At 42.8% G+C, this 106,192-nt stretch overlaps 2 protein-coding genes and 1 long non-coding RNA gene across 6 annotated transcripts; 2 read left to right on the forward strand and 1 right to left on the reverse strand.

Annotated features, from left to right (window-relative positions):
• Positions 1-7,023: 7,023 nt before the first annotated feature.
• LOC110489894 (inhibitor of Bruton tyrosine kinase) lies at positions 7,024-42,980 on the reverse strand. 3 transcript variants are annotated; one of them, XR_016486629.1, is made up of 26 exons: positions 42,568-42,980; positions 40,508-41,437; positions 38,601-38,697; positions 38,283-38,407; positions 31,102-31,212; positions 28,120-28,290; positions 27,629-27,746; positions 27,342-27,522; positions 25,594-25,717; positions 25,087-25,264; positions 24,652-24,805; positions 23,811-24,446; positions 21,820-22,086; positions 21,532-21,614; positions 21,183-21,220; positions 20,851-20,947; positions 20,471-20,572; positions 20,162-20,279; positions 16,484-16,544; positions 16,095-16,216; positions 15,757-15,869; positions 15,390-15,666; positions 15,061-15,315; positions 14,627-14,821; positions 8,425-8,557; positions 7,024-8,143 (listed from the first exon to the last, which is right to left on the reverse strand). XR_016486629.1 is itself a non-coding variant. In XM_021562860.3 (26 exons), exons 2-26 carry the CDS (start codon positions 40,835-40,837, stop codon positions 8,018-8,020), a joined length of 4,032 nt encoding a protein of 1,343 aa, XP_021418535.3. In that variant the 5' UTR covers positions 40,838-41,437; positions 42,568-42,764; the 3' UTR covers positions 7,024-8,017. The 3 variants fall into 3 exon arrangements, 1 of the variants encoding a protein (XP_021418535.3); XR_016486628.1 differs by having other exon boundaries at positions 21,532-21,697; positions 21,820-21,906; positions 42,568-42,743; XM_021562860.3 differs by having other exon boundaries at positions 21,820-21,906; positions 42,568-42,764.
• An 8,771-nt stretch (positions 42,981-51,751) lies between these two features.
• On the forward strand, positions 51,752-55,563 carry LOC110489902 (trophoblast glycoprotein). Of its 2 annotated transcripts, XM_021562883.3 has the most exons (2): positions 51,752-54,886; positions 55,194-55,563. In XM_021562883.3, the coding sequence occupies exons 1-2, from the start codon at positions 53,814-53,816 to the stop codon at positions 55,204-55,206; spliced, it is 1,086 nt and encodes a 361-aa protein (XP_021418558.3). In that variant the 5' UTR covers positions 51,752-53,813; the 3' UTR covers positions 55,207-55,563. The 2 variants fall into 2 exon arrangements, with proteins under 2 accessions (XP_021418558.3, XP_090055910.1); XM_090199784.1 differs by lacking the exon at positions 55,194-55,563 and having other exon boundaries at positions 51,752-55,080.
• A 26,486-nt stretch (positions 55,564-82,049) lies between these two features.
• LOC110489918 (uncharacterized) lies at positions 82,050-85,989 on the forward strand. The gene is made up of 2 exons (XR_016486637.1): positions 82,050-84,882; positions 85,072-85,989. It is a non-coding gene; the product is annotated as an uncharacterized LOC110489918 (long non-coding RNA).
• Positions 85,990-106,192: the final 20,203 nt, after the last annotated feature.

The following is a 106,192-nucleotide window of genomic DNA, read 5'->3' on the forward strand; positions in this document are numbered from 1 at the left end:
TTGAAATGCTTCTTACGAAGCCACTCCTTTGTTGCCCGGGCAGTGTTTTTGGGATCATTGTCATGCTGAAAGACCCAGCCACGTTTCATCTTCAATGCCCTCGTCTGGCACTGCAGGATTTGAGTCCCTGGCGGCGTAGTGTGTTACTGATGGTAGGCTTTGTTACTTTGGTCCCAGCTCTCTGCAGATCATTCACTAGTGGTTCTGGGATTTTTGCTCACCGTTCTTGTGATCACTTTGACCCCACGGGGTGAGATCTTGCATGGAGCCCCAGATCGAGGGAGATTATCAGTGGTCTTGTGTGACTTCCATTTCATAATAATTGCTCCCACAGTTAATTTCTTCAAACCAAGCTGCTTACCTATTGCAGATTCAGTCTTCCCAGCCTGGTGCAGCTCTTTGGTCTTGGCCATAGTGAAGTTTGGAGTGTGACTGTTTGAGGTTGTTGACAGCTGTCTTTTATACTGATAACAAGTTCAAACAAGTGCAATTAATACAGGTAACGAGTGGAGGACAGAGGAGCCTCTTAAAGAAGAAGTTACAGGTCTGTGAGAGCCAGAAATCTTGCTTCTTTGAGGGTTACCAAATACTTATTTTCCACCATAATTTGCAAATAAATTCATTAAAAATCCTACAATGTGATTTTCTGGATTTTTTTCTCTCATTTTGTCTGTCATAGTTGAAGTGTACCTATGATGAAAATTACAGGCCTCTCATCTTTTTAAGTGGGAGAACTTACACAATTGGTGGCTGACTAAATACTTTTTTGCCCCACTGTATATGAAAATTGGAACACACCAAACAAACACGAAGAGCCATCAATCCAAAATGGAGATGTATAGATAAACCACTTAACCAATATTTGTGGCCCTATAACTAAGAACAAACCGCAAAAACATATACATGATCCATTATACATTTTAGAATCAGCTATTAAAGACTACCAGAACCTACTACTAGATTATCCAACTCCATTGAATAAGCTACAGGACAAAATACAAACCCAACCCAAAAAAGGCCTGTAGTCGATGGTATCCTAAATTAAATTATAGCCAGACCAAAGTCCATCCTCAGCTCTGGCATCTTTCCCAACATTTGGAAGCTAGGACTGATACCCCAATCCACATAAGTGAAGACAAATTCTCCCCCAATAACTACCGTGGGAAATGCATCAACAGCAACCTCTGGAAAAATTATCTGCATCATTAACAGCAGACTCCTACATTTCCTCAGTGAAAACAAAGTCCTGAGCAAATGTCAAATTGTCTTAACAAATTACAGTACGACAGGCCACGTATTCAAATGTCTACTGTTTGCAGATGATCTAGTTCTTCTGTCCCCAACCAAGGAGGGCTTTTCCTCAGGGCTGTGGGGTGGAACAGGGATACAGCTTAAGCACCATCCCTCTTCAACATATATATCAATGAATTGGCGAGGGCACCTAGAATAGTCTGCAGCACCAGGCCTCACCCTACTAGAATCTAAAGTCAAATGTCTACTGTTTGCAGATGATCTGGTGCTTCTGTCCCCAACCAAGGAGGGCCTACAGCAGCACCTAGATCTTCTGCACAGATTGTTAACCCTGGACCTTCCTTGAAAGCGAATCTCAGTAAGACAAAAATAATGGTGTTCCAAAAAAGGTCCAGTTGCCAGAACTACAAATTCCATCTAGACACTTACCTTGGATCACACAAAGAACTATGTCCACCTCGACCTAAACGTCAGAATCACAGGTAACTTCAACAAAGCTGTGAATGATATGAGAGACAAGGCAATGGCCCTTTAACACCATCAAAAGGAACATAAAATTCAACATCCCAATAAGGAGCTGGCTAAAAATACTTAAATCAATTGTAGAACCCATTGCCCTCTATGGTTGTGAGGTCTGGGGTCCACTCACCAACCAATAATTCACAAAATGGGGCAAACACCAAATTGAGACTGCAAGCAGAATTCTGCAAAAACATCCTCTGTGTAAAACACAACACCCAAAATTATGTATGCAGAGCAGAATTAGGACGATACCCATTCATTTTCAAAATCCAGGAAAGAGCAATTAAATTCTACAACAACCAAAAAAGGAAGTGACTCCCAAATTAAGGGGAGACAGATGTATTTTACTCAAACCACCTACTGTTAACCACCTTACCTACCCTCTGGTTGTAAGGAAATTACTGGATGGATTTGGTTTAGTCAGTGGCTGTTCTGGGTAAGGGGAAACTGTAAGGAACAGATGACCGTGAGAGAGGCAGAGAAAGAGAGGTCTGAGCTAGATATAGGCTATGTGACAGTGGCAACCAAGGATGACCACAGGCTACCCAAGAGGACAAGGTGGGTGAATTACAACTGCCACGAAGTGTGTGTGTGTCTGTGAAAGAAATTAGATTGGGGGAAGAGATGTGGAAACACTCAAGGCTCAAACTTCAAGATGAAACGCTGATGGTCCCTGTAAGGCAATAGAGAAGACACTCTTCCTCCTCCTCACTGTGCTCATCCAGAAGCGAGTAAACTAGAACCTACTCATTGTTCTGAGTGACCAGAGAAGACTTCCATGCCACAAGTTATCAATGGCTGCGGCCTAAGGCACTGCATATCAGTGCTTGAGGCATCACTACAGACCCTGGTTCAATTAAAGGCTGTCACACAACAGGCTGTGATTGGGAGTCCCATAGGGCGGCGCACAATTGACTCAGCGTCATCCGGGTTAGGCAGTCATTGTAATTAAGAATTTGTTCTTAACTGCCTAGTTAAAAAAAGGTTAAATAGAAAAAATGTAATGTAAAGTACACCGTCACAGACTCAGTGGCTGATTCATATTCAGGGCCCACTACTAGGCTACATCCCAAATCAAATCCTTTTCCAAAAATAGTACACTACTTTTTACCAGAGCCCTATGGGCCCTGGTAAAAAGTAGTACACTACATAGAGAATAGGGTGCCATCTGGGACGCATCCTTAAAGACTGAACACAGTTGGGACGGACGTTATCACTCATCTCGGCTCTGGCCAGGGATGAGAGGAGATGGAGGGAGCAAGAGAAAGAGAAAGAGAGAGATTAGCTTAGTGCTTTGAGAGGCATTTTACTCAATCGTCAGATATGAAACACTCAGGGTTGACACTACCGTACATGCTCAAAGTTGGAACTCAAGTAAATATACAGTGCCTTGCGAAAGTATTCGGCCCCCTTGAACTTTGCGACCTTTTGCCACATTTCAGGCTTCAAACATAAAGATATAAAACTGTATTTTTTTGTGAAGAATCAACAACAAGTGGGACACAATCATGAAGTGGAACAACATTTATTGGATATTTCAAACTTTTTTAACAAAAAAAAACTGAAAAATTGGGCGTGCAAAATTATTCAGCCCCCTTAAGTTAATACTTTGTAGCGCCACCTTTTGCTGCGATTACAGCTGTAAGTCACTTGGGGTATGTTTCTATCAGTTTTGCACATCGAGAGACTGACATTTTTTCCCATTCCTCCTTGCAAAACAGCTCGAGCTCAGTGAGGTTGGATGGAGAGCATTTGTGAACAGCAGTTTTCAGTTCTTTCCACAGATTCTCGATTGGATTCAGGTCTGGACTTTGACTTGGCCATTCTAACACCTGGATATGTTTATTTTTGAACCATTCCATTGTAGATTTTGCTTTATGTTTTGGATCATTGTCTTGTTGGAAGACAAATCTCCGTCCCAGTCTCAGGTCTTTTGCAGACTCCATCAGGTTTTCTTCCAGAATGGTCCTGTATTTGGCTCCATCCATCTTCCCATCAATTTTAACCATCTTCCCTGTCCCTGCTGAAGAAAATGATGCTGCCACCACCATGTTTGACAGTGGGGATGGTGTGTTCAGGGTGATGAGCTGTGTTGCTTTTACGCCAAACATAACGTTTTGCATTGTTGCCAAAAAGTTCAATTTTGGTTTTATCTGACCAGAGCACCTTCTTCCACATGTTTGGTGTGTCTCCCAGGTGGCTTGTGGCAAACTTTAAACGACACTTTTTTATGGATATCTTTAAGAAATGGCTTTCTTCTTGCCACTCTTCCATAAAGGCCAGATTTGTGCAATATACGACTGATTTTTGTCCTATGGACAGAGTCTCCCACCTCAGCTGTAGATCTCTGCAGTTCATCCAGAGTGATCATGGGCCTCTTGGCTGCATCTCTGATCAGTCTTCTCCTTGTATGAGCTGAAAGTTTAGAGGGACGGCCAGGTCTTGGTAGATTTGCAGTGGTCTGATACTCCTTCCATTTCAATATTATCGCTTGCACAGTGCTCCTTGGGATGTTTAAAGCTTGGGATTTTTTTTTGTATCCAAATCCGGCTTTAAACTTCTTCACAACAGTATCTCGGACCTGCCTGGTGTGTTCCTTGTTCTTCATGATGCTCTCTGCGCTTTTAACGGACCTCTGAGACTATCACAGTGCAGGTGCATTTATACGGAGACTTGATTACACACAGGTGGATTGTATTTATCATCATTAGTCATTTAGGTCAACATTGGATCATTCAGAGATCCTCACTGAACTTCTGGAGAGAGTTTGCTGCACTGAAAGTAAAGGGGCTGAATAATTTTGCACGCCCAATTTCTCAGTTTTTGACTTGTTAAAAAAGTTTGAAATATCCAATAAATGTAGTTCCACTTCATGATTGTGTCCCACTTGTTGTTGATTCTTCACAAAAAAATACAGTTTTATATCTTTATGTTTGAAGCCTGAAATGTGGCAAAAGGTCGCAAAGTTCAAGGGGGCCGAATACTTTCGCAAGGCACTGTATATATATACTCTGCTAAAAAAATAAAGGGAACACTAAACTACACATCCTAGATCTGAATTAATGAAATATTCTTATTAAATACTTTTTTCTTTACATAGTTGAATGTGCTGACAACAAAATCACACAAAAATTATCAATGGAAATCAAATTTATCAACCCATGGAGGTCTGGATGTGGAAAACCACACTACAGGCTGATCAACTTTGATGTAATGTCCTTAAAACAAGTCAAAATGAGGCTCAGTAGTGTGTGTGGCCTCCACGTGTCTGTATGACCTCCCTACAACGCCTGGGCATGCTCCTGATGAGGTGGTGGATGGTTTCCTGAGGGATCTCCTTCCAGACCTGGACTAAAGCATCTGCCAACTCCTGGGCAGTCTGTGGTGCAACGTGGCGTTGGTGGATGGAGCGAGACATGATGTCCCAGATGTGCTCAATTGGATTCAGGTCTGGAGAACGGGCGGGCCAGTCCATAGTATCAATGCCTTCCTCTTGCAGGAACTGCTGACACACTCCAGCCACATGAGGTATATCATTGCCTTGCATTAGGAAGAACCCAGGGCCAACCGCACCAGCATATGGTCTCACAAGGGGTCTGAGGATCTCATCTCGGTACCTAATGGCAGTCAGGCTACCTCTGGCGAGCACATGGAGGGCTGTGCGGCCCCCCAAAGAAATGCCACCCCACACCATGACTGACACACCGCCAAACCGGTCATGCTGGAGGATGTTGCAGGCAGCAGGCGTCTCCAGACTCTGTCACGTCTGTCACATGTGCTCAGTGTGAACCTGCTTTCATCTGTGAAGAGCACAGAGCGCCAGTGGCGAATTTGCCAATGTTGGTGTTCCCTGGCAAATGCCAAACGTCCTGCACGGTGTTGGGCTGTAAGCACAACCCCCACCTGTGGACGTCGGGCCCTCATACCACCCTCATGGAGTCTGTTTCTGACCGTTTGAGCAGACACATGCACATTTGTAGCCTGCTGGAGGTCATTTTGCATGGCTCTGGCAGTGCTCCTCCTTGCACAAAGGCGGAGGTAGCGGTCCTGCTGCTGGGTTGTTGCCCTCCTACGGCCTCCTCCACATCTCCTGATGTACTGGCCTGTCTCATGGTAGCGCCTCCATGCTCTGGACACGCCGCTGCCAGACACAGCAAACCTTCTTGCCACAGCTCGCATTGATGTGCCATCCTGGATGAGCTGTACTACCTGAGCCACTTGTGTGGGTTGTAGACTCCGTCTCATGCTACCACTAGAGTGAAAGCACCGGCAGCATTCAAAAGTGACCAAAACATCAGCCAGGAAGCATAAGAACTGGTCTGTGGTCACCACCTGCAGAACCACTCCTTTATTGGGGGTGTCTTGCTAATTGCCTAGAATTTCCATCTGTTGTCTATTCCATTTGCACAACAGCATGTGAAATTTATTGTCAATCAGTGTTGCTTCCTAAGTGGACAGTTTGATTTCACAGAAGTGTGATTGACTTGGAGTTACATTGTGTTGTTTAAGTGGTTTTTTTTTTGAGCAGTATATATATATATATATATATATATATATATATATATAAATAACTTCTAAAAATGTATGTTACCCATTAGATGGAAATTCAGCTGTTACATTCTATGAACAAGGAGAATTTCAGGAGATATCCACATTCATATAGTCCAATTCTGCGCAGGAGAGCATCTCTGGAGTATGTCACGTTCATTAGCGAGAGGTAAACGACTAATGAGGTAAACACTTCACACCATGTGCCTGTCAGTGACCTAGCTGGACCATTCCGACTTGACATGGAGCCAAGTCTTTGAGAGCCTTTCTGTGTAACGCATCATCTCAGTTGACTAATTGAGCTTAATGGAGTAATCACTAGGAACTCAGGTCTCAGTCTCTGGCTGACTCCTGATGTCGACTTAGGACTATTAGGACCCCTTAATCACCACCCGTCCGCTCTTTCCATGGCAGGGTCATCACGGGTAGGCGTTTAATAGTTGTTTATTTATGCAGAGCACAGATGTTAGAGTGGAGAGAGGCACTGTTGTTTCCATTGAGATTGAGAGCTACATTTGTCAGGGAGCTTGAGGGAGATTGCCTCCATTCTTGTGGGGACACTATAGACATCACACAGAACTATATCATTAGCCTTGGACATTCTCCCACCCTTGTTTTGCATAACACAAGGTCTATTGTAATATAGCACAAATAATTATAAGACCAATTCTACAATAAGAGTAATAGAACCAGGAAACATGGTCATTGCACAGGTGAGTTTATTGCATGCCATTTTCTCACATCCAAAGTCCCAAACAAAGGGTGCTGCATGGAATAAGACTGGGTTTACATGGTCCGAGTCTGGGTTACCAAGCCAACACATCGGCTCCAGAACACAAAATAAAGCAAAAATACTCAAATACAGCCAGCCAGAAAGTATTGAAATTATTAGTGTGTGTACATCAGAGGATCGTTAGGGTGGAAGCAAGGCACAAACACTCGTCAGCTTGTCCTATAACTCTGATAAAAGGGAAACACCAGCAACCTCTCATATGCAATTAGCTCACATTAGAAAACGGCAGGATGTATGACAGTCACTCGCTACCCTCCTCCTTTCATGATTCAACTACACTGCATCACACAGTATATCCAGAACACAACTAATTTCCCAACTCATAAAGTAGAACTAGGTAGCAACCAGATCAGGCTAGCCTCTGAACTCCAGGCTCCGACTTCCTTTCGTCCTAGTTCTTCTCAGAGGAACTTGTGCTGTAGTACTTTCCCTAATTGGCACACAGCTTACGCACGTGCTGAAACAGACCAATCCTTCTGGGTAATGTAGTTTTGGACCCAATTTGTAGTTTGGACTGCTCCACTTCCTTAAATAATTGTGTCTTTGGCAAATTCTTAACTACTGTGAACATATTTTAAATAGCTGAAACTTTTTGGAAGAATATCTTTACTTTAATGTTTTGATGGCAAGGTGCAAAAAACGTGCATAACATGAGATCTTAACTTATATACCTCGATCTTTTCTCCCCCACTGTTCCTTCCTCAGGGACACTCGCAAAAGGTTAACACGAGAAAAGAACACGAGTTAAGCATAAAAGACCTGCGTCAGACCCAGCCCACTGGCACAACTGGGCCTGGGGTATATCTTAACACTGACTGACAGGAGATACATAAGGATGTGTGGGTGTGACGCCTCACAACGCATGTGGGTGTGGCGTTACACCCACATGCGTTGTAAGACGTCTCAGTGTTTGTTCCAGAAGGGGGTGGCGATGGGCCCCTGGACAGACCTCTCCACCACAATCATCTCGTTGGGGTTGTTGCGGGCGCCATAGTGATGCAAAAGCTCTTGGATCGCTGCCTCCTCAATCTGAAAAGAGGAGAGAGGGAGAAATACAAACACAGTTGGAGTGTTTTAAAGCCACAGCCAAGTCAAGGCAGCTGTCAAACGGCACAGCTGGAAACAAGTCATTTCTACTGACATTAGACAGAGGTGATGAAAGTATTTCTGATTTCCCCTTAGAGACACTTATCAAGGTACTGAGTTGAGTATGTGTGTTGGACAGACAAGCTCACAGTGAAAGGAAAAGCACAGTGTGCATAGTAAACATCTGCTACAAATCTCTGCACACACACACACACACACGTTACCTGAATGAGTGCAAGCAGTTTCTCTCGGCTACGGATTAGTGCAGCCTCCTGCTGTTTCTCCTCCTCCACGATCGAAGCAAAGGTTACCATGGAGGCCGTAGGGGGGCTGCCCGCCGCTCCCAGCACCCAGGGGCTGGTCAGTAAAGAAAATGACCTTGAGTTTGTGACAGGTTGAACATTATCCCCCTCAAAACAATTGTTCTTTTTTCCCCCCCTGAGGTTGTTCAGGTTTTTTTTACGGTTGGGACAAGTTGACGTGTTAGGTACATCCTGTAATAATTCTGACGCTGATCTGACAGAGTAAGACACAAACAGAGAAAGACCGGTCTGAACTAGATAGATCATGTGACAGTGGTAACCAAGGATGACCACAGGCTACCCAAGAGGACAAGGGTTGGGTGAATTACAACTGACACGCACACAGAGAGAGACAGAGAGTGTGTGTAAGAAAACACTAATGAAACACTGATGGTCCCTGTAAGGCAATAGAGAAAACATATTCTACTAAAAAAAAAAACTACACATATGGATATTACACTTTCCCCAGCCCTGAACTTTCCCTCCTTCCATCCCTCCCTCGGTGCTCATCAGCATGAGTAGACGAGAACCTGAATCCTACTTCCTGTTCTGAGTGATCACTTGTGACATGGAAGTCTTCTCTTATCAATGCTGATTAGGATCAGAAGCCAACAATACATCAGACTCACTGGCTGATTCATATTCAGGGCCCACTACTAGGTTACATCCCAAATAACCCCATATGCCCTACACGGTGAACTACTTTTGATCAGAGCATGGAGTGAGTCATGTGGGCCATGGTCAATTTTTTTTTTTTTTTAACTAGGCAAGTCAGTTAAGAACAAATTCTTATTTACAATGACGGCCTACCCCAGCCAAACCTGGACGACACTGGGCCAATTGTGCGCTGCCCTATGGGACTTCAAATCACAGCCAGATGTGATACAGCTTGGATTCAAACCAGGGACTGTAGTGGCACCTCTTGCATTGAGATGCAGTGCCTTAAACTGCTGTGCCACTCGGGAGCCCAAATGTAGTGCACTACATAGGGAATAGGGTGCCATTAGAGACTGCAGTGGGAGCGGACGTCACAGACCAGAACGAGAGTGTTTCCAGGCTGTGGGCTTTAATCCATCTTGGCTCTGGGCATAGATAAAAGATTTACGTCTGGAAGACAGATGCCCCGAATGACCCTGATAGAAGAGGAAGTAAACTAAAGTCAAGAGCTTCTGCAGAAAGAGAGATAGACACCATTGGGTCACACAAGTGCACACACACACACACTTCCTGTAATTCTTTGGCCTGATAAGACATGTCACAATTCTAAACATTGCTACCAAAGTTAAAGTAAAAACATCCACCCATTGGTTTCACAAGCATTCCTCAAACACCTCTGCCCATATTATGTGTTAATCTAGATGTCAACGTTATAGGATACAGCACCAGTTTATGAACAATCTCTCCCAAACGTTATTGTTATGTCAAAACACCCATTCTGAAGTCGTATCGTTTACTGTCGTTTCAAATCAGGAGCACACAGTATTCAGTTACCCTGGTCTCAGATCGGTTTGTGCGGTCTTGCCAACTCCAATGGTTATTTTCATCGTAGCGCAAACAGATCTGAGACCATGCAAGTATTCAGCTCTTTTGGCTTCTAAAGCTCTACCAATCCAGCTGGTGTCTGAGTGGTGGTGTAGTTCACAGTGCAGGTTGAAGTTGCACTTAGGGAAGCTGATCATAGGATCTGTTCTTATGAGAAAGTTCACCCGAGGCAAAGTCGACTAGGCAGTTATTTTAACTGATGTGTCAGTCTTGTTGAATGGGAAGTGAAAAGGTCATAGTGACCATCAGCCTAATTGCACCACAGCCCTAGCAGTGAGTCACACCCTGCTTCAGGCAGCTGCCTCCCTTTCAGTACATTGACCATTCACTAAGCCCCACCCCACTTGATTACTGTTGGAACCTCGGACAACATCCCAGGAAGCCAAATTCCCCCTTCCAACCACTGGCGAAATCCTCTCACAATGATCTAAAAATGTGTTTTTAATACACAATGACATTTTAAAAAATACTATTATTGGGTATGTTGTGGACTGTCATTACCGGTATAGATGCACAGACCGGTTTGGATTTTTACTTTACATCCTATAACGGTATTTGAATGTCTGGTTTTTAAAATGTGATACGCCATGTGTAACATACACTGCTCAAAAAAATAAAGGGAACACTTAAACAACACAATGTAACTCCAAGTCAATCACACTTCTGTGAAATCAAACTGTCCACTTAGGAAGCAACACTGATTGACAATATATTTCACATGCTGTTGTGCAAATGGAATAGACAACAGGTGGAAATTATAGGCAATTAGCAAGACACCCCCAATAAAGGAGTGGTTCTGCAGGTGGTGACCACAGACCACTTCTCTCCCTATGCTTCCTGGCTGATGTTTTGGTCACTTTTGAATGCTGGCGGGGTTTTCACTCTAGTGGTAGCATGAGACGGAGTCTACAACCCACACAAGTGGCTCAAGTAGTGCAGCTCATCCAGGATGGCACATCAATGCGAGCAGTGGCAAGAAGGTTTGCTGTGTCTGGCAGCGGCGTGTCCAGAGCATGGAGGCGCTACCAGGAGACAGGCCAGTACATCAGGAGACGTGGAGGAGGCCGTAGGAGGGCAACAACCCAGCAGCAGGACCGCTACCTCCGCCTTTGTGCAAGGAGGAGCAGGAGGAGCACTGCCAGAGCCCTGCAAAATGACCTCCAGCAGGCCACAAATGTGCATGTGTCTGCTCAAACGGTCAGAAACAGACTCCATGAGGGTGGTATGAGGGCCCGACGTCCACAGGTGGGGGTTGTGCTTACAGCCCAACACCGTGCAGGACGTTTGGCATTTGCCAGAGAACAGCAATATTAGCAAATTCGCCACTGGCGCCCTGTGCTCTTCACAGATGAAAGCAGGTTCACACTGAGCAGGTGACAGACGTGACAGTCTGGAGACGCCGTGGAGAACGTTCTGCTGCCTGCAACATCCTCCAGCATGACCTGTTTGGCGGTGGGTCAGTCATGGTGTGGGGTGGCATTTCTTTGGGGGGGCCGCACAGCCCTCCATGTGCTCGCCAGAGGTAGCCTGACTGCCATTAGGTACCGAAATGAGGTCCTCAGACCCCTTGTGAGACCATATGCTGGTGCGGTTGGCCCTGGGTTCCTCCTAATGCAAGACAATGCTAGACCTCATGTGGCTGGAGTGTGTCAGCAGTTCCTGCAAGAGGAAAGCATTGATGCTATGGACTGGCCCGCCCGTTCCCCAGACCGGAATCCAATTGAGCACATCGCATCTCGCTCCATCCACCAACGACTGTCCAGGAGTTGGCAGATGCTTTAGTCCAAGTCTGGGAGGAGATCCCTCAGGAGACCATCCGCCACCTCATCAGGAGCATGTCCAGGCGTTGTAGGGAGGTCATACAGGCACGTGGAGGCCACACACACTACTGAGCCTCATTTTGACTTGTTTTAAGGACATTACATCAAAGTTGATCAGCCTGTAGTGTGGTTTTCCACTTTGATTTTGAGTGTGACTCCAAATCCAGACCTCCATGGGTTGATAAATTTGATTTCCATTGATCACTTGTGATTTTGTTGTCAGCACATTCAACTGTGTAAAAGAAAAAGTATTTAATAAGAATATTTCATTCAGATCTAGGATGTGTTATTTTAGTGTTCCCTTTATTTTTTTGAGCAGTGTACATTTGTAAAGTTTACTTCGCTACTTGAGTCATCCGGTCTCCGCTCTCTCACTTCATGCCGCTTTCCACACAGACCTAGCCCCGTCCGTCACTCAAGGAGCGCATGTGTTATTCCTCACCACGAGACACTTTGCGTTCCATCTGCATCCAGCACATGCAACAATGTTGATGACAAGGATACTGTTTTCACTTTGATTCTTACCATAATTCCACTAGCGTTCTTTTACTACACTATTGGGTTGTGTTTTACATCTGCAAACAGCTCGTTTGTATTTTCTTTGCAAGTTAAGGTCTAAATGTTGTTAGCTGCTAATGCTAGCTAATAAACGTTGTCAAAGCAAACGTAATTATATATACACACACACCCACAGTGTAGACAGTGTAGACCTAAATCAGCATGTCGTTTGTGCAACTGTATCTTATAAACCAGAGAGGAATACGCGAAGCATGAATATGTTAACTACAAGAAGTAGCTAAGAGAAAACATTAAAAAGTAGCAAAAGATTATTGGGTCCCCTCGGTAACATGTAATAAATTTGCTTCCTACCCTGTCACAATAACTCCTCCTTGGCATTTTGAATTGTATTCAAACACTGTATTCAAAGCTCCGACTATTATGTTTTATCTATAGAATTAGAATAATCATTATATTTCAATGACGCCAACAGTTCACGCAAGTGTTTTGCTCTAAATCACATGTCAAATCGCAATTGCAACATTTGGTTAAAAATAATGCCTATAAAAGTTGGAAATGCAGAACTTTATGAAAATAAAAATGGATTGACTTGAACAGTATAAACAAAATCAGAAAGGAGCTAGACCCATCGAAATCACTTAGATTTGACAGTCACGTGTAACCGATGTGAAATGGCTAGCTAGTTAACAGTGGTGCGCGCTAATAGCGTTTCAATCGGTGACGCCTTTGTGGAGCGACGGGTAACGATGCTTCGTGGGTGTCAGTTGTTGATATGTGCAGATATTTTGCTGATGTCGATAGCAGATATGTTACATAACTAATATAGCCAACTTAGCAAGCTAACTTAGAGAAAAAGTTATATTAAGTAGTTAGCTAGCTAGGCAACTTTAGCAATGTTTGGTGCTCAATGAGAAATATGCTAGTAGCTAATGTTAACCAGTTGAGCTAGCAAAGTACAATTTCGTGTTAGCAAAATACTCCCAAGAGTCTGCATTTCATGAATCACAGTGGCAAGTACCTCTAGTGAATAGTTCAATTATTTAGCCATCCCCACTGGTTTGCATGTGCTCACAAGGTGCTGGACTCGACGACAGTTGCTATCCAGTGCTGCGATTGAGTGCCCAAAATTCCAGGGCAGGTTTAGCGAAAGCAGTTAGGGCTATATTTTTCCTCTCGCTAAAAGAATGACGGCTTTGCCATTTTTTTGTGCCATCTGTGCATCTGCATAGATCACTTTGCACCCATGTAGGCAGGAGTTTCATGCGAGTGAATGTAGAGAAGGCGGCTTCTTACCTTCTGATTACATTTGAACATTTCCTGATGCATCTGCTCAAACAAACCACAGACTCAGGGCTGGTTTCCCAGACTAGCCTAGTCCTGGTCAATAGAGTCCAGGATTTGGCTTAATCTGTGTCTGGGAAACCGCACTCCAGAGCGTTTCATTTGGACAGTAAAGCTTAACATAGTCAACTCTAAATTCTCTGTATAAAAACAAGTAGTCCTCCAAATCATTATTCCTTCTTTCGTCTGCTTCCCTTTGGAATAACAGAGAATCATCATAGAGAAACTCTGCCAGTCATTTGCTGCTTTCTTAGTGACTATGTTTATTCTAAAGAGATACCTCAGAGTTTGAACTAATTCCTGTATGGTTAACCATCAGCTATAACATAGGCCTAATTAAGGCACAATCACCATAGATACAAGCTTTACCATCTCCTTACTACAACAAATTTGTTTCTCACCAAGGTAACCAAATGACATTGACGCTAGTAGATATGTTATTGTGTCAGATTCCTGTCTGATAGAAACAAGAATGTGCATGAGCATGGCAACACACTAGAGACATCTGGTGGACAATCCTGGTACTTTGGGGTAAAGACTAGTTCATAGATGTTTATTTAATTTAACTAGGCAAGTCAGTTAAGAACAAATTATTTACAATGATGGCCTACTGGAGAACAGTGGGTTAACTGCCTTGTTCAGGGGCAGAACGATACATTTTAACATTGTCAGCTCGGGGATTCGATCCAGCAATCTTTCGGTTACTGGCCCAAAGCTCTAATCACTACCTGCCGCCCCAAAATTAATCAGCCATAAGGGCATTCATCCCTTGGCCATACACAAATGCAAGTCTATATTGTGTGTTTATATAATGGACACCTCTATGTGTGTTGGTGACAATTAACATAAAATATGACAGACTGCATATGTGTGCGTGTCTGTCTGTGCGTGCATAGTCTTACCCGGCGAGTCTCTCTGGCTCACTGGGGGGCTCAGCCGTACATTTGAAGGTAACCCTCCGAGCAGCAGAGACCGGAGGCCCCTGAGCTACTGGCCTTCCCGGAGCCCCTGGCCCCCCGTTCCTGACCCGACTCTCCTCCTCCACCAGGAGGTCCCGGAACGCTCGAGACGAAGGAGGTGTCTGGAACGGAGTGGCCCTGAGGAGAGGTGGTAGGTGGAACCACATTTGATAATCAAAAGTTCTACTTCAAAGCATTAAAAAGTAATACTTTTACTAACAGCTGAGGGAATAGGCAGATTTTGTATTTGTACATTTTCAACACAAAATAAGAGACAGCGACAGGACCTATTCTATTACATAGGGATTGTCACACCAACCCACCACCTTCTGTGCTGGCTCTGATAGTAGGAGCAATCCTTATGGAGAGGGGCTTACCATGTTTTCGCACTCTTCGAGGGAGTAATCACTGGTGTCGATTTGGATATGGTGCACTCAGCACTGCCCTCCTTGGTTGCCATGGCGATCATCTTCCTCTGCTTCTGGGAGAGTTTGGCTGGGAGAGGGGACTGCTTGCTGCTGCTGCCAACACTGCCAGGACTTTTGGGAGTGGCTCCGAGACTTTGTGTCTTTGAGCTGGCTTCCATATCCATGATTGCCCTGAGGTCCAAGACAGGAAGTGACAGAGCAGGACTGGAGAAAGAGAGAAACGACACAATGTCACATACAGTTCCACCCCTGACCTGGTCCACAGTGACCTGGCTCACCTGGCTGTGATCTTGGGGATGTGCTCTAGAGCAGAACTCTTTGGGGGTTCTGCGGGGAGGCCGTTCCTCATGGTGGTGGTGCTGGGGGGAGTCTTCAGCCTGAAACCTCCTCCAGCCCCCTCCTCCTCGGGCCTGTCGTGGAACACGGGACTCTGGAGGTCTCGGGGGCTGCCCACACCCATGTAGCTGCCCTCAGAGTCAGACGTCATCAGCTCCTGCAGAGACTCCATGGAGTTGGTCTTTCCTGACTTTACCAGGCTGGGAGAAAGGACTGAGACTAGAAGAGACATATCATAATCCATATCAGCCCAAATCCAATTAAAGGAAATTATTATGTGCCGTGACAGAGTGTGTGTGTGTGTTCTACCTGCAGCAGGTGGGCTCTGGATGATGTCAGAAAGGGTGTAACCCCCTGAGCTGTCGGAGCGTCGCCTAGGTTTTCTCTTGGCCTTTAACTTAGCCTTCTTCAACAGAGTCTCCCTGAGAGGAGGAAGATGAGACAGATGATGAAGAGGAACAAATTCAACCACGGTTCAAATGTTAGGGAGGCTACTGGCTGGATGCATTTCATTCCAAAACATTGGAACCTAGTTTCAGCACCAATTCAGTCCCATCTCATTCATGACAGGGAGTGAACGAAGGAGCAACTTTGTGGAATAAGATGCAGCCACAGTGTTGTACATAGTTTGATAGATGGTATAGTACCTGCAGGAGTTGTTCAGTTCCGTGTCAGCTTTAGAGCTGAATGAAGAGTCCCACTCCTCGTACACACTGAGGTCTGGGGCGTCTGGGTAAGGAGTGATCAGTCGCATCTGCATGGCTGGAATCTGACAGGAACAGGATGGTAACAGGTCAGTTAGTCAGAACCAACAGTCGTGTTCAGTTCAGAACCTATGGTTGTGTTCAGTAGGAATCGAATGGAAGAAACAAGTGAAACAGGGAGGGACTATCTGAGGAACCATCCAATAAGAAACACCTATTGTCGTTTTCTGTTTGGAACAGTTTCTGTTGAGTTCCCCAAATGAACATATGCCAGGTATCTCACCATGCAGTTGATGCAGGTATGGTAACGGCACTGAGGAGAAGTGACTCACCATACTCCTGTAAGAGGCAGAGAGCTCCACCAGCACGTCATCACTCAAGCTATCCAGCGCTCTGAAGAGAGAGAGTTACGGATATATAAACAGAGAGAGAGACGGAAAAAGAGAGGGAGGGGCGGAGAGAGGGAGAGAGAAAGAGAAGAGAGTCTATTGAAGAATCCATAGACTAGCCACTTCTGGGAAGATTGGAAAACACCAAACACGAAAAGTTATTGATCCAAAATGGAGATGTATGGGTAAACCACTTCTCCAATCTTTTTGGCCCTATAACAAAGTAAAAACATATACATGATCAAATACAAATCTTAGAATCAACTATTGAAGACTGGAGAATCCAGTAGGTTCAGGTAATTACATTGAATGAACTACAGGACAAAATACAAACCCTCCACCCTAAAAAGGCCTGTGGTGTTGATGGTATCCTCAATAAAGTGATAACATATACAGACAACATTCCAACTGGCTATACTGAAACTCTTAATCATCATCATCATCATCATCATCCTCCTCAGCTCTGGCATATTCCCCAATATTTGGAACCAAGGACTGATCACCTCAATCCACAAAATCCAATGAGTCAACAGCAACCTTGGGAAAATCCTCTGCATTTCATTAACAGCAGACTTTTACCTAATTACCTTACGACAGACCACGTAGTGACCCTGCACACCCTAATTGACAAACAAACAAATCAAAACAAAGGTAAAGTGTTCATGCTTTGTTGATTTCAAAAAAGCTTTTGACCTAATTTGGCACCAGGGTCTGCTATACAAATTGATGGAAAGTAGTGGTGGGGGAAAAACAATCATAAAATCCATGTACACAAACAAGTGTGCGGTTAAAATTTATTTTCACAGGGCCATGGGGTGAGACATGGATGCAGCTTAATCCCCACCCTCTTCAAGATACACAAATTAATTGGCGAGGGCACTAGAACAGTCTGCAGCACCCTGCCTCACCCTACTAAAATCTAAAGTCAAAGTCTACCGTTTGCTGATGATCTGGTGCTCCTGTACCCAGCCAAGGAGGGCCTACAGCAGCACCTAGATCTTCTGCACAGATTATGTCAGACCTGGGCCCTGACAGACCTGGGCCCTGACAGACCTGGGCCCTGACAGACCTGGGCCCTGACAGACCTGGGCCCTGACAGACCTGGGCCCTGACAGACCTGGGCCCTGACAGTAAATCTCAGTATGACAAAAATAATGGTGCTCCAAAAAAGGTTCAGTTGCCAGGACTACAAATACAAATTCCATCTAGACACAGTTGCCCTAGAGCACACAAAAACGATACATACCTCAGCCTAAACATCAGCGCCACAGGTACGCTGTGAACGATCTGAGAGACAAGGCAAGAAGGGCCTTCTATGCCATCAAAAAGGTACAAAATTCAACGTGCCAATTAGGATCTGACAAAAAAAATACTTGAATCGGTTATAGAACCCATTGCCCTTTATGGTTGTGAGGTCTGGGGTCCACTCACCAACCAATAAATCACAAAATGGGACAAACACCAAATTGCAAAATTCTGCAAAAACATCCACTTTGTGCAACATAAAACATCAAATAACGCATGCAGAGCAGAATTAGGCCGATACCAGCTAATTATCAAAATCCAGAAAAGAGCTGTTAAATTCTACACCCACCTAAAAGGAAGCAATTCCCAAACCTTCCATAACAAAGAGATTAACCTGGAGAAGAGTCCCCTAAGCAAGCGGGTCCTGTGGCTCTGTTCACAAACAGACTCCACAGAGCCCCAGGACAGCAACACAATTAGACCCAACCAAATCTAGAGAAAACAAAAAGATACATTCTTTCCAATGTGTCAAGTAATTAACAAAAGAAACTGAGCTAACTAGAATACCATTTGGCCCTAAACAGAGAGTACACAGTGGCAGAATACCTGACCACTGTGACTGACCCAAACTTAAGGAAAGCTTTGACTATGTATAGACTCAGTGAGCATAGCCTTGCTATTGAGAAAGGACGCCAAAGACAGACCTGGCTCTAAAGAGAAGACATTTTGTGGGCAATGTACACATAGCCTGAGGTGGAAACTGAGCTGCACTTCCTAACTGCCTGCCAAATATATGACCATATTACTGACACATATTTCCACAAAGAATTCAAAAACTATTCTAAATTTTGATAACTTCCCATATCTACTGGGTGAAATACCAGTGTGCCATCACAGCAGCAAGATGTGTGACCTGTTTCCACAAGGGAAACCAGTGAAGACCAAGCACCATTGTAAATACACAGAGAGCGAGAGAATCATCGGTTTCCTAAGTAGTATACAGTATGTTCACATAACATAAGCCATACATCCAACAGAAATATCTTATTTACATAAGTATTCAGACCCTCTGCTGAGACTCAAAATAGAGCTCAGGTACATCCTGTTTTACACTGATCATCCTTGAGATGTTTCTACAACTTGATTGGAGTCCACCTGTGGTATATTCAATTGGTTGGACATTATTTTGAAAAGGCACACACCTGTATATTTAAAGGTCCCACAGTTGACAGTGCATGTCAGAGCATAAACCAAACATCGAGGTCGAAGGAATTGTCCATAGAGCTCCAGACAGGATTGTATTGAGGCACAGATCCGGGGAAGGGTACCAAAACATTTCAGCAGCATTGAAGGTCCCTAAGAACACAGTAGAATCCATCATTTTTAAACTGAATATTTTTTGTTGCCACCAAGACTCTTCCTTGAGCTGGCCAAACTGAGCAATCAGGGGAGAAGGGCCTTGGTCAGGCAGGTGACCAAGAACCCAATGGTCACTGACAGAGCTGTAGAGTTCCTCTGTGGAGATGGGAGAACCTTCCAGAAGGACATCCATCCCTGCAGCACTCCACCAATCAGGACTTTATGGTAGAGTGGTCAGATGGAAGCCACTCCTGAATAAAAAAAGGCACATGACAGCTTGCTTGGAGTTTGCCAAAAGGACAGACCATGAGAAACAAGACCCTCTGGTCTGATGAAACTAAGAGTGAACTCTTTGGCCTGAATACCAAGTGTGACATCCAAAGAAAACCTGGCACCATCCATATGGTGAAGCATGGTGGTGGCAGCATCATGCTGTGGGGATGTTTTTCAGCGGCGGGGACTGGGAGACTAGTTAGGATCAGAGGAAAGAGGAACGGCTCAGGTCCTCAGACTGGGGTGAGCCAAGACGACGCAGGAGTGGCTTCAGAACAAGTCTCAGAATGTCCTTGAGTGGCCCAGCCAGAGCTCGGACTTGAACCTGATCAAACATCTCTGGAGAGACCTGAAAATAGCTGTGCAGCGACACTCCGCATCCAACTTGACAGAGCTTGAGAGGCTCTGCAGAGAAAAATGGGAGAAACTCCCCAAATACAGGTGTACCAAGCATGTAGCGTCATACCCAAGAAGACTCGAGGCTGTAATCGCTGCCATAGATGCTTCAACAAATTACTGAGTAAAGAGTCCGAATAATTATGTAAATGTGATATTTCAGTGATTTTATTTGTAATACATTTGCATTATGGGGTATTGTGAGAAGATTGAGAGGACTTTTTTAAATATATTTTTATATATATTTTAAATCCATTTTAAAATAAGGTTTGACAAAATGTGGAAAAAGTCAAGGGGTCTGAATACTTTCCGAACGCACTGTATACACACACACACACACACACTCACTTGGACTCGAGCAGGGCAGCCATGTTGAGCACAATGAACTGGATGCAGGACAGTTTGAGCTGCTCAGCGTTGTACATGGCAGAAAACTGCAGCAGCTCCGCAGCGTTCTTCAGTGTCACTGAGGAGACGGAAGAGGAAGCCATTATTTTTTTTTTAAACAAACAGGACAGTGCTCTCACACGAGTGCTTTTTAAGACACAACAAAGCTGTTTGATATCATGTTGAGAGGCATGAGGAAGAGGAGAGGACAGAGGGATGAGACGAGAGCAGAGGAGGCTAAAAGGACAGAGGGAAGATGAGAGGACGTACGGTTCTCAGTAATGGCCACTTCACACATCTCCTTCAGTCGGGTGATGAGAAGCTGATCGGCCACCACCAACACGTTGCAGACAAACTCCACATTCAGGGACTCTGGAAGAGGAGAGAGAGACTTTGCTTCCACCATGTAGCTTTCAACTACCTTGTGCATCAACATCAAAGTCAACATGATGAGGTTCATAAATATTATGGGTAGCCACATGACACTTATTTAACGCACTTATTTGACAGGGACAGCGCACACTTATTTCAGAGTCAATGTATATGTACCCAAGTTGGCAAAAGAGCTATTTTCCATCCATAGTCCTGAAGCGTGTGTGTGTGTGTGTGTGTACAGGTTGTATATGCATGATCTGGGGTGTCCTGTGTACCTTTGATAGTGGGAGACTCGTCAGTGTACACATATTCTAGGATGACCTGCAGTATATCTGAACTGGTGGGCATCTCCAGTGCACTACATGAAGTGGCCTGTTGGGAGCGCACAACAACAACATTACCAACACTGTTCACAAGTAGCAGCACACTTACTCAAGCACAATGTGAGACAACGTTTTCAGAGCCAACGGTTCCTTATGGCAATGTAAAAATGAAGCTTTCGCGTACAATGAGCAAGACCTCCAATTGCCAGCAACTAAAACAAACATTTGATCATTTGTATAATTTAATACAGATTGATAAAACTGAAATAACAAACAAAACATACCTCTATCCAGGGGTTCGCCAGCATACTGTGGAAGTACTCTGAAAACCCATAGAATGTTTAGAATGCAACCGCCACTAAGAAATTTCAATTACATTTTTTTTACATATTAAAATCATCTCCCAGATACTGATTCATCTTAGTGCTTAATTAAAAATAATTTTCAATTGAGATTCTCCATTGAGCATGCTTTTAGGCTAGGCTCAATCTGTGTACGGAGATCTGGCCCCATAGCTTCAACAAATGACTGGAAAACCTAGTGTCAGATGTCGACAACATTGAATAACCCAAACCCGTTCACCCCTCACACTCCAAGAAACGCAACCATAACCATAAACACACTGAAGCTCACCAAGTCTGGCACACAGCACACACTTGTGACAGGGGAACTCCTTGCCATCCACAGATCTCAGAGTGACGTCACAGAGGTAGGAGCTTCGGGGAGACAGATACAGCTTAGACGGAACAAGATCTCCTCTGATATTGTGATCATCTGACATTATCTCTGCCGTGATTATCTGGCACAACAATTGAATAGAATCACAGAACATTGACTTGAATAAGAATGTCCATTCTAGTAGTTATCTTTCTATGAACACAATATTTTCTCACGTAAATCTGCCACATGGCAATTACTCACCACTTTTTCTGGTTACATCGTGGCTTGTTGGCCGTCATCTTACGCGCTACATTGATCTTCCCGTTTTCATATTTCACTCCATCCAAACTGTAATAAATGTGTTTAACAAAATACACTACATGTTAATAACCCCCCCTAAGGTCAATGCCCGTGCAGAAATCAATTTTAACATAATATAAAATTGCCATCCAAATCCGACAGTTAGACTTTTATGTGCATGGGGTTGTGTCTCAATCTAACGCATCCGGCGACGTCCTCCTTCCGCATCTGCAATGGAAGATGGCAGAGCTACAGAGGTGTTTGTCAGACCAGGAGACTTCCAGAAAAATGTGTTTTTCACGCAGTGTCAAAACGGTTGCGGCTAGAAACTATTTGAACACAAATGGTGTTCTCGGTTTTGCTCTACGACACCCACACGCTTCACAGGACTAGTCTCATGTCGCTAACACCGGGGTCTCAACTCCGGACACTTCTGTCAAGTCCGAACGGTTTGAGCTACAAACTAATATGACTCCACCATCAAAAGCGAAGACTCACAAATGTGTTCTCCGTTTTGCTATATAATGCCCACAAGTTTCAAGAGACTCTTCAAGGTAACCCGGTAAAAAATGAATGAAAATAGGATTTTCTGGCACAAGGTTACACATGTAACCTTTCTTTATGCTTTCCTATATACACACACTATCTCAGATGCATTTCAGACACCTCAAACCTTCATTTTGACACATTTTGACTGTATTGTCACGTATGAATGTATCTATAAAGCCCTATACAGAAACCCAACCTAAAACCCCAAACAGCAAGCAATGTAGATGTAGAAGCACAGTGGCTAGGAAAAACTCCCTAGAAAGGCAGGATCCTTGGTATAAACCTAGAGAGGAACCAGGCTCTGTTATTCAATGCGTTTAAGGCTAATAGCAGAAGCCAAAATTCAATGTTTCAAATATATATTTTTTTATATATTTTTTTTATACCTACAGGGGTCCTAAAATTCCAAATCAAATAGCTAAATGATCCATGGTATGACCATCTTAAAACAATTCCAAATGTTAAGTCCCCAAAGGCTTAGGGGTTAATAGCAAGACAAATAACAGTAAACATGTTGTCCCCCACAAATGTCAAAATCGGGCAAGTGGTGCCTGAGATAATGTACATACAGATGATTACTATAGCGCCCCCCTTGGGCCAATCAGTGTAATTTTGCAAATGCTGGATCTCTATGGCAAGGCAAAAAGTCACACGAGACAAAATCAGCCAGTGTTGACTGAGATATCTCATGGGTTAGCTAGATTCATATCCTGAGCAAATGTGCCAAATTTCCTCACTCTGAGTCAAACAGATCAAGAGATAAAACATGTGCCTGTAATGGCGCCACCGTGTGGTCGATATGAGTCTTGAGTGTTTGCGAAAATGTGTACTTTTTTTATATATATTTTTTTATAAATACAAATATCCTTGACTGATTTTATTGCCTTTATGTGCCAAACCACACCCACCTGAATGTTTATTGGTCATGTTGTTTCAGGTACTAGTTTAAAAATATTGCATTAAGAGACATTTTTCCATTGATGCCACATATCAAATTTCATCATTCGGTGCCAGAAGAGCATCTTAAGGGTTTTTCACAAAATTCTAAATGACGGAGTATCCATCATGGCGGACCTTGTGTGTCCGAGGCAAATTTGTTCCTTGTGGGGAGAAGGACCTGTTTTTGAATTTCATGACTTCAGGTCAAACCGGGGTGAGGTGCATGACCTTTCAAACTTGGCATTTTCAATCTCATTTTATAGCACCACCATCTGGCCAATCAGTATAATTTTGTAAATGTCAGATCTCTATGGCAAGACATCATTCACCCAAGTTGTCAAATTCGGGCCAGAGCGGTCTGAGATATCGCGTGTGACGAACGTACTTACGGACAGAGACAGGCGCACAGTACACTACCCGATTTCATCGTGGGGGACAACAATCATAACCAACTCAGTCCTCACCGTGCCGACAGACTGCCCATGCCGAGCTTCTTGGCTACACCCTGTAAGGTCTTGACCGGGTTGACTTTCCCTCCCTCTCCAGCTCCAGCCTTGCCTCCCTTGCCTTTTTTCCCAGGCTTGGTACTCTTGCTTTTGGGCTTGTCTCCGTCTCCTCGGGCCGAGGGGGTCAGCGAGCGGTACACTTCCAGGGCCGAGCGGTCCCTCAAGTTGCCCTCATGGAAGCCCAGGTCCTGCAGGCTGCTGATCAGCTGCTCCTGCTCCGGGTCCTGTTGTTTCTGGTTCTGGCCGAAGACCCGAGGGCAGTGGCCCTGCACCAGCAGATCACAGGAATCCGTATAGATGAACTTCAGGACGTGAGCCAGCATCTCAGGGCTCACCGTCTCCACCACCAGCAGGTCACAGCCCACCGCATCCTCGCTCCTCCTCACCTCCCGGTCTCCCTCCTCCCCGTCCAGCACCAGCTGCTTCCTGAAGAACTCGGACCTCATGGACAGGAGGTACTTGTGGGCGGGGAAGGTGCGGTCTCCGGCCTGCAGGGTCACGTCGTGAATACTATCCGTCTCGTCCGCTTCCTCCAGCAGGCTCTGGAAGTGTTGGGAGAAGGAGGAGAGAGATACGCTGGGAATCTCATACAGGCTGGGCGGGGGAAGGAGAGAAATCAGACATTTTGTTCAGTAGGCACAAAATGCTCCAAAAATGAGTTAGTACATCCCCGTTTATGTGAATTTACCCAACAAACACTTCTTGTTCATTTCAAAACATTTTGTTACAGTGTGGCCTAATGAAGACGACATAGTTCAAATGTTTTAAAGAAGCGACAACACACAGAGGGGAACAGTACCTGGTTTTGGGGTCCGACTGCAGCACTCCAAAGTTGCGTCCCTTGGAGTCCATGGTGATGCTGACCGCACGGTGGACATAAGGGAGCTTCTCCAAGCGAATTCGCTCATACACAGTTCCACCCTCTGGGTAACCACACACCTCCACACTCCCATCTAAAGCACACAAGGGAAAAACGCTTTAGTCAAATTACAATGCAGTGATTCCAACTAACAAAAAATGTCTGATTTATCTTGGATGATACACATCATGAAGTACAGAGAAATAGTAAACAAGATTACTTTTGAATCCAAGTCTTGTTTACTATTTTTCCATAATTCATGAAGTTTATCATCCACCATATATGTAAAAGAGGAAAGTGTGAAATACTGATAATATTCAAAAGTATCATTATGTCATCGTTGAGCTATGAGAGTAAACAATTTTCTCATCTCACCTTTCTTCTCCACACTCTTCCTGTACTCTCCGTGCCACTGTCCGCTGAAGCCCTCCCCTTCCTGTGTGACAAACATCATGTTGTTCCTGCTCAGGGCAATGTCCGACATGAACACCTGGCGCCCGTACACCCACCTGCATTGTCTCACCGAACCACCCACTGAACGCCAGCAGAACACCTGATGGAGGGAGACGGAAATCAATACAATACAACTTTAATAATCCAGAGGGGCAATTAGAAAGGCATCGTCAGTGAGTGGCGACAACAAATACATTGGATAAACATAAAAGACCAAACAGATCAACACACATCATCCAAACTTCATAACATCCAGACACAGAAAAAACAAAGTGAGAAAGACTGGGATAAGATGATCAATGACTCAAATACATCGGCTAGAGGTGATCATATGGAGTGAACATTAAGAATCCACCAACAAATGGCTGTAGCTAGTTACTAGCTAGCTACTAAGTATTTCTCAATGTATCGGACCCAGCTGGTCCTTACCCGCCCAGCTTCATCCAGGGCCAGGATGGCCACCTTCTCGCCACCTCCCTCATTCAGGACCTGGGGGTCCACACGATGGTCCAGGCTGCCTCCGCTCACAAGGACCTTCCGGATGTTCAGTTGTCTGAAAGAGAGGCATCGGTTATGGGAAAGAAAAACTATGAGTTGACAGCGAGCGAGTGACTGAGTAAAATTATCACATCTCTCACGCTCTCCCTCTCCTGTTAACCCATGAGTCTAAACTGAAGATCCCGTACAACGCTGTGTACAGAACAGCAAGAAGATGAGTACATTAGTGTCTAGTTTGAGAAACGGATGCCTCACAAGTCCTCAACTTGCAGCCAAATTAAATAGTACCCGCAAAACACCAGTCTTAAGTATCAACAGTGAAGATGCGACTGGGATGCTGGCCATCTAGGCAGAGTTGCAAAGAAAGCGCCATCTCAGACTGGCCAATAAGAAGAAAAGATTAAGATGGGCAAAAGAACACAGACACTGGACAGAGGAACTCTGCATAGTAGGCCAACATCCCGGAGTCACCTCTTCACTGTTGACGTTCACTGTTTTGTGAGGCGTCTGTTTCTCAAACTCGACACTAATGTACTTGTCCTCTTGCTCAGTTGTGCACCAGGGCCTCCCAATCCTCTTTCTATTCTGGTTAAAGCCAGTTTGTGCTGTTATGTGAAGGCAGTAGTACATAGCTTGCACAAGATCTTCAGTTTCTTGCCAATTTCTCACATGGAATAGCCTTCATTTCTCAGAACAAGAATAGACTGATGAGTTTCAGAAGAAAGTTGATGCTCCAGATAGTCAACAAGTATAAGAAGGCCAGGTTTATTGCTTATTTTTCAGCTGTGCTAACATAACTGCAAAAGGGTTTTCTAATGCTCAATTAGCCTTTTAAAAATGATAAACTTGGATTCGCTAACACAACGTGCCATTGGAACACAGGGGTGTTGGTTGCTGATAATGGGCCTCTGTAGATATTCCTTCTTTTTTTTAAAACAGTCATTTCTAGCTACAATAGTCATTTACATCATTAATAATGCCTACACTGCATATCTGATACATTTTATGTTATTTTAATAGACAGAAATGTGATCTTTCAAAAACAAGGGCATTTCTAAGTGACCCCAAACTTTTGAACGGTAGTGTATGCGTTCATGAGTCTCACCTTTACACAGAGGGGTCAATTTAGTATGTTGCCCAAACTGTTCTGCCACTACAGACAGAAGTTGGGAGACCGGCTATACCGACTTCAGACGAGTCCTAAGACACTTGTGGGGGTCGTAGAGGAAACACTATCGTGTTCGTGAGAGTAACCTTTCCATAGAGTGCACATAATATTTTGTAGGCCACAAACTGGTCGGATGCTCCAGAAGATTGTGATTAGACTGATTTTCGGGATGTCTCATGGTCTGACAAACACCCCTCGAGCTCTGTCACCTTTCACAGCAAATGCGGAAGTGTTAAACAGGCAGATGCGGTGGATTGTGTCGCATCCAATGCAAAACAGATATCTCTAGCTTAAACTGACATTTTGGTATTATGCTAATTAGAGGGATCTTAGGTTAATGTCGTCTCTTATCATAAAGAAAATGTAATTTGGAATTCGGTCAATTCAGGAGGTACATTTTAATTACAATACTCCTCACTGAGAAATTGGAATTGCAGTTTACTTCCTGAGATGACCGAAATGGAATTGACGTCAACCCTGGTAGTCACTTCTCCACTATCGGTGTAGTCACCTGGATGCCAACTTCTTGCACTGATAGTTAGCCAGCAAGTAGACATCTCCCTTCTCTGTCACCACCAACGTTGCCCCATTACTGGCCACTGCCATGGCGATGGTGACATCCTTGTGGTAGAGGGCGGACACCTGGCGAGGCGCGGTCACACACCTCTCCCCGTTTGGGTCCATCAGGTAGCCTACATCACCATGTATAATGGTAGGGGAATAATAGAGCATATCATTATAGTGGCCTTAGCTTCAAGTTTCATGTTTTGCTACGGTGTGCCAGTCATAATGACTTACCCAACTGCCCTCCATTCAGTCCCACTGTGTAGAGAGCCTCCCTGGTCCACAGCACTGTGTGGAACCTCCCTGCAGCTACACCAATCACAGTCCTGCCTTTGAGGGTCTTGGAGAATACCTGCATCCAATTGGTCAAGACCAATGTCAGTCAACAACCAATCCAAACTGTAATTCAGCATACCACACATTCAAGTGTCTGCTCTGTGTACATGTTTGTCTTATGATGGGGGCCGGGGGCCGTGAGTGTCACGTTCATAAATAATTAATATAAAACACTTTGTCAATGTGATTTCAGCATTTACATAAGTTTAAGTTGATTGAAAAGGAAAACAACATTTATGCAGTAAGTATTCTTGCATTGATTTTGTTTATGCAATTGTCATAATAAATGAGACCACAGGAGTTTTCCTTAGCTTGTCCTACTCTAGTCACATGGTAAGGGAAAACTCCCCATCTGGCTGCCTAGCTATGATGGCCAGGTGCTCTCTTACCTGTTTTGGCAGGTGGCTAGAGGCGGGCGGGGGAGCCAGGCCCAGCTGGTGGAAGGTGTTGAGGCCGAAGGTGTAGACATAGCCCTCCTCGGTCAGCACCACTGTGTGATCCTTGGCTGCAGCCACCTGGGAGCAGTGATGAGACAGGAGCCCCTCCACCATCCGAGGAACCTGACAGATGATAGGCACATGAGCCCAAAATCCACAGCCCTATTTGACTTTTTAAATATATCAAATACTTTGAGCGTTTGCTTGAGCCTGCCCTGGAGTACCTTCAAAAATGGGGCAATATTGAAGTTGACACTTTTGGAACTATTCCATTGGTTCCATTGTGCCAGACAAGCTCAAACATATCAAGAACTGTTTGAACCCAGGTTAACAAAATGGTGTTAGAGAGAGGAGGCGGCAACTAAACCCCAGGTACACTCAGGGTGGACTGGTTACAGCTAACCAAGCTAGAAGCATGTGAACACAGGCAGCATTACAGCAGGTAGCCTAGCAGTTAAGAGCGCTGGTCCAGTAACCGAAAGGTTGCTGGTTCGAATCGCCGAGCCAACTAAGTGAAAAATTTGTCAATGTGCCCTTAAGGGCACTTAACCCTAATTGCTCCAGGGTCGCTGTCAATAATGGCTGATCCCTGGTCATGACTCCCTCTCCAAGGGTGTCTCAGGGGGAGTAGGATATGCAACAAAAAAACATTTCCAATTCACACACATAGAATATACATGTGAAAAAGGACAAATGTAAGCACCAACAGAATTATTATAATACAGGCCACAACAGTCGGAGTAGGTCAAGCATTTCGCTACAACCGCAATAACATCTGCAACTTGCAAAACATGCGGGAAGAAAATTACAGACGGAGGCGCAACAATTTCCAACTTTGTTCGACATTTGAAGCTGCACAAAGAACGGTAAATCGTGAATAATATAGCCGACAGCTACAGTGGGGAGAACAAGTATTTGATAACCTGCAAAAATCGGCAGCGTTTCCTACTTACAAAGCATGTAGAGGTCTGTAATTTGTATCATAGGTACACTTCAACTGTGAGAGACGGAATCTCCAGAAAGTCACATTGTATGATTTTTAAGTAATTTATTTGCATTTTATTGCATGACATAAGTATTTGAGTATAAGTATCAGAAATGCAGAACTTAATATTTGGTACAGAAACCTTTTTTTGCAATTACAGAGATCATACGTTAGTATGACTACAGTATCATACTGTAGTTCTTGACCAGGTTTGCACACACTGCAGCAGGGATTTTGGCCCACTCCTCCATTTCGGGGCTATACAGACCTTCAGCTCCCCCCAAAGATTTTCTATTGGGTTCAGGTCTGGAGACTGGCTAGGCCACTCCAGGATCTTGAGATGCTTCTTATGGAGCCACTCCTTAGTTGCCCTGGCTGTGTGTTTCGGGTCGTTGTCATGCTGGAAGACCCAGCCACGACCCATCTTCAATGCTCTTACTGAGGGAAGGAGGTTGTTGGCCAAGATCTCGCGATACATGGCCCCATCCATCCTCCCCTCAATACGGTGCAGTCGTCCTGTCCCCTTTGCAGAAAAGCATCCCCAAAGAATGATGTTTCCACCTTCATGCTTCACTGTTGGGATGGTGTTCTTGGGGTTGTACTCATCCTTCTTCTTCCTCCAAACACAGCGAGTGGAGTTTAGACCAAAAAGCTCTATTTTTGTCTCATCAGACCACATGACCTTCTACCATTCCTCCTCTGGATCATCCAGATGGTCATTGGCAAACTTCAGATGGGCCTGGACATGCGCTGGCTTGAGCAGGGGTACCTTCGTGCGCTGCAGGATTTTAATCCATGACGGCGTAGTGTGTTCCTAATGGTTTTCTTTGAGAGACTGTGGTCCCAGCTCTCTTTAGGTCATTGACCAGGTCCTGCCGTGTAGTTCTGGGCTGATCCCTCACCTTCCTCATGATCATTGATGCCCCACGAGGTGAGATCTTGCATGGAGCCCCAGACCGAAGGTGAGTGACCGTCATCTTGACCTTCTTCCACTTTCTAATAATTGCGCCAACAGTTGTTGCCTTCTCACCAAGCTGCTTGCCTATGGCCTGTAGCCTATCCCAGCCTTGTGCAGTTCTACAATTTTATCCCTGATGTCCTTACACAGCTCTCTGGTCTTGGCCATTGTGGTTGGAGTCTGTTAGATTGAGGTTGTGGACAGGTGTCTTTATACAGGTAATTAGTTCAAACAGGTACAGTTAATACAGGTATTGAGTGGAGAACAGGAGGGCTTCTTAAAGAAAAACTAACAGGTCTGCGAGAACCGGAATTTTGATCAAATACTTATGTCATGCAATAAAATGCAAATTAATTACTTAAAAATCATGCAATGCGATTTTCTGGATTTTTGTTTTAGATTCCATCTCTCACAGTTGAAAAAAAATACAGACCTCTACATGCTTTGTAAGTAGGAAAACCTGCAAAATCGTCAGTGTATCAAACACTTGTTCTCCGCACTGTATATATTTTATTACTTTACTAGTGTATCATGTAGGCTAACAATGTTTAATCAATGAGCCTCCACAGTCAGTCAGTGCGTGAACGTGATCATTGCACCCAAGATTGAGCAACAACTGGCTAGGCAGTTGGTAGCCTAAATCCTGCCTGATGTTACTGCTACTCCTAAAACAAAGGTTGGGTGATGGTGTACAAGCCTACATCGCCCGATTGCACCCCATAGCGATCCTCGATAGGAATACACTATTGGGGGAGGGGGGGTAATAAATAGATATTTTTAAAAGCATTCATGATTTGCGTAAATGTAATATACTAACTTTTACTCTTGTTAAAAATATGAAATGGTATTACATTTGGTGAAGAGTACATTATGAATTGTTTAGGACTTGAAACTTGAGACTTAATGGTCTTGACTTGAGACTTGAGTGCTAAGAGTAACTTGTAAAACAATGACTTGGTCCTACCCCTGCAATACAGTATACTATTCTCACCAGATATGTTTGTTCGTCCCCGTGTCCCAGCCGACCTCCCTGCCCGTGTCCACAGGTATACACCTGTCCCTTCTGAGACAGGAACACTGTGTGGAACTTACACAGCACCACCTGAGAAGAAAGGAAACACATTTTTTTGGTCATCAATAACGTAGGTCGATTCATGGAGACAAATTCTGCTCCGTTGTCAAATTCTCTTTACAAGAACTCAAAGACATCAGCATGTTTGATTGTTGATTGTGCGCATCTTCCATTTCCGTGGCCAAAGCCCTCTCGTAGTAATAGTCAAATAGTGGTGGTACTTTAGGCCGGGGCACAAGTGGAAAAGTAAACATCATTAATAATGCATCACTCCCCTCCAGCTCGCAATAGGGCGAAAGGGATGTTTCCCCCCGAGTATCACATTGATAACGAGACAGCCCCACACACACACACAGCCGTGGCTCATTTAATTAAAGCATGGCATACTGGATTAAATATTTAACACCCAGCACCTGCTGAACTGTGAGCAGGTAGCACTGAGGACAAAGGCTCTCTGCTCCATGTAGGGGGTACCAGTAGGTCACTGAGAGGTCTTGAAATGGAATCTGCTCCCCACTGAGCAAAGGTCATGAAAATGCCCAGGTCATGAAAGGTGTATAAAATATAGAAGCTAAATAGCAACCTGCCATAAGACAATTATGAAACTCAAAAGTTGTCATTACCTTTCAATATGACATCTGATATATCTATAATGTATCTAACCCAAAGATTTGTCAAAATCTGTAGTAAACTAGGAAGGCATGCCACCCTATGACATCATGAGCTGTAGCAGAGCACTAGAGCTGATGTCATAGGATTGCATTCCCTAGCATAAGTCTAAATAACTGCTGGAAAACGGTTCTAACCACAGTTAGGGTCTACATCTTTACAACGTTAGATCACAGATCTCTAGAACATTACCTAAAAAAATACAAAGTTACCGTACAAGGTTTCTTCCTCAGACCTCTCAACGCCCTCTAAACCAGTGATGGATTCTGGGTTCTAACTCCTAAACTTTGAATAGGGTAAATTATCAGGTATCATAATGAAATTTTAAGTGATTAGGTTTAGGTCTACACCAGAAGTTAACGATCACATGGAAGCACTGAAAAATGGAGAGAGCAGTGGATTAGTGATGAAGGGGGTTGAGGTCAGGTCACGTTAAGGAAGAGTTTATTGCCCGCGTCACTTCATTTCCTGCCTAACAGAGAAGTAGTGTTTAGAGAGGAGGAGAATCCACATCCACAAATTGGGGTACACATACTACCACCATTGTAAACATGTTTTTGTCTGTTCAGCTGTTCGATCCTTTAGGAAGAATAAACTTGGTTTAAGCTTTCATAGTATCTGTCGAGTTCTTACTCTGATAATTAAAACCTAACACATGGGACCATTAACTAGATTCAGCCGCGGCCTGATTTGTTTTTGAGCCGGATGATAGGGGCCGGAACATACAGTTGAAGTCAAAAGTTTACATACACTTATGTTGGAGTCATTAAAACTTGTTTTTCAACCGCTCGACAAATGTCTTGTTAACAAACTATAGTTTTGGCAAGTTGGTTAAGACATCTACTTTGTGCATGACAAGTCATTTTTCCAATAATTGTTTACAGACAGATTATTTCACTATCACAATTCCAGTGGGTCGGAAGTTTACATACACTAAGTAGACTGTGCCTTTAAATAGCTTGGAAAATTCCAGAAAACTATGGAATGGCTTTAGGAGCTTCTGATAGGCTAATTGACATCATTTGAGTCAATTGGAGGTGTACCTATGGATGTATTTCAAAGCCTACCTTCAAACTCAGTGCCTCATTGCTTGACATCAAAGGAAAATCAAAAGAAATCAGCCAAGACCTAAGAAAAAAAATTGTAGACCTCCACAAGTCTGGCTCATCCTTGGGAGCAATTTACAAACACCTGAAGGTACCACGTTCATCTGTAAACAATACTATGCAAGTATAAACACCATGGGACTACGCAGCTGTCATACCGCTCAGGAAGGGGACGCGTTCTGTCTCCTAGAGATGAACGTACTTTGGTGAGAAAAGTGCAAATCAATCCCAGAACAGCAGCAAAGGACCTTGTGAAGATGCTGGAGGAAACAGGTACAAAAGTAAGTGAGTGAGTGTATGTATGTATATATATATATATATATATCAACATTACCTGAAAACTCAGCAAGGAAGTCATAAAAAGCCAGACTATGGTTTGTAACTGCACATGGGGACGAAGATCGTACTTTATGGAGAAATATTATTTGGTGTATGAAACAAAAATAGAACCGTTTGGCCATAATGACCATCATTATGTTTGGAGGAAAAAGGGGAACGCTTGCAAGCCAAAGAACATCATCCCAACCGTGAAGCACATGGGTGGCAGCATCATGTTGTGGGGGTGCTTTGCTGCAGGAGGGACTGATGCACTTCACAAAATAGATGGCATTATGAGGGAGGAAAATAATGTGGATATATGGAAGCAACATCAAGACATCAAATTAAAGCTTGCTCGGAAATGGGTCTTCCAAATGGACAATGACCCCAAGCATACTTCCAAAGTTATGGCAAAATGGCTTAAGGACAACAAAGTCAAGGTATTAGAGTGGCCATCACAAAGCCCTGACCTCAATCCCATAGAAAATGTGTGGGTAAAACTGAAAAAGTCTGTCCGAGCAAGGAGGCCTACAACCCTGACTCAGTTACACCAGCTCTGTCAGGAGGAATGGGCCAAAATTCACCCAACTTATTGTGGGAAGCTTGTGGAAGGCTACCTGAAATGCTTGACCAAAGTAAAACAATTTAAAGGCAATCGTACCAAATACAAATTGAGTGTATAAACTTCTGACCCACTGAATGTGATGAAAGAAATGAAAGCTGAAATAAATCACTATTATTCTGACATTTCACATTCTTAAAGTAAAGTGGCGATCCTAACTGACCTAAAACAGGACATTTTTACTGAGATTAAATGTCAGGAATTGTGAAACTGAGTTTAAATGTATTTGGCTAAGGTGTATGTAAACTTCCGACTTCAACTGTAATTACAAATAATTTGTAAACTGCAAATTGACTGCAAGATGCCCAAAAAGATAATGTTTGACTAAAACAATCATTTCAAACCTTGCTTAAATTTGTATACGATCACATCTCTATTTTGCATGGGAATACTTGGAACAGATATCTTAAATTAAAATCACTTCGAGCGGATTTCCTGGTGTTTTTACAGTCTTATGTCCAACAATGAAAACTATTTTTTTCTCTGAAAACTTGGGGGGGCAAATAAAACAAGGGGCCAACAGTTAGGGAACCCTGCTCTATACTAAAGAGAGAGACAGACTGGGCAGTGACACAGGTGCCAATAGCTATAATCACAGTAAGGGCCTCCACATGGCCATCAGTGACACTGTAGAGCGGATCGCACATAAAGCCAACGTGGGTTAAACCATGCAGAGCTGGGCTAGACAAAGCCAGACACAGAAACCCAAGCCCAGTGCACCTGTCCTACTCCTCTCATTCATTCACCCTCTCACTCAGCAGCTCACTCCTGATATTTCAATTTCTAAAATCTCCCAAATCCATAGTGATAGGAGGTCAATGATGTCAGTCAGTGTTTCCCCTGTATTCGCATTACACCAAAAAAATAAGCAATGCTAATGATAACTGTCTTCTGGTAGATGGAAAGGCTTTCCCAAAAACCTAATCAATTATAACAATAACTAACTAAAGAGTAGCCTCTGCCTACCTGGTAGAACCATTTCAGGATTATTTTCATCAGTGCAGTAGGCATTTGTTTTGCTAACACTATCACGTGTGCTACAGAGAAACACAGCTAACTAAACAGTGCTCGGTGCATGTGCACTTGAATTAAAAGGTAACTACACAAAAAAAGTGTGTCTTAGATGTTTCCCAGACTTCAAAAGTGGTGCCCTGATGTAGTTTTTGTTAATAGAGAGCTTCATAATAGCCAGTTACCATTGCTGTGATTGTACCCCTTATACTATACACAACCACCCAATAAGAACAATGCCAACTTATACAAAACATGCCCGTTGTTCCTGGGAGAGCAGCCTGTTGTGAGGGCAATATCCCAGGAGGGGGTCTGTTTTGCAGGAGGTGCGGGGGGTGGGGGCAGGTGACGTGCCTGTTATCCAGGAGACGCCACAGATGGTACAACCATGTTTTTACATAAGCATTGTTGTGATGGATCCCCCTAGTGATCCATAAATTGAGGCCAAGTCTGTGTGTGGGGGGGGGGGGGGGGCCCAGGAGACTAGGGTGTTTAAGGTGGGGAAGCCCTAGAATGACTCATGTGACTAGCTAATGGCAAAGAGGCAGAACATCTCCACTTAATAAGAACAGAACAGAGCGAAGACTGAAAATAAGTCAAGAGAACATTTATTGGATCTCTATAGTCTCACTGTTGCAGCTTGCTATAGACCTCCCTCTGCCCCCAGCTGTGCCCTCAATACTATATGTGAACTAATGGAAACTAAGCTTGATGCCCTCAATCTCACACAAATTATCAATGAACCTACCAGGTACAACCCCAAATCAGTAAACACGGGCACCCTCATAGATGTCATCCTAACTAATTCACCCTCCAAATACACCTCTGCTGTTTTCAATCAAGAGCTCAGCGATCACTGCCTCATTGCCTGCATCCGTAATGGGTCTGCGACCAAACGACCACCCCTCATCACGGTCAAACACTCCCTGAAACACTTCTGCGAGCAGGCCTTTCTAATCGACCTGGCCGGGTATCCTGGAATGACATTGACCTTATCCCGTCAGTAGATGACGCCTGGCTATTCTTTAAAAGTACCTTCCTCATCTTAAATAAGCATGCCCCTCAAAAAAATCAGAACTAGGAATAGATATAGTCCTTGGTTCACGCCAGACCTGTCTGCCCTTGACCAGCACAAAAACATCCTGCGGCGTTCTGCATTAGCATCGAATAGCCCCCGTGATATGCAACTTTTCAGGGAAGTTAGGAACAAATATACACAGGCAGTTAGAAAAGCTATGGCAAGCTTTTTCAAACAGAAATTTGCATCCTGTAGTACTAACTCAAAAAAGTTCTGGGACACTAAAGTCCATGGAGAATAAGAGCACTTCCTCCCAGCTGCCCACTGCTCACAGGCTAAGAAACATTGTCACCACCGATAAATCCACTATAATTGAGAATTTCAATAAGCATTTCTACCCCGGTCAACTGCCCGGCACCCTCCACAGCAACCCGCCAAAGCCCCCACCATTTCTCCTTTACCCAAATCCAGATAGCCGATGTTCTGAAAAAGCTGCAAAATCTGGACCCCTACAAATCAGCCGAGCTAGACAATCTGGACCCTCTCTTTCTAAAATTATCTGCCAAAATTGTTGCAACCCCTATTACTAGCCTGTTCAACCTCTTTCGTATCGTCTGAGATTCCCAAAGATTGAAAAGCTGCCGTGATCATCCCCCTCTTCAAAGGGGGAGACACTCTAGACCCAAACTGCTACAGACCTACATCTATCCTACCCTGTCTTTCTAAGGTCTTCGAAAGCCAAGTTAACAATCAGATTACTGACCATTTCGAATCCCACCATACCTTCTCCGCTATGCAATCTGGTTTCAGAGCTGGTCATGGGTGCACCTCAGCCACGCTCAAGGTTCTAAACGACATCATAACCGCCATTGTTAAGAGACATTACTGTGCAGCCGTATTCATCGACCTGGCCAAGGCTTTCGACTCTGTCAATCACAACATTCTTATTGGCAGACTCGACAGCCTTGGTTTCTCAAATTATTGCCTCACCTGGTTCACCAACTACTTCTCTGATAGAGTTCAGTGTGTCAAATCGGAGGGCCTGTTGTCTGGACGTCTGGCAGTCTATGGGGGTGCCACAGGGTTCAATTCTCAGGCCGACTTTCTGTATACAGCAATGATGTCGCTCTTGCTGCTGGTGATTCTCTGATCCACCTTTATGCAGACGACACCATTCCTTGGACACTGTTAACTAACCTCCAGACGAGCTTCAATGACATACAACTCTCCTTCCGTGGCCTCCAACTACTCTTAAACGCTAGTAAAACCAAATGCATGCTTTTCAATCGATCGCTGCCCGCACCTGCTCGCCCGTCCAGCATCACTACTCTGGACGGCTCTGACTTAGAATATGTGGACAACTACAAATACCTAGGTGTCTGGTTAGACTGTAAACTCTCCTTCCAGACCCACGTCAAACATCTCCAATCCAAAATTAAATCTAGAATCAGCTTCCTATTTTGCAAAAAAGCATCATTCACTCATGCTGCCAAACATACCCTAGTACAACTGACCATCCTCAACTTTGGTGATGTCATTTATAAAATAGCCTCCAACACTCTACTCAACAAACTGGATGCAGTCTATCACAGTGCCATCCGTTTTGTCACCAAAGCCCCATACACTACCCACCATTGCGACCTGTACACTCGCGTTGGTTGGCCCTCGCTTCATACTCGTCGCCAAACCCACTGGCTACAGGTTATCTACAAGTCTCTGCTAGGTAAAGCCCCACCTTATCTCAGCTCACTGATCACCATAGCAGCACCCACTCGTAGCACGCGCTCCAGCAGGTATATTTCACTGGTCACCCCCAAAGCCTATTCCTCCTTTTCTTCCATTTCTCTGCTGCCCATGACTGGAACGAATTGCAAAAATCTCTGAAGCTGGAGACTCACATCTCCCTCACTAGCTTTAAGCACCAACTGTCAGAGCAGCTTACAGATCACTGCACATAGTCCATCTGTAAACAGCCCATCTATCTACCTACCTCATACTGGTATTTATTTAGCTCCTTTGCACCCCAGTATCTCTACCTTGCACAATCATCTTCTGCCGATCTACCATTCCAGTGTTTAATTGCTATATTGTAATTGCTTCGCCACCATGGCCTATTTATTTCCTTAACTTACCTCATTTGCACTCACTGTATATAGACTTTGTTTTCTTTTGTTCTACTGTATTATTGACTATGTTTTGTTTATTCCATGTGTAACTCTGTGTTGTTGTATGTGTCGAATTGCTACGCTTTATCTTGGCCAGGTCGCAGTTGCAAATGACAACTTGTTCTCAACTAGCCTCCCTGGTTAAATAAAGGTGAAATAAAATAAATAAAAATAGTAGTCGGTTTGTTTACCTGTTTGACGTAAACCCCGGTCCGGGAAAACAGATCCACAATCTCAGGATGATGCCTGCTCTCCTGGTTCCCATGCCCCAGACTGAAATTGGTGTTGTTCCCCCAGGTATAAACCTCAGTGGGGTCTGAGAGAGAGAAAACCAAAAGTTTTAAAAAAAATGCCTGCCACAGCCAAGACTTCCAACACTATTTTCTACAAGTAGGCAACAATGATTGACACCCGTCTTGACTATGTGCTTAAAAGAAACATCCGCTTTTCCCTTTTTATCATGCATAGTCCAAATGAGAGATCGATATGAAATGATAAGCGATCCTCACCAGTCTTTGTAAATACAACGTGTGCTGGTCTGTCCTTCATGGTTAAGTCCAGGACAGAGAGGCCCTCCTTATCCTGGGTGGAGAGAATGCCGCCATGCTGCAACACAGAAGCACCATTCTAGACTAGAGCCACAATATTATTTCCATTTAACTACACCTAGCTGTAGGCCAGTGATGAAGCAAGCAAGAAAAGAGTAGCTACAGAACAAAAGTACTGCCAATGGAAGTCATATAAATGTCTTCCTCCACATACCAATAATTTACAGTGGCAAGCAAAAGTATGTGAACCCTTTGGAATTACCTGGATTTCTGCATAAATCGGACCTAAAAATTCGATCAGATCTTCATCTAAGTCACAACAATATACCAACACAATGTGCTACAACTAATAACACACAAAATATTGTATTTGTCTATATTGAATACATAATTTAAACATTCACAGTGTAGGTTGGGTTAAAGTATGTGAACCCCTAGGCTAATGACTTCTCCAAAAGCTAATTAGAATCAGGAGTCAGCTAACCTGGAGTCCAATTAATTGAGACGAGATTTGACATGTGAGTTAGAGCTGCCCTGCCCTATAATTTTTTTTTTTTTAACTCACAAAATGTGACTGCTCTTCACAAGAAGCATTTCCTGAAGTGAACCATGCCTCGAACAAAAGATCTCAGAAGACCTACGATTAATAATTGTTGACTTGCACAAACCTGGAAAGGGTTACAAAATGATCTCTAAAAGCTTTGATGTTCGTCAGTCCACGGTAAGACAAATGGTCTATAAATAGATTAAGTTCAGCCCTGTTGCTTCTCTCCCTAGGAGTGGCCATCCTGCAAAGATAACTACAAGAGCAGTGCAGAATGCTCAATGAGGTTAAGAAGAATCCTAGAGTGTCAGCTAAAGACTTACAGAAATCTCTGGAACATAATAACATCTCTGTTGACAAGTCTACGATACATAAAACACTAAACAAGAATGGTGTTCATGGGAGGACACCACAGAAGAAGACACTGCTGTCCAAAAAAAACATTGCTGCACATCTGAAAGAGCACCTGGATGTTCCACAGTGCTACTGGCAAAATATTCTGTGGACAGAATAAACTAAAGTTGAGTTCTTTGGAAGGAACAAACCCAACGTGTGGAGAAAAAAAAAGGCACAGCACACCAACATCAAAACCTCATCCCCACTGTAAAGTATGGTGGAGGGAGCATCATGTTTTGGTGCTGCTTTGCTGCATGCTATCATCGACATAAAAAATGAATTCCTAAGTTAATCAAGACTTTTCGCAGGAGAACGTAATGCTATCTGTCTGCCAATTGAAGCACAGAAGTTGGGTGTTGCAACAGGACAACGTCACACAAAACACACACACAAAAAATAAATAAATAACTGGCTTCAACAGAAGCAAATATACCTTCTGGAGTGGCCCAGTCAGAGTCCTGACCTCAACCCGATTGAGAGGCTGTGGCATGACCTCAAGAGAGCGGTTCAACCAGACATCCCAAGAACATTGCTGAACTGAAACAGTTTTGTAAAGAGGAATATCCAAAATTCCTCCAGACCATTGTGCAGGTCAACTACAGAAAACCTTTAGTTGAGGTCATTGCTGCCAAAGGAGGGTCAACCAGTTATTAAATCCAAGGGTTCTCATACTTTTCCCACCCTATACTGTGAATGTTAACACGGTATGCTCAATAAAGACATGAAAACATATAATTGTTAGTGTGTTATTAGTTAAAGCACATCTATTGTTTGACTTTGAAGATCAGATCAAATTTGATGACCAATTTATGCAGAAATCCAGATAATACAAAAGGGTTCACATACCTTTGTCTTGCCACTGTGTTGTAGAGGCCAAAGGAGGCCCAGTCATCTCTACATTATTTCAGAAACACAGAGGGAGACTCACCTTAACAAGTGACATGAGGCAGTGGATGTGTCCGTAGAAGACGCTGCGGTGCAGGGCGGTCCAGCCAGACTCCTTGTCCTTCACCATGAGGTCAGCGCTCTTCCTCTCCAGCAGCCACTCCAACAGGGCCCTCTTGCCCAGCGAGGCGGCCAGGTGCAGGGCCGTGCGGCCGAAGGCGTCCCTCAGTGTGGCCGCGTTGTGGCAGTGAGTGTTGAGGAAGGCCCGCAGGCGCCCCTCTGAACCCTGCGTCAGCGCCGCCACCACCTCATCTGCATGCCGCATGGAGCGGCATTTTGGCGTGCAGTCTGGGGTTGCCATCACCACGCTCATCCTGAGTGACTTCTAAACCTTGCTGTGAACTCCCCGCTCTAACGCAGTCAGGGAGACCCTGCTCCCCTCAAACTCCAAACTCTAAAACAAACACTGAAACACCCTTCAGTACAACAACAAACCCTAAGATAACGCTTTAGGGCAAGTCAGTTTGACTTTGAAACTATAATGTTTTAATGTAGCTGCTCTCGGAAGAAAATAGAAAAAGGTGGGAGATTGTTTTGGGGTGCTAGAATTGTGCTTGTGTTGAGGTTCCACCGCACCCTAGCAACCCCAGGGCCTTGTTTTAGGTCATCTCAGTCCACCCAAAGCTCAACACAACCAAATGTGTTTGAAACATTCAGTGGCATCAGGAATTCATTAAATAAACATCTATAAATACTATACTTATTTAAAAATATTTCCAAAAATACCTACTCCTTTTACAAATATTTATATATATATATATATTTTTAAATACAATATTTTACAAAGTTCAACAAGTTCATTAACCCTCCAGAAGGTCCCTTCAAATAGTCCATCCAAATTGAGGGGAAAGGCCCCCTTTCCCCCCCAAGACACACAAAACCCTTCTCAAAACTCCATAATTGTATTAGGAACCTGGGGGAGAAAGGGTGGACAGTCATTAGTTTATAAAACACTGGAAGTACATGCAAGGCAGAGAAAACAACTGCTACACAACATAAACCTGGCATGTACTAAATGTGTCCACAAATCCACAGAACAAGCTTATTCAAAGCACCAAGAACAAATACATGCTCTGGAAAATCCAACATACCCCCCTTGCTCTTTAACTGTACTATGCTACATAGATGAAATGGTTCAAACCTAGCAAGACATGTTGAAAGGTCAACGTGCAGTTCAGCACCCCAGATATGCAGAAACAACCATCAAGGATCAATTGACTTGACACTACTATGCCTATAATAGCAGCCGAGCTAGGCTGTCTCTTGACTCCAGGCCAAAAATATTGCACAAACTTTTTAGTCACACGAAAATGGGTATCAAAACAGGAACATGCAACAGTTTGACTGTTTCCACATCATTCACCGTTTGGAGTTGTGAAAGTGAAAAACATGAGTATAATAAAAAGGTATTTAAATAAAGACGCATTGGTCTGCAAAATACCTGTCAGGTGTACTGTGTGCATTAAAATATCCACAGTGTAGTGAACATAGCTAACATATCTTGATTAGCTAAGTCAGAAGCGGATACAGTCGCTGCTGCTTCCATCTACCCCACTTGCTACTTAGCTAGCTAACTAACATAGTTACCTTAACGTTAAGACTCTTAGGGAGAACTGCACCAGACAATAGGCCACCATTTGTATTCATTGTGTTGCTAGTTACAAAGTAATCCAGTGTTATTGCAACCAGCTATATACATGTACACCAACGTTTTTCACCATGATTTAACCGTTTCCTTAATCTTTCATTCTCTAAATCATGGCTAGTTACCTGCTAACGTTACATTGTTAGCTAGCTAGCATTTGAACTTGGAAAAATGAAAATTAGCTACAAACCATTAACATATTGGACAATATCTCAAATACTTTAATCTAAATAAAACTTGTTATATACGGCACAGGTGACAATGTATCGTTGGTTGTTACTCTGATGTGACCATCGAAGTCTGAATGATGTTACTGACGTGATGATGTTTAGTTAGGTTAGCTATGCTAGCGAGTTGCATTGAAAATAGATTGCCACGATCACATTTCACTTTCTCACCTGTCGCTAGATGAAGACGAAAGTGCTTATGAAGCTTGCGCCAATGATACACATCCACTGTGTCATCGTTTCAAAAATAAACATCGCTAAATGCTCTTATTAAACCTAGATATTTGAACAAAACAGATGCTATTCCACAGTTAAGTAAGGATCCAAAAAAGAGGGAGGCTGGGCAACACGGAGACTTCTGATTGGTTGAAAGATCTTGCAATCCCGTTTTCTATTGGACGGTTTCACTATAATCGCTTAAATAATTCCTCTCGATGATTGACGTCACTGCTTGGAGAAATAGGCTGTTTTTTAATGAACGAAAAGTGACACCTACTCTGAGTTACGAGTTGGGAGTAGACTAATTACATGAACGTATTGATTGTTATATCAACACAATATGTTGTTGTTTTTTTACCGTATCACTGGTTTCTCTGGTCCTGGGGGTACCCAGAGTAGGTCCAGGTTTGCCTACCCTTGGGCCACTGGTTTACAACTTGAAAATAATACATCATGACCTCAAGTAATAAATGCATGAAGTTTCCTGAAAAGGAAAAATGATTTCTCCTCCACATCTCTTAGTTTCAAATGATGGTCACTTGGGCTCCAGTTAAGAATAGATAAGGGGTCAAGGTTGGAGTTAGGGTTAGACGTTGGGTTTACGCCAGGGCTTGACACACAATTACATATTGATGAGTCTTTCCTTCTCTAGTCACACATTTACTTTTTTTGCTACAATAGCAGCATTATTCTACTTAATCCTAGGAGAACAATTCTGCTGCTGAGTAAGATCAGGAGGCCAGTCATTAGAAACGACCACTAATGAGGAAAGAGTGCTATTTCAGCCATACCCGTTGCTGACAGGTGTATGAAATCGAGCACACAGCCATGCGATCTCCATAGACAAACATTGGCAGTGGAATGGCCTTACTGAAGACCTCAGTGACTTTGAATGTGGCACCTTCATAGGATGCCAACTTTCCTACAAGTCAGTTCCTCAAATGTCTGCCCTGCTAGAGCTGCCCCGGTCAACTGTAAGTGCTGTTATTGTGAAGTGGAAACGCCTAGGAGCAACAACAGCTCAGCTACGAAGTGGTAGGCCACACACGCTCACAGAACAGGACCGCCAAGCACTGAAGTGTGTAGCATGTACAAATAATCTGTCCTCGGTTGCAACACTCACTACTGAATTCTAAACTGCCTCTGGAAGCAACGTCAGCACAATAACTGTTAGTCAAGAGATTCATGAAATGGGTTTACATGGCCGCACACAAGCCTAAGATCACCATTTGCAATGTCCCACGTCCGCTGCAGTGGTGTAAAGCTTGCCGCCATTGGACTCTGGAGCAGTGGAAATGCGTTCTCTGGGTTGATGATTCACGCTTCACCACCTGGCAGTCCGACGGACTAATCTGGGTTTGGCGGATGTTAAGAGAACACTACCTGCCCAAATGTAGTGCCAACTGTAAAGTTTGGTGGAGGAGGAATAATGGTCTGGGGCTGTTTTGTGCCCCCATGCACAAAACGAGGTCCATACAGAAATGGTCAGTCTAGACCGGTGTGGAATAACTTGACTGGCCTGCACAGAGCCCTGACCGCAACCCCATCGAACACCTTTGGGATTAATTGGAAAGCCAACTGCGAGCCAGGCCTAATCGCCCAACTTCAGTGCCCGACCTCACTAATGCTCTTGTGGATGAATGGAAGGAAGTCCCCGCAGCAATGTTTCAACATCTAGTGGAAATCCTTCCCAGAAGAGTGGAGGCTGTTGTAACAGCAAAGGGAACTCCATATTAATGCATATGATTTTGGAATGAGATGTTCGACGAGCAGGAGTCCACATACCTTTGGCCATGTAGTGTTATGTCTGCCTCACTCTGAGAAAAAAAGTTGCACTACAAAGTTTTACACCGTTAAATGTGACACATAATTACATTTTAATAAAGAACTGTACAAATGTATTTATGTACTTAAATATAAAAAAATAGGCCTATATTTAACCATCATATGAGATCTGGGCTCTGGTCAAAAGTAGTGTACAATACAGGGAATAGGGTGCTACTGGGGACGAGCCCAACTAAACGCTATAGCATGAGGCCAGATTTATTATAGGTATAATTTCTATGTTAAATATACAGGATACTTCTATTCCAGCTAAACAATGGGATATATACAGTGGGGCAAAAAAGTATTTAGTCAGCCTCCAATTGTGCAAGTTCTCCCACTTAAAAAGATAAGAGAGGCCTGTAATTTTCATCATAGGTACACTTCAACTATGACAGACAAAATGAGAAAAAAAATCCAGAAAATCACATTGTAGGATTTTTTATTAATTTATTTGCAAATTATGGTGGAAAATAAGTATTTGGTCAATAACAAAAGTTTATCTCAATACTTTGTTATATACCCTTTGTTGGCAATGACAGAGGTCAAACGTTTTCTGTAAGTCTTCACAAGGTTTTCACACACTGTTGCTGGTGTTTTGACCCATTCCTCCATGCATATCTCCTCTAGAGCAGTGATGTTTTGGGGCTGTTGCTGGGCAACACGGACTTTCAACTCCCTCCAAAGATTTTCTATGGGGCTGAGATCTGGAGACTGGCTAGGCCACTCCAGGACCTTGAAATGCTTCTTACGAAGCCACTCCTTTGTTGCCCGGGGAGTGTTTTTGGGATCATTGTCATGCTGAAAGACCCAGCCACACTTCATCTTCAATGCCCTTGCTGATGGAAGGAGGTTTTCACTCAAAATCTCACAATACATGGCCCCATTCATTCTTTCCTTTACACGGATCAGTTGTCCTGGTCCCTTTGCAGAAAAACAGCCCCAAAGCATGATGTTTCCACCCCCATGCTTCACAGTAGGTATGGTGTTATTTGGATGCAACTCAGCATTCTTTGTCCTCCAAACACGACGAGTTGACTTTTTACCAAAAAGTTATATTTTGGTTTCATCTGACCATATGACATTCTCCCAATCTTCTTCTGGATCATCCAAATACTCTTTAACAAACTTCAGACGGGCCTGGACATGTACTGGCTTAAGCAGGGGGACACGTCTGGCACTGCAGGATTTGAGTCCCTGGCGGCGTAGTGTGTTACTGATGGTAGGCTTTGTTACTTTGGTCCCAGCTCTATGCAGGTCATTCACTAGGTCCCCCCGTGTGGTTCTGGGATTTTTGCTCACCGTTCTTGTGATCATTTTGACCCCACGGGGTGAGATCTTGCGCGGAGCCCCAGATCGAGGGAGATTATCAATGGTCTTGTATGTCTTCCATTTCCTAATAATTGCTCCCACAGTTGATTTCTTCAAACCAAGCTGCTTACCTATTGCAGATTCAGTCTTCCCAGCCTGGTGCAGGTCTACAATTTTGTTTCTGGTGTCCTTTGACAGCTCTTTGGTCTTGGCCATAGTGGAGTTTGGAGTGTGACTGTTTGAGGTTGTGGACAGGTGTCTTTTATACTGATAACAAGTTCAAACAGGTGCCATTAATACAGGTAACAAGTGGAGGACAGAGGAGCCTCTTAAAGAAGAAGTTACAGGTCTGTGAGAGCCAGAAATCTTGCTTGTTTGTAGGTGACCAAATACTTATTTTCCACCATAATTTGCAAATAAATTCATTAAAAATCCTACAATGTGATTTTCTGGATTTTTTTTCTAATTTTGTCTGTCATCGTTGAAGTGTACCTATGATGAAAATTACAGGCCTCTCTCATCTTTTTAAGTGGGAGAACTTGCACAATTGGTGGCTGACTAAATACTTTTTTGCCCCACTCTATATACAGTGCCTTGCGAAAGTATTCGGCCCCCTTGAACTTTGCGACCTTTTGCCACATTTCAGGCTTCAAACATAAAGATATAAAAATGTATTTTTTTGTGAAGAATCAACAACAAGTGGGACAAAATCATGAAGTGGAGCGACATTTATTGGATATTTTAAACTTTTTTAACAAATCAAAAACTGAAAAATTGGGCGTGCAAAATTATTCAGCACCTTTACTTTCAGTGCAGCAAACTCTCTCCAGAAGTTCAGTGAGGATCTCTGAATGATCCAATGTTGACCTAAATGACTAATGATGATAAATACAATCCACCTGTGTGTAATCAAGTCTCCGTATAAATGCATCTGCACTGTGATAGTCTCAGAGGTCCGTTAAAAGCGCAGAGAGCATCATGAAGAACAAGGAACACACCAGGCAGGTCCGAGATACTGTTGTGAAGAAGTTTAAAGCCGGATTTGGATACAAAAAGATTTCCCAAGCTTTAAACATCCCAAGGAGCACTGTGCAAGCGATAATATTGAAATGGAAGGAGTATCAGACCACTGCAAATCTACCAAGACCTGGCCGTCCCTCTAAACTTTCAGCTCATACAAGGAGAAGACTGATCAGAGATGCAGCCAAGAGGCCCATGATCACTCTGGATGAACTGCAGAGATCTACAGCTGAGGTGGGAGACTGTCCATAGGACAAAAATCAGTCGTATATTGCACAAATCTGGCCTTTATGGAAGAGTGGCAAGAAGAAAGCCATTTCTTAAAGATATCCATAAAAAGTGTCGTTTAAAGTTTGCCACAAGCCACCTGGGAGACACACCAAACATGTGGAAGAAGGTGCTCTGGTCAGATGAAACCAAAATTGAACTTTTTGGCAACAATGCAAAATGTTATGTTTGGCGTAAAAGCAACACAGCTGAACACACCATCCCCACTGTCAAACATGGTGGTGGCAGCATCATGGTTTGGGCCTGCTTTTCTTCAGCAGGGACAGGGAAGATGGTTAAAATTGATGGGAAGATGGACGGAGCCAAATACAGGACCATTCTGGAAGAAAACCTGATGGAGTCTGCAAAAGACCTGAGACTGGGACGGAGATTTGTCTTCCAACAAGACAATGATCCAAAACATAAAGCAAAATCTAAGAATCATAAAACACGGGACGAGATGTTAAAAAACTGTCCATTGTGCCAATAGATGGAATGCACTCGCATGAGATTTGCCGTGATGTTGACAGAGTGGCATGGGAGGTTTATTTCTTAGACTGGGTTAAGATGTCAATTTTGGGACACATCCTCAGTAGTGTGCCTTCGAATCAGTGGGTGTTTCGGGCTTTAATCACTAAACACTCTCATCAAAGGTGGCCAGCTAAAGGGTGATCAAGCCTTAGCTTGTGTCCCATGCCCAATTAAGCGTTGTTGATTGTTTCCCACTCTCTCTTTTCAACAGCTTTGGGCCACTTCACACTCGGTCTGTGCCCTTTGATCTTTTCCTGTTTTAGAGGTCTCTGTGGTTGGGTGAGTTCATCCACCGGCATTTCTGTGCTTGTGTTATCCTCCTCGGTTACAGGGGTGCTGATGCTTTGCGAACTTTGGTTTGCGTCCCGTCGCTGTGCTTCATTCGACTGATTTGACTGGCTGCTTCGTAAGAAGTACTGGTCAATGCGAGGTCCCTGTCTCTGCTCTCCCAAGCACCTTTTCCTCCCTTGATGGATCCTTAACCCCCTTGCCGATGTTACTCTCTCCCAACCACAGCTGCACGCCTGAAGTGTGAGTCCTGCTGCTGTTATGGTTGTCTCATGTGCTGTGTTCCTACTCGTAGTCGTTTCCGTTCCTGGGTCCGTAACCATGTGATCAGTCATTGAGCCATCTTGCGCCCCAGCTCTCGCAGGCTCTAGGGGTATGTTCCTTTGTTGACTTTCAGTAGCACTTAGCGGGTGTCTCCAACATACTGAAACAGCGTCGGAGACTGCCAACATGGGTAGCTAGCCCATGACAGCCCCAGTGGGGTCTATTCCCTCCGGTCAGCTGTCTCTCCAAGCTGTCACACAGACTTTCCTATGTTGTCAGCTGTCCTTTCACAGCAGTCACTGGACTGGTCCAGATGATCAGAATCATAAAACACGGGACGAGATGTTAAAAAACTGTCCATTGTGCCAATAGATGGAATGCACTCGCATGAGATTTGCCGTGATGTTGACAGAGTGGCATGGGAGGTTTATTTCTTAGACTGGGTTAAGATGTCAATTTTGGGACACATCCTCAGTAGTGTGCCTTCGAATCAGTGGGTGTTTCGGCCTTTAATCACTAAACACTCTCATCAAAGGTGGCCAGCTAAAGGGTGATCAAGCCTTAGCTTGTGTCCCATGCCCAATTAAGCGTTGTTGATTGTTTCCCACTCTCTCTTTTCAACAGCTTTGGGCCACTTCACACTCGGTCTGTGCCCTTTGATCTTTTCCTGTTTTAGAGGTCTCTGTGGTTGGGTGAGTTCATCCACCGGCATTTCTGTGCTTGTGTTATCCTCCTCGGTTACAGGGGTGCTGATGCTTTGCGAACTTTGGTTTGCGTCCCGTCGCTGTGCTTCATTCGACTGATTTGACTGGCTGCTTCGTAAGAAGTACTGGTCAATGCGAGGTCCCTGTCTCTGCTCTCCCAAGCACCTTTTCCTTGATGGATCCTTAACCCCCTTGCCGATGTTACTCTCTCCCAACCACAGCTGCACGCCTGAAGTGTGAGTCCTGCTGCTGTTATGGTTGTCTCATGTGCTGTGTTCCTACTCGTAGTCGTTTCCGTTCCTGGGTCCGTAACCATGTGATCAGTCATTGAGCCATCTTGCGCCCCAGCTCTCGCAGGCTCTAGGGGTATGTTCCTTTGTTGACTTTCAGTAGCACTTAGCGGGTGTCTCCAACATACTGAAACAGCGTCGGAGACTGCCAACATGGGTAGCTAGCCCATGACAGCCCCAGTGGGGTCTATTCCCTCCGGTCAGCTGTCTCTCCAAGCTGTCACACAGACTTTCCTATGTTGTCAGCTGTCCTTTCACAGCAGTCACTGGACTGGTCCAGATGATCAGAATCATAAAACACGGGACGAGATGTTAAAAAACTGTCCATTGTGCCAATAGATGGAATGCACTCGCATGAGATTTGCCGTGATGTTGACAGAGTGGCATGGGAGGTTTATTTCTTAGACTGGGTTAAGATGTCAATTTTGGGACACATCCTCAGTAGTGTGCCTTCGAATCAGTGGGTGTTTCGGCCTTTAATCACTAAACACTCTCATCAAAGGTGGCCAGCTAAAGGGTGATCAAGCCTTAGCTTGTGTCCCATGCCCAATTAAGCGTTGTTGATTGTTTCCCACTCTCTCTTTTCAACAGCTTTGGGCCACTTCACACTCGGTCTGTGCCCTTTGATCTTTTCCTGTTTTAGAGGTCTCTGTGGTTGGGTGAGTTCATCCACCGGCATTTCTGTGCTTGTGTTATCCTCCTCGGTTACAGGGGTGCTGATGCTTTGCGAACTTTGGTTTGCGTCCCGTCGCTGTGCTTCATTCGACTGATTTGACTGGCTGCTTCGTAAGAAGTACTGGTCAATGCGAGGTCCCTGTCTCTGCTCTCCCAAGCACCTTTTCCTCCCTTGATGGATCCTTAACCCCCTTGCCGATGTTACTCTCTCCCAACCACAGCTGCACGCCTGAAGTGTGAGTCCTGCTGCTGTTATGGTTGTCTCATGTGCTGTGTTCCTACTCGTAGTCGTTTCCGTTCCTGGGTCCGTAACCATGTGATCAGTCATTGAGCCATCTTGCGCCCCAGCTCTCGCAGGCTCTAGGGGTATGTTCCTTTGTTGACTTTCAGTAGCACTTAGCGGGTGTCTCCAACATACTGAAACAGCGTCGGAGACTGCCAACATGGGTAGCTAGCCCATGACAGCCCCAGTGGGGTCTATTCCCTCCGGTCAGCTGTCTCTCCAAGCTGTCACACAGACTTTCCTATGTTGTCAGCTGTCCTTTCACAGCAGTCACTGGACTGGTCCAGATGATCAGAATCATAAAACACGGGACGAGATGTTAAAAAACTGTCCATTGTGCCAATAGATGGAATGCACTCGCATGAGATTTGCCGTGATGTTGACAGAGTGGCATGGGAGGTTTATTTCTTAGACTGGGTTAAGATGTCAATTTTGGGACACATCCTCAGTAGTGTGCCTTCGAATCAGTGGGTGTTTCGGCCTTTAATCACTAAACACTCTCATCAAAGGTGGCCAGCTAAAGGGTGATCAAGCCTTAGCTTGTGTCCCATGCCCAATTAAGCGTTGTTGATTGTTTCCCACTCTCTCTTTTCAACAGCTTTGGGCCACTTCACACTCGGTCTGTGCCCTTTGATCTTTTCCTGTTTTAGAGGTCTCTGTGGTTGGGTGAGTTCATCCACCGGCATTTCTGTGCTTGTGTTATCCTCCTCGGTTACAGGGGTGCTGATGCTTTGCGAACTTTGGTTTGCGTCCCGTCGCTGTGCTTCATTCGACTGATTTGACTGGCTGCTTCGTAAGAAGTACTGGTCAATGCGAGGTCCCTGTCTCTGCTCTCCCAAGCACCTTTTCCTTGATGGATCCTTAACCCCCTTGCCGATGTTACTCTCTCCCAACCACAGCTGCACGCCTGAAGTGTGAGTCCTGCTGCTGTTATGGTTGTCTCATGTGCTGTGTTCCTACTCGTAGTCGTTTCCGTTCCTGGGTCCGTAACCATGTGATCAGTCATTGAGCCATCTTGCGCCCCAGCTCTCGCAGGCTCTAGGGGTATGTTCCTTTGTTGACTTTCAGTAGCACTTAGCGGGTGTCTCCAACATACTGAAACAGCGTCGGAGACTGCCAACATGGGTAGCTAGCCCATGACAGCCCCAGTGGGGTCTATTCCCTCCGGTACAATGGAATGGTTCAAAAATAAACATATCCAGGTGTTAGAATGGCCAAGTCAAAGTCCAGACCTGAATCCAATCGAGAATCTGTGGAAAGAACTGAAAACTGCTGTTCACAAATGCTCTCCATCCAACCTCACTGAGCTCAAGCTGTTTTGTAAGGAGAAATGAGAAAAAATGTCAGTCTCTCGATGTGCAAAACTAATAGAGACATACCCCAAGCGACTTTCAGCTGTAATCGCAGCAAAAGGTAGCGCTACAAAGTATTAACTTAAGGGGGCTGAATAATTTTGCACGCCCAATTTTTCAGTTTTTGATTTGTTAAAAAAGTTTGAAATATCCAATAAATGTCGTTCCACTTCATGATTGTGTCCCACTTGTTGTTGATTCTTCACAAAAAAATACAGTTTTATATCTTTGTTTGAAGCCTGAAATGTGGCAAAAGGTCGCAAAGTTCAAGGGGGCCGAATACTTTCGCAAGGCACTGTACATAGCGTTTTGCAGGGGGAATTTTTTTTTTTAATACACATCTAAGAACAGTAATATTTTACACACACACAAAAGGTACACATAAACATCTATTTCTGATGAAGAAAAAAAGCGAAAAATTGGTGGATATACCATTTTGGAAATAAACTATTTTAATGCTGCTCTCCTTTATTTGGAGCAGATTAAGTTCTGGGGAGCACCAGTTTAGCTATTTTACAAGGGGACAAGTTTCTCTTATGTAATTACAAAAACATTACAATGGATCACTAAAAGTTATGTTAATAGGTTTTTATCATTAACATTTTAATAGAATGTTGTTACTAGAGTAATTACAGTGCAGGTAGCCTAACGGTTAAGAGTGTTGGGCCAGTAACCAAAAGGTCACCGGTTTGAAAAATCTGTTGATGTGCCCTTGAGCAAGGCACTTAACCCATATTGCTCCAGTAAGTCGCTCTGGATAAGAGTATCTGCTAAATGACGTAAATGTAACTACATGTATAAGAGCATGAATTTTACTGTAAACCTATGTACTATTTCTCTCTCAATCACACACACACACACACACACACACATTAACAGCAGTGCTTGGTTTCTCTCCACCCCAGAACTTCATCAGTGTTATGCCCTGGACCCTGGGGACAGTGTGCTCCTCATCAATCAGTTAGGATTATATATTGGCTGTTAACTAATATAAATTAACGATCACCGTCTAAAATGACACATGTATGGCCGCGGGAAGATGTTCTGGGTTGGGGGTGCTGTCGGGTGAGGGGGTTCTAGTTCACTAATTTTGTGGGACAAAAAAAAAGTCAGATTTGATTTATTATATTGTTTATCTGCAGCACCCTCAGAACCCCTACTTCCCACAGCTGGCTATGCTCATATTTTACTGCTGGCTATTCAAAAAAGCAAAGCCCAGTAGGCTATAGTACATTAAACCACCCACATTATGCTCTATCTTTTGATTGTCATTCCCCTATAAAAGCATATAATAGCCTACATTAAGTGAGGAAGTGCATTACACAACCAAAGTGATGGATTTTCACTTGACAATAATTTTTCAATTGAATCATAAAGTCTAAGACTAATGGGTTCTTGTGTTATGAGGTTTAAAACTGCATTCCCTTAGCTCTCCAGCACATTGGCTGAGTGGCCCTGATATCTACAATGTATCTGAGATGTAACTAATTCTATTAAATAATATGCAATACTTGTTTACAGTTTCCAATAATTGAGTATAGTTGATGATGTGTTTGATTTTGGATCGAAAACCTTTCATTAGATTAAACTAGGCTACTTCTGCTATGAAGCAGTGGTTTATTTGGTGCACACCCATAACATTTTCTTGACCATTAGGCAAATGCCCAATAGAGACTGCACATATTGTGATAGTATATACATTTAAATAAATGAAGGAAACAAGAAATGTGAGCAATAATAAAGATAACAAATATTGAATTTGTTGAATGCCAACATTAAGTTACAAAAGCTTCATTGCTCACCCATTGTAATGGAACATGGTATAGCCTAAGCCTTGCAGTGGTTTGGCCGTCGCGGACAAATTTTTTCGCATACCCCACTTGGAGAAGGGTCTATTCTTTTGATTCGAGGGAAGCATCGTTGGACCAAGTGTGCTCAGATACTTTTGTTCGAACATTATATCGTGTTTTCTGTGCTTTATTGGACTCCTCGAAATCTAATGGCTGTTTACGCACTTCACGTCAAAGGCTGACTCGAACGTGTGCGAATACATTTTAGTGAGAACTGCGATAAAACGAACGTCAACCGGATTTGAAAGCCCCACTAACACGATGAGCAAGGTGAGAGACTGGTTGGCAAAAAAAACTTTTATCTTCGGAAATGTATGCGAGGATGCTGTTTAGCTAATGAATGTAATCGTTGCCACCCAGTTTAAATCGGAAGTGAAGCTATTTCCTTCAGGAAAAAGGTTGAAAAGTAGCATTTTGCATGTGGAGGACAGGAACTTGAAGGTGGATTGTGTGACTCGGGGGGGAAAAAACATTTGTACACGTTCTACGCGTTGTGCTTCGTTTAATCTATCAGACTCATTGGAACCACGGGTGAGAAAATGCGTTTTTTGAGCTCATTGTTATGTTGTAAACTTGAAGAAACCCGAGAGAATACGACTCTACTTCGTTTGTGGTTTTTCTTTGCTGTCCTTGTTTCAAATTCAGCCTGTCCTGACAAATGCGTCTGTTTCACATCCACGGTCAAATGTTTGAACCAGGGCTTATTCGCGGTTCCACAGCCATTGCCAGCAAACACTAAAACCCTGTTCGTTACAGGGAACAACATTTCCCATCTCACAGCTGTGTCTTTCCCTGTGCCCCTTGAGCAGTTAACAGACTTGTATCTCACAGGAAACCAGGTGGAGCTGGTGGACCACAATGTATTCAACAACTTGCCAAATCTCAGGCTGCTAGACTTGAGTAACAACAGGATTCTGCATTTTAGTGCTCAAGCCTTCTCTGATTACAACAAACTGCTGGACCTTAACCTCAGCAGGGCTTTTTACAACCATACTTCCATGAGTGAGCTCTTCAGTCTGCTACGGAGTGGCGGAGCCCTTCAACTTACCCGCTTAGACCTGTCCAACAATGACCTGGTGGTCCTCCCTGAGGACATGTTCTCCCGCCTCTCCAACCTCACCATCCTCAACCTACAAAACAACTCCCTCATTTTCATCCAGAATGGGACGCTGAGTGTTCCTCGGCTTCGTGAGTTAGACTTGAGGGACAATGCCCTGAGGGAACTACCCAACACTACACTGATGGACTTCAGCCTCAAGCCTGGGCTTCAGGTGCATCTGGCAGGAAACCCTTGGCTCTGTGACTGCAATATCGAGGACCTTGTGGCCTGGCTGAAAAGCTCTGAGCAGGTCACAGACAAGCAGAATATGACCTGTTCTGACCCTGAGGTTCTGAGGCAGTTACCGTTGCTCCAGATAAAAGAGTTGGAGTGTACCTTTTCAGGTGAAATGAAAGGTGTGCTGGAGACCTCGTATGTCTTTCTGGGCATGGTGCTGGCCTTGATTGGAGTGATCTTTCTGTTGGTCCTCTACCTCAACAGGAAGGGGATCAAGCGGTGGATATACAATATTCGGGACGCATGCAGGGACCACATGGAGGGCTACCATTACAGGTATGAGATCAACTCGGACCCCAGGTTGGCCAACCTCAGCCTCAACTCAGACATTTAAGAGGACTGCTATGTAAGCCAGGGCCCCACAGTGACTGAGGCATTATGACATGTTATGAGCAAGAGATACAGGAGCAACTCTTTAGTTCCGGAGTGCTCCAGCCTGCCTGCAACCCCCTCCATGGCACTGTCCAGACTTCCACAGCAGTTATGACTCCTCAGTCATGACGACCCACAATCTGCCACCACGCATGCCCTTGGCCCCTGCAACGCAGTGTCTGATTATTTGTTTTTACTCCTTTTCATGCAGTTCCATGGATTGAGAATCATGACTCAGATGGGGTTTGTGAGCGGGCTCTCTGTAATATAAAATGTTCCCTCCCTTGAGCAAAAAAGGATGGTACGTAAAACTCTAACAGACTTATTTTGACTTGTAGTAACTAGGCTATATACACACACATCTATATCCTTTCTGCTGGTTATATTTGAATCACATTTTTGTTTCCACTTTCCTCCCACTGTAGTGTTGCTATGCTTGTTTAGATGTCTTCATTCCTTTTTAATATAATGTGATTATTAAAGCACTTGCTAATTTATCTCACTAGTATTACACTTGTTCGGTGGACATTATCAAAATTTTTCATGATGTACAGCTGAATAAAATGTATTGCGTTACTGTTTTCCTTTCTCGATTGAGGTCCTTTAAACTCCAGAGACTGAAGAATGTGGAGGTATTTTGGGCAGCAGAGATTCAGGGTCATGAAATGGAGAAGTGCACACTCATTGCAGATTCAAACACATGCAGCAGACAGGTCATCATGCTACAGTCGGTACCAACCATACCACACAGGCAATACTTTACATGTCACCTCTATACATTTAACAAGCTCTCTGTCAGCTCGTGCATATGAGACATTACAGGTAGAAGCCATTGTGTCCAAATTTGACTCTTAAGGAGGTGAGGAAAAGGCTAACTGGGACTTTCGAAGGTGGTAGAATGACTTTGAAGATTAATTGATTTTGAAATACTTTCCAATTAAAGGTAATTCATCTAGAATCTAGATGTGAAGGAATGTTCCTGTTCAATTTAATCCCTGCAAGGATTTGGTTAGAAATCCCAGGCATGATAGCCAAATAATTGCATAGTGCCGAACCATCCAAAATATTATTTTGACGTCTAGCCAATGGTCAGTGAACAAGCTCTTTGGTTCAAGTACAGGAATGGAACTCATTCAAAGCATTCCAGCGTTGTGAGTGCAAACCGCTGCAAAAGGGGGAAGTTAAGTGCTGTGTTTCCTGACAAATGCTAAGGAAGGTACACAGTACCCAAGTTTCTTACCAGGAGGGCACTCTACAGGCAGTATGGTATGAAAATTAGCTCAAACTCTGCTTTAATCTGCACTGTTTTAGGGGTGTGGCATTAAAGTATCTCATTTTCAAGTATTGTTTCCTTTCCTGCTAACTAAACACTGATCTGTTTCTGGTGTCAGTATGGATGAGTAAATATCAAATGTGGAACATTATTTTACAGTGAATGTGGTCAGGGATAGTCGACATATAATTTGGATGGTAAAGTAACTGCACAGTTGGTGAATGTGTGAGTAAAAATATATATATATATATATATATATATATATATATATATATACCTGGCCATTACCTCACCATGCACATAGAAGACCACGGGAGAGGTAGTATGAGCTAACAGAAACACAGTCTCTGTGCACAACTAACTACTATCTTTGCATAGCCCTGAGCTACTGTATCCTCTTACCGTAACAATACCAGACCCCCCTCAGTCACTAGTGATATGTGCTTTTCAGGCAATGTGTTTGAATGTTAAAAAGTGGCCCTTGTGTAAACTGTTTTTGTATTTCCCAGGTTTGTGATCATAGAGATTTTGTGTCCAAATTTTATGCAGTGTGTGGGTGTTAACCATGTTTCTTCATACCTCACTTTCAATACAAAGACAGTCTGTGTACAGGGTCCAACAAGGATAATGCATTAACCATTATCCAGTAGATACATTTTAACCCAGGATTGACTATGGAGATGAGTTTAAAATATATAGGCCTATCACGTATTACGTCTGCAATCAATCTTCCCAAGGCATTGTTTGCTTTTAAATAAACCAATAAGGTATCAGAAGTAGAGGCTATCTATTTCAGGAATTCAGTGTTTTTGTCATTCATCTTAGTTCCTTTCCAGCCAACCACCATTGCTATTTATTTTAAATACACACTACTGTTCAAAAGTTTGGGGGTCACTTAGAAATGTCCATGTTTTTTAAAGAAAATTACTTTTTTTTTGGTCAATTAAAATAACATCAAATTGATCAGAAATACTGTGTAGACATTGTTAATGTTGTAAATTACTATTGTAGCTGGAAACGGCTGATAATTAATGGAATACCTATATAGGTGTACAGAGGCCCATTCTCAGCAACCATCACTCCTGTGTTCCAATGGCACGTTGTGTTAGCTAATCCAAGTTTATCATTTTAAAAGGCTAATTGAGCATTAGAAAACCGTTTTGCAATTATGTTAGCACAGCTGAAAACTTGTGCTGATTTAAAGAAGCAATAAAACTGGCCTTCTTTAGACTAGTTGAGTATCTGGAGCATCAGCATTTGTCGGTTCGATTACAGGCTCAAAATGGCGAGAAATAAATAACTTTCTTCTAAACTGGCTTTAACCAGAATAGAAAGAGGATTGGGAGGCCCTGGTGCACAACTGAGCAAGAGGACAAGTACATTAGAGTGTCGAGTTTGAGAAACAGACGCCTCACAAGTCCTCAACTGTCAGCTTGATTAAATAGTACCCACAAAACACCAGTCTTAACAGTGAAGAGGTGACTCCGGGATGCTGGCCTAGACAGAATTCCTCTGTCCAGTGTCTGTGTTGTTTTTCCCATCTTAATCTTTTCTTTTTATTGGCCAGTCTGAGATATGGCTTTTTCTTTGCAACTCTGCAATATATGTAGTGTTTTCAGTAATATCATTACCGATCTCCTTAATCCCACCCCTCAGCTACTCTCAGCCCATCCCATCATGGCCAGCCATCTCATTCGGCAGGTTTAGGCCGCCGTCTACGGCGGCAGATTGACAAGGGCGGAATTTGGGGTAAACTGACCAAGACGCGCCTCCAACAACACATAAAACATCACATAATTCTGCCCAAAAACAATGACAATTTATCTTAACCAGAGGCATATTGGCTTTTTAGGTGAGCTTTGATGCCTCTGTGACAAGCAGTGCCCGCTTTATCAAAGGCAGGGGCGCAAAAATATTTTGCTTGTCCTTTCCCATCGCGCCTCACCAGGGTGCTGTTGGAGAGACGCATGCTAAGGCACTCCACCAACGTTGCGTCAAAGAAATAATCTAACATAAATCATGTAGCAGATATAGGATATGGTAGAAAGAGTATGTGACCTTTTCTGTAGTCTACAGGCTGGAGATAAAATGTATGACAATGCAATGAAACGGACACTTTTTACATTATGCAGGTTTCTCTGATCAAATAGCCTAACCTAAATGGCGCTCAATCAAATAAAAAATGTACTATCACATCAACAAAACATGTCCTAAAAACAGGACAGGTCAAAGTAAAATGAACAATATGGAATGGACAATCACAACTATTGTCCAGGAGTTTCACCCCATTGAAATGATCAGTGATTTCAAGTTTGTATCCATCATTTTTTGACAGGCTGATCATAGCGAAAAAGAAAATACTTCTGCATTTCCCGCTGTGTAAAGACATTGCAAATAGGCTCACGATAACTGCTTGAAATTTGGGTAGCTGATTTTCAGTGCTTAAATCGTCAAATGGATTAGTCACATGAGGCAGGACTAATAAAGCCAATGCATCAGCCCATTTTACGAACGGTGGGCCTACAACATGGATGGGCATTCATAAAATTCCATTTTTATTTAACTAGGCAAGTCAGTTAAGAACAAATTCTTATTTCAATGACGGCCTAGGAACAGTGGGTTAACTGCATGTTCAGGAGCAGAACGACAGATTTGTACCTTGTCAGCTCGGGGATTTGAACTTGCAACCTTCCGGTTACTAGTCCAACGGCTACCCTGCCGCCCCATAAAGTTCCATTGCTGGCCAACATGGTAGGATACCCAATAAGCAAGAGCAGACATCTTTTGGACATCTTTTTTTTTTTATCCAGTAGACTTGCCACATAGATGGGCATTCATAAAATTACATTTCAGGCAACGCTGTCGGTTACACCCCAGTAAGCGCGTACAGTCATTTATAGACGTCTTTTTTGGGGGGTGAGTCCGGACTTAATTTCCACATCGACAGACAATGGTCTTTGGTCCGGTCTGGACCAGCCTTGATTTGGCCCAAACACAGAAGCCTATAAATGACTTATTTTCTACTTTCATTCAGAGCCCAAAATGTGCCTGATTTCAACATCCATAAAATAGATCTAGAAAATACATATTTTCAACATACGGAAAATAAAGTAGCCTATTTTCAACTTTCATTCAGAACTGAACATTAACCTGATTTCATCGTCTGGAAATTATGTATTGTTCAACACCCAGAAAATGTTAAACATATGGAAAATATATTTTCAATTTGATTCCCAATTTAAATTGAACCTAACTTCAGCTTCTGGAAAATATGTATTTTTTAAAAACTTTTTCAATGTCATTTTGCTTACTTTTTTGGTTTCGCCTAGAGCGGCATTCCACCTATCACCATAGACCACCCTCATGTCATATTTTTCAGCTATGCTGTGATGTTTTACATTCATTTAGAATCTTTCTAATCGCGTGGTATCCACCGACTTTGAGCTAAAGATGAAAACCTTTCCGACAAGTATTATTATATTATTGATTGATTGACTATGACTTTCCAAATCGCCCAACAATGCTATTTGTAGGGTTAATTTTTTATTAATGTGGTGTTTTTTGTTGTTGTTGTCATTCCTGAATCTGTGACCAGAAGCTACATGTCTCGTCACATCAAAATATGCAGATCTGAGATTTGTGGGTGCCCGATATATATAGCATTCTGTTTTTGGCAAGAATTTTGTATAATAATTAAAATTGGAAAAACTCGAACTGTTGAATCAAGTATTGTTTTTTGTATCGGTTCATATCCCATGTGCCATGGAATCGGTACATCGAAAATCTCTTCCCAGCTATTTGGCGCAGCTGTCAACATTTTTTGTCCTCAAATGAAACTGGTATATTTTTCTATTTATGCCGACCTTTTTCAGACTATTTGTATCTTTAATATATGGCAGACAAACACGTTTCCTACCTTCTCCCCCTTCCAATTGCCTCCTCCATTTCTGCGGTAATGCTGCAATCAGTTGATTAACTTTGGATTGAGCAAACTTTCCCATATATTTTCGAAAACTGCCTATAAATCCACCATTCCTATTCAAAATATCATGAATAAAACATTTTTAATCTATAAGCAATGTGTTTTTATAAATCAGTATATTTGAGTTTCACCTAACTATAATATTTGTTGTAATATATATTTTTCTGGGGGATAAAATTGAAATTGTAACCAGCTTTGTATGGCTTGTTTAAAAAAGGGCGATACTTTGAACAACGTTTCACTTTAAATTAATCGGAAATTAGAAGTTGCAGTCTGTATAAAGGCAAAAAGGCAATTTTTGAACAAATTATAAGCCTTAATAATCTACTAGAGAACCAGTTCGGGTTTAAATATAATTTATGTATGAGTGAAGCTTTTAATGAGAGGTTTAATGCTTTAATATTTAATTATTTGAGCCCCTCAAACTCATATTTATTACATAAATAGGCATGTTTAATTTTGTCTGGCTTAGTGTTCCAAATAATGCAAAATATTTTTTGCTCATATGATTTACAAAAGGAGTCGTCTGGAGTAGGCGGGGCCATTACTACATTCACCGAATACAACCGGTGTAGACCTTACAGTGAAATGCTTACTTACAAGCACTTAACCAACAATGCAGTTAAGAAAAATAAGTGTTAAAGTATTTACTAAATAAACTGAAGAGTTATATAAAAATAACAATAATGAGGCTATGTACAGGGGGTCAATGCACGTTGTCCGGGTAGCCATTCTATTAGCTGTTCAGGAGAAATTATGGCTTGGGGGTAGAACAGTCTATGACTAGGGTGGCTGGAGGCTGGCAATTTTTAGGGCCTTGCGCTGACGCCTGGTATAACTTAATGATGGTGTTGGAGTCATGTTTGGCCACACAGTCGTGGGTGAACAGGGAGTATAGGAGGGGACTAAGTACACACCCCTGAGGGGCCCCAGTGTTGAGGATCATCGTGGCAGACGTGCTGTTGCCTACCCTTACTACCTGAGGGTGGCCCCTCAGGAAGTCCAGGATCCAGTTGTTTAGTCCCAGGGTCTTAGTGATGAGCTTTGTGGGCACTATGGTGTTGAGCTGTAGTCAATGAACAGCATTCTCACATGTGTTCCCTTTGTCCAGGTGGGAAAGGGCAGTGTGGAGTGCGATTGAGATTGTGTCATCTGTGGAGCTGTTGGGGCGGTATGCAAATTGGAGTGGGTCTAGGGTATCAGGGAGGATGTTCTTGATATGAGCCATGACCAGCCTTTCAAAGCACTTCATGGCTACAGACGTGAGTGCTATGGGTTGGTAGTCATTTAGGCAGGTTGCCTTGGTGTTCTTGGGCACATGGACTATGGTGGTTTGCATGAAACATGTAGGTATTACAGACTTGGTCAGAGACAGGTTGAAAATGTCAGTGAATACTCTTGCCACTTGCCAGAGCTCATGCTCGGACTACACATCCTGGTAATCCGTCTGGCCCTGCGTCCTTGTGAATGTTCACCTGTTTAAAGGTCTTACTCACATCGGCTACGGAGAGTGTGATCACACAGTCGTCCTGAAGAGCTGGTGGTCTCATTGGAAGTAAGTAAACTGTGATAGGACCAAAGAGTTAATAAATGTATTTTTTTCTATAAATAGACCTCTCCGGGGTTGCAGAAACTTGTCTATTTTAACAAACTTTCTATTGAAATTGGTAGTGGTAAGTGCATTTTATATTTTTTTAGATATGAATACTAGAGGTCAACCGATTATGATTTTTCAACGCCGAAACCGATATCGATTAATGGAGGACCAAAAAAAGCCGATACCGATCAATCGGCCGATTTTTATTTATTTATTTGTAGTAATGACAATTACAACAATACTGAATGAACACTTATTTTAACTTAATATAATACATAAAAAAATCAATTTAGCCTCAAATAAATAATGAAACATGTTCAATTTGGTTTAAATAATAAGTAAAAGTGCAATATGTGCCAAGTAAGAAAGCTAATGTTTAAGTTCCTTGCTCAGAACTTGAGAACATATGAAAGCTGGTGGTTTCTTTTAACATGAGTCTTCAATATTCCCAGGTAAGAAGTTTTAGGTTGTAGTTATTATAGAACTATTTCTCTCTATACCATTTGTATTTCATTAACCTTTGACTATTGGATGTTCTTATAGGCACTTTAGTATTGCCAGTGTAACAGTACATCTTCCGTCCCTCTCCTCGCTCCTCCCTGGGCTCGAACCAGGAACACAACGACAACATCCACCCTCGAAGCAGCGTTACCCATGCAGAGCAAGGGGAACAAACACTCCAAGTCTCAGAGCGAGTGACGTTTGAAACGCTATTAGCGCACACCCCACTAACTAGCTAGCCATTTCACATCGGTTACACCAGCCTAATCTTGGGAGTTGATAGGCTTGAAGTCATAAACAGCTGCTGGCAAATGTACAAAAGTGCTGTTTGAATGAATGCTTACAAGCTTGCTGCTGTCTACCATCGCTCAGTCAGACTGCTCTATCAAATCATAGACTTAGTTATAACATAACACACAGGAATATGAGCCTTAGGTCATTAATATGGTCGAATCTGAATCATCTCGACAACAAGACGTTTATTCTTTCAGTGAAATACGGAACCGGTCCGTATTTCATCTAACGGGTGGCATCCATAAGTCTAAATATTCCTGTTACATTGCACAACCTTCAATGTTATGTCATAATTACGTAAAATTCTGGCAAATTAGGCGGCCAAACTGTTGCATATACACTGACTTTACGTGCAATGAACGCAAGAGAAGTGATACAATTTCACCAAGTTAATATTGCCTGCTAACCTGGATATCTTTTAGCTAAATATGCAGGTTTAAAAATATATACTTCTGTGTATTGATTTTAAGAAAGGCATTGATGTTTATGGTTAGGTACACATTCGAGCAACGATACGCACCGCATCGATTATATGCAACACGCTAGATAAACTAATAATATCATCAACCATGTGTAGTTAACTAGCGATTATGATTGATTGATTGTTTTTTATAAGATAAGTTTAATGCTAGCTAGCAACTTACCTTGGCTTACTGCACTCGCGTAACAGGCAGTCTCCTCGTGGAGTGCAATGTAATCAGGTGGTTAGAGCGTTGGACTAGTTAACTGTAAGGTTGCAAGATTGAATCCCCCGAACTGACAAGGTAAAAATCAGAACGAGGCAGTTAACCCACCGTTCCTAGGCCGTCATTGAAAATAAGAATGTGTTCTTAATGGACTTGCCTAGTTAAATAAAGATTAAATAAAGGTGTAAAAAATAATCGGTGTCCAAAAATATCGATTTCCGATTGTTATGAAAACTTGAATGAATACCAGGTATGTCTACTTCACCATCAGACCATTTTATTGGTAAACTACAAGGTACTGTAGTGTAAACGTTGTGTCTTTTAACGATCAAACATGTAATATGGTACACTTATCGCAATTCGGTTTTAGTCCAGCGTCACTAGAAAAGTGATCTAGATCTTCAATGAGACTGCAGGGATCCAGAATTCAGACTTAAGAAGAAACTTGAGTCATCGGCATACACTGACACTTTTGTTTTTAACCCCTTGATGATCTTGTTGGATCTAATTATAATTGCTAACATTTCGATGGTTATAATACATAGATATGGAGACAATGGACAGCCTTGTTTTACTCCTCGACAGCTCAATACTTGAGATGTAACAATTATTTACTATTTTATGCCTGGGGTTGCCATACATACAGTGGGGAGAACAAGTATTTGATACACTGCCGATTTTGCAGGTTTTACTACTTACAAAGCATGTAGAGGTCTGTAATTTTTATCATACACTTCAACTGTGAGAGACAGAATCTACAACAAAAATCCAGAAAATCACATTGTATGATTTTTAAGTAATTTATTTGCATTTTATTGCATGACATAAGTATTTGATACATCAGGAAAGCAGAACTTAATATTTGGTACAGAAACCTTTTTTTTGCAATTACAGAGATCATACATTTTATGTAGTTCTTGACCAGATTTGCAGACACTGCAGCAGGGATTTTGGCCCACTCCTCCATACAGACCTTCTCCAGATCCTTCAGGTTTCGGGGCTGTCGCTGGGAAATACGAACTTTCAGCTCCCTCCAAAGATTTTCTATTGGGTTCAGGTCTGGAGACTGGCTAGGCCACTCCAGGACATTGAGATGCTTCTTATGGAGCCACTCCTTAGTTGCCCTGGCTGTGTGTTTCGAGTCGTTGTCATGCTGGAAGACCCAGCCACGACCCATCTTCAATGCTCTTACTGAGGGAAGGAGGTTGATGGCCAAGAACTCGCGATACATGGCCCCATCCATCCTTCCCTCAATATGGTGAAGTCGTCCTGTCCCCTTTGCAGAAAAGCATCCCCAAAGAATGATGTTTCCACCTCCATGCTTCACTGTTGGGATGGTGTTCTTGGGGTTGTACTCATCCTTCTTCTTCCTCCAAACACGGCGAGTGGAGTTTAGACCAAAAAGCTCTATTTTTGTCTCATCAGACCACATGACCTTCTACCATTCCTCCTCTCGATCATCCAGATGGTCATTGGCAAACTTCAGATGGGCCTGGACATGCGCTGGCTTGAGCAGGGGGACCTTGTGTGCGCTGCAGGATTTTAATCCATGACGGCGTAGTGTGTTACTAATGGTTTTCTTTGAGACTGTGGTCCCAGCTCTCTTTAGGTCATTGACCAGGTCCTGTCGTGTAGTTCTGGGCTGATCCCTCACCTTCCTCATGATCATTGATGCCCCACGAGGTGAGATCTTGCATGGAGCCCCAGACCGAAGGTGAGTGACCGTCATCTTGACCTTCTTCCATTTTCTAATAATTGCGCAAGCAGTTGTTGCCTTCTCACCAAGCTGCTTGCCTATGGCCTGTAGCCTATCCCAGCCTTGTGTAGGTCTACAATTTTATCCCTGATGTCCTTACACAGCTCTCTGGTCTTGGCCATTGTGGAGAGGTTGGAGTCTGTTAGATTGAGGTTGTGGACAGGTGTCTTTTATACAGGTAACGAGTTTCAACAGGTGCAGTTAATACAGGTAATGAGTGGAGAACAGGAGGGCTTCTTAAAGAAAAACTAACAGGTCTGTGAGAGCCGGAATTCTTACTGGTTGGTAGGTGATTAGGTGATCAAATACTTATGTCATGCAATAAAATGCAAATTATTTTTTTAATAATCATACAATGTGATTTTCTGTATTTTTGCTTTAGATTCCGTCTCTCACAGTTGAAATGTACCTATGATAAAAATGATAGACCTCTACATGCTTTGTAAGTAGGAAACACTGCCGATTTGCAGGTTATCAAATATTTGTTCTCCCCACTGTAATTTAACCTATTGTATAAGAGATTCACCAAATGTAAAATAGTCCAGGCATTTATATATAAATTCTAGTTGTACTTTATCGAAAGTATTTTCAAAATCTGCTATGAAGACCAGGCCTGGTCCTGCATCTTTGATGTTTCATAATGTGCTACCGTTTCAATTAATTGTTTTATATTATCTGGTAAAACCTTTTTTAATCATTTTCTTTGCCAGGATTTTCACATCACAACATTGCAGTGTAAGAGGCCTGGATCTTTATACATACCACCTTGGTCCTGTTTTAGTAGTAATGACATCAGACCTTGCTGAGTACACAATAGTCTAAACATGCTAATAATGGATCTTTGAGTACATCAAAAACGGTCTGATATACCTCTACTAGTATACCACCAAGCCCTGGTGTTTTTCCAGACTGAAAGGATTTAATTGCCTCAAGATGTTCCTCCTCTCTAAGATGACCTTCACACAAGTCTTTCTGTACATTTAGTTCATTTTAGATTATTATTATTAGGAAAGAAGTCCTTAAAGTTAACATCTTTCAGTGGAGATGGAGGAGATTGAAAAGTAAACATATGCTTAAAATATTTTGCTTCCTCTTTCAAAATATCATTTTATGAATCATTGGATGATTCCTTCGTTTGTAACGAGTTTCTGTAGATTATTTTTGGTAGCATTTCTATGTTGAAGATTCAAGAAACATTCTGTGCATTTTTCACAATTTTCCATCCAATTCACTTTATTTTTGTGATAAATTACACTTGATTGTTCTTGAATAAGTTCCTCCAATTATTTTTGTTTTTCCTCTATAGTAGTTTTATTGCCATCCACCTGTGCTGTTATTTCCTCTATTTCCTTTATTAGTCTATCTTTTGACCATGACTGATTTACACAAGTTTAACTTACAATCTACCCCGACAAAGCCATGGCAAGATAGCAACGAAGCTTATGCAGTATGAAAATCTAGAGTAGGGGTTTCCAACCCTGCTCTAGGATGGGGTGTCCAACCTACAGGATGGTAGCTCTCCAGGAACAGGTTTGGAGAGCCCTGATCTAGAGAGCGTAAACCTGCAAAACCAACCTCTCCACACACATTTTATTGTTTTATTCCAACGAGATTTACTGTCACTGGCCTACACACAATGTCAAAGTGGAATTATGTGTTTTGAAATGTTTACAAATTAATAAAACATGTACCGTATATGTAATATCTTGAGTCAATATGTATTCAACCCTTTTGTTATGGCTAGCCTAAATAAGTAAACAAGTACAAATATAATAAGTAACTGAATGTATTTAACTGAAATGTGTCTTCCGCATTTAACCCAACCTGAATCCGCACCTCTCTGAATCAGAGAGGTGCGGGGGGCTGCTTTAATCAACAGCCACGTCTTCGCCGCCCGGCTTTGGTAACAGGGGTATTAAAGGTAGGGGAGGGTGTGAGGAGGTTAGGATTTCAGACTACGGTAACGGGTATTATAAAGGTAGGGGAGAGTGTGATGGGGTTAGGGTTTCAGACTACGGTAACGGGTATTATAAAGGTAGGGGAGAGTGTGATGGGGTTAGGGTTTCAGACTACGGTAACGGGTATTATAAAGGTAGGGGAGAGTGTGATGGGGTTAGGGTTTCAGACTACGGTAACGGGTATTATAAAGGTAGGGGAGGGGGATTCCCTCTGTGTGCAATAATAGTGTTTAACATGATTAGTGAATGACTCATCTCTGTACACCACACATACAGATAATTGTACGTTCCCTCAGCCGAGTAGTGAATTTCAAACATAGATTCAACCAAATAGACCAAGGTAGGTTTTCTGAAATTTCACAAAGAAGGGCACCTATTGGTAGAATTGATATATGACTTCCGGCGCCGACAGAGATGGCCGCCTCGCATCGCGTTCACAAAATAATTCTCTTCACAAGAGAATTCTCTTTGATTATAATCACAGTCGTATATATCCCCCCCAAGCAGACACATTGATGGCCCTGAACAAACTTCCTTAAACTGGAAACCACATATCCTGAGGCTGCATTCATTGTAGCTGGGGATTTTAACAAGGCTAATCTGAAAACAAGACTCCCTAAATTTTATCAGCATATCAAATGCGCTACCCGGGAGGAAAAAATCCTGGACCATTGTTACTCTAACTTCCGCAATGCATACAAAGCCCCGCCCCGCCCTCTTTTTGGAAACTCTGACCACGACTCAATTTTGTTGCTCCCAGCCTATAGACAGAAACTAAAACAGGAAAAGCCCATGCTCAGGTCTGTTCAACGCTGGTCCGACCAATCTGATTCCACGCTTCAAGATTGCTTCGATCACGTGGACTGGGATATGTTACGCATAGCGTCGGACAACAACATTGATCATTACGCTGATTCGGTGAGTGAGTTTATTAGCAAGTGCATCGATGATGTTGTACCCACAGCAACTATTAAAACCTTCCCCAAACAGAAACTGTGGATTTATGGCAGCATTCTTGCAAAGCTGAAAGCACAAACCACTGCTTTTAATCAGGGCAAGGCGAGCGGAAACAAGACCGAATACAAACAGTGTAGCTATTCCCTCCGCAAGGCAATCAAACAAGCTAAGCGTCAGTTTAGAGACAAAGTAGAGTCGCAATTCAACGGCTCAGACACGAGCGGTATGTGGCAGGGTCTACAGTCAATCACGGACTACAAAAAGAAAACCATCCCCGTCACGGACCACGATGTCCTGCTCCCAAACAAACTAAACTTCTTTGCTCGCTTTGAGGTCAATACAGTCGTCAAAATATTTAATTTATATGTTACCCAAAATATTGTAGTCTGATCTCTCAATTGATAAGGATTTCACTTGTTCCATTGTTGCTTTTGAGTCTGCTAAACCAACTCCTGCCAGCTGGCCTGGGGGCCTTTTTAATAGCAGAGAGCTGTGTGTGTGTGTGTGTGTGTGTGTGTGTGTGTGCGTGCGCACACATGCATATGTGTATGTGGAGACTGGCGAGTAGCCTAGCGCAGGCAGCAGTGGATGAATCCCAGTGGGCGTACAGTAGCCACACCTTCTCCTCCCAACAGGGGAATGTTCTGTCCTTCTGTCCCGGGAGGAGATACAGGTGCATGATGCTCAATGTGCACGCTCACGTTTCCACGGCGACCATCTCAGCCCTCACACACGCTACTCAAGGACGTTCTGCGAGGAACAGCACTCAACATATTTTTATTAACAAGGGTGTGCAACGTGCCCCTGGGCATACTTAGACGAGCAGGTGTAATTATGTGGGAGACAATGTGAGTAGTTGAGTGGGGGGAGGGGGGGGGGGGGTGTTCTGACCACTGGACAGACAGTGCCCCTTTTGTGCTTGTTAAAACCAGTCCCTCATCACACATGCTTGATTTATGTTGTTAAGGCCAGGCCAGAAAGGCAGGAGTCTATCACACAGAGAGAGAACTGTCTCTGGTTTTTTATTACCACACACCAGCCTGTTGACAGAATCCAATTCACATTCAGAAAAAGCAGGACTGATGTTGTTTGTCACAGACTAGAAGCCTTGTTACAGATACACTGAATGTGAATGGGAGTGTGACAGTGAGACATTCTCCTTCTTCTTTTGCTTCTCCTGTTGTCATCCTCCTGCCCAATATGTACCCTACTGATTTCCATCTCTCTTCGTCTCCACTTTCTACTAATACAATTGTTGAAATGACATGGGAAAAACATGGATTCCAACCTGTTTTTGCCAAGTGGGTATTGTATGCTCAAAAAAAATAGATCACTTCTATTATTTTATATTAATGCAATTGCTCAGTGAAAGAGATTTTGTTTAACAAGTGATAATTTATTTTCTCAAAAAGTAGGGGTCAAAACTATTGAGACCCTTGTTTTCAATACTGTTAAATACAAATCCAATCAATCAAATTGTATTTGTCACATGCGTTGAATAAAACAGGTGTAGACCTTACTGTGAAATGCTTACAAGACCTTCACCAACAATTCAGTTCAAGAAATAGAGTTTAAAATATTTACTAAATAAAAGTTTGAAAAATCTAAATCAGTCAAAAAGTAACACAATAAATGTACTTAACAATAACAAGGTTATATACGGGGTGTACCGGTACCGAGTCAATGTGCGGGGGTACAGGTTAGTCGAGGTAATTTGTAAAGTGAATATGCATAGATAATTAACAGCGAGTAGCAGCAGTGTAAAAACAAAGGGGAGAGGGGTTAAATGTAAATAGTCCAGGTGGCCATTTGATTTGTTTAGTTGTTCAGCAGTCTTATGGCTTGGGGGTAGAAGCTGTTAAGGAGCCTTTTGGTCCTTAACAGCACTCCAGTACCACTTGCCATGCGATAGCAGAAAGTCTATGACAAGTCTAATACCTCACTTTGCAGTCTAATACCTCACATTTCAAGGATAACTGCAGTGAGCCTTTTTATAAAATGTTTTATGAGTTGGAGAACATATTGGAAGGGATCTTAGCCTATTCGTTCATACAGAATCCTTCCAGATCCTTGATATCCTTTGTCTGTGTGGCCTAAGAGCTCTATTTTCATGTCATCCAACAAATGTAAGTGCCTGGAGTTTGCTAAACAGCATCTGCACTTGGATTGAATCCAGTGCTTTGGTCAGATGACATGAAAATAGAGCTCTTTGTCCATGCACACCAGTGGTGGGTTTGGCATCAAAATGAGAATGCATAAGCGTAAAAGAACCCCATACCTACTGTCAAATATGGTGGTGGATCTTTGATGCTATGGGGCTATTTAGCTTCAAATGGGCCTGACAGCATGAACTTTACCCAGTACCAGGGCATTTTAGCCAAAAACCTGGTTGCTTCTGCCAGGAGGCTGAAACTTGGCCGCAAGTCGAACTTCCAGCAAGACAATAACCACAAGCACACATGAAATCTACAAAGAAAAATTGCCACAAAATTAACATTTTGCAATGGCCATCTCAATCTCTGGACTTGAAAGTGATTGAAAATCTGTGGTTTGAATTGAAGAGGGCAGTCGATAAGTGTAAACAAAGGATATCAAGGATCTGAAAGGATTCTGTTCGGAGAAGGACTAAGAATCGTCCTTCCCAATGTGTTCTCGAACATTTTAGAAAATGGTAATCTTTGGTTGAGACATTGATCAATGAGATGTCAACCTTTATTCACCCACTGAAAAAGACAGCCAGAGGTTTGGTGAATTCCCAATGTATTATCACTATGCTATCAACCATCTAAAAGTACATCCAAATTCCAATCAAAAAACAATGTCAGATTTTTGGTTTAGCTGTCATCCAAATGTGTTATTTCTGCGTTTTGAACCATTTAAAAGCTCAAAAAGGTTCAAATGGGAATACAATGTCAGATATTTTGTATTTATAAAAAAAAAATGATGTGTTATCACTGTGCTTCATCTAATAGCACAACCAAGTGACCTGGATTGTAGTTGAGATTACATTAAAAGTGCATAGTGCAGGTGATCAATGCTGTTCAATATTCTGCGCAGATTATTACAGTCCTGTGATCTTTGCATGCTAATTTGAACATGCATTTATCAGACATTGAATATCCGTGAGCATGGTTAAGTTATTAATTACACTTTGGATGGTGTATCAATACACCCAGTCACTACATGCAGGGATTTCACTCCGAGAGAGAGAGAGAGAGACTTATTTTAACTTAATATAATACATCAATAAAAATTGATTTCGCCTCTAATAAATAATGAAACATGTTCAATATTGTTTAAATAACGATGCAAAAACAGTGTTGGAGAAGAAAGTAAAAGTGCAATATGTGCCATGTAAAAAAGCTAACGTTTGAGTTCCTAGCTCAGAACATGAGAACATATGAAAGTTGGTGGTTCCTTTTAACATGAGACTTCAATATTCCAAGGTAAGAGGTTTTAGGTTGTAGTTAATATAGTATTTATAGGACTATTTCTCTCTATACTATTTGTATTTCATATACCTTTGACTATTGGATGTTCTTAAAGGCACTTTAGTATTGCCAGTTTAACAGTATAGCTTCTGTCCCTCTCCTCGCTCCCACCTGGGCTCGAACCAGGAACACATCGACAACAGCCACACTCGAAGCAGCGTTACCCGTGCAGAGCAAGGGGAACAACTACTCCAAGTCTCAGAGCGAGTGATGTTTGAAACGCTATTAGTTTACCCCGCTATCTAGCTAGCTATTTCACATCGGTTACAGCAGCCATTAGGCTGATAGGCTTGAAGTCATAAACAGCGCTGTGCTTGCGAAGAGCTGCTGGCAAAACGCACAAAAGTGCTGTTTGAATGAATGCTTACGAGCCTGCTGCTGCCTACCATCGCTCAGTCAGACTGCTCTATCAAATCATAGACTTAATTATAAAATAACACACAGAAATACGAGCCTTTGGTCATTAATATGGTCGAATCCGGAAACTATCATTTCGAATGAAATACAGAAACGTTCCGTATTTTATCTAAAGGATGGCATCCCTAAATCTAAATATTCCCGTTACATTGTACAACCTTCAATGTTATGTCATAATTACGTACAATTCTGGCAAATTAATTCGCAATGATCCAGGCTGCCCAAACTGTTGCATATACCCTGACACTGCGTGCAATGAACGCAAGAGAAGTGACACAATTTCACCTGGTTAATATTGCCTGCTAACCTGGATTTATTTTAGCTAAATATGCAGGTTTAAAAATACACTGCTCAAAAAAATAAAGGGAACACTTAAACAACACAATGTAACTCCAAGTCAATCACACTTCTGTGAAATCAAACTGTCCACTTAGGAAGCAACACTGATTGACAATACATTTCACATGCTGTTGTGCAAAGGGAATAGACAACAGGTGGAAATTATAGGCAATTAGCAAGACACCCCCAATAAAGGAGTGGTTCTGCAGGTGGGGACCACAGACCACTTCTCAGTTCCTATGCTTCCTGGCTGATGTTTTGGTCACTTTTGAATGCTGGCGGTGCTTTCACTCTAGTGCTAGCATGAGACGGAGTCTACAACCCACACAAGTGGCTCAGGTAGTGCAGCTCATCCAGGATGGCACATCAATGCGAGCTGTGGCAAGAAGGTTTGCTGTGTCTGTCAGCGTAGTGTCCAGAGCATGGAGGCGCTACCAGGAGACAGGCAAGTACATCAGGAGATGTGGAGGAGGCCGTAGGAGGGCAACAACCCAGCAGCAGGACAGCTACCTCTGCCTTTGTGCAAGGAGGAGCAGGAGGAGCACTGCCAGAGCCCTGCAAAATGACCTCCAGCAGACCACAAATGTGCATGTGTCTGCTCAAACGGTCAGAAACAGACTCCATGAGGGTGGTATGAGGGCCCGACGTCCACAGGTGGGGGTTGTGCTTACAGCCCAACACCATGCAGGACGTTTTTCATTTGCCAGAGAAAACCAAGATTGGCAAATTCGTCACTGGCGCCCTGTGCTCTTCACAGATGAAAGCAGGTTCAGACTGAGCACGTGACAGACGTGATACCATTGAAAGCCTTGAGCTTAAGCACTAAGTATTTTTACATCACAACAGTAAAAAGTAGTTCTGCTGCCTGCAACATCCTCCAGCATGACCGGTTTAGCGGTGGGTCAGTCATGGTGTGGGGTGGCATTTATTTGGGGGGCCGCACAGCCAGAGGTAGCCTGACTGCCATTAGGTACCGAAATGAGATCCTCAGACCCCTTGTGAGACCATATGCTGGTGCGGTTGGCCCTGGGTTCCTCCTAATGCAAGACAATGCTAGACCTCATGTGGCTAGAGTGTGTCAGCAGTTCCTGCAAGAGGAAGGCATTGATGCTATGGACTGGCCTGCCCGTTCCCCAGACCTGAATCCAATTGAGCACATCTGGGACATCATGTCTCGCTCCATCCACCAACGCCACGTTGCACCACAGACTGTTCAGGAGCATGCCCAGGTGTTGTAGGGAGGTCATGCAGGCACGTGGAGGCCACACACACTAACTGAGCCTCATTTTGACTTGTTTTAAGGACATTACATCAAAGTTGTAGTGTGGTTTTCCACTTTAATTTTGAGTGTGACTCCAAATCCAGACCTCCACGGGTTGATAAATTTGATTTCCATTGATCATTTTTTGTTGTCAGCACATTCAACTATGTAAAGAAAAAAGTATTTAATTAGAATATTTCATTAATTCAGAGCTAGGATGTGTTATTTTAGTGTTCCCTTAATTTTTTTGAGCAGTGTATATACCTCTGTGTATTGATTTTAAGAAAGGCATTGGTGTTTATGGTTAGGTACAGTCGTGCAACGATTGTGCTTTTTTTGCAAATGCGCTTTTGTTAAATCATCCCCCTGCGTTGCATCGATTATATGCAACGCAGGACACGCTAGATAAACTAGTAATTTCATCAACCATGTGTAGTTAACTAGTGATTATGATTGATTGATTGATTGTTTTTTATAAGATAAGTTTCATGCTAGCTAGCAACTTACCTTGGCTTACTGCATTCGCATAACAGGCAGGCTCCTCGTGGAGTGCAATGAGAGGCAGGTGGTTAGTGCGTTGGACTAGTTAACCGTAAGGTTGCAAGATTGAATCCCAGAGCTGACAAGGTAAAAATCTGTAGTTCTGCCCCTGAACAAGGCAGTTAACCCACCGTTCCTAGGCTGTCATTGAAAATAGGAATGTGTTCTTAACTGACTTGCCTAGTTAAATGTAAAAAATAAAATTGGCGTCCAAAAATACCGATTTCCGATTGTTGTGAAAACTTGAAATCGGCCCTAATTAATCAGCCATTCCGATTAATCGGTTGACTTCTAGTTGAGAGGGATGATGCAAAAGAAAGGGCAAATAAGTCTGTACAACTGATTGGCAAACGTACTGCAAATAGAGAAATCATGTGACTAAATTGAATAAAAATAAGAAGAAACTACACTATGAAAAAAATCGGCATTTTTGGGCGGCGATTTGGCTGATTTAAAAAAATATTTATATATATATATTTTTATACCTTTATTTAACTAGGCAATTCAGTTAAGAACACATTCTTATTTTCAATGATGGCCTAGGAACGGAGGGTTAACTGCCTTGTTCAGGGGCAGAATGACAGATTTTCACCTTGTCAGCTCAGGGGAACCACTCTTGCAACCTTACAGTTAACTAGTCCAACGCTCTAACCACCTGCCTCTCGTTGCACTCCATGAGGTGACTGCCTGTTACGCGAATGCAGTAAGCCAAGGTAAGTTGCTAGCTAGCATTACACTTATCTTCAATCAATAGATTTAAAATAAATAAAAACAATAAAAACAATCAATCAATCATAATCACTAGTTAGTTATAACTACACATGGTTGATGATATTACTAGTTTATCTAGCGTGTCCTACTTTGCAGGGGGATAATTTAACAAAAGCACATTTGCGAATAAAGCACAATCATTGGATGACTGTACCTGTAGAAAAGGCCTATGGAGTTGGTAGAATAATCCTGTAATTCATTGCCACTTACTCAGCTGGGCCAGGGGCGCTTTAATTAGGTCAGGTGGAAATGTCCGACAGATCTCAACTCCATAAAAGGAGGAAATTACCATCGCCTGATCTCGCTGCTTTCTCTTCCTTAACTCCGTCTGATCCAGAAGTTCTGTGCCTCCATGAATCCACGTAAATCTACTGACTCTGTTACCTTTCATCTGAACTATTTGTGGCGATCGGGGGAGTGGGCCATCAGTTATTGCTTATAGTTATTACCGCGGAGCGCGGCTTGGAGCGCACGCTTCAAACATATTGTGTAATGTGAATTGTCGATGATCACGGCCCTACGGATCCTCATAGGCCAATTATGCAATCGATATGGTTAATGTGTAATGAAATGAATTATATGTACACATGAAGACAATTGAAAGGGTGAAATTAGAAACGTCATTGTTTGCTAACTGATCGACTTTGATACCAAACTAATGGGGATTGTAGATTGAATAACCATTCACTGTTTGTATTATTTCATGATTTATGATAAATAGTTACGAACCTAAATGACTCACGGATGATTACTGTTGACTTCTTAATTAACTGGATTGTTGACTTCCCTAATTATGTTAATCATGAATGATTGTTATGATATAATCTTTGGGATGATGAATTTGATCAGATACATGTTATTTGTTTCCTTTGTTATGCAGCACAGACTACTCAGTAAATACAGTGCCTTGCGAAAGTATTCGGCCCCCTTGAACTTTGCGACCTTTTGCCACATTTCAGGCTTCAAACATAAAGATATAAAACTGTATTTTTTTTGTGAAGAATCAACAACAAGTGGGACACAATCATGAAGTGGAACGACATTTATTGGATATTTCAAACTTTTTTAACAAATCAAAAACTGAAAAATTGGGCGTGCAAAATTATTCAGCCCCCTTAAGTTAATACTTTGTAGCGCCACCTTTTGCTGCGATTACAGCTGTAAGTCGCTTGGGGTATGTCTCTATCAGTTTTGCACATCGAGAGACTGAAATGTTTTCCCATTCCTCCTTGCAAAACAGCTCGAGCTCAGTGAGGTTGGATGGAGAGCATTTGTGAACAGCAGTTTTCAGTTCTTTCCACAGATTCTCGATTGGATTCAGGTCTGGACTTTGACTTGGCCATTCTAACACCTGGATATGTTTATTTTTGAACCATTCCATTGTAGATTTTGCTTTATGTTTTGGATCATTGTCTTGTTGGAAGACAAATCTCCGTCTCAGTCTCAGGTCTTTTGCAGACTCCATCAGGTTCTTCCAGAATGGTCCTGTATTTGGCTCCATCCATCTTCCCATCAATTTTAACCATCTTCCCTGTCCCTGCTGAAGAAAAGCAGGCCCAAACCATGATGCTGCCACCACCATGTTTGACAGTGGGGATGGTGTGTTCAGCTGTGTTGCTTTTACGCCAAACATAACGTTTTGCATTGTTGCCAAAAAGTTCAATTTTGGTTTCATCTGACCAGAGCACCTTCTTCCACATGTTTGGTGTGTCTCCCAGGTGGCTTGTGGCAAACTTTAACCAACACTTTTTATGGATATCTTTAAGAAATGGCTTTCTTCTTGCCACTCTTCCATAAAGGCCAGATTTGTGCAATATACGACTGATTGTTGTCCTATGGACAGAGTCTGCCACCTCAGCTGTAGATCTCTGCAGTTCATCCAGAGTGATCATGGGCTTCTTGGCTGCATCTCTGCTCAGTCTTCTCCTTGTATGAGATGAAAGCTTAGAGGGACGGCCAGGTCTTGGTAGATTTGCAGTGGTCTGATACTCCTTCCATTTCAATATTATCGCTTGCACAGTGCTCCTTGGGATGTTTAAAGCTTGGGAAATCTTTTTGTATCCAAATCCGGCTTTAAACTTTTTCACAACAGTATCTCGGACCTGCCTGGTGTGTTCCTTGTTCTTCATGATGCTCTCTGCGCTTTTAACGGACCTCTGAGACTATCACAGTGCAGGTGCATTTATACGGAGACTTGATTACACACAGGTGGATTGTATTTATCATCATTAGTCATTTAGGTCAACATTGGATCATTCAGAGATCCTCACTGAACTTCTGGAGAGAGTTTGCTGCACTGAAAGTAAAGGGGCTGAATAATTTTGCACGCCCAATTTTTCAGTTTTTGATTTGTTAAAAAAGTTTGAAATATCCAATAAATGTCGTTCCACTTCATGATTGTGTCCCACTTGTTGTTGATTCTTCACAAAAAAATACAGTTTTATATCTTTATGTTTGAAGCCTGAAATGTGGCAAAAGGTCGCAAAGTTCAAGGGGGCCGAATATTTTCGCAAGGCACTGTATACCCCTTTATGGTTAAAGGAATTCCTGCCTCAGTCTCATCCATTCCTCTGTCACCTTCACTGTCAGTCATCCTACCTGTCCAGCTACCCACACAGATTCCACTAATCTTTCACTACCTGTCCAGCTACCCATACAGATTCCACTAATCTTTCAGTACCTAACCATAAACACCAATGCCTTTCTTAAAATCAATACACAGAAGTATATATATTTTAAACCTGCATATTTAGCTAAAAGAAATCCAGGTTAGCAGGCAATATTATTGCAAACTAATTTGCCAGAATTTTACGTAATTATGACATAACATTGCAGGTTGTGCAATATAATAAGAATATTTAGACGTAGGGATGCCACCCATTAGATAAAATACTGAACGGTTCTGTATTTCACTGAAATAACCGTTTTGTTTTCGAAATGATAGTTTCCAGATTCGACCATATTAATGACCAAAGGCTCGTATTTCTGTGTGTTATTATGTTATAATTAAGTCTATGATTTGATAGAGAAGTCTGACTGAGCGATGGTAGGCAGCAGCAGGCTCGTAAGCATTCATTCAAACAGCACTTTCATGCATTTTGCCAGCAGCTCTTCGCAAGCACAGCGCTGTTTATGACTTCAAGCCTATCAGCCTAATGGCTGGTGTAACCGATGTGAAATGGCTAGCTAGTTAGCGGGGTGCGCACTAATAATGTTTCAAAAGTCACTCGCTCTGAGACTTGGAGTAGTTGTTCCCCTTGCTCTGCATGGGTAACGCTGCTTCGAGTGTGGCTGTTGTCGATGTGTTCCTGGTTCGAGCCCAGGTAGGTGCGAGGAGAGGGACGGAAGCTATACTGTTACACTGGCAATACTAAAGTGCCTATAAGAACATCCAATAGTCAAAGGTATATGACATACAAATGGTATGGAGAGAAATAGTCCTATAAATACTATATTAACTACAACCTAAAACCTCTTACCTTGGAATATTGAAGTTTCATGTTAAAAGGAACCACCAAGTTTCATATGTTCTCATGTTCTGAGCAAGGAACTCAAACGTTAGCTTTTTTACTTGGTACATATTGCACTTTTACTTCCTCAACACTTTGTTTTTGCATTATTTAAACCAAGTTGAACATGTTTCATTATTTATTTGAGGCTAAATTGATTTTTATTGATGTATTATATTAAGTTAAAATAGGTGTTCATTCAGTATTTTTGTAATTGTCAATATTACAAATAAATCAATAAAAATCGTCCGATTTAATCGGTATCGGCTTTTTTTCCGTCCTCCGATAATCGGTATCGGTATAATCGGTCGACCTCTAGACAGTATATCCAGAGAAAGCCATGATTCCTTGAAACAGATTGTTACAGTTCCTGATGTCTCTCTGGAAGGAGATCCTCACCCTGAGCTCATCTACTTTATTGTCCAGGGACTGAACATTAGCGAGTAATATACTCGGAAGCGGTGTATGGTGTGCAGGCCTCCTGAGTCGAACTAGAAGTTCAATCCGAATACCTCTTCTCCGCCAGTGGCGTCTTGGAGCAGCCTCAGGGACAAGTTAAATTGCCTAGCATCCAATCCAATTTGTATAAGTGTAAGGGTTTTCCTGTGGTGAAGGAGAGGCGGACCAAAATGCAGCGTGGTGGTTATTCATGTTCTTTAATAAAGGAACTATACATGAAATAACTAACAAAACAATAAATGTGCGAAAACCTAAACAGTCCTATCTGGTGCAAACAGAGACAGGAACAATCACCCACAAACACACAGTGAAACCCAGGCTACCTAAGTATGATTCTCAATCAGAGACAACTAATGACACCTGCCTCTGATTGAGAACCATACTAGGCCGAAACATAGAAATACCCAAATCATAGAAAAACAAACATAGACTGCCCACCCCAACTCACGCCCTGACCATACTAAATAATGACAAAACAAAGGAAATAAAGGTCAGAACGTGACAATAAGTCGTATTTCTGGTCAGAATGCTGATGAATTACTGCCACTCTGATATCAAAAAGTAATTTCCGTCTGTATATAATAACGCAAAAAACTTTCTGAACTAATAATGTAAGAAATAACACACAAAAATGTCTATCGGTGCCATTTTGCATCTAAAATAAGCAGCAAATAATGTCAGATTACATAAATTGTTTCATAATTGGTTAATCAAATGTATGAAAGTAATGAAGTGGGATACCTTTCGTATCTGTACAAATTCTAAGTCTGTGAAAGCTGTTGGCGCTGACAGGTGAAGGTTGCTGGCCGGATACTTGCCAAAATGTGGCTGACTTTTCCATTCATTGGAATGCTCACAGCGAGGGCATGCCTGTATAATGCTGATGATGGCCCCCTTGCTGGTCTTCTCTATGCTGCATGTTGGGCTGCAAACTGGACTGCACCTACACTGTTCAAAGGCACTTAAATATTTTGTCTTGCCCATTCACCTTCTGAATGGCACACATACACAATCCATGTGTCAAGGCATACAAATCCTTCTTTAACCCCTCTCCTCCCCTTCATCTACACTGATTTAAGTGGATTTAACAGGTGACATCAATTAGGGATCATAGCTTTTACCTGGTCAATCTATGTCATGGAAATAGCAGTTTTTTGGGGGTATTTTATTTTTTAAAGCTAAGCAGAGTACATAGAGGTAGGTATCAGGATGATAGACTTGTTCTCACTGAAGTGCATTACCCCTCATATAACAATAAAAGTAACTGTTCAGCCAGAAATCTTGGGACTGTGGAATTACATTATTTCAATGTACCTCTTTATTTAGGATGATACTGTAGCATGACGTTGAAACAATGATGTTGATTCAAACATACCATTTTACCATCAACATTGAAACAAAGTCAAACAAAATGTCTTATCAAATATGAAATTCTACATAATTTCAACCACCCAATTTAGGATGATTTTATGTGGAATTTTCAATGCAATTTCAACATATACTGTACATCATTTTAATGATTATGTTGAGATTAGCTTGAGCTAACAATTTGTTAGTCAGTTTAAGTGAATGTTTTTAAGTTGAAGTTTTACCCTAATTTCAATGTTTACAACGCTGGTTGAAATTAGATGAAAACAGTACTGGTTGATCACATTTTTCAAATCCAATGTATTTTCCACGTTGATTCCACATTACAATACATTGACAAATTACGTTGAAACAATGTTGATTCAACCAGTAAAGGTTATTAAACTTCTGGTAAAAAATATGATGCAAATCAGTGCACCTCACAGTGAATAATGACCTCACCACCACAGAGGCATGGCGGTGGAGGCTAGAGTGTCAGAGGGAGGAAGGTCTACCACGCTTCACATCAAAGCACAGCCGCTACCAACGCCTGATGGAGGCAACCATATTTGAAAAATATTTATTTCTTCCAAATTAGCCGTGTCCCTGCCATTGATCTGTCTGCCTGAATGTTGGAGACCGGTTAAGGAAATCTGGCTCTGAGATATTCTATTTTAGATTGTTAGGTGCTAATTTTTCAGAGTTAATAAGTCATGGACACTAGAGAATCGTAACCAAGTTTAATTCTTCCCAAAGGGTCATTACAGCTGTAATTCAGACTAAGACATGGCTTCCCCGTGGTGGTAATCATACCCCACTTTGGGTGGAGTCTCCTCCTTATCTCTAAACATTGCATCATTTTTGCCAAGCAGGGAACTAAGTGATATGAGTCTTCAACGGTTTCTCCCCTTATCAGTACTGTCGCATGATTCCCCTGCACTCAGCCCCTCCCGAGCTTCATTATGGCACCCCTCATGTCTCCTTTGTAACTAATGTTCCTATACTCTGAGTATTACAATGTTCAAAGTTTACCCCAGGATCCAACAAGATACACTATGATGTTTTACAGGGTTACACACGGGTCCTCCACAGATGGTGTGCTCATTGATTCAACTCAAATGCACTTCGCTCAAAGGTGTTATGACTCATAATTGCAAGCCTGGTTGAATATATTAACACTGTTCTTATTCCCTATTTAGGTGCAAACGAGTTCCCACCTGGGTCTGAGAGGTGTGGAGTGTTCTATGTCTGAAACAACATGAACATACCATGCCATTCACCACGTGTGTGTCTTTGTGTGTGTAGTGTATACATGTGTGTATACATTATGCACTTGCACACATTCATGACAACCCCAGAGTCCATCCATCGAACCTGAGTGCTAGTGGAAACACTCCCATACTACATTTATCTGGTTACAATATGAGCTCCCTGTTGTCAACTGCATTGTCGTTCCGCCCGCCTGATCTCAAATCTTGTCATTTTCCATTCTCTTTATGAAATGAGACGAGTCGCCTCACCAGGGAAGCTTACTGGCATTCGACACGGGGAATAATGAAATAGGCCTGAGACAGTGCGACACAGCCACAGACTGCCTCCCGAGTCCCGACAGATGTAATGAGATATTCTTAAAGTGATGTGTAATCTGAATATTATATGTAGATATCAGATCAATTATGTGGCACTTGACTAGACTTCCCGCTATCGTCTACAATCCAAAGTTTTGTGCAATTGTGCCCCTCCACTTACTACCCCCTTCCAATTGGCTCATTCCTTTCCCCTGTAACTATTCCCCAGGTCGTTGCTGTAAATGAGAATGTGTTGTCAGTCAACTTACCTGGTTAAATAAGGGTTAAGTAAATTAATACAAAATAAAAGTCTATGAGCTCAGAGGAGATGACAAGGATAAAAGATAATTTAGGTTTGTAGGGACTTGCTAATCTCCCTCGTGCCAGCCCATGTCCAACCACAGACCACACCCAGGTACATTGTTGTTTCAAACACTGACATAAGTGCTCTCCAGTTGCCCGGTTTGACCGTTGTACTCACGACTCGTGATTTCAAAATGGAAATCCAATTTGTCCTGACAAAAGCAAATTCCTGAAATGCGCTGAAGTAGAGCAGAGCTGTAGAGAGGATTCATCTCTTGTGCTCTCCAACAAATCCCCTTAACTATGTGAAAATAAACAGTGACTAGAACAAAAGAAGACGGTACCTTTTAAAACCCGATACGACAACTTAGCCTTGAGTTAATAACCTGCCCAGGGACTGCAGTTGGAAATTAGCCGGCTGGCTAAAACCAGGCACTTTTACTGAAATGCTGTACCTGTAAAAAAAATAATCTCAATAAAGTAAAGTAAAAAGTTGAATGATAGGGCGACATTTTTATTTCTACCTAAATAGACACCCCCAAATAAATATTTTTAAAGGGATGGCCATCAACAATCAATCGTTCTGGAACTGACCTTTCTTAAAATAGTTATAAATTGGGGAGGGGTCCTCACTTTTGAGGACCCAAGCTCAAGTACATAGTACAAATATTATTTAACAAAGTGGGGCAATAGGGCTTGAAATGACTGAAATGCTTTCTAAATATAGTAACAATACGACTTACTATAAGATTTCACATTTCTTATAACTGTAAAATTAATGACAGTACAATATTGGTGTAATGGTCGTCGTAGGTGGAAGAAGGAGAGGACCAAGGTGCAGCGTGGTAAGTGTAAATGTTATGCATTTAATCAAAACTGAACACTAAACAAAATAACAACGAGGAATAATGAGAACGAAACAGCTCTGTCAGGTGATACACACAAAACAGAAAACAACTACCCACAACCCATAGTGGGAAAACAGGCTGCCTAAGTATGGTTCTCAATCAGAGACAACGGGAACCATACCATACCAGGCCAAACACATAGAAATAGAAAACATAGAATGCCCATCCCAACTCACACCCTGACCAAACTAAAATAGAGACATAAAAAAGGAACTAAGGTCAGGACGTGACAATTGTCAGTATTTCATATAACCGCCGGCAGAGAATTTTCTCCTAAACGTCCACTGCACAGAGACACCATTCAAATGTCGGCAGACTCGTTACAACTTCACCTTTAAGCATGAAGGGATATCGAGAAATAATTGAATGAAATTAAGACTTCTATGATGTTGAGAGCTCTAAATCTGGATGAGGATATCACAGCGAGATGAAACTAGCATTGTTGCATCTGCCAGATTCTACATTTAAATAATGAATTTCCCCCCAAAAATTATATATATTTTTGTGTGTGTGTGTGTGTGTGTGTGTGTGTGTGTGTGTGTGTGTGTGTGTGTGTGTGTGGGTGGGGTCTCAGTTTCATATGTGCTATTGCAATTGTGAGTTTCACAGTTTCACCGTTCCTTTGTCTGGATAGGACCCAAAATGTTACACGTCACTCCCTATGCAAATGTGGGGTCTGAAACCTGCTGGGAGATTGGGAGCAGAAAGCAGAGAGATTGGGATTTCTTGCACTATAAGACACGGGACCATACAATGTTCACAGAGCACTTTGTACACCAAAATGTCAGTTTGAACCGGTCCAGAACCGGTCAAAGTCCCCCAAATAGGGGACATGACATCTAAGAGGTTTTAATGGTACTTGAGCGGGTATTTAGGTATCTGTGCCTATAGGTTTTAATCATTGTTCTTCTAGCATTCACCAACTTAACTGGCATCTGTAGCTTAAACAATAATACGTACAGTACCTGTCAAGTGTTTGTAGTGAAGACATCAAAACTATGAAATAACACATATGCCACAAGAACAATGTAGTAACCAAAATGTGTTAATCAAATCAAAATATATTTTATATTTGAGATTCTTCAAAGTAGCCAGGGTTTGGGATGAGTTGGACTGCAGAGTGAAGGAAAAGCAGCCAACAAATGCTCAGCATATGGGAACTTCTTCAAGACTGTTGGAAAAGCATTCCAGGCGAGGCTGGTTAAGAGAACGCCAGGAGTGCAAAGCTGTCATCAAGGAAAAGGGTGACTACTTTGATGAATTTAAAATCTAAAATCTATTTTTTATTTGTTTAACACTTTTTTGGTTACTACGTGATGTGTTATTTCATAGTTTTGATGTCTTCACTATTATTCTACAATGTAGAAAATAGTACAAATAAAGAAAAACCCTTGAATGAGTAGGTGTGTCCAAACCTTTGACTTGTACTGTATATTGTGGATACTGTACAGCTATAAGAATCAGGAATACGGTACACCAATAATCTGATGTGTATGCTCTCTGCCAATGAAATTGAATTTGCACTTGTCTATCTCCGATACTCTACTCTACTTACTTCCCTCAAATACTTTCTGTCTCTCTTTCTTCTCTCTTTCCCTAGAGAAACTTGAATAATGCTGAATTCAGATGAATCATTTTAATCACATCACAAAAAACAAATATGCCAAGATCTGGGGAGGAAATCTTCCAAAACAATGGCTGCAGGGCACTGTTCCTTCCAAGTGCATGAAGAAGGAACACTATACACCCCACTGCATGCTGGGAGCTATTCTGTAAATATCTCTGTGATTAGAGAGGATATATGATGATCAGAGCAACAACAGGCAGACCATTCAATTCAAATCTCTTTCATTCTGCATTTGTATTCAGCTCGAGTCCCCCTTGTTGAGCTCAGTTTGACCATGCAGTGAGAATATCCAAGTGCATTGAAGACTGAAAACAGAGGGCTACGCTACAAGCTCATTCAGCCCGGCAAGACAGCAGGTGAGGCTCCGGCAGTAATTAGAGGGATAGATTAAGAAAGACGGATAGAAGAGACAACATGTTTTCAGAGAGAGAGAGAGAGAGAGGAATCAGCAGAATGGAAAAAAAGGGTATTGGGGTGTTGTAAGGACAGAGTCAAGCTGACATCTGCTGTGTTAAACGACTGTTTCCTCTATGTGGTTCATTTAGGCAATGTCTCATCAACGCTGAGCCACAAAATGAACTCAGAGTGAGGGCTGAGATGGGTGTGTGTCAGGGACATGACCGCGGGCACCTACATTCTGGAGATATTATGTCACAAAGGAGTAGTTCTGGCCCTGGGGTAAGTATTAAACTATTTTTACCTACATCATAATGGCACTCAAACATAATACAACATAATAAAATATGCTTATACAGAATGTGCATGCATACACACATCTTTATTTGATTTGTTTTACTTACGTATATGCATATGAACATATGTAGTTGGAGTGTACACATGCACAAACTATTGGCCTATAGTGTTCTGATGTGAGACAGTGAGTTTAGACTCCACTCCTCACTGCGCTTTACAGCAGTAAACTCCATTCCAATAATATGGAACCCAGTCAACTCCCCAAACCAATCCTCCGGCCCGCTCATCTGAACAGAGTGCCCTGTGATTGCATGGCAGAGACAGGCATTTGAGCAGAGGAATAGAAAGAGAGAGGAAAAAGATAGAGAGAGCAAGAGAGATTCTAATTCAGAGATGGAGACAGGCTTGTGAGACGTCAGATGGAGGCTAGGCATAAACGATAGCTAACAGTACACTATGACAGCCAAAAGCTACTGTAAAGTGCGAGGGCATATAGCAAATGTTTTGTGTGTGTGTGTGTAAATTAGCAAGGATATGCCATGTGACACAAAGATAAAAATGTGTTACTGTGTTAAAAAGCCACATTTTCTCCAGTTACAATACACTACACAATAACTTGAAATGTCTCCTAACTCTCGATGAGAAGCTGCAATGTGACTGTCAGATCATTTGCACATAAAGTCAAAATGGAAGCTAACTGACTGATGAAATAAAGATGGCAAACAAAATCATTTAAAAGCAGCAACACAGACATTGTATCCAAAGAAAAATATCAGAAAGTACATCTTCCCTTTTTTCCATGGGCGACGAGGCATTATGATGAAATAGGGTGCCAGGGGGCGCTTTGACGAGCGAGACCAAGAACTAAATGTATGACGTGCTTTATATTTGTTAGGGTGAGCCCCCTGCCGCCCCCACTCACTTCCTCCTCACCCCATTTGGTTGAGTGTAGGTCTTTCGTCTGTCAGAAGACACTGTAATATCTCCATCCCAGAATAAAGTCTGGGATCGGATAGAGGAAGCTGCCTCCGAGACCTTTGTTTGGGGTGAACTACAATCACCTGAGACTGCTTTGCGAGACAGAACTCACGAATCACAAAGCACCTCAGCACCTCAGAATAATGTGGAAAGTGCATGCCTCATTCAGCAAGCCAAAGAAAGGTTTTGGTCACAATGACTTTCAAGTATGCCACCAAACTCAGATGAATCCAGGGAAATGTGCATGAGACTTCTTCTGCAGAACTTAACAGAAGTAGAACAACCTTTAGCTGTACACAGACACACATTCTGGATACTGGCCAGCAGGATTATCTGCTGGACATGATTTAATTTGGTTTACAGCTCTCTTGAGCTAATCACATGAGTGGGATATGGCTCCCGTGTCCTGAGGCTTCATCTTCCACACAAACAGCAGCCCCTCTCACCAAGACCATGATAACTGAAAACAGATAGACGGAGTAGGAGTGGAAGAGTGAGTGGGAGAGAGAGAGCGAGCGAGAGTGAAGGCGAGAGAAAGACATTTCTCTCTACAGCCCCAATTTTCTGATCCTGCTATGACCTGGCAGTTTGAGGTGACAGAACATCTTTCCCTCTGTGCTGATGCTCCTACATGGGTAACGTAGGCTCAGGACACAGCTGCTGCAGGGAGGGATGACATGAGGCAAACAGAAGACACATTGGCCTGCTCTAATCGGGCCATTCATCTTGGCTTTAGAAGCTAACAGATTGCCCTGTCCATAACCTCCATCCATCCATTTTTGTCTATTCACCTCTCATGTAGCACTCACCTAGAGAGGTCAAGTCAGCTCAGAAGTTCATTTAACTGACATGTCATTTGGGACATGGTGAGAGATTCATCCCTGTGTGGAGAGTAAGTGGTTATCATCCCAACTAACTGTCTTTTGTCATGGGGACCTCACCTGGTCTAACTAGTCAAACTCAGGTACCACAACTCATACAGCCACAAAGACCATGCTAAAATATACTGAACAAAAAATATACTGAACAAAATATATAAACCATAAACATGCAACAATTTCAAAGATTTTACTGAGTTGCAGTTCATATAAGGAAATCAGTCAATTGAAATAAATGTATTAGGCCCTAATCTATGGATTTCACATGACTGGGCAGGGGGCCCGGGAGCGCATAAACCCACCCACTTGGCAGCCCAGCCAATCAAAATGAGTTTTTCCCCACAAAAGAGCTTTATTACAGACATAAATACTTCTCAGTCCCCTATTTATATATATAAAAAAATGGTTTACCTTTATTTAACAAGTCCTTTATCAGGCAAGTCAGTTAAGAACAAATTCTTATTTTCAATGACTGCTTAGGAACAGTGGGTTAACTGCCTTGTTCAGGGGCAGGACGACAGATTTGTACCTTCTCAGCTCGGGGATTCGATCTTGCAACCTTTCGGTTACTAGTCCAAAGCTCTAACCACTAGGATACCTGCTGCCCCACAATCATGTTGTTTAATCAGTTTCTTGATATACCACACCTGTCAGGTGGGCGGATTATCTTGCCAAAGGAGAAAGGCTCACCAACAGGGATGTAAACAAATCTGTGCACAACATTTGAGAGAAATAAGCTTTTTTTGCGAATGGAACATTTCTGGGATTTCTGAGACCAACACTTTACATGTTGCGTTTGTATTTTTGTTTAGTGTAGGTTGCTATCTTCATTATAGAAACCATTCCTTTTCCATTTATTTACTTCAGCAGTCTGCTCACCAACTATACTAAGCTACTACCCAGTGTGCATTTTTGTTCCAGCCCTACACTAAAACATATGATTCTACTAATCACCTAGTCATCTCAGGTGTATTATTGCTGGGCCGCAACCAAAGCCTGCATATCCTGTAGGTCTTTATGACCAAGGTTGATCCGCACCTTATTCTATGATTACCACATCATGGAACTTTTCCATATTTATACTATGTGTACATAATGACCGTAATATACACTGAGTATACAAAACATTAAAAACAGACTGACCAGGTGAAAGCTATGATCCATTATAGATGTCACTTGTTAAATCCACTTCAATCAGAGTAGATGAAGCAGCCGTGAGTAGGAGTTAAATAAGGATTTCTAAGCCTTGGGACAATTTAGAGATGAATTGTGTATATGTGCCATTCAGAGGGTGAATGGGCAAGACACAAGATGTTTGGTATACTCAGTGTATCTAACTGCCCCTATGCAGTTGACCTCGGGCAGTGATGTTTATATCTCACTCTAAAAGACTGAGCAGCTGTTATGTTCCTCTTGAAAGGTAATAAAATATCTACTGCTACACCATACAGGCGCTGTACACCCTGGTCTCATCATTACCAACGCTCCAATCGCTCCTGTCAACTGTCACTGGAAGGTCTATTCTCCTGACTGTCAGGCCTACCCCTCAGACACTCCATCAACCTACTGAGAAATCCAAGCTGCCTTTAAGGAAAAGTTTTTTTTTTAAAGATACAGAAACAACAACAAATTGCTGTTCAAATGTTTATCTTATATAGTGAAGATACACAGGTAACTGCAAAAAAAAAAAAAAAAAGGAAACGCATAGTGTCTTAATAGGGCGTCGGCTGCCAGAACAGCTTCAATGCACCTTTGCATAGATTCTACAAGTGTCTGGAACTCTAATGGAGGGATGGACACCTGCCTTCCATGAGAAATTCCCATAATTTTTTGTTTTGTTGATGGTGGTGGAAAATGCTGTTTCAGGCACTGCTCCAGAATCTCCCATAAGTGTTCAACTGGGTTGAGATCTGGTGATTGAGACACACACACCCTTTAAACCCCCTATGCTCGTTTGAGAGCCCTCTTTCAAATTCACTGAGATCTCTTCTTCAAGACACGGTAGCCACAATAATGGGCAACTGGGCACCCTAAGCATGATGGGATGTTTTAATTGCTTAATTAACTCAGGGACCACACCTGTGTGGAAGCACTTGCTTTCAATATACTTTGTATCCCTCATTTACTCACGTGTTTCCTTTATTTTGGCAGTTACCTGTTTATAGATAGATATAGAGAGTGTATTAAACATTAGGAACACCTTCCTAATATTGAGTTGCACCCCCTTTTGACCTCAGAACAGCCTGAATTCATCAGGGCATAGACTCTACAAGCCCATGTTGACTCCAATGCTTCACACAGTTGTGTCAATTTGAAAGTCCTTTAGGTGGTAGACCACCCAGTAGCATTGCAGCTATTGACATACTCAAACTGGTGCACCTGGAACCTACTACCATACCCTGTTCAAAGGCACTTAAATCTTTGTCTTGCCCATTCACCCTCTGAATGGCACACACACATAATCCATGTCTCAATCCATGTCTTCTTTAACCTTTAACGCATCTACACTGATTGAAGAGGATTTAAGTGACGTCAATAAGGGATCATAGCTTTCACCTGGATTCCCTGGGTCAGTCTATACCATGCAAAAAGCAGGTGTTCCTAATGGCTTGTATATATCATAAAATATAGATACTGAGCACACAGATGCTGATTCAGATTGTTTCCATTAGAATGTTAAAGTTGACTGACTGCATGCCATCACACCATCTTGTACTATCATACGTCTTAGTGGACATCTGTGGGAGTACAAGTCACCAATTAACAGTTAATTAACATGTAACATACAAGTAGTGTGTTTAACATTGTAATGTGTGTCTGCTATGCTATGGCTTTTTATTTTTGGGAGAACAGTAGCACAGAATCCAGAACAAGATTTATTCTTGAGCATCTCATGCCTACTGATGTGGTGGTACCATCCTTGCCCAGGGGAGGGTTGGCACTACTGTATGCTCAAACCTTTCACTGTGGGCATGGCATTTTCACGGGTTCTTGTCCGGGGGTGGCACCCAGGCCAATGGGCAAACTAATGAGTCACAGGGGACACGCAGATACACCCCGATGCCATATTAGTGAGCGGTAGGAAGAGAGAGGGAGGAAGGGAAGAGGAGAGGAGTGAGAGAGAGGGATGGGAGAGGGAGGAGCATAGGAGGGCAGTAGTGGAAGTGGCTGAAGGTTTGGAGAGGGACAGAGGAGGGATGAGGGCGGGGTTAGGATAGGATGAGAGGAAGCTGACAATGTAGTCGTAAGAGCAAGAAGAGAAATGTATCAGACGAGAAAATGAGAGAACGAGACGAATTATCGAAAGATATGAAGAGTAATAAGCATGCTCAAAGAGGGGAGGAAAGAGAGAAATAAAAAGATGCCAATATTATCTTGGAGTGCCCTTACAGCAAAGAAAGCGATCATATTAATTCCACCTGCTATCAATATCATTATTTTTTTTTTACCCATATATTTTAACCCCAGTAATGACACTGATTCACAAAGAGCGACCATCAAAGGTTCAGGAATCATTCGTAGGGGGGAATGAGCTTGAAAATGCACTTAGGCAGAGACAACATTAGGGCTGGTTGACTGCAGCAGGAACTCTATCCGATGCCTCATTGACTAAAATAACTGAGGTAGGTTCCTCTGACTTTATATCAATGGATCTCACCCTTTACACAGGTCAGGTAATCTCACACACCACCCGTCCCAGTTAATCTAAAAATAATACAGAACGAATTCATTTAGGCACATGCCCGGAACATCCAATCTGAAATTGATATCGGAGAGCTCTGAATGGGTCTGTCTGCACGTATGTGATGTTATCTAATAATGAACTATCTACAATGGGAGTTGGGAGAAAACTGAAAACATTTGCAGGGGTTGGAGAGTCAAACGGGGTATCAATGTCTTATACTCACTGGGCTGGTTTCCAAGACACAAATTCTTAAAAAATTACAAAATCAGTCTCCATTGAAAATGTGTCCTAGTCCCGGATTGGGCTTAATCTGTGTCTGGGAAACCGGCCTACTGTGTCAGTTTTGGGGGCACTGAGAACTCCAGAGAGTCAGTGAGGATGGGCAGAAATGTCTATGAAATGTCAATGAGTTTGAATGGGTCCCCTTTCTTAAATTGGTGTGTGTGCTCTCCAGAAATAGTGTGTGCCTAATCTCACACACAACACATTTTCAATCTTGCGATCACATACGAGCGAGCTCCCTGATTGACAAACACACTCACACACAGTCGTACACTCAGCCAGTGTTCACCCCTTAGATTAGATACAAATGTAAGGCCGTAATCACATTTGAGAGTTCTAACCTTTTATTCTCTCAAGGTAGGTTTTGATCCCTTCCTTTTCTACTTTCTACCTTTTCTAAGGCATCCTCTGAGATGAAACCCCCCCCCTGTTAAGCTACGTCCAAATCATAGGTCCAAATAGGAAGAAAATTATTCCTGAAAATGTTTTTTTTTTTTTTTTTTTGCAGTTGTGCATTTCTCTAGCGATAACTAGGTGAGGAGACTAATGAGTAGTACAATGACAACATGTACTGCCCAACATCACCTTGGAGGATCCTTTAAAAAAAAAAAATTACACCGTTTTCTTTGATCAAAGATGTGAGGAATGAAAGACAGCATCTCCTCAAGGCTACCAAATGCAGTGATTCCGAACAATAAACACTGTTAATGTATCTGTCGTGTTTGTGTGTGTGTGTGTGTCTTCAGAACTCTTCCAGTACCTCTTCCCACTCAGTCTGCTTCGGTTCATACTGATGGTTTATAGAGAGCTCGCTTAATTGACTCTCGTGTGACAAGGGGTGGAAAGAGAGCCGAGACCCTCTTGACCGTTCAACACAGGATATATTTAATTAGCCAATTCCCTCTCTGCTTTTCCACCTCAGTGAGCACAATGTGCCTTTGTATTGTATCAAAGTAATTGTCAGTTGCCGCATCAGCACATGGCAGATCCAGGGAGGGAAACCAGAGGAATCTACATCTAAAAATAACGTTAGACACCTTATGTTGGCAGAGACACAATGCTGAATCGTCTCTCATTGTCTGCTACATAACCTACGCATATAGCTTGTCTTATTCACAAAACAATGATGGAGGGGTAGGCCTGAATAGCTCCAAAATAGCCCCCCCCCGTTAGACAGTTACAAGCTGGTCAAACTCTGCATCTACATCAGCTAGGGCTGATGTTACAGTTTACAGTTACTTGCTGTTATACAGCTACCAACAATGACCCCCTTATACTGTACCTGTGTTGGGATTCACTATAGTTATGTCCTAATATTGGTTCACAAAACCATGATAGACAAGATGGGTCTGAAAAGCCCCAAAATAGAGAGCAAAAAAAAATATGTATCTGTACATTTGGTTAACTTAGTTTGTCATGAAGCTCTGCTCCTGGTACTCAAACCAAGACCTTTTAGCTTGCTCACTATAGACATGAAGTGATACTGAATATAACTATTCCCTTATTCTAAATAGTGCAGACCCTGTTCCACTTCATTGCTATTCTGTTTACAGTTGCTACCAACAATGACCTCCTTATAGCCTATGGGGAAGCACAATATTTGTGTCCTATTATCGGTTATGCCTTGTTTATAGACCCAGTGTAAGAGAACATCCAAATCCTCAAAATGAAACTGAATCACACTGGCTTTCCTTGAGTCTAATGGAGTTATAGAACAATACTCTGCATAATATATAATCATATTCTGCATCGACCATATGTTGTCATGTACTTTTAAAGCTGGCTGAGTTTCTATTGCACATTCATCTAAGGAGGTATTTGTAATTAAAGCTTGACTAGCTGACATTCAGAAAACTCTGGAGCGTTCGATCTCATAAGCAACCACATAATTACTAGCTCTCTGGTAAAAATAAAAAAATAAAAAAAAAGTCATTATAGCCAAGTTATTATAATGATGCTGTCAGTTGATTTTCCTCTCACACAGTAGCAGGTAGTGTGGCTTTGAAAATTGGGTAGAGGTAAAATGAAAAGCCTGTCACAGAGGTTACATAGAGCCCTCTGAAATTATTGGGACAGTGAAGCATTTTTTTCTTCCTATTTTGGCTTTATACTTCAACAGTTTGGATTAGAAATCAAACAATGACTGAGGTTAAAGTGCAGACTGTCAGCTTCATTTTGAGGGTATTTTCATCCATATCGGGTGAACCGTTTTTTGTTGTTGTTGTACATAGTCCCCCATTTTAGGGGAGCAAAAGTATTGGGACAAATTCACATATGTATGTGTTAAAGTAGTAAGAAGTTAAGTATTTGGTCCCATATTTATAGCATGCAATGACTACATCAGTCTTGTGACTACACATTTGTTGGATGCATTTGCTGTTTGTTTTGGTTGTGTTTCAGATGATTTTGTGCCCAATAGAAATGAATGGTAAATAATGTAGTGTGTCATTTTGGAGTCACTTTTATTGTAAAAAAAGAAAATAAAAAAAAGAATAGACGGATAATCCTGAAGGAATCGTGAATAATGAGTGAGAAAGTTAGATGCACAAATATACCTACAAGCCATTGAGGGGTATGATATTTGGGCATCTGTAACTTTGTCACTCATCATTATTCACGATTCAGTCAGGATTATCTGTAATCATGGTAGCATCCACATTCATGCAGAAGTGTTTAGCAACATATTCTATTCTTATTTACAATAAAAGTGACCCCCCCTAATAAACATGCACTTCAACATAGGCATGTTAGTCAGATTCACTATTTAATCTGGGTAGGTCATCAATAACTCAGACATTCCAATGGAATGGAATGATACAAGTCTTTTTACATGGCAGCAGCTATCTGGGTCATGTTCAGTAGGACCAAAATGAATAAACCTATTCAAAACGTATAACGGAATGAGTGTTCTTTTTGGAAAATGCTCGAAACTTGGTTTTCCATTACGTACCTCTTGAACACAGCCGAAGACATAAGTCACTGTACTCTAGTGTTCCAGTGCTTCTTCTGCTGGTCCTCCCTCTAGGAAAGATGAGTGGATCCATGGCTCTTGACCTCTGACATTAGTCTCAGGTACGCCACCTGTAGAGAATTCAGATCGATAGGGTTAGATGTCTAAAGTGTAACAATAAGAGATACAGTATTACTTTTCTCACCTGTTTATGTACATTCAGATATACAGCCAGCAAAATATAATCTTCATTACATACAAGGAAACTGACTAATGATGAGTATACTGTATGGATTGTATGGATTGTATGGATTGTTTTAAAACAATGGTGAAAACAGTGACATTTAGGTAAACAATGTGCTCAGATAAAATGTGGGTATTTGTTGGCTCGTGGCATGTCCTGTCCTTTTTCATGGTCAGATGGCTGACATAACAGTACATTAAGAATCATTAAAAAACACAGGTCTTGCACATACACAAAACTCAAAGCCATCTCCTAGTCCTGGTTGTTTGCCTGGAAGAGGGTCACAGCTATGCCTGACTGTATCTCCAGTGAGACCGCTATATTGGGATGATGCATGAGGGCATTGGCTTCACTCAAGGCTCCCTCCCGAAACTCATGACTCAGCCTGTACACCGCATCAAGACAAATGATAATTTGCTGTCACAGACTAATTTGTTAAGGCCAAAGGTGAATGTGCTACAAAATAGCTAAGCCCCCAAAGACTACAAGAAAAACTAAGCAAGAAACAAGCTTCTATTTATTCCCTTTGACTGAAGAGAGTGAACATCAACCTCTAACGTTAATGCTTTCAAGGATGTACATTTGAACCAGCTGCGCTCATTGATAGATGGTTGCAATGGCGCCTAGTGGCAGACGTGGTAGTTTACTCCTGCAAAGTTATTCTGAAATATTTGTTTTAAGTGGGGTTTTTTTTATGTGCATTGCTTTTAGAAACTTAGTTTTTTTGTGTTGAACACATATCTAGTTTTTCTTTTTTAATCAACAGCGTTAAAATTAGTTAACATATTTGACTCCAAGCTAATTATTTGGATTCAAATACCAGCACAGATCCTTAGATCTCATCTCTTCTTGTCTCATATCTACTGCACCAAAGGCTGGACAAAAAGATACAGAAATGGCAGCAACTATCACTCACTACACACAAGGTTTCCTCAGATGTTTTGAACATATTAAAACAACCCTGTGCAGGGAGCTGAGAACAATCTTATGCAATACGGGATCCTCCGGAAAAAAATGCAGACGGCAAGGAGGATGGCGCGGTAGGAGACTAATGAACCAACTTAAATCTATTGTGTGCACTCGCAATGCGAGCAGTAGATCGTGCACACCGGATGTGGATCATAAAAGACACTGGCCAGTTCTGCAGGTTTCCCCTCAGGCAACTTCCAAAGTAATTCAATTGAGGCTTTCAAATGCAACATTCATAAGCAACAAAGGCTAACTACTGAATGACATCATCCCTGACAGAGTTCTAGACTTTTGCTGCCTCGCAGACTGAGTACATATCCCTCAGCAAATGGCACTCCATCTGGCAACACCTACCTGGACTGTCCTCGCACATCTGGACAGGTTTGCCGCATTGTCTAATCTGCAGGACTGACTGCACTGTGAAGTCTACTCCAGTACCAGCCGCCTCACCTTTTGAATGCATGGCTTTCAAAAATCACTGGCTCTGTATCAGTACTTGCTGTGCTGATTTATCAGCCTCTTAAGCTCAACTCTGACTTTTTTTTTGTGAAACTATCTGTGGCTCAACACAACACCCACCTGGTGTCTTTCTCCAAATCTTCTCCCTGGTACACTGAGGAGCTACGCTCTCTTAAAGCAACTAGCCGTCGTCTAGAACGACGGTGTAAGAAAACTGGGCTAACGGTACATGCGCAGATGTTCGAACAACATCAGCAAGAATACAAACAGAGAATACAAATTCAGCTCGGACAATCTACTTCTCCCAGCTGATCAACAACTCCCGGGTGCTGTTCTCTACTGTGAGCAAGCTCCTCCAACCTGTCAACAATTCTGCTACCTCAGCCTCCTCAGAACAGTGCAACAAATACCTGCGCTTCTTCCAAAGCAAAATTGAAAACCCCAAAACACCATCCTGTCCTTTCCAGCCCCTGTAGTTGGTCTACCCAGTCCTACACTCCCTGAGTCTAGGTTCTCCACCTTCACCACAGTCACTGCAGCTGATGTAACCAAGCTTGTTAGAACAACTTGCTCACTTCACCCTATCCCCACCTTGTCAAGACCTGCTTACCTGCTCTGGAGCCTTTCTTCACAGAAATTATCAACAAGTCCCTCATCACCGGATGTGTCCCTCCTCAGCTCAAACTGTCCACAGTCACACCAGTACTTAAAAAGCCTGACAACCTCCAGCCTATTTCCAATCTGCCCTTCCAGAGTAAGCTCCTCTCTCAAACGTGCTGTTTCTAACTAACTCCAATACCACCTGGCCACTCACAACCTACTTGAGCACCTCCAGTTGGTTTTCAGAGCTAGACACAGCACCAAGACTGCCCCGGTAAGGGTCCCCCTCAAGGCTCGGTTCTGGGGCCACTACTGTTTTGTATCTACATGTTGCCACTGAGAAACATCTTGAGGAAACACGGACTGGGCTTTCACTTCTATGCTGACGACACTCAGCTGTATGTCTCCACAAACACTGACACTGACAATGCCACTGCACTCTTGGTCAGCTGCCTGCAGGACATCAAAGCATGGATGCAGTTTAGTTTCCTGCAGTGAAGACAGAGGTCGTCCTGATTGGCACTCGCATCATCATTGACTAAATCAGCAGCTACAGCCTCAATATTGATGGTGTCAAGGTCCTCCCCTCCAGTGAGGTTCACAACCTGGGTGTGATATTTGACAGTCAGCTCTCGTTTGTTGCCCTATCTGCCAAGTGCCTAAACAGGCTACAATTTGTCCAGAACGGTGCTGGACGTGTCCTCACCCACACCTCCCCCCGTGAGCACATCAATCCATATGCTCACGCATCGACTACAAAATCCTGGTTCACACCTACTGAGCTATCCACAACTCTGATCCCAAGTACCTGTCTGACCTCGTTCTATCCTCCTGCCTCAAACGCACCCTTCGCTCCTCCAGGTCCGTCTTCCTTCAGCAGCCCTGCAGCAGACTAAAAACGACAGGTGACAGGGCTTTCAGTTGTGTGGCTCCGCAGCTGTGGAACACACTTCCAGACATTATTAGTGCAGTGTCTCTGTCCTCCTTTAAGGTACAGCTCAAGACCGTGCTGTTCAGAAAAGCATTCAAGGACCTCAGCTAATTCTGTTCTCATGACCTCCAGAGTTGATGATACCTGTATATAGCTTTGCATATATATATATATAAAAAGAAGGCGCCTTGGGTGTGAGAAACACGTTACAAATTAAATGAATTATTATTGACATAAGGTCCTGCTGCATTCCAAGAATAGTTGTGATATGCTAATGTTCTTACCTGGGGTTTCTCATCCCAGCTTCGTCGTGAGCTCACAAGTTACAAATTCGAATAATGGAAATACAATTTTAGACCGCCACCTTTATTAACGTCTATTCTTCCCCGACGTCCTAGGGATATTCTTAAAAAAATATATATTTATTTGTTTATTTGATCTAGTGGCGAGTGGCGCAGCGGTCTAAGGCACTGCATCTCAGTGCTAGAGGCGCCACTACAGACACCCTGGTTCGAATCCAGGCTGTATCACAACCGGCTGTGATTGGGAGTCCCATAGGGCGGCGCACAATTGCCCCAGCATCGTTCGGGTTTGGCCGGTGTAGGCTGTCATTGTAAATAAGAATTTGTTCTTATCTGACTTGCCAAGTTAAATAAAGGCAAAAAAATATAAAATAAAAAATAGGCTACTGACTGAGGGAGGTTTCCGATTCTGATTGAGAGCCACAGCAACTGACCGAGTAATCTAAATTATGGGGACCAGCCACACTGACTGAGTTTCACAAGTCATTCATTCTAATACAATAAAGTGAGGGTTAGCAGAGAATCCCGAAATCCATTTTTTCATGCATCCCCTGGCACAGAGGTAATGAAACGAGGCGTGTGTATCTGAGGGAGGTAATTGATTTCAACAATGCGCCACACTAGTGTTCAAGACATCGTTAGGGTGAGTTTTTTCTGCATTTTGCCCCTTACCTTTTTATGTCCAGTTTTATCTTCCAGTGTGCCTCTCTGCGTGGGAGATCATTTTTTTACACCCCATTACACCGCAGCACAGCTCAGAGGTGGAACACAACATCCCAGACAACACACCATTCTTCCTCCAATAAATGAGAGGCTAGATCTGGTTAGAAAGGCTAACACAATAGACTGGCACACTCACCATTTCACATGCCCGCACACAAACAAAAACACACACACACACACACACACACACACACACACACACACACACACACACACACACACACACACACACACACACACACACACACACACACACACACACACACACACACACTATTAAGGCTACATTATCAATTTGGGAGTTGTCAGCCCTCATCTGCTGTAACTCTGTCTGACTATGTGATCGCACTACTCTCTGGTACTACTAGGCCTACAGCAGAGCAGTGACTCCATCTCTCGAGTAGAGGTATTTAAGTGACTAAAATCAGACACTCTTCATCAGTCACCTCTTGTCTCTTCTCCCGTCCTAAAACAAGTCACTCGTCAGCAGCAGGATAATCACTCACGGTCAGCACAAGACATTGATATCCTCCATTTCCAGGTTTTCCAGCTGAGTGATGAACGGGACTTGGGAAAATGGTAACGTGTGTGTGTGTGGGGGGAGGGGGGGGTGTATGGCATTGCAACTATAGACAATTTATGGTTTCTATGGAAAATATGTATGTAAACTAAAAATAGTGCCTTGCGAAAGTATTCGGCCCCCTTGAACTTTGCGACCTTCTGCCACATTTCAGGCTTCAAACATAAAGATATAAAACTGTATTTTTTTGTGAAGAATCAACAACAAGTGGGACACAATCATGAAGTGGAACGACATTTATTGGATATTTCAAACTTTTTTAACAAATCAAAAACTGAAAAATTGGGCGTGCAAAATTATTCAGCCCCTTTACTTTCAGTGCAGCAAACTCTCTCCAGAAGTTCAGTGAGGATCTCTGAATGATCCAATGTTGACCTAAATGACTAATGATGATAAATACAATCCACCTGTGTGTAATCAAGTCTCTGTATAAATGCACCTGCACTGTGATAGTCTCAGAGGTCCGTTAAAAGCGCAGAGAGCATCATGAAGAACAAGGAACACACCAGGCAGGTCCGAGATACTGTTGTGAAAAAGTTTAAAGCTGGATTTGGATACAAAAAGATTTCAAGCTTTAAACATCCCAAGGAGCACTGTGCAAGCGATAATATTGAAATGGAAGGAGTATCAGACCACTGCAAATCTACCAAGACCTGGCCGTCCCTCTAAACTTTCAGCTCATACAAGGAGAAGACTGATCAGAGATGCAGCCAAGAGGCCCATGATCACTCTGGATGAACTGCAGAGATCTACAGCTGAGGTGGGAGACTCTGTCCATAGGACAACAATCAGTCGTATATTGCACAAATCTGGCCTTTATGGAAGAGTGGCAAGAAGAAAGCCATTTCTTAAAGATATCCATAAAAAGTGTTGTTTAAAGTTTGCCACAAGCCACCTGGGAGACACACCAAACATGTGGAAGAAGGTGCTCTGGTCAGATGAAACCAAAATTGAACTTTTTGGCAACAATGCAAAACGTTATGTTTGGCGTAAAAGCAACACAGCTGAACACACCATCCCCACTGTTAAACATGGTGGTGGCAGCATCATGGTTTGGGCCTGCTTTTCTTCAACAGGGACAGGGAAGATGGTTAAAATTGATGGGAAGATGGATGGAGCCAAATACAGGACCATTCTGGAAGAAAACCTGATGGAGTCTGCAAAAGACCTGAGACTGGGACGGAGATTTGTCTTCCAACAAGACAATGATCCAAAACATAAAGCAAAATCTACAATGGAATGGTTCAAAAATAAACATATCCAGGTGTTAGAATGGCCAAGTCAAAGTCCAGACCTGAATCCAATCGAGAATCTGTGGAAAGAACTGAAAACTGCTGTTCACAAATGCTCTCCATCCAACCTCACTGAGCTCGAGCTGTTTTGCAAGGAGGAATGGGAAAAAATTTCAGTCTCTCGATGTGCAAAACTGATCGAGACATACCCCAAGCGACTTACAGCTGTAATCGCAGCAAAAGGTGGCGCTACAAAGCATTAACTTAAGGGGGCTGAATAATTTTGCACGCCCAATTTTTCAGTTTTTGATTTGTTAAAAAAGTTTGAAATATCCAATAAATGTCGTTCCACTTCATGATTGTGTCCCACTTGTTGTTGATTCTTCACAAAAAAAATACAGTTTTATATCTTTATGTTTGAAGCCTGAAATGTGGCAAAAGGTCGCAAAGTTCAAGGGGGCCAAATACTTTCGCAAGGCACTGTACTTATTGCGACATCTGGAATGTACGGAATTACTAACTCTTAACACCCTGCACGCCTATCAGACTGAAATACGACGAACTGAAGAGAACTTCTTTCCTTACTTTTTCCATTTTCTCTCTCCCCTCCCTCTAAGTGGAATTGATAGCTTCTTCCAGAGTCAAAATTGAGTTCCTCCTCCCCTGTACAGACCCAGAGGGCAAGTAACAAGAGTTTTGTGAAAGAGGGAAAGGAACACAAAATATGAGATTGCAGAGCCTGGGAGAGAGGGAGAGAGAGAGAGAGAGAGAGGGGAGCTCTTAAACGTAATAAGCAGTCTCGTAGAGGTTTGGCACTGTAGTAGTGGTGGGAAGCGAGAACAGTAAGTAGAAAGCATTTTAATCATGATAACTATATAATGAGACAGGAGCCTGAGGCCTTATTTACAGCCACACTAAATATGCAGGAGCTCAAATGTTTGTTATTTTTCATATGTTTTGTGGATGTTAGGCTACTTCAACTTCTTCAACTATACGTCTTGCTCTCAGGTGAGTGCTCCTGTGACAGGTAAAGAGGCAGGGATGAGACAATGCTGGTAATTACTGTGCAACTGTCTGGAAAGTCTTTGGAGAGTCCCTGGTGAGGTCAGCAAAAGTTCACACCTCCAAGTCTTGCCTTGGTGCAAGAAAACTCTCCCTTTTGTACTGTAGAGGAGACTGTTTCTGTGTGCACTAATAAGTTAGACTGCCCAACAGTATTGGCGGTGCTCCAGCATCCTCTAAAGATGTGTCAAAAAACTGTGTCAAAAAATCCTTCTGGACCTCTCTCAGAAAATGAGCTTAAAAAATGGGCGCAACGATAGCTACTAGGCAGAGGCTGTAAATAATATGGAATCAAACAGTGGCATGCTCCTCCTGCCAAGGGGAGAAGCTCTGCCTACATTACCCAGAGGCCCTGTTACCTGGTAGGAGTTCATGGAATGCAGCGACAGAGGGAGACAGGAAGTACTGGCTGTCAGCACCGACAACAGCTCCTGGCACGTGGTCTGAGGCAGGTCTAGGGGGTGGACACCGATGTCCTTCTCCCAGGTGTCTACAACACTGGCCACACACAGAGATAAGGGATAGCGAGAGAAAGAGACAAAGAAATGTAAAAAAAATAACGAGACCGAGAGAAAGACATGAAGAAAAATTGTACAGCACTGCATCAGTCAGAGTAATACATACAGTGCCTTGCGAAAGTATTCGGCCCCCTTGAACTTTGCGAACTTTTGCCACATTTCAGGCTTCAAACACAAAGATATAAAACTGTATTTTTTGTGAAGAATCAACAACAAGTGGGACACAATCATGAAGTGGTACGACATTTATTGAATATTTAAAACTTTTTTAACAAATCAAAAACTGAAAAATTGGGCGTGCAAAAATATTCAGCCCCTTTACTTTCAGTGCAGCAAACTCTCTCCAGAAGTTCAGTGAGGATCTCTGAATGATCCAATGTTGACCTAAATGACTAATGATGATAAATACAATCCATCTGTGTGTAATCAAGTCTCCGTATAAATGCACCTGCACTGTGATAGTCTCAGAGGTCCGTTAAAAGCGCAGAGAGCATCATGAAGAACAAGGAACACACCAGGCAGGTCCGAGATACTGTTGTGAAGAAGTTTAAAGCCGGATTTGGATACAAAAAGATTTCCCAAGCTTTAAACATCCCAAGGAGCACTGTGCAAGCGATAATATTGAAATGGAAGGAGTATCAGACCACTGCAAATCTACCAAGACCTGGCCGTCCCTCTAAACTTTCAGTTCATACAAGGAGAAGACTGATCAGAGATGCAGCCAAGAGGCCCATGATCACTCTGGATGAACTGCAGAGATCTACAGCTGAGGTGGGAGACTCTGTCCATAGGACAACAATCAGTCGTATATTGCACAAATCTGGCCTTTATGGAAGAGTGGCAAGAAGAAAGCCATTTCTTAAAGATATCCATAAAAAGTGTTGTTTAAAGTTTGCCACAAGCCACCTGGGAGACACACCAAACATGTGGAAGAAGGTGCTCTGGTCAGATGAAACCAAAATGTAACTTTTTGCCAACAATGCAAAACGTTATGTTTGGCGTAAAAGCAACACAGCTGAACACACCATCCCCACTGTCAAACATGGTGGTGGCAGCATCATGGTTTGGGCCTGCTTTTCTTCAACAGGGACAGGGAAGATGGTTAAAATTGATGGGAAGATGGATGGAGCCAAATACAGGACCATTCTGGAAGAAAACCTGATGGAGTCTGCAAAAGACCTGAGACTGGGACGGAGATTTGTCTTCCAACAAGACAATGATCCAAAACATAAAGCAAAATCTACAATGGAATGGTTCAAAAATAAACATATCCATGTGTTAGAATGGCCAAGTCAAAGTCCAGACCTGAATCCAATCGAGAATCTGTGGAAAGAACTGAAAACTGCTGTTCACAAATGCTCTCCATCCAACCTCACTGAGCTCGAGCTGTTTTGCAAGGAGGAATGGGAAAAAATTTCAGTCTCTCGATGTGCAAAACTGATAGAGACATACCCCAAGCGACTTACAGCTGTAATCGCAGCAAAAGGTGGCGCTACAAAGTATTAACTTAAGGGGGCTGAATAATTTTGCACGCCCAATTTTTCAGTTTTTGATTTGTTAAAAAAGTTTGAAATATCCAATAAATGTCGTTCCACTTCATGATTGTGTCCCACTTGTTGTTGATTCTTCACAAAAAAATACAGTTTTATATCTTTATGTTTGAAGCCTGAAATGTGGCAAAAGGTCGCAAAGTTCAAGGGGGCCGAATACTTTCGCAAGGCACTGTAAGTCAAATATCTCTCAGAGGTTCACATCTTCTAGGCAAGGGGACATAAATCCCAGTTTGAAGTGTTATGATGTTAATCAAATAATTTGAATATACCACTGTGTAATGTTGAACAGCGAGAGTTTGAAAGGGATGGAGGAATGAGAAAGTGAGGGAGAGATTGATTCCCTGTCACAGGTTGTGGAAGCGATCCAGGTTTTTTCATTACATTTGTCCATCTGTGCAGTAGCCCTGTGAGAGACACTGAGTTAAAATGCTGATAAGCCCTTAGTATCGAAAGTAACACTCACTTAGTATACAGTGAATACAACTGCTTTTACAGTAAAGAAAAGCATAACACATGCAGCGCTGGTCATAACACTTCAACAGTCACCCAAGTCCACCTGGGGTGTAGTGTTGAGGAGCCATTGTTCAAACAGAAGCAAATGGCTGAAACTAACCTGACCTTGTCAAATAAGAAACCCTCGTATTCATTGCAAAAAATGTTTTTCGACAGTTTGTACTAATGAGTACACCCCTGGTAATAAATTAGATTAGTTCTGCAGTCGTTAACTCTACACTAATCAAGTCATTGCCCTCAGTGACAGCCACAATTAAATTAAGCAGAGGCTCGAACAATTCTCCCACCAATTATAGACACATTACTGGCGTGCATGTTACGGTGCGTGAATGAGGACCCAAAAGCGAATTAACGTAAACAGAGCTTCTTTAATAACAAAACAAAACGTAGGCTCAGATGGACCGGCAGGTTCCGACAGGACAGGACAAGGTTGCAGCAAACATGACGATAGTCTGGTTCAGGCATGAACAACACAAACAAGAATCCGACAAGGACAGGAGCAGGAACAGAGAGAGATATAGAGACCTAATCAGAGGGAAAAAAGGAACAGGTGGGAAAAGGGGTGACGAGGTAGTTAGGAGGAGACAAGGCACAGCTGGGGAAAAGAGGGGGAGAAAAGGTAACCTAACAACGACCAGCAGAGGGAGACAGGGTGAAGGGAAAGGACAGAAACAAGACACAACATGACAGTACATGACAGTACCCCCCCACTCACCGAGCGCCTCCTGGCGCACTCGAGGAGGAAACCTGGCGGCAACGGAGGAAATCATCGATCAGCGCACGGTCCAGCACGTCCCGAGAGGGAACCCAACTCCTCTCCTCAGGACCGTACCCCTCCCAATCTACTAGGTACTGATGACCACGGCCCCGAGGACGCATGTCCAAAATCCTACGGACCCTGTAGATGGGTGCGCCCTCGACAAGGATGGGGGGGGGGGGGAAGACGAGCGGGGGCGCGAAGAACGGGCTTGATACAGGAGACATGGAAGACCGGGTGGACGCGACGAAGGTATCGCGGAAGAAGAAGTCGAACTGCGACAGGATTAATGACCTGAGAAATACGGAACGGACCAATGAACCGCGGGGTCAACTTGCGAGAAGTGGTCTTAAGGGGAAGGTTCTGAGTGGAGAGCCAAACTCTCTGACCGCGACAATATCTAGGACTCTTAGTTCTACGCTTATTAGCAGCCCTCACAGTCTGCGCCCTATAACGGCAAAGTGCAGACCTGACCCTCTTCCAGGTGCGCTCGCAACGTTGGACAAAAGCCTGAGCGGAGGGGACGCTGGACTCTGCGAACTGAGATGAGAACAGCGGAGGCTGGTACCCGAGGCTACTCTGAAAAGGAGATAGCCCGGTCGCAGACGAAGGAAGCGAGTTGTGGGCGTATTCTGCCCAGGGGAGCTGTTCTGACCAAGACGCAGGGTTGCGAAAAGAAAGACTGCGTAAGATGCGACCAATAGTCTGATTGGCCCGTTCTGCTTGACCGTTAGACTGGGGGTGAAAGCCGGAAGAGAGACTGACGGAAGCCCCAATCAAACGGCAAAACTCCCTCCAAAATTGAGACGTGAATTGCGGACCTCTGTCCGAAACGACGTCTGACGGAAGGCCATGAATTCTGAAAACATTCTCGATGATGATTTGTGCCGTCTCTTTAGCAGAAGGAAGCTTAGCAAGGGGAATAAAATGAGCCGCCTTAGAGAACCTGTCGACAACCGTAAGAATAACAGTCTTCCCCGCTGACGAAGGCAGTCCGGTGACAAAATCTAAGGCGATGTGAGACCACGGTCGAGAGGGAATGGGAAGCGGCCTGAGACGGCCGGCAGGAGGAGAGTTACCGGACTTAGTCTGCGCGCAGACCGAACAAGCAGCCACGAAGCGACGCGTGTCATGCTCCCGGGTGGGCCACCAAAAGCGCTGGCGAATGGAAGCAAGCGTACCCCGAACGCCAGGGTGGCCGGCTAACTTGGCAGAGTGAGCCCACTGAAGAACGGCCAGACGAGTAGGAACGGGAACGAAAAGAAGGTTCCTGGGACAAGCGCGCGGCGACGGAGTTTGAGTGAGTGCTTGCTTTACCTGCCTCTCAATTCCCCAGACAGTCAACCCGACAACACGCCCCTCAGGGAGAATCCCCTCGGGGTCAGTGGAGGCTACTGAAGAACTGAAGAGACGAGATAAAGCATCAGGCTTGGTGTTCTTAGAGCCCGGACGATAAGAAATCACGAACTCGAAACGAGCGAAAAACAGCGCCCAGCGCGCCTGACGCGCATTAAGTCGTTTGGCAGAACGGATGTACTCAAGGTTCCTATGGTCAGTCCAAACGACAAAAGGAACGGTCGCCCCCTCCAACCACTGTCGCCATTCGCCTAGGGCTAAGCGGATGGCGAGCAGTTCGCGGTTTCCCACATCATAGTTACGTTCCGACGGCGACAGGCGATGAGAAAAATACGCGCAAGGATGGACCTTGTCGTCAGAGAAGGAGCGCTGAGAAAGAATGGCTCCCACGCCCACCTCTG

The sequence above is a fragment of the Oncorhynchus mykiss genome, chromosome 2 (genome assembly GCF_057628025.1).
Source record: "Oncorhynchus mykiss isolate SJ-2025 chromosome 2, ASM5762802v1, whole genome shotgun sequence".
Classification (NCBI taxonomy): domain Eukaryota; kingdom Metazoa; phylum Chordata; class Actinopteri; order Salmoniformes; family Salmonidae; genus Oncorhynchus; species Oncorhynchus mykiss.

What these genes read in the sequence shown, in the direction of transcription:
- LOC110489894 (XM_021562860.3), bottom strand. Translation starts at nt 40,837, where the DNA reads ATGAGCGTGGTGATGGCAACCCCAGACTGCACGCCAAAATGCCGCTCC. An exon ending in CTAGCCACCTGCCAAAACAG is followed by an intron (nt 27,747 to 28,119) that starts GTAAGAGAGCAC and finishes AATTGGATGCAG; the next exon opens with GTATTCTCCAAGACCCTCAA. An exon ending in CCCTGGATGAAGCTGGGCGG is followed by an intron (nt 25,265 to 25,593) that starts GTAAGGACCAGC and finishes TCCCTCCATCAG; the next exon opens with GTGTTCTGCTGGCGTTCAGT.
- LOC110489902 (XM_090199784.1), top strand. Translation starts at nt 53,814, where the DNA reads ATGCGTTTTTTGAGCTCATTGTTATGTTGTAAACTTGAAGAAACCCGA.